This window comes from Sceloporus occidentalis, unplaced genomic scaffold (assembly GCF_023333645.1).
Source record: "Sceloporus occidentalis isolate IW3139 unplaced genomic scaffold, rSceOcc1.0.p SCAF_1, whole genome shotgun sequence".
Classification (NCBI taxonomy): Eukaryota; Metazoa; Chordata; class Lepidosauria; order Squamata; family Phrynosomatidae; genus Sceloporus; species Sceloporus occidentalis.
Window position 1 is genome coordinate 163211581 of NW_028316981.1, and position 144179 is coordinate 163355759.

Consider the following 144179-nt stretch of genomic DNA (forward strand, 5'->3'; position numbering starts at 1 on the left):
AGGCCCTATGTATATTTTCAAAAATACCTTTCATTCCTACTAGAGATAATGAAGAGGAGGAGAAGCATAGCCTCCGGGCTGCTAAAGGTACTAACTCTCCTCCCTTGTTTCCAACTGTACAGCAGAATTTTGAATGTTAAACCTTAAGGAGAAACCTTGTCCTCAACATCATGCCTCCTGTTCTTTTTAAAGCCATTGAAAATTAGAACTGACCTATGTTTGTGCCACCATATTCTGTCTTTCCAAGGTTGACTCTGTACCACCTGGAGTGATGATGACTACACAGATATTTAGCTTCTCTGGTTATATATCATCAATAGTCATTGACACTGATAGCAAACAATGGAATTTTCACTGTTTGCTTTCCATAGAAAGTTACTTTTTGTAGTGCATACATCCCATATAAGTAGTCTTTAACCACAGAAGTTTTTTTCTTTCATTGGTGTTGTTTGATTACTCAGACTTGGAACTTTTCCATGAGACTGGTCTTCCCAAGTCTGAAGCTTCATGTATTTGGGGTTGGTGTGGGTAATGTTTCTCTCCATACACAAAAGTTTTTCCTAGGTTGGGCTTTGCATCTTGCCTGAAATCAATTTGTTTTTGCTTTTCTTGACAATAAAATGCATGAACAATAAAATGGTTGCCAGAAATATTTTAGTAATGATTTCTCACAGACCAAAATACTGGAAAGAAATACATATGGGCCTAAATCCTACTGTTAATCCTTTCTGCAGTAAACCCATTGAATCAATTGGATTTACCTATGTGTTGACTCACCATTCAACAACAGTTGATTGAGAGGGTTTCCTCTAGCTGTGGTTTAACAAGATGCCAACCATAGTTGTGTTTAAATTGGATTACCTCCAGCTCTCTAACAGTGACTGTCTCTAATACAAGTTGGAGGAAGAGATACAGGAGTTCTACAGATGCGGACTTACTGCCTTGCCTACTCAATGACTTGAAGATGAAGAATGAAGGTGGCTTACACTCCAACTGTCCTGATTTGGCAGAGACAGTCCCAGTTAATCCTCTTAATCCCATTTTGTTCAGTTGCTTTTGAAACATCCTGGCTTTTCTCTCATCCTCACATATTCTCCCTTTGTTGTCAGCTTACTTTAGTTGGTGTAAACTGATTTCAAAGTGCAAAACTAGCTTTTACTCAATTGACCCAGCAGGATGGAAAGAGAGGATGAGGGGGAGATGGGAGTCTTGACTTTTCCAATAAGCTCAGGCCAAAGCTAACTGCTGTAGCCTGTCCTAGCTTCATTAATAACTTTTGAGAACTTGACCACATTCTGATGTTGCTTGGCCACATGTGTACCAGTCTGCACCAATGAAATGTTGGAGGCAATGTGATGGTTAAGATACTGTACTTCCACGACAAAGCAAAAATTCACCATATTTGTTTTTTTTATTTTTATATTGAACAAGACCCCAATTGCTGGAAAAGTCTAGAAATGAGGGTCCTAAACATAGCTTCCTTAAAACAGCAGATATTAATAACCAGGCTATAAAGTGGGTCCTTGATATCTGCTGGGGCTTAGTTCCAGGACCTCACCCCACCCCACCCCACCCCCCACCCCAGTGGAAAACAAAATCTGTGGATGCTCAAGTCCCATTAAATATAATGACATAGCAAAAAGGAAAATCAAGGTTGTCTATTTGGAATTTATACTATAACAAAATATTTTCAAGCTGTGGATGCTTGAATCTGTGGATAAAAAAATCTGTGGAAGGAGGGCCAACTGTATTTATAGCAGTTGAAATCTGAACTCTGATACACTCACTGTGGAAACCGTTTCACTGTTCTACTATGGAAGTACAGTTCCTCCCCAATCATAGGGTTGGTTCCAGTTTTTGGCACACTCAGAGAAAACCCATTGAAATCAGCGAGATGAGATGGTCATGGTAATTCGATACATCACTCTTGCCTCCTAAAGTGAACAGCACAGAGCATGGGCCTGTCTGCATAGGCCAAATAAACTGTCCTCTTGGCAGCGAATCCAAATAATGCAGGGCCCAATCCCCAGAGTCTGGTGCAAACAGTCCAGACAATGCCTAGCCTGTTCAGTGCCAAATCCAGTGTATACTCATCTTAAAATGGACTAAAATAAGTCCCTGTTTGCTCCACATCTTACCAAAAGATCCAGAGCCCTTTGTTCCAAAACTGTTACCCAGTGCCATCGCCACTTCTATGAGATGTTTGCTCTGAGGTCAGAATGAGGCACCTAGCAATGAGGCTGGGCACCTTGTTCTGACCTCAGAGTGAGTGGTGCATGGTGGTGGGTGACAGAGCAGGATATGCATGCAACCTAGCATCAAAACAGAGAGCCCCAGGTAACGGAGTGGCTGGGGCAGCTTTAGGGTCAAGATATTCTGTGTGCTCTTGGAGTATCCTGGCCTGTGCAGATAACCACATATGTCAGGCCAGGAATGGGAATGAAGGACAACACGCAGAAGGCCTTCTGCTTCCTCTTTACACATTTCAGTCAGCCATCAATCTGAGATGAATGTGCTCCCCAGAAAGTCTGAAAATGCTATGAGAGAATAGAATTTCCCTTTCTCAAGCCTCAATAATCCCAAACTAAGGGTAGTTGTTTCCATTGAGGGCTAAGATTGTGAATTGGAAAATGACATGAATGTTCCTCATTCACCCTTCAACTTTGCTTAGGTTTTCAAAGTACACCCCAATTACCCTTGCAACCTAATTACCCTTGCAGAATGGAAACAGCATTTATGAGCATGCTATGAAATATACCATAGTACAACACAAAGTTTGCAGTTCAGTTCCTAGCTACCACTGTTGAAATGCAGTTAAGGACTCAGGTATACAGGAGTGTGGTCTGCCTTCCACCGACTATCAGCAGTTGCAAGTCAATAAGTATGCTCAGTTTGTCAAAGCTGCTGCTCTGATATTTCCCTTTGGCTTGCACAACTGTTTTTAGACAACCTTTCTATCATTAAAAATTGTAAAATGGGAAACTTATTAAAAGCCATCCTATCATGACTCCAACAAAAACTCAGAGACATTCAGAACAAATGGTGGATCAACTTAGCAGAAAAGACACAACGTTGTGCAGATCTGGGTGATTACAGAGGATTTTACGAAGCTCTTAAAGCAGTGTTTGGACCTACATATCAGACCCAAAGCTCCCTATACAATTCAGATGGTCAAACACTAATCACAGATAAAGCTTCCATTCTGGACCAATGGGCTGAACACTTCCAAAGCCTCTTTAGTGCCAAGCGAGTAGTCCAAGATTCAGCTATTCAACAGATGACACAACAACCAATGAAGAAAGAATTGGACATAGCTCCCACTTTGGAAGAAACCGTTAAGGCCATACAGGAGCCCTGGTGGCGCAGTGGTTAAATGCCTGTACTGCAGCCATTCACTCGAAACCACAAGGTTGCGAGTTCAAGACCAGCAAAAGGGCCCAAGCTCGACTCAGGCTTGCATCCTTCCGAGGTCGCTAAAATGAGTACCCAGACTGTTGGGGGCAAATTAGCTTACTTGCTAATTAGCTTACTTGCTGTTCACCGCTATGATCTTTGGAATAGTGGTATATAAATAAAACAAATTATTATTAATTATTACAGCAGATGAAAAACGGCAAGGCTGCCGGGATTGATGGAATTCCACCTGAAGCTTGGAAACATGGAGGTCATGCATTCCATGCTAAACTCCATGAACTCCTTGTGAGTTGCTGGGAAAAAGGCGAACTGCCATCAGATCTCCGAGACGCAGTCATCATCACCCTGTACAAGAAAAAAGGAGCAAAATCGGATTGCTCGAACTACCGAGGTATAACACTGCTCTCCATTGCTGGAAAAATCCTTGCAAGGATACTGCTGAACAGATTAGTTCCTGCCATTGCAGAAGAACTTCTCCCCGAAAGCCAATGTGGCTTCAGAGCTAATAGGAGCACTACAGACAGGGTATTTGCCCTCAGACAACTGCAAGAGAAATGTAGAGAGCAGAACAAAGGACTCTATGTAACATTTGTCGACCTCACCAAAGCCTTCGACACTGTGAGTAGAAAAGGTCTGTGGCAGATCCTGGAACGACTAGGATGCCCCCCCCCAAATTCCTCCAAATGATCATCCTGCTACATGAAGGCCAGCAAGGTCAAGTCAGATATGGCGATGCTCTCTCGGAGCCCTTTCTAATAACTAATGGTGTAAAACAAGGTTGTGTTCTTGCTCTGACTTTATTTACAATCTTCTTCAGCATGATGCTCCAAAGGGCTACGGCAGATCTCAAAGAAGAAGACAGCATTTATATACGCTACCGTACGTAGCCTGTTTAACTTAAGCTGCCTGAGGGCCCGCACTAAGACTCTAAACTATCTAGTCCATGAGCTGCTTTTTGCTGACGATGCTGCCCTCGTTGCCCATATGGAAGCAGCTCTGCAGCGCCTCACATCTTGCTAGTGCAACAGCTGCAGAGCTCTTTGGGCTGGAAGTCAGTCTGAAGAAAACGGAAATTCTCTACCAGCCGGCACCACAGGAAGAACACTACCATCCCCACATCCAGTAGTTCACCTATCTGGGAAGCATCATCTCCTCAGACGCCAAGATTGATAAAGAGATCGATCACAGACTGGCAAAGGCATATAGCACATTTGGAAGGCTTCACAAAAGAGTCTGGAGTAACAAACACTTGACGCGAAGCACAAAAATCAGTGTGTATAGAGCCATTGTACTGTCTATTCTCCTCTATGGGTCTGAAACATGGGTCACCTATCGCCAACACCTATGACTCCTTGAACGCTTTCATCAGCGCTGTTTACGCACAATTCTAAATATACACTGGACTGACTATGTGACAAATGTTGCTGTCCTCGAGCAAGCAGGGATCACCAGCACTGAGGCCATGCTATTGAGGACGCAGCTGCGCTGGGCAGGACATGTTTCTAGGATGAAGGACCATCGCCTCCCCAAAATAGTATTCTACGGTTAACTCTCCACGGGTCAGCGTAAGAGGGACGCCCCAAAGAAGAGATACAAGGACTCCCTGAAACAACATCTCAGGCTTGGCCAGATAGATCACCAACGATGGTCCTCCTTGGCCTCGCATCGGGAGGCATGGAGACGCACTATCCATGACGCTGCAGCCATCTTCGAAAGCTCACGCCGAACGAGCCTCGAAGAGAAACGACAACGCAGAAAGAACCGCAACCTGGATACATCACCCAAGGAGACTTTCTGCTGTGCTTTCTGCAACCGGACCTGTTTATCCTGAATTGGCCTTTTTAGTCACCAACGCGCTTGTACAAAGCGTGGGATGAGTCCTTCCTGAATCTTCGTTCGCGAAGCAAAGCCAGAGAGATCATGAATATACCAACTAGGGCTGGTTCTTGGGTGAAAAACAGAATAGCACATGTTCTGTTTCCTGTATAGAAGGCAGCTAGATATATCTTACAAAAACACTGGCACTGGAACAAACATTCTCCACTACATCTGCAAGCTAGCCTAGGGCTTCAATGCAGGCCAATGGATTTGTAATTGGTTGACCAACTGAACCCAAAAGGGCGCTCAACAATGGCTCCTCTTCATCCTAGACAGAAGTGACCAGTGGGGTCCCACAGGGTTCTGTCCTGGGCCCAGTGCTATTCAACATCTTTATCAATGGCTTGGATGACAGAATAGGGGGCATACTTATCAAAATTAGCAACCAAATTAGGAGAAGTAGCTAATACTCCAGACGACCAGATCAAAATTCGAAATGACCTGAATAACTGGAAAGCTGGGCCAAAGTTAACAAAATGAACTTCAACAGGGAGAAATGTAAGGTACTGCACTTAGGGCAGAAAAATGAAATACACAGATATAGGATGCGGGACACTTGGCTGAATGGGACTACATGTGAAAGGGATCTAGGAGTCCAAATAGACCACAAGTTGAACATGAATCAACAGTGCAATGCGGCAACTAACAAGGCCAATGTGATTTTAGGTTGCGTCAATAGAAGTATAGTGTCTAGCTCAAGGGAAGTAATAGTGCCACTCTATTCTGCCCTACCCTGGAGTACTGTGTCCAGATCTGGGCACCACAATTCAAAAAAGATGTTGAGAAACTGGAGTGTGTCCAAAGGAGGGTGACTAAAATGATGAAGGGTCTGGAAACCATGCCCTATGAGGAACAGTTTATTGAGCTGAGGATGTTTAGCCAGGAGAAGAGAAAGTTAAGAGGTGATATGATAGCCTTGTTTATATATTTGAAGGGATATCATATTGAGGAGAGAGCAAGCTTGTTTTCTGCTGCTCCAGAGAACAGAAACTGGAACAATGGATGCAAGCTCCAGGAAAAGAGATTCCATCTAAACATTAGAAGGAACTTTCTGACAGTAAAGGCTGTTCAACAGTGGAACACACTCCCTCAGAGAGTGGTGGAGTCTCCTTCCATGGAGGTGTTTAAACAGAGACTGGATGGCCATGTGCCCAGGATGCTTTGATTGAGAGTTCCTGCATGGCAGGGGGTTGGACGGGTGGCCCTTGTGCTTTATTCCAACTCTATGATTCTATGATTCTTTAACAGCACAACTGACAGGGACCGTGTCCACATGGGGGAAAAGAAACATCTCTGCCCCATTCCTGCAATGACCTGTTTGCCTATGGGGCCAAACAGGTGGAACATGGGTCCAATCCACATTCCATGGTGCTGCAGTAAAAAGAGTCCTCTTTTGTACTGGGTCAGGGCAGAAACTCAAGATAATTCCCTGGGCACATAGACTGCGTGTCGCTACAGAGAAGGGGGAGAAGCATCGGGGGGGGGGGGGGAGCTACTCACATGTTCTGACCCAGAAGTTCCAAATTCCCTCCACAGCACTATCACTTTCATATTTCCACAGTTCTTGAACCATTACTTTTGTTAGTGCTGCCAGAATCAGCCCGTTGTGGGTGTCAGTAGAGAAGACAGTTCATCTTTCCTTCAGATCTGGAAGTCCTGATGATAATTTTTTTGTGTGTGTCAGTGCTTACATAGCCTATTCCTCACTTCTCCTCGTAATTTTTGCCAGAGGCAGCCACCTCACCATCTAATGGTATGGCAACAGCAGTAATAATCAGAGAAAGTAGTCAAACAAGGCAAGTCAAGCATACCAAACCTGAAGGTTCAGGGGCCCTTCCACCCCACAAATTTATAGTGTTATGATTCTATTTTAACTGCCATGGCAACATCTTGTGGAATCATGGGATTTTTGGTTTAGGGAGGAGTATTTAGAATTCTCAACTGGGAAACTCTAGTATCTCACCAAACCATCAACCCTAGGGTTTCATAGGATGTAATCACAGCAGTTAAAGTGGAATCATAGCACTGCAACTATGAACTGTGGAAGGGCCTCTGATCAAACATTTTTCTGGGCAACAAGGTTCCATACTGATCTTGGTGACTCTAGGTAACAAAGATGAGAGTTAAGCAACAAAACTGGAATCCCGATTCTGGTTCAATATAAACTGGGTATTCTTCGGACCCGCTGGCAACTGTTTATTTGAACATCAGTGCAGCAGTGAATCTGCTCTGGCCTTTAATCTGAATGTTGAAGGAATTATCCAAGGTGGTAAACCTATTTTGTAGAATAGGTTCATTACCTTGGATGATAACATTTAAGTCTGGCACAAATCTCTGAGCTCATTCTCTGCCACAGACTTTGGAGGCACCAGCTGCCAGTGCTGACACTTTTGCATAGAGAAGGCAGATGAGAACTGAAGCACCCACCCTTTGGGTGACCCTTAAGAGAAAGATCACACAGTGCTGTGCAGATTTTGAATAAGCGACCAAAAGCAACATAGCCTAGATGTAGAGTGTACATAAAAAGGTTCCACACATACTTCGTTAAATAATTTTTTTAAAAAAATAGCATGCAGAAGGGTGCCTGAATTACAAGCAACAATTACAACAATTGATAGGTACCTTTATATGATATAAATGACATATGATAATACCAGCTTGACTGTGGCCCATGTGGGTTTTTTCTTCCACAGTATGGAAGAAACACTGGGCCCAGGACAGAACCACATCATGCTGCCCTGATGTTGACAGGCATCATGGAATTAAGCACCTGCCCCTCTCTTTTTAGCATGCTGAAATGTAAACTTCTGTGGGGCTAGCTGGTTTCCATTTATGAGCCAGGTAGGGATATTTCACTATTCTCTCTGATGATCTATGAGTGAGGAGTTTCCACCTCATCTGCACTGCCAAGTGTTGTATACTAGTCACTGGATAGCTGTTAGGGCCTGGTATTCCTGGGTTAGTCACAATAAGCAGAGATGGCACAGCTTTGGGCTAGATGCAAGCCCCTTGGTGAGCACCCCAGGGCATTACAATTGTGAATCAACATTTCTCCAAACTACTCTTTCACAGATCACACCTTGAGGTAAACTGGGACAAGAGTAGCATTGCCAGGATTCTAAAACAGCAATAAGGGCCAGTCAAAATTCACAACACGCAGGGTTGGCAACCAGGAAATTGCTGTGCACAGGTTTGTCTTCTACCATAGGAAAGTATTTGATTTCAAAGAACTGATTTCAGTTGACATAGCCATGTGTTTCTCTGTAATATTAACATATTTTCCACATTCATAAATTAGACAATGCATACATTTCTATCTTTATGATGGGCCTACATCCCAAATTAGAGAAGCAAATTCAGAGAAGGACCACAAGAATGATGTGTGGAGAACAAAATATATGAGGAAGGATTGAAAGAGTTATGCATGTTCAGCTTGGTGAAGACTGAGGGGTGACATGATGGTGTTTTTAAATATCTCAAGGGCTATCACAGAGAGGAGGGGGTAGATCTGTTCTTTGATGTCCTAAAAGGTAGGACCAGGTCTAATGATTTGACGTTACTGGAGAATAGATTTCAGTTAAACATTAGAAGAAACGTCTTGATGTTAAAAGCCATTAAGCAATGAATCCTAGACAGGTGGTGAGGACTCTTTCTCTGGACATTTTCAAAACGAGTCTGGACAGCTACCTGCTAGAGTGCTCCGGCAGATAATTATAAGACAATAGTGAGTCACTGCTTTTGTCAATTTTTTGTTGTTAAAATACATATGCAGTACTAAAGATTCTGGATGGTGGAGTATGGGAGGAGATCTATGGGAATGGCATCATGAGTTACCACACCTGGTGACAACAACCCGAGTGATGTCACTGAATCTATTCAGGGTATTCTTTCCACATTTTAAAGAAGTTATCCACAGTGCTGTGCCAACATGGAAGCCACCAGCTGCTACTGCTGTTGTGGTGCTAGGCACCTATATTGAGTTTATTTACAGATTCCATGGTTCTAAGTTAGTGTGGTGTAATTGTTTGCATGTTAGACTCTGGAGACCAGGCTCCAAATCCCTACACTGCCATGGAAAGCCACTGTGCAACCTTCAGCATTCTCTCGGCCTCAATGAGAGCAAAAGCAAACTCCCTCTGAGAAAATCATGTCAAGAAAACCCTGTGATAGATTTGCCTTAGGGTCACTATAAGTCAGGATGGACATGAAGGTACACAGCAACAGCAAGAGCCTAGTTTGGACTAACAATTGAATATAGCCATAACATCTGTCTCCTTAATAATAAAAGAAAATGAGGCACACCTCCTTGTTTATGCATTCAGTATAGACTGCATTAAGCTACAGTCAGTGACCCCATTAAAATTTGAGTGTGTGCATAATATGCATCCTCCTCCTTCATTTTCTGTTCACAAAGGGAAGATGATGAAGCCACCACAATTTTGATGGTTTTGTAAATCAAATATATTAAGAGGATTCTAAGAGACCAGAAGCAGGGGTGAATTACAGCAGATGTATCTATCTTGTCTGACAATGGTCTTCTGCCAGGCCTCCTATGTCTCTCTCTCTCCAGAAGGCCATTTACATGGGCAGTCTTTGAACAAATATGCTAACTGGCTGTGGGAACATTTCTGCTGCCACTACAAAGAACTAGATGTGAGCAGTCAGCTGTGGTTTCTTGGCTGAGAGAGAAATGCCCTCGCCCTGTGTACAGAAACTCCCTGTACAATTACTCATATGTTTCCAAGCTGACTGAGCACAGCCAGATGCTGGCACTGTACCGTTACTCCAACTCAGGGTTTAGTGCAGTGGTGGTGAACCTATGGTACGTGTGGGCACACGCACTGTGGGCACACGCACCATTGTCCCAACCCAGAGTTCACTAGAGTTTGGCACTAGAAAGCCAGAGGGATGTGGCACTTTGCATTAAATAAGAGGGTTTAGGGTTGCAGTTTGGGCACTTGGTCTCTAAAAAGTTCACCGTCACTGGTTTAGTGCCTAGTTCGCACTGGCAATATATGAGATAAGAATCCCCTGGTTGAGCTTTCACATTGGGGCATAGCGAGACAAAATTAGTGGGAAAGGGAGCCAACTAAATCAATTAACATGTCTGCCAAATTCAGCTATAAAGCTGGCCTCAGAGTCTGTTGGAGTCCTCATAAGGAAATCCACTATGCCTCTCCTGCTTTACCTCGCTGCAGTCTGTTCCTCTGCTACTCAACTAATATATAGTATCAGAGCTGGACTGAAAGAAAAGTGTTGCCAGCACTTTGCTGCCTGGGATATGTGACAAGATGGTTCCCAGTCTTCACTTTCAGTGAACAAGCTGGACTGGCAATTATTTTTTCTTCTTCAAGACTAGCACATGTTTTCCAACATTTCACAGCTGAAAACCAGGACACATTTTGCCAAGTGCCATCAGTGTGTGGTCAAGATGGCAGATTTTATTAATGAGGAAGAAGACACAAGCTAGGAGGCTGCAGAACTTTGCTTTTGCCTGAGCCTTCTGGGAAGGTCAAGATTCGGCCCACTTCTCTCATTTTTCTCCTGCTGAAGCAATACAGTGCAAACTACTTTTGAATTTTGAACTCAGTTTTTAGCTACTGAAAGAAGTTGAGGGCAATGGAGGAAAGTGGGAGGAGGCAAGAAAAACTTAAAAAGCAGCTGAAAAACTGGAACAACAGAAGATTAATCGGAATCAGTCTCTGCCAAATCAGGACAATTGGAAGGCATGCTACCAATGGGAGAGCATTATCCATCACACCTGAAATACAGTAGCAGGATAGTTTAAGAGACCTTGGATAGACCTTGTGTCACACATAAGTCTATCTTTGCATTTAGAGGAATGGCATGGGATCTCAGGGCCAGATTATCAGTAGTTCAGTGGTACAAATGTTCCAGGCTAGGGAACCAGTGCTAAAGGGAAGAAAAACATGCACCTTGCTGCTGTTGTTCCCCCTTCTCCTATTCCTTAGTCACTTCCTGAATCTCCTGGTATATCTGTTATTACAATATGACCCCTGTAACCACAAGGCATATATCTCCAGACTTACTAAGGATAGTGAAAATCACAGATATTGGAGAACACTATAATTCTGGTGGAAGATGACCATAGAATCATGCTGGAAGACCTCCAGATACCTAGAGAATGGTCTCCCCAGGCATCTTAGCATCCTCCTGTGCAGCTCTATGGTCACTGTCCAGTGGAAGTTGATCACAGTATCACACTGGAAGACTTCTAGATGCCTAGAGTGATTTATTTTTTAATGGATGCAGATATGTGAAACTGTGGTTACCAGTACCGTGGATGGGTGTGTGTGTGTCACACTATACTGATTTTTGGTGAATAACTGAATAAAAATAGGAGTAACTGAATAAAAATGCATAAGGGAAAATCCGTGTATGCTTGTGTCCCATTGGAAACAATGGGGCACATGCACATGGTGGCATGGCGGCGCGGGCGCGGGCACCATTATTTTTCTCCCTGCGCGGCTTCCACTTATGCTGGAAGCCGCGTATAGTTCACCCGCGTATGGCATGGGTACACTGTATATATACACACACACACTTGAATAGGACAGCTCTGGCCTCTAATAGATGGGACTGGCATGATGCCCAAGGAGGAATGGCTGAAGATGCCAGTATTGCTCCCCATGTCCAGCACCTTCTGCTACTTCCCTCACTATGGCTAATGTTTGGGTTGGTCTTGAGTTGCACTGACCCATACACTTTTTTTTGGTGAAAAACAGGGCCACCCTCAAGCACAAGTTTCTACTTTCTGCCCCAAAAGGCAGGAATACAGACATATCTCCACAGTCACTTACCTATTACATCTAGTCTTCAGTCACCCATAAAATTATGAAGGCCACATTAGGCAAGTCCCTCTTCTGTGTTATCTTCAATGCTTATCTAATAATATTGGTTTCTCATGCAGGGCAGTTATAAAGATGGCAGATAATTAAGAGGAAGGTCTTTGGATACTAGTTGCAATACACATTATCAATGTTGATTTTGTTTCCAGGTCGCCCTTTGACCACTCTTTTGTGCCATCCACATTGACAGATATATCACAAGCATGAAGAAACAAATTATTGCTTTGGCTAGCAAGTCACATGCTTTGTGCAGCATAGCTTTTAATCTAATCTCATTAGTCTGAAACCACACATATTTATCCCTTGAGTCTCTTTCCCACAATCTTCCTAATGCTCCAGTAGGAATCTAGAAATAGCTGTTAGCTTGGGAAGCAGGAAACAAATGCTGAGGCAGGAGAAAAAAATGCTGACAACAGCCTTTGATATTACATGAGATATAGCAAGTCATCTGGATGAGTCCCTAGCTGGCTGGAATTAGGGAACACCTTTCTAAAATATGAGTGACTATCTGGTACAGTTACATGATAAAGAGATGGTTAGAAATGACAACTGGAACTGTATTTGTGCTCCTAACAAGGGTAGTTCTCTTTATTCAACACATTCATAATCTAATTTTAATTAACAGCAAAGGCTCCCAAAATTATCTTTAAATATTTAATGCAAAATATTCACTTCATGTTCTCTGAAAGCTGAAATATTTGTCAAATATTTGCTATCTATGGGACTGTTTAGGCAGCCCCGAAAGGGCAGCATGGAGTCGCCCCTGTTTCAGCAAATCGGGGCCATGGCAACCGCATGCTGCAGCCCCAATCTGGCCTTTCCGAGGCACAAAAAGGAGCTGCAAAAAGTGATTCCTTTTTGCACCCTGGAAAAGGTGCCATAGCTGCATTGCCGTGGCTTTGCAGCGTACCTTCGGTGCTGCGTCATATGGATGCAGTGTCAGAGGAGTGCCATGATGCTGGGCACCATGCGGAGCAGCGCACAGTGTTATAGCCCTGGGGGGTGGAGTAGGGGCATGTGTCATGTAGACGTGATGCAATGCCCCGACTCCGCCCCCAGGCCAGCCTTAATGGCCAGTCTGAACAGGCCCTAAATTTGGTTCATTATAATGCTGACTTTTTGACACTGTTAACAAGTGGTTAAGATGCTATGTCAACATATAATCCTTATAATATTCATTGATGTGCAATGGTATTCAATATTTCAGTGTCTTCAGAATTGGCATATGGTGGTGCTACATATTTAGCAATACTTGGCAGCTGAAATTTCCTACTAGACTCAAGTCAAAATCAAAATAATAAAAAATGCCAACAGTTTTAAGGCATTTATATCATTCCCACATTTCTGATATTGCCCCACTTAGCTCAGTGAGACTAAACTTCTGTGTGGACAAGTATAAAATTGTGCTTTAAAGCATTCATAATTTGAATTATACATTCAAAATTCTGCATTCAGAGGCTTAGATGTAGCATGAGCTGCCAGAAGAGACAGGACAATTGGTGACTTTCCCATTCCCTTTCTCATTAAGAATTCCCTTGTGCATGAGAAATCAGAACCTAGAAACTTGAGGCTACGTATTCCAGAAGCCCTCGGCCTACATAGCCATCCAAAGTTGCAATTTTTAAAAATTTAATTCATCCAAGGCTGCAGAATTAATGCAATCTGACACCAACTTAATTATCATTCTATGTAATCCTGGGATTTGTAGTTTGTTGTGGCACCAGAAGTTTCTGATTTGCTGTTGTTAGCTGCCCCTGAGTTGACTCCAACTCATGGCGATCCTGTGGATCTCCAAGAATCCCTATCTTCCACTGCTATGCTCAGGTCCTACAAGCCTATGCCACTGCTACCCCGACTGAGACCATCCACATGGTCTGTGGTCTCTCCCTCCTTCTTCTACCCTCTAACTTTCCTAGCATTATTATTTTTTCTTGTGATCCATGCCTTCTCATGTGGCCAAAGTATGATAGCCTCAGCTTATTCATCTTGGCTTTCAAGGAGAGCTTTGGTCTGATCTGTTCAAGGACTCATTTGTTTGTCTTTTTGACTGTCCTCAGCACTCTTCTCCAGCATCACATCTTGAATGAATTGATTTTCTTTCTGTCTGCTTCCTTCACTGTTCAGCTCCCACATCTGTACATGATAATTTGGAATACAATAGCCTCAACAATTCTAACTTCAGTGCTCAGTTGTAGGTCTTTGCTTTTCAAGATCTTTCCTAGTTCCTTCATAGTTGTCATTCTCATTCTGAGTCTTCTTATTATTTCTTGACTGCAATCACAATTCTGGTCAATGTTTGATCCTAGGTATGAGAATTCTTTATTTCAGTTTTCTCATTGTCTAGTTTGAATTTATGTATTTCTTCTGTGGTCATTATTTTCATTTTCTTTATGTTCAGCATTTAACCTGCCTTTGCACTTTCATCTTTGATCTTATTCACTGTTCCAAGTTTGTGATGTCTTCCACCAATATTATGGTGGCATCAGCAGAGAAGGCTGAATATCCCACAAAACTAAAAATCCCAGAATTCCAAAGCATGGTGGTGTCCAACAGTATTAATTATGTAGTGCAGATGCAGCCCAAGACTCTCCTGAAAGGGAAGATATAGAGAGTGCTGAGAGGATAGGAGTTCATAACAGAGGCATCCACAACCCACACTACACCAGAATGGTGAAAAAGATCCTTTTAACCATCTTCCTTCTTCTAGTACTTCACTGGAGGACTTCAATACAAACTGGGAATGAATAAATGTGAAATTCTGAAACATTCTTTGAAGATCTTGTCAATATCACTACCATAGAATTCTCTTTTGTGATTTTGGTTTGTTATTCTCTCTTCCCGCTTTTAAAAATGCATCCTACACAGGTTTGTTTGTAGCCTGTCCTTAATTTGATTTCTGCTGCAATTCTATGCACACTTTCTTAGGAACGAGCCACACAGAACACAAGTGGATTTATGTCAAAGTAAACATTTGTAGTACTCAGAGTTAAAATTCTTTGGTAGAGAGATTCTGTTTTCTTGCTCTCTTCTCTCATGGACACACACCCATCCAGAAGCAGATCTAATTATAAACGTATTCCTACAACTTGTTCTTTGTAAATTACAGGCAAGAGCTCTGTTTGTTTAGCAATTATTTTGGCCACCCAATGGATGATGGTCCAGATATTCAGGTAGTTCCTTCATGAGGATTAACATTATCTTCAAAACCGGAAAATAACCATCACCGTTCAATTGCTGCAGAGTACAAGACCCCACCAAACAAATACTTCTGCTGTAGCATAAATATCTGAGAACTGTTTCACCCATTGTGTGTGCATGTTTTTTTTTTAAAAAAAATCAGGTCTGCTATACACCCAAAATTCCCTCCTGTGGGTAAAAGCTTAAATGTGGAGTTGGTTCTGTGAATGCACCACAGGCAGCCACATTACACTCCCAAAATGAGCAGAAATCTGAAAGGAACCTTATGTTGCCATACAAGAGCAGTACTGAGAGATCCTCAAAGAAGAACATGGGCATTTATCATCCTTTCTAGGGATGTAATGTGTGGGTAATGTGCCTTCAAGACCCCTTTTGTGGTGCCCCCTTGAATTTCATCGGCTTTTCTTAGGCAAGGAATACTCAGAAAGAAGTGGTTTTGCCAGTAAACTTCACTATTTTCCTTGGTAATTTTAGCAGTTTTCTCCCTACGGGGAAAAGGTCTTTGAAAACTGAACAGTTTTTAATATTATTAGTAAAGGATTATTCTGTTCAAAATTTGCATGTGACATTTTTGTAAAAGAAGCAAGCATTTTATGCAGAGAAAATAATATTTTCACACAGATATATTTTCACACAGAAATATTATTTGTGTGTGTGTGTGCACATGCGTGCATGCAAACAGAAAGCCATGTTCTGGAAACATTTTCTGCAGAAAATTCTTTCTTCTGTAGAAGAAAATATTTTCTGTGCAGCAAACACTGTTTAGGACACAAAACATCCACAAGTAAATTTAGTGTAAAATAATCCCAAGCTAACAAGATTCTCATCAGGATTATCAGCATTTGAGAAACATGTTTTTCAATCATTTTAAAAAAGATTATTTAATTCCTCCCTCCCAATTATTATTAATCTATCTGGGATGGGGCTCAAAGGCATTGTTTTACAGTGGCTTCAGTCTTTCTTGTAGTGTCCACCCTCCAGGGTTCATTTCTGTCCCTCATGTGTTTAATATTTACACGAAACTGCTGGGAGAGATAATCCAGCATTCTGGGGCTCAGTGTCATCAGTATGATGATGACATATAATTCTATCTCCTTTCCATCTGTGTCCACTGTTTCTTCACTAAACCACTGTCTGCTGTCAGTAATGGACTGGATGAGGGTGAACAAATTAAAAATCCAATGAAGACAGAGGTGCTGCTGGTCAGTCAGAAGGCAGATCAGGGAATAAAGATTCAGCCTGTGGTGGACGGGGTCACATTCCACTTGAAATAATACGTTTGCAGCTTCGGTTTGCTCCTGGATTCATATCTGGGCCTGCATGCCCAGGTTTTGGCTCTGCCCAAGAGTTCATTTGTACAGTCAAAACTAGTTGCCAGCTCTGCCCATTCTTTGAGAAGTCAGATCTGGATAGGTTGACACATGCTTTGATTACAATTTGTTTAGACTACTGTAATGCCCTTTATGGGGAGCTGCCTTTGGAAACTGTTCAGAAACTTCAGCAGGTCCCAAATGTTGTGGCCAGGCTCCTGACCAGGGTTGGGTACAGGGATTATGTCTCCCCCCCCCCCCCCCGAAACAGCTGCATTGGCTACCAATCCATTTCTTGGTAGAATTCAAACTGCTGGTTTTGACCATTAAAGAGCTACATGGCTTGGGTCCAGACTGTCTGAAAGACCATTATTTCCTTATATAAGCCAGGGCATGCATTAAGACTTGCAAAAGAGGGCTTTATCGCAGTCCCATTATTACTAGAGGCATGGTTGCTGAGGTTTCATCAGAGAGCCTTCTCTGTGGCTGCTCCCAGATTGTGAAACTCCCTGTCGTGAGAGGTCTGGTTATCCATCTTCCCTCTCGCTTTCTGCTGGCAGGAGAAGATTTCTTACATAGGCAGGTCTTTTGAATTTTAACAATGGAGTTGTGGTATATGGGCACTGTGGTGTACTGGATTTTTAAATTTTTAATATTTTAATGAAACTATGTTGCAAACATGTTTTAAGTGTTTTTCATTGTTTTAATCATGCTTTTAATAATAGTGATATTTAATTCTCTTTTGACTTTAGTAGTTTTTAAACTATAGTAAGCCACCTTGGATCCCATTTTGGGGGAAAGTGCAATAAATAAATAAATAAATAAATAAATAAATAAATAACCAATATACAAAGACCTAATTCCAGTTGCTTGTCACAACTAGAGTAGACTCATTGGGTCAATAGAATTTAGATGGGTATTTACTTATCACTTAGCAATTCATTGAATACATCTACTCTAGCAGAGACCAGTGTGGCGTAAGTGGTTTGCGTGTTGGACTGTGACTCTGGAGATCAGGATTCGATTCAAGCCTGGGCATGAAACCAACTGGGTGTCCTTGGGTAAGTCACACACTCTCACCCTCAGGGGAAGGCAATGCCAAACCTCCTCTGAACAAATTTTGCCAAGAAAACCCCATGATAGGTTTGCCTTAGGGTTGCCATAGTTGGAAACAACATGAAGGCACACAATACACAGCAGGGACTAGTAGTTGTTTTTAGACCAGATAATCTCCTTCGTTCACAAAGATGCTTGAATTCTGAATAAGAACCTTATTTTGTTATGTAATATCTTCCTTCATTGTATAATGAACCTTGCTCATTTGTTTAAGCCAAGAGTAGGCTCAGGATCTGCACTGGCCCATCATGAGAACTGAGAGAGCCACTCCCCTGCAAAAGATAAAAATGGCATGGTGACATTTTTACCATGTTTTAAGGGCCCCCCTTAGCCCAGGAGTTAACAATATGAAGTGAGCAGAAGTCACATCTAGTTCATATCTTCTTCTTCTTCTTCTTCTTCTTCTTCTTCTTGTTTGTTTTGTTTTTAAAAGGTCTCTCCTAGGCCTAGGTAAGCTCATGTAGCCAAAAATGTGGTAGAAATTTTTACTTCTGACTACCACATAAATGACCCTGGCATGTGCATGTGGTTTACAGGCCACATGTTCTCCACCTATGGTTTAATGATTTTAATGTATTGGTTTTAATAGTTAATGTGTTTAATAATGTTTTAGGGGAGGAAGGGAACAATTGAGGTTTTTTAAAATTGTAAGCCGTCTCAATTGTCTTCTGACAGAGAGGCAGGGTAAAAATAAAGCTTTTATTATTTTATTATTTATTATGGTTTAAACTGTAAAACCATTGCTCTATGGCCATCTGGGCGGTGTCTTTCTTTCTATCTTTCTTTCTTTCTTAAAGTGAACTGGCTAGAAAGAAAAATACGGCTACACCTAGATGTTTTTTGGATTTCAAGATACCACATTTTAGCCATCACAGGGGAATCTTAAGGAGAGAGCCAGTGCATTGGGACCTTGCCATCTGAGGCTTCTGCCTCCAACAAAGGTAAAGCAAATGTTTTCTAATATTGGGACTGATTGGCATGCTTTACCTCTACACCATCTAAAGTTTTCCTGATGCAAAACACGAAGACTTCTTGAGAAATTCAGTGTTCTCTACTTATATAGGAGCCTGTGGCTTCACAAAGGAAGGAGACATTCCAAGGAAACATCTTCTTTGAATTGCAAATGGACATTAAATGTCCTTGACTTTCAAAAATCTACCAATGGGAGAGGTGCCAGCCTGCAGATAGCCCTCTCTACCATCTGAACTAAGACCAGAAACAGAAAATGCAGGCCTATGACTAACATCTTCAATTTCTTTCCCCTGTTTGCCCAAAGAAGCCAGTGTGACTTCAAAAGCTTGCAGCATGCAATTGTGCATTTTAGTTGTTCCAATAAAGGTATCATTGTTTGAATATTATTAAAATATGTGAATGTTAGATCAGAAACACATGCACTGGCAGTCCTAGTGTGCAACATGCAAGGAGCTAGTCATTTTAAATGGACCTAGGGAACACATAGCCCCTGTAGCGCCTGCTGTCAACGTCAGTGATGGAATGTCAAAGCAGGAGGGTTTTTTTTAATTTATTTAAAAAACATTTTGAGCTTTAAAAAGAACACAAGGAGAACTGTGCATTATGATTTAGAGGAGAACTCTGTTCTCAGAGCATAAAATAAGAAGTGCTGCATGACTATTTTTTAAATGCAAAATGAGTAAGGAGTGGCAACCAGAGCTGCATCCACACTGCAGAAATAATCAAGTTTAGCACCACTGTAACTGCCATGTCTCAATGCTCTGGAATTCTGGAATTTGTAGTTCATTGTGGCACCAGAGCTGTCTGACACAGAAGGCTGAATGTCTCACAAAACTACAGTCTCCAGAGTTCCACAGCATTGATCCAGGGCAGTTAAAGTGGTGGATTATTTCTGCAGTGCAGTTGCAGCCTAGATGTGTGTGTGGGGTGGGGGGGAACCACAACAAAATCCTGTTGCTTCATGCCAACAAAGTCTGGTGGTGGTGGTGATGCTGGCTGGCTCACCATTGAATCCAGGAGGCTAAAGTGTGTCCCTGGACCTGCTGAACATGTGGATGTCAGTGAAGGAGATCACACAATGATACAAACCCATTGGCCTGCACTCTTAAAAAGTTATACAAGGAAATTGCTTGTTATGTGAAGAATCTTGCATTTGTCTACCCCATGCCCATGGGAGTTGTGCTCTACTGTATCTCTTACCTTCTCCCCCCACCCCCAGCACAGGCAAAAGCTTATCTAGAATAAATTCACAGTTGACTCAGAGCTCCCAAACTTGCTGGTTTGCTAGAAAACTTGTAGGTGGAGATGGCTCTAGGACAGTTAGGCTTCCCAAGCTGTGATGAATTTACTTGTGGTTCAGTGTAACATTACAGATGAAAGCCCTTTGGAAAACTGATACACTGCATAAATGGGTCACTTCTGAGCAATTAGATGGCGAGGAGGGAACAGGTTTCAATTATGGGTAAAGGAGTCAGTTTACCCAAATAAGAGACTACAATGCAGGGTGTGGGAACCAGTTTCACTCAAGTCAGGGATTGCCTCCCCTTTCCCACAAAGGCAATTGCTTTGTGGACACTGAAGTGCACTTGAAAAGGAAATTTCACATGAAGTGAAAACTTGAGACTCTTGGGAATTGGCTACATTGGACTAACATTCATCATCTTAGGATACACACACACACACACACACACACACACCACCACCAAATGGTATTCCATTAGCTCCTTCTACCGTATTGTGTGAACTTGAGTTCTAGTCGGCATGACTTAGGGAAAAAAACCACTTCCCACTTTCTCTATTTCATACATATAGTGGACCCTTAATATCTTTTGGAGTTTGGTTTCAGGACCATACCTCCCTGTGGATATCAAAATGCTCATGTCCCATTAAATATAGTGGCATAGTAAAATGGTACCCATTATATTAAGCAGCAAAATCAAGGTTTGCTTTTTGGAATATATCTATATCTATATAAATAAATATTTTCAAGTTGTGGATGGTCGAATCTGTGGATCAAGCTTTCATGGAGACAAAGGGTCAATTGTAATTCTATAAACTACTATGAATAGTCCCTAACACACATATTTAGGTCCATATCACACTACACAGTTGTAATATTATGATTCCACTTTAATTGCCATGGTTCCATGCTATGGGATCCTGGGATATGTATCGACATTTAGAATTCTCAGTCAGAGAGCTCCTTTGATGTCTCTTTCCAAACTGCAAATTAATGGAGAAGTACTAGACGGTAGCTATTATGTCGTAAGTGGACAATTTTAACTGAAATGTCAGAACACATATGCTGCACATTGAATGCACAATTTATTACTGGTTCTACATTACCATATGAATAGATGAGTACAAATCAGAGAACAGCATAGACTGAAGCCATGTGTGAATGTAGAACCTGGATGCAGAGCAGATACGTTTTAAAAATACTTTGATTTTTTTTTTAAAAAAAAATGCTTTGCAGCTACATTTTATGTGAGCCATTTGATGATTCCCTCGCAGTTTCTCAGGGAATAAAAGAGAAGCCACCCACACCCTGTTTAAAAACCTTAAATGGAGGACAGTCCACCATCTTCCAGGATACCATGTTACAACATTTGAGCTTTATCAACAGTAAGTACTTCCTAACACTTACTAGAAATCTCGTTTCTTGTCATTTCAATCCATTACCTTTAGTCCTTTCCTTTGGAGCAGCATGAAACAAACTTGCTCCATCTACCATTTGACCGCCCTGCAAATCTATGAAGATGGCTATCATATCACCCATCAGCCTTGTCTTCATAGGGTTAACCATACCTAGCTCCCTTAACCACTCCTTTTAATGCTCGATTTTCAGACCCTTTACTATCTTTACATTTATCCTGATTGGAATTTATTTTGTTTGCAGGGGCATCATTAGGTGGTACAGGGGGTGTGGATTGCAGTGGGTGACAACTAAAATGAGAATGAACACACAGTAGGACAATTGCACATCCAAGACACCTTAGCCACCCCACTCTGCCAATCATCTCAGCCACCGTACCTGGAAAGGCTGTTGGGTGGCAGCAGCAACTGACTCCCACCAGCGGCTGCTGGTGGGAAGGACTTGCCTTTTGGGTCCTCTGGCCACCCTGAAGGAGCTCTATTTCAGGTCTGGTAGAGATGCTGGAAGAAAGGGAAAGATAGGCAACTCATTTCCCACCAGATCTGGAAGGTGCTTCCAAATGACAGCAGTGCCCTATTCCCACCATGGCAGAAGCAGTCTGGCTGATGGATGAAAGTGTCTGGTGGATGCGCCAGGCTGCTTCTGCCAGGCTGGTGGATGACAGCATGAGTTTCTGCATTGTGGTGCCATCACCCTAGTGATGACACTGTTTGTTTTCACTGAGCTACAGTTCATTAGGAGGTTCCATTCTGCCCCCAGAGGTTTGAACTGGGGCAATGGGTTCTTATTGTGCTACATATGTTAATTGAATTTGTAGCCAGCAGTGGTGTCAGTATGTGCAGTAACTCATAGTATCACTCCCCCCCCCCCCGACTGACCTCCTTCGGCACCACACATACCATACAGAATCCTTAGTAATGTTGATGGGTTGTGGGTTTTTTTGTACTAATGTTACTCATAAATTGTAATTTCTGTATACCACTGAATGTAATGGCAATAGTTGTGACATAAACAACTAGAAAAATAAAAATTATATATTTACATTATGATATCATACGCACAGCCTAAACGTATTTACATGTACATAGTTTCATGAAATTAAAGTGAACATTTGGAAAGAAGTGATGTTTTTAAAGAAAATTTTAAAAGAATAATTATTCATTTTTGAAATTACTTTAAAAAAACAAAACCTGGAGCCTCTCCTTCCTCCTCCCACTGGGCCTCAATCACTCACATTATTTCTTCAGCATTTTAAAGAGATGCAGGTGAATTCCACATCCCATTTCTGCCAAAAGGCTGATGTTAGAGGAGCATCCTTCGAGTGTCACCCAGTGCGGTCTGCACTCCCCAGTGATGCCCATGGTGCCCAGTTGTTTGCATTGCCAGTGACAGTTTTGTGAACACCCAGTATTAATAATGTTAGGGTCACTGTCAGTACTTTTTGAATTTTAACATCTCTTTGGCTTCAGTTTATATCAAGCCACCCCAACAATATGTAAACACACACAAGCATACACACAAGCACACACAAAGAGTAACAATTTAATGGATAATGCCTGAGGCCTCTAACAAAATGCCCATGAAGGCTTATGGTATAATAAATGTATTAGCCTTGCAGGTGCTGCAGAACTCTGTTGTTTTTTCTACAGCTGACTGAAAAGGCTCTTCCTATAAAAATATTTTTGTCTCTTTACGTCATTCCCACCTGAGTCAGCATCCTTTCTTCTGCTGTGGCTGTTTCTAATAAATTGTGGAGTGTGTCTGAGACACATTAACAATCTACTCAATTATTTCCAACAGCTTAGGGGGACAGACAATTACAATTGCCTCCTCCATTTATCTGCTTCTAGATTGTTCGTTTCATGAGATGGTTGAATGGAAGATAGATAGATAGATAGATAGATAGATAGATAGATATGCATATACAAAGCATCCCTGTGAAATTTTACTGATTTCCTCAAAACAATTTGGGTCAATGAGAAACTTCAAAATTTGTTTGAATATTCCCTCTTGGCAGTGTCAAACTAGGATTCTGTAGAATTCCACTAGTATTCTTTTATTGGGTTTTTCCTTTCCATTACCTTTTTTGCTTGAGGAGCTGCAAAATGTGCAAAACTTGCTCTGAAAGTTAGAACAAAATTTTAGCGGCACCCCTAAATGCAATCTCCTCTGTTTCTAGGTCCATGCGTCAAGGCAGAAAATAAATAAATAAACCACACAGCCTTGCACCTTCAAAACAATGGTACATTCCCTGACATAATTAAAAATTAAATGGGATGAATCTGTGAGTGAAACTCACCCATAAACAAGCCACTTGAAGTATTTGTCTGAATGATAATTACATGTTGTGAAGAAGCAGATTAATTAAAGTAAAACATAAAAACTTCTGAGAGTGAAGCTTGCAAGCAAAGCAAGTTTTTTTTTAATTTCACACTGCTCCATGCATGATAAGTATTTGCTTTGGAGCATAGGTTGTGCTAAAGAAACCATTTCTAGCTGCTAGGCAAACCAAACCCATGCTGTTTCATTTCATTTTTTTGCAGCTTATGCAGCTCTTGAGCCATATATAAGAGAGACACTCCTGGTTTCAAATCAAAGGATTTCCCCCTCTTTCTTTCATCCTTTGCTCTTCCCTCATTCCCTTGCTTCATTAATACAGCTTGCTTACCTCCCCCTGCAAAAAACCTACCATGAACATACAGTGCTTTCCTGGACGAAGGAACTTCTCCTCTGCTTCTGTCATTGGTAGCCTAGGTGGTGGTCAAGGCAGATGTATCCCTGTGTGCCAGCCAATTGGAAGACCATATGGGGCTGGTGGCTACTCCAGCATGAGCCTTAATAACATTGGAGGTAGAAATCAACGAATCGCTTGTGGTCAGCCATATGGAGGGCAAATCTATGGTGGCACTGGTGGCCAAGGGCAAATCTATGGTGGAATGGGTGGTCAAGGAATAGGAGGCATGGGTGGCCAAGGTATAAGTCTGCCTGGACAGGCTGTAAGTGGCATTGTTGGTCAAGTTGTAGGCATGCCTGGTCAAGGTATAGGTATTGGTGGTCAATGCATAGGGAATCAAGGTATAAATATGGTTGGACAAGGTATAGGTCTGCCTAGTCAAGGTATAGGTATTGGGAGTCACTGTATAGGAAACCAAGGACTGCCTGGTCAAGGGGGCATAGGGATTGGGGGGCAATGCATTGGAAATCAAGGGATAGGGATCAGTGCTCAAAGTATTGGGGGTCACTGTATAGGAAACCAAGGCCTGCCTGGCCAAGGGGGCATAGGTATTGGAGGTCAATACATTGGTAATCAAGGGATTGGGATCAGTGGTCAAGGTATAGGTGCACCTGGTCAAGGTGTAGGTGTGCCTGTCCAAGTTATAGGTGTTGGGAATCAAGGTGCTGGTGGTGTGAACTACAGTGGATTTGGAGGAGGTTATGGTGGGCCTCAGTGCCAGGGAGGTTTTGCTGCTCGGATTGGAAGTGTGGCTGGTGGCGGTGGTGGCAGAGCTGAAGGGATACGAGGGGTCTGTATTGATGAACGCCTCTTGAAGCCGCTTTCCGTTGGAGTGGATCCAGAAGAGCAAAAAGCACGCACCCATGAGAAAGAGGAAATGAAGACCTTGAACAACCAGTTTGCTTGCTTCATTGATAAGGTAAAAGCATGGGCAGACATTTTCCTCTCTTTCCTCTCAGTTTTAAAATGAAGATAAGATACACATGTATAGTGTAGTCCTGACCAACTTTAGGTATAGTTATCGCCTAAACTCACTTTACACCTTTCTTTTGACATTTGTTTCTCTCTAAAGTTGAAGGCTTTCATGGCTGGGATCCATAGTTTTTTGTGGGTTTTTCAGGCTATGTGGCCATGTTCTAGAAGAGTTTATTCCTGATGTTTCACCTTCATCTGTGGCTGACATCTTCAGATAGCCTGAAAAAACAAAAACAAAAAATTAATTTGTTACTCTGTTCCCTAGTCCTGAAGGTGAACATCAATCATTTCAATCACTTTCTTTTCGTTGCTTAATATTGCTTTACTTCTCAAAAGCCTTTCTTTGAACATAGAAATATGTTCCATGTCTGTGAGCCACGCAGCAACTACCTGCACATGCAGCCACAATTACATTAATAACAAGCATAGTATGGAAAACAAACATGATACTGCTTAATATAGATATATTCATATGTGCAGATGTGCAACCTCTGCCTAAATATGTCACAGCACTTGTGTCAATAAATTATTACATATAACAGAACGTATTTGGGATCTGTCCTTGTGTAGTTACTGATAAGACTTCCAGGATGCCTAAAGATTTTAGAATAGCAGACAATGAGTTGATGAAAAGGGATGTAAATCTGTACTTATTCTTGTTACTGTGCATGAGAACAACAAAAACTACTTTTTTTCTCTCCCTGCAGGATAATATTATAAAATGTTTTGTACATTTTTGATTTTTTTTAAAAAAAAAATTCTGATGTTTTTGCACAAATTTTACAAGGGATTTTTTTTTAATTTATTTTTTCAAAGAAACAAAAGGAATACGCAAAACCCCAGTGTTTTGCATGAGAAACAATATTGTTTTGCTGTTGCTGCTGCTGATACTGGAGGATAATGTTTTTTAAGGGAAGGGTTGCTTTTTGTTTTTCCTCTCAGAATGGGACAAACAATCTTGTACTTATTAACAATTTTCCCACAGTGTGTCTTGATATGTAGAACATAAGAAAAGTTCTCACTTTAAAATAAGAAAACTTGAAAATATTCTTTACATCACTGCTCATGACCACTGTCAGTGTCAGCTTTGGGGAAAACATGGAATATACATATATGATACCTTGAATCCCTACAACCTAAATAGAAAATTAAATTAACCCATAGAATAGGTTAGAAACAACCAAACTTGATTTTTCCTGACTTTTCTCTTCTATGCTGAGATTCTTCTCATGGATTTCATACGGAAAGTCTGAAGCATTATGTGTTGTGTAAATTATTTTTGTAAGGAAAAAAATAGCATTTAAAATAAACTAAATCTCATCATTTTAGACCTTGTAGTATCAGAAGCCTTAAATGACTAGTTCCTTTACTGAAACATGAGAAGGGCTATCTTTACATTTGCAAGGAGGTGTGTGTACAGAGTTGTCTCTCCAGTTTAAGGCAACAAGGAAGTCTGACAAAAAGTAGCTGAGGGCCAATGGACCTCTGTATCAGGAGGACCATTAACTTTATGATTTTTTCTGGTCTTCAGTGTCTAACTCACAAAGCTCTGGAAATGTTGGGAATATCTATTTTATTTTATTTATAGCCACCTTTTTCCTGGCATTAGGCCCAAGACAGCTTACAAAAATACTAAAAAAAGAAAAGAAACAGCTAAAAATCTGCTAGAAGTTTTTCTTTAAATATATGCTGTTGCAAAAGTCTTCTTTTTAATATCTATTCCAACTGAATAACAGCAATGGAGTACCTCCTATAACTTCTGTTCTTGATCTCTGTTTGAATGGCTTGTTCATTTCCAGCATGGAATAGCAGATACTTTTGTGCAATCACAAAACTAAAAATCCCAGGATTCTATAGGATAGAGCCATGGCAGTTAAAATGGTGTCAAACTGCATTATTTCTACAGTGTAGATGTACCCATAATGTGCAAAATGGCTATTATATACTTGAAAATTTGAAACATGTTTCAGAGTGCTGCAGACTGAGGCAGGATACAAACCGCCATATAGTACGTATAGGATACGTACTATGGTTAGGAAGGGGCGGTGCTTCCGCACCCCCCTAACCCTAGTACGTATCCTATACGTACAAGATGGCGGCGCCCCTTCCACATGGGCGTCGCCATCTTTACGTACTGGACGCATAGCGTCCAGATGTGTCGCGTCCTTTGTGACGTAGTGAGTGAGCCCCTGGCGCCTCGCTACGTCGCAAACACGACTCCAAAAGAAGCTCCATTTTGGAGCTTCTTTTTTGCTCCGCGTGGGAGCCGCGAGGTTTGGCTGCTGCAACTCCCGCACGGAGCAAGCGGCGGCGGCGGGGAAGCGCCACAAAGCGGCGGTTTGTATCCCGCCTGAGTTAAAGAAATAATAGCACTTGTCACACTTGAATTGTGATGTTATTTGGGTGGCCAGATGCAAAAAAAGGATAGGTCTCATGCACTTTTAATAAATAGGTTGGCACAAGCTATGTCTGTTAAAATTCTTGGCTTATGCATGTATTAAAGGAGCAAAAGCAATGTCTCCTTTTGCTCAAGTCCTACACAAGCTATAAGGTACAGTAAGAAATGTTTATGAGCAGAGTCTGCCAATAGTGGAAAGTGTGACTGAGCACCATGTTCTTCTCAGGTTCGATCCCTGGAGCAGCAGAACAAAGTGCTTGCTACCAAGTGGGAGCTCCTGAGCCAATGTGTCCAACCTGCAAAGAAGAACCTTGAAGGCTATTATGAGAATTTCATTGCCACCCTGAAGAAGCAGCTGGAGTGCCTTTTAAGTGAAAGGGGGAAACTGGAACATGAGCAGAAGAATATGCAGGAGTTGGTTGAAGAGCACAGGTCCAAGTGAGTAAACCCAGTTTGGTAAATGGATGCCTGGAAATCTTCATATTCCACCATTCTACTTTTAATTGAAACACGTTTGCATCTGTCCTAATTTCTTCTATGCACAAATCTGTCCAGCTGTTTTCCAAGATAGGATCATGCAGTATCTGAAGGTGCATTTATTTTTACCACAATAGCCAAAGACTATATGGACACAATATACAGATTTTTAGAAGTGAAAAATGTGGTATGTAAGAGTCATTACTTATTAGCATGTCTAATAGGTCTCTGTTGACTCTTTTCCTTAAAAGAGAGTTCTGGGGCTTCGAATGAGGGTACATCTGCAATTTGACACCACTTTACCTGGCATGGCTCCATCCTACAAAATCCTGGAATATGTAGTTTTGTAAAGCACCAGCATGTTTTTGGCAGAAAAGGCTAAAGAACTTGTAAAATTGCATAGGATGACACTACGGCATTTAAAGTGGTGTAAACTGCATAATTTCTATGGTGTAGATATAACCTCACTTTATAGTGTTGCCAGGCTTTCAAACTAGCAATATGGAACAGTTAAAATTTATGGTATGTGGAAACATTTCTGTCTTTATGAAGAGTCCACACTTTAAAATATGACATTTTTGGGGATCCCATTCAATCTGCATAAAAGGAAAAGCTTTCCACCATCAAATACAGGACATCCCTAATAAGAGATACCTGCCAGCCATGCAAGGATCAAGCTTTGTGGCCTTCAAATAAGGGACATGTTTTATAATAAGGGACACCTGGCAACCCAAGTTTACTACCATAGTTTCATCTTCTCTGTTGCTGTTTAGTAGTTCTTACCTAGTACAGTGGTACCTCGGGATACGAAATACCCAGGTTACAAAATTTTCGGGATATGAAAAAATCCCATAGGGAATTATTGTTCCGGGTTACGAATGTTTTTTCGGGTTACGAAAAAACTTTTGGTGCTTTTTTCGGCTTTTTCGCACGGAATCGCAGCTTTTCCCCATTAGCGCCTATGGGTTTTTCGGCTTACGAAGCCTTTCGGGTTATGAAAGCGGCCGCGGAACGAATTACTTTCGTAACCCGAGGCACCACTGTATTCATACACCCTGAAGTGTTTCTTGAAATTGTTCTGTGAAGCATTGTACAATGCTAAATATAACAATTACAGGTTTTTGCAATCTCCCTCCCTCTGTTTCCACTCAGCCATTTTGCACAACAAAAATCTTTGCACAAGTCTGGCTATTGTGGCTATTTTGGCAGGTTTGCTGTTTTTGCCCAAGAATTTTTGTGTATATCCCCCCCCCCCCAAAAAAAAAACCCCACAATTTTATATTGTACTTTTACACACATACACATTATAACTCATGCATATTGAACAATAAACACATATTAAAGTAAATCACAATATTATAAGAAAATTAAAGAAGAAAAAGGTTTATACAAAACTTTACAAAACTGTGTGCAATTTTTATCGTGCACAGAAAACAGAAATCTTGCAAAAATGCACATGACTGTCTGGATACAGTGGCATTTGCACAACGCTCCACAATTCACAAACCCATTATTTTGTCTAGAAAATGAATAACTATGAATATTCTTTCTAGCCCTAGCAATTTTAAAATACTAGGGGATTAAGACAGTATAAATAATTAGCAAAGAAAAATAGATTGCTACATCCTTTTTTTCTTATTCCACCACATGGTTGAGTCTCTGTGGATACCACAATCTGTAGATGCTCAAGCCCCATTAAATACAAAGAACTAATAAAATGTTGTCCTGTATATAATGACAAAATCAAGGTTTACACACACAAACACACACATTTTCAAGTTGTGGATGGTTGAATCCATGGATAAAGAATCTATGGATACGGAGGGCCAACTGTACACTACTTCTTCATTGCATTATCATCTTCTTTTAATCATCATCATTTCAAGAATGTCCCCTTAGAAAAAATGGTCCAAATAACCTCCAGTGTTTTAGAAGTAACAGATTATTATTAATTATATATTTTTTAAAAAACTCAATATTACCAGTTACTTGAAAAGGGGGAAATTTTCTACCCTCATGACTATTCAATGCAGTGTGCTCCTGACAATGTTACTTGGAGTTTGATGAGTCTATACTTTCCTTCTGACAGCAAGACCAAATTCCCAATTTCCCTCCTCACTTTCTCTCTCTCTCTAACAGATATGAAGATGAAGTCAATCGCCGCACATCAGCAGAGAATGAGTTTGTGGTGCTCAAAAAGGTAAAACATTTTGTTCCAGGAAAGAACTATCATTACCACACAGAGCAAGAATATGGGTAATATCTTAGCTTTCCCATCCACTCTAGAAGACCTTATAGATAAGGCAGCAACCTGTAACACATTTCAGTGAGTAAATTACATGTAACTCTACTTCTGAACAAATAGAAATTTTGCAAAACCTCTAATTGTCTTGGTTTGGTAAGCATAGCCCCAGTGAACCCTTTACTGTCCCACTCTCAGTTTGGCTCTTCTCCTCCACTTTCCCCCTTTGACCTCAACTTACTTCAGTTGCTTTAAAGTGAGGTCAAAGTGCAAAAGTAGTCTGCACTCAATTAATCCAACAGGAAGGCCCTTCATAAATTCCAGGGTTTATCTGCTTAAAATAGTAGTTTTTCTCATTAATAACTTTTCTCTTCTTGTCTAAACTAGATGTATCCCAGTTTTCGCCTGCAACTAGAAGAATATTTTTTTAAAAAAAATTGTGTGTGAAGCCCATGGAAGTTACTTGTGTGAAGGCACACTACTTTCTATTTCATAAAACGATGAGAACATAAACCGAAAATGGCTGGGTGCCATGTGTACCTGCAAGATCTCACTTGAAATCTTGTGGATTTTTGGTCCCATATGACTTCTCTCAAGATCTGGCATGAGATTTATGCCAGATCTCATACAAAGTCTTGCAATGGCCACAGAAGCCCCGGCACCAGTCCAAGCAATGCCCGGAACAACAGCACTTTTCCGGGCAGCATCAGGATAAGTCTTTCCAGACAGGAAGGATGGGTTCAAGATATTTAAAATACCCTACTTTTATTTTATTTTATTTTCATTTTATTTAATTAAAACACGAATAACAAATAAGGACACAAAAAATACCCTACTTTTAAAAGCCCCTCTGTCTTTCTTTCTTTCTACAGGATGTTGACTGTGTGTTCCTCACTAAAGAAGAACTGGAATCTAAAGTGGATGTTCTGGCACAGGAGCTGGAAGTCCTGAGATGTGTCTTTGGAGAGGTAAGAGGGTATCTCATATAAACCATGTCAAGGACTTGTCTGAATACAAACAGGAAACAGAGAAACTATCTACTAGGAATGAGAGGCCAACACTTTTTCAACCTTAAGAGTTGCATCTAGTGTTGGCATATATGCACACAAACACAACACTTCTACCCCAAAATCTCACATACATGCAATCCAGCAAATCACTTAGGCTATGGATGAGTTCCCACCAGTTTTGGGACAGTTCAGAAGAAGCATTTGAGGGCTTCATGTGGTGCATTCCTATACAATAAGATTTTGTACAATATGAGACTTGGGTGTGCAGTTGCATCCCACAATTGCCATATGGTCTTGTTTGATGGCTCTGTGGCAAGCCACCATTTCAGTAGTACTTATCTCTGAACTGTGGAAGTGAGTAATACTGAACATCTTGCCATGCAAGACAGCTCCATGATGATTAAGAGCAACTTTGAAGTGATTTTCTCATTGATTTAACTGGACTCCACAGTAGTACCAGACATGTACTACTAATGGTTGTAATGCAATACACTATGGAAGGCAGGGGGCATAAGAGAGTGCAAGAATGGGAATCTCCAGCATTAGGGCAAGATGTCCCCTTCCCCAAGACCAGTGTTCAGTGATTTCCCAACTTCTGTGCAATTTTTCTCCCACTTCTTAGAGATTGAAATACCTCTCCAAGATTTCCATTGTTAGCAATAGTAGCTATAAGCTAAACTGTGCTGAAATTTTTGGTTTCACCCTTTGGCCTTCCCTCTTCCCTCCTCCTGAGAGCTACTCTGAAACTGAATCTGGTCTTCAGACTGAAAGAGGGTCCCCTCCCTTAGGACAGAACATGTCTCTCTTCCCAAATTGAAGGAAGTTGGCAGACATTAAGGGAGATCCAGAACTGTCTTTATCACAGGATTGCCCAAGAAAATAGTTTTATAAACACAACAGAAGTAGTTGAGGAAAATATGTGACAACCATTGAGCTAGCAATCCAATTCTACAAAATAAGCTGTTTCAAATATCTGATAAATTTTTAAGGAATGGTTGGCTGGCTAGACACCAGGACATGCCAAGTTACAAGTATAGCTTTTTCTTGTTGTTGCTGCTGCTGTGTATCTTCAAGTCATTTCCACCTTATAGAGATCATAAGGTGAACCTATCATGGGTTTTTGTATTTTTGTTGGAAGTTTCTTCAGAGAGAGTTTGCCATTGTCATTCTCTGAAGCTGAGATTGTATGACGTGCCCAAGGTCACCAGTGAGTTTCCAAGGCTGGGCGGGGGGGGGGGATTTCCACCCTGCTCGCCAAAGTCATAGGCCTGTTACAGACTGCCAAAATAAAGCTGCTTCGGGTCTCTTTGGAGGTATGCTATTTAAATGATGCATGGGTCCTAAGAGTCCAGAGGTCGCGCCAAAGCCACACTCCATTCCTAAGCACTGGAGTGCAACTTTGGTGCAGCTTCCGGATTCTTAGGATGCATGCATCATTTAAATAGCATACCTCCAAAGAGACCCGAAGCAGCTTTATTTTGGCAGTCTGTAACAGGCCATAGTTTAATAATTTAACATAGTTTAACATTCTTACAACTACACCACGCTGGTATGGCAGTCAACAGAAAATAGGACAAGTAATATATACCTTTGGAAAGGAATGGAGGCAATTGCATTTTGGGAAACTACTACTGTAATCTATAGAAAGTATTCCATTGATATTGCAATCTCTAATCGTGTGATCTAACCAAAGTTTGGAAACTTCCCAAAACTCCCCAGCTACAATGACCGGATGGGGATTGGAATTAAACCCTCATCCTAATATGTGTCTGAAGTTATTTGATAGAAACATGTATTTCGATGGATCATTAAAAACCTATAATTATTTTATATCAAGAGTTATTTGGAGAGAACTATTAGACACAGGTCTGGGCATAACATAGGCAGGAAGACCTCCAAATGCAATGGTTGCTGTGGTTTTGGGTCTACGTTCAGAAAAATTATACTCCTTGGTGCAGGCTCTCTCTTGTCGCTCTTTTCTTCCTTTCTACCAAGTGAGTGGTAGGTGGTGAGAAAAGATTACAAGGGAGAGGTAGAACAAGCTGAGAAATAGGGTGGGTAAAGTATTCTGAAATATATGAGAGATGCCACCAGATGGCAATGCATGTGGGGAACCTCTACCATGACAAAGCCACTGGTTGTTATCCTCATGGCTAAAAACAAATCATCATCATCATCATCATCATCATCATCATCATCATCATCATCATCCTTCTTCCTCCTCCTCCTCCTCCTCCTTTTTTCCGCCAAACTGGGATTCAAAGCGGCTTACAGCCTAAAAGCACAGTACAATTAAACAATTACAAAAGATGCAAAAGGTGATGATGCGTAACCTTACAAAGATATTTGTTTTGTGTTCTTCAGGAGTTAACTGAACTGGAGAGTCAGATCTTTGACACTTCAGTGGTTCTGAAAATGGACAATACACGAGACCTAGATATGGACCTCATCCTTAAGAATGTAGAATGCTGGTATCAGAATATTGCTCATGCCAGCAAACAAGAAGCTGAAGCCTTTTACCACAACAAGGTGAGCATTTATTTGGGAGAATGCCAGATTTGATTCACATGTGGAACTTTTCCAGATGGATAGCACAAAAAGAATATAGTGGCTCCTTATTTATTTGCTTCATCTGCTTTGAAGTAGGTCTGTAGGTCTTCACTTCTCAAAGGTTGCAATCAGTAATTTCAGGCTATTTTCTTCCTGTGGTGTAAGGTAGTTTTCAAAGGCTAGGCACAATTTAGGACCTATTCTGCACAAAATTCACATGTGGTTTTGTGCAGAAAAAAAGCATTTTCTGAACAAGAAAAAGCACTTTCTCCATGCAGAATAATATTTCTACAAAGAAACATTAATTCCCACACAGAAAATGCAATTTTCTATGCATATCTATTGTGTGTGAATTTTAAACAGAACAAATTCCCAATTTGTTTTATTTTCTTCAGAGAAAATTTTCTGCACAAGTATTAATATTTATTTTATATTTTGCCTTCTGTTTTAAGTACCACTTAATTCAGATAATAAAATACAAGATATAATACAAGTCTATAATCCAATCATAAACAGTACCCTATTAAAATGACTTTCTGCAATATTGAAATCATCTTAAAAGACAAAAACCTCATCTAAATAAAACGTTTTTTTCATTTCCTAGTAGAAGGATATAAAGATGGAAATATCTCATTATGTACGTCTATGCAAATGCAGGTATTCAGAATCCAAAAATATCAGAAACCCAGAACACCTCTAGCCCCAAGCATTTCAGAAAAGGGAGTCTGAACCTGTATGTTATGTTACGTTGTTATGACATTCAGTGAAATTGTCTATGGTTACTCAGAAGAAAGTCCCAATGTATGCAGTGGGATTTTACTACCAGAAAGTGTTATGGGCTTTAACTAATAACAAAGAGATGGGACTATGGGATGATCTAAGCCTGTTTATTTAGAAATGTGCCCTTCTGAATTCAAGTGAGCTTATTCCCCTGAATGTGAACTCTTAGGACTGCACATTAATTTTGTCTAATGAAAGCCATTACCATTGTCCTTAGATATAATTTATACTGTCAATATACCAGAAATAACGATTAAAAATTCAGTTCAATTGATGTGAATGTGTCACTAGAATCCACTAGAATATATATGAATACTCTTATCAGTTGATAGACCCTTTCAGACTTTTATTTTCATAGAAAAGCATGATAAGAAGTTAAGAACTGATTTTGCAAACTTTGTTCAAAAGGTGAACACTACATGCTCAAGCAGTGGTGGGGTTGTTGATTGTGATTCACGTTAAAAATGGTAGGATCATTGTTGTCCCATTCATTAGATTGCGGAAATTCAGAATAACCGAAGCAAATTCAACGAAGAACTTAAATGCAACCAGCATGAGATTACTGAACTCAACAGAGTAATCCAAAGACTTCAGACTGATCTTGGAAATGCAAAGAAGCAGGTAGGGCACTAAATTTTGCTTCCCTGATTTCTCACTTGCCCTGGATGGTCTTGGCCACTTGCAGAGGCAGTACTGCTGGTCACAAGATAGACAAAGATCTGGTGCCATCATTCTAATCAATGTGGGAAGAGGGCATATATGTGCCGCCAAAACAAATGTGCTGGACTTTGCTCACCCTTGTGCTGGTAGGTGGGTGCTTTAATATGGTTTAAATGTTTTGATTGTTTACTTTTGGTTGAAGTTTTCTATCTTGTGGATTTTTAACATTATGTGTGTGTGTGTGTGGGGGGGTTAATTTGTTGTAAGCCACTTTGAGTTCCAAACTCAAGTCACCCAAAGTATTGAGGGAGGCACTCAAGAGAACAACAAACTAATAGGCTGCTGGTGCTGCTACCCTTAGCATCAATGCCTGAGGCAGAGGCCTCTCATGGCTAGCATAATGCAGAAAGACATATTTCAAGGAAGTCAAGGTGGCTGTTATCCCAAATGGAAAATGTGCAGCTTCCTGCTACTTTTCTACCACAATTTGCCTGAGGGTGCATCTACACTGTAGAAATAATGCAGTTTGTTTAATACTACTTTAACTGCCATGGCTGTATCCTACAGAATCCTGGGATTTCTAGTTTTGTGAGGCACCAGCACTCTTTGGCAGACAAGGCTAAAGACCATGCAAAATTATAAATTCATAAGCTGAGCTACAACAGTTACAATGGTGTTAAAATGCATTATTTCAATCGCTTCTTGGCCTTTTGGCTAAGATCAAGTGTAAAATGCATTATTTCTACACTGTAGATACGCCATAAGTTTAGATCTCGTGCTGTGGTTTTCCTTGCTGGTGGTGGCATGGGTGGAATTTACAATCCAACTGGCATGGGAGCTCACAGTAGCCACCAGTACTCTTCCCTTTTAGGCTAAAGAACACACTCACTGGTCCCACATGTACTTTCTTCCCATTTCTATTCTAAGGACTTTATCACACAGAAAAAATCAAGATTTTAAATAGCCGATTATCTCATGCAAAATGTGATATCGCACTTAAGATTTTCAGACACATTGCTATTAAAGAGGCAATAAACAGCAACAAATATTTTTGGGGGATTTCCCAGTGACTGATTTGTTGCTGTTTATTGTCTCTTTATTGCCTCTTTAATAGCGCCACTGTGTGAAACTCTTAAATGCGGCATCACATTTTGCACAGGATAATCAGCTGTTTAAACCCTGATTTTGCCCTATTTCCCCTGTGTGATAAAGCCCTATGTCGTGTCATCACTATTCAGGAAGAAAAGGAGCACCAAGAAGCATCAAGTCAGAAAAGAAAACGTCCCCATTAATACTGCAGGGAAACACACAGTTGTCACTTTGCCTTGTTTTTAAGCTCTGCTTCATTTGATGATTCCTCTTGCCCTTCTTCCCAGGTTTCCAGTCTGCAGTCAGCAATTTGTGATTCTGAGCAGCGTGGAGACATTGCTCTAAAAGATGCCCGGAATAAGCATTCGGAAATGCAGACTGCTTATCAGCAGTCAAAAGATAAATTGGCAACCTTGCTCCGTGATTACCAGGACCTGCTCAATACCAAGATGGCCCTGGACATTGAGATTGCTACGTACAAAATGATGCTTGAAGGAGAGGAAAACAGGTGGGACATACTTTTCAATACATGCCTATTTTTACATGCGCTGACACTGTAAAAGAAGCTAAAAAGGAGAAGGTGGCAGTCAGGACATTGCAGTGTACACCAAGATACTGAAGGGATGGTATGAGGAGCTGGTGTGGCATACTGGTTAAAATATTGGACTACAACTTGGATAACCTGGGGTCTCTTTCTATATAACTACACCACAAAGTTAGAGCACTTTGATATCTCTTTAATGCCTATGGCAATATCCTATGGAATGTTGGCGTTTGCAGCTGGTGAGTCTCTGGAGCTCCCCGGCAAAAAAGGCTCTTATCTACTGGGGTTTAGTTCCAAGACCTTCCTATGGATACCAAAACGGTAGATGTTCAAGTCCTTTTAAATACAATGGTATAGTAAAATGGTGTCCCTTGTATAAAATGGCACAACTAAGGTTTGCTTTTTAGTGTGTGTGTAATATTTTCAAGACGTGGATGGTTGAATACATGAATTAAAAAAAATCTGGATATAGAGGGTTGACTGTACAGAATTGGCTACTGAATACAGAATCTAGTGCTCTGAGAAATTTCTTCTTGACATTTCTAGCTCTTATGACTGTGAAGATAGGTTTGAAATATGTGCATACTCACCTGTCAAATCTCAGAAGCCAAAGGAAGACTTCAGGTGCATCTACACTGTAGAAATCACACAGCTGGGCACCACTTTAACTGCCATGGCTTCATCCTACAGAATCCTAGGATTTGTAATTTTGTGAGGCACCAGCACTCTTTGGCAGAGAAGGTTAAAGACCTTGTAAAACTCCAGATCCTAGGTTTCCATGGGATTGAGCAACATCACTAAAGTGGTGTCAAACTGTATTATTTGTACAGTGTAGGTGCATCTTCAAGTGGTCATGGAGCAGGTCTTCAGAGTAAGTCTCTTCACTCACCTCCTTGCTCAAAGCTCCTTAGAAACTATTAAATATAAGCAGAATATATGGAGCATGCCATTTTTCTTAATGCAAATTTTTAGGGGACTTGCAAGTTGGCATGGGGGATGCCCAACAGCAATGTAAAACTAGGGCTTCAACTCTTAGGCACAAAGCACAATTGTTGTTGTTGTTGTTGTTATTTGTATCCTGCCTTTTATCAAAATTGGGACTCAAAGCAGCTTACAGTTTAAAAGCAGAGCGGAATTTAAAACTTAGAAAACTGACAGTTAAGTAGAATTAAACTATTACAATGTTAAAGTAGATTATTTGTTTAAAAATAGAATACAATTTAAAAAAAAATAAAAGCACTTAAAAACCATACACTTTAAAGCAGTACAACATCCCCAGGATGTTCTTTTTAAAAAAATTCTGTTCTAAAATACTTACACCAGGGGTAGGCAACCCTTTTGAGCCAGGGGCCGGGTTGCTGTCCCTCAGACAACTGGGGGGCCGAAGCCAAAAAATAAATAATTAAATATTTTTTTTAAAAAAATTAAATAAATAAATAAACCGGGACAAATGTAGGACAAAATTTTCTAATGGAGGGCACTTTTTAAATAAAAAATGGAGGACACACGGAAAAATTTGCTGATTTTTAAAAAAATGTTAAGATAAATGCATGTTTCTGAGGCTTCTATAGACAATTGCCCCACCATGCCCCTCGCGCGAGACGCCAAAGGCCCCGGTGGCAATCGGTGGCAGGACCGGGCTGGGGCCGGTTTCAAGGCCTTGCTGGGCCGCATCCGGCCCGCGGGCCGCAGGTTGCCTACCCCTGACTTACACCAAACACAAGAGATGACTCTTCAATAAATCATGACTTTTTAAAAAATAATAATATGTAAACCACATGCTGTTGTGAAATAATGAGTACATTTTGCTTTCATCTTCCCAATAGGATATGCACGGGGAACCCTGTCAGTGTCAGTGAGTATATGCAGCATGCTCTCTCTCTCTCTTTTAAATTAAGGGAGTTTGTTTTGTTTCTTCTGGATTTGCAGATGCACCATCAAAGTAACAAAAACTGTCTTTGTTCCTCTTCCTTTCAGCTATGGTCAGTGGAGGCTACCCAGTTGGTGAATGCGCTCCTGGCATTGGAGGTGGAGTGGCCTATGGTGGCGCTGTTGGGAGAGGCATAGAACATGGTGTTGGCACCTATGGTGGTGTGGGTGAAGGGTTCAGTTCTGGAAGTGCAGGATGTATCCACACAATGGGCCCCAGAACTTCTGCTGGTTCAGTAGGCATGGCATCAGGAGTCAGTTATGGAATTGGACATGGCGCTGGAGTCGGGGCTGGAGGAACAGGAGGCTATGCCTCCAGTGTTACTAGTAAGCATGTGGTTGGAGCAGGAGGAGGAAGGCATACCTCAGGCATCTCTGTTGATGGGAGCTGTGCAAGTGGGCACCATGGTGGGATCCATCATGCAGTAGGAGGAGCTGGAGGCAGTGGGGGTCACAATATTGGAGGCGCTGGAATTGGAGTGCATGCCTCTGGTCCTGGAGGGGCACATGTTGTTGGATCTGGTGGAGGCTTCTCAGGAGCCGTAAAAAGTGGGTCCCGAAGTGACATCAGAACTGTGCATGTTGGCTCCTCAGTCAGAAAAAGTGCTTTTTGAGGCCCAAATCCCAGGAGGAAAGAACTGTGCCAAGATTAGACTGCCTGAATAATTATACTGATGGCAGATCTTGGAGGGAAATTTACTTTTTTAGTCTACAACTCTCAGAATCCCCAAGCCAGCTCTCAGAATCCTCTAGTTGGGGGAAATCTTGGGGTTGTAATCCAGAAAGGTAATGTTCCTAAGCTTTGACTAGCTGGTAGCAGCCATGTACTTAAGAAATACTTACACCAAACATTTTAAGGCCACAACAGTGATTTCTTGTAGATTGCTGTGGCTTCACTTCAGTGGCTGGGTAGCTGTTTTTAGGAGTTATTTTGTCTTTTCAAGCACTCTCCCTCCACTGAAGATCCCTTTCCCTCCTTTTCCTTGGAGTTTCTTATATAGACTTAATTAGGACCCCAGCCCCCAATTAAGTCCCCAGTGCTCTAAAGTGCCTAGCAAAGCATTTCAGAAAGGGATGCAATACATTAACTGTCCAAGATGGGATTGCAAATAACATTTCTGTCTCTTCGTCTCTTTCCCTTTGCACTAGAAAGAAAATTTATATACATACATATTTTTCAATATAGTTGCATGCATGTTCACTTCACACTAGACTTGTAATAGATTAGGGAATGGGGAATTGACATGTTGAGCCCCAGATTTTTAGGAGCTTGGTTGAAATATCCACATTTTAGGTTCAGAATAAATTTGGGGGTGCAAAATGGCCATGTGTGGGGTGTATATCTGTAACTGTTCTACATATGTTGAGAAGACCCGAGTCTTAGACATTTAAAAAAAATCAATTGAAATCTAAATAGCCTACTGGGAATTTTCATATTTTTTTCTGTGAAATTCAGCTTTGGTTCTAGTTGCAATCAATTAAGCATCTGTATATGATTTACCCATGGTTCAAAGCATGCACTGCAATTCTAAAGAAAGGACTGAAAACAACTTGTGCCTACTGCATCTACATAGCTGTAACATCACTGTCTACACTTTGCTTTTTATTGAAAATTCCTGAACTACTTCTGTACTTCCAATAAACTGCATGCATGCACTCTAGTTCTGTCTTACATAAGTGTGTCTTAACCTCTTCTGCTTCTAGATTATTATTTAAAAAAGGTCAGTTGTAACAACAAAAAATGTTGGCATAGTTGTCTGTGCTCTGGAGATGCAGAAGAACAAGGTGGTATAGTTCTGAAGTGGTTAAATGAACTTTAAACTTAGATCGGCAACTTATTTCTCACTGCTGTCTATACACATTAAAAGGAATAACTGGCAAACAGAAAATTAGTACATACAGAGAAGGGCCTATTCCTGCTAAGCTAACTTTCTCTTTACCATGAGTCTTTATGTTTGTTTAGGATAAAGAGTGGTGAGAATTGTGATTGCTCTTAACACATGCCTTTTTAGTAATCTACCACTTCATTCTAGACCTCATTCTAGGTGTAACTAAGCCAGAATCAACCATAGGATCATTTCGTGTGATATTAGTGCTGGAATTGTTAGCTATTCCCCCCCACCCCCAGCTATTCTTCTGAAATTACATTTTGAAGCCAAGGACAAAAGCTGCTTCACATAGTCAAAATTATGCCTACACAATGTGGCCCCAGTTATCCTCAGTTATGTACTTGTCCCACAGTAGTTAAGAAGACCTCCTTTAGTCAATCCATGGATGCAATTGTAATGATTTAGCCGTGATTTCCAATATTGTCCCTGAGCTTTTATCCTTGTGATCACTATTACCATGTGGGAAACACAAGATGGAGGGGACGGTTGTACTCATATGCTTTCCACTGGAGCAACTGGTTGGTTGCTGTAGAAATAAAATGCTAGATTACATAGGCCTCCAATCTGCTCCAGTAGGACTCTTCTTATGGGCTTCTGTCCGTATATTCCTTCAGTTGTATCTGTCTGTGAACCATGTCACATTTTTAAATTCCTCTGTGAGTGTTTGTGTGGGGACTGGAAGGTGATTTTGAGCCTATAAAATAATCTGGAGGAAATATTTCTTCTGTGTTTTGAAAGCAGAGGACCTTTCATACCACACAATTAAGATTCTACACAACCAGGATTCTACAGGATGCAGCCATGGCAATTAAAGTGGAACCATTGTACTATAATTGTGTAGTGTGAAAGGGCCCCAGGGGAAGGTTGCTTTTAATTAAACATGATGCTGCCTCTTTGTGAGCATGTGGATGGCTTTGGGAGGGTTTGGGTTTTCTTTTTAATTTTATTTTAGATGGGTTATTGTGTGTGTGTGTGTGTGTGTGTGTGTGTGTGTGTGTGTATGTGTTTTCAAATGAGAGTATTTCAGAAAATTGAGGGTAAAGAAAGAGACAACAACAAAGACTGATCTCCACTGACAACACACAAGTACTTCCCAAGGTGACAACAGAAGCTGCCATTACAGACACCTAGTGATATAGTTGGGAAATGTTGAAGGAAGTGGGGGAAAAGATGATCACATTAGAAGTGGACTGACTCAGGCTGCATCTGTGCTGCGGAAATAATCCAGTTTGATACCACTTTAGTTTAACTGGCATGGCTCAGTGCTATGGAATTCGGAGAATCATAATTTGTTGTTACACCACAGCTCTCTGATAGATAAGACTAAATGTCTTGTCAGATTACAATGCCTAAAATTCCCTAACATTGGGACATGACAGCTAAAGTGGTGTCACACTGAATTATTTCTGCATTGTGGATAAAGCCTTAGTTAGGAAACCATGTTTTTGAGTTTGCAAGGCTTGAGCAGGGCTGGTAATAGCAGGGTCTCTCTTGGGTGTCCCTAATAGTCAAAGCCAGAAGTCAAAGCACATTGGATGGCACTTAAGAAGTAACAGAACGTGATCAGCCCTAGACAAAAGCAAAAACAGACTACAAATGGGAGAAAGCACCAGCTATGTAGCTTGCATAAAAAGTGGTTTGTCTGGCAATATGGTAGGAATTTATTTTATTTTATTTTATTTTACTTGTTTGCCCAGATAGGTTTGCATGCCAATAAAATAAATTTAAAAAACCATATTTAAAACAAATACAGAACATAATAAGAAGCTGCCATATCAGACAACTGTAGCTTTTTCAAACCAGACAATTATAACAGTATGATTTAACTTTAGTAGCCATGGTTCCATCTTTTGGAATCACATCCGAGAGCAATAGACTGGCTTAGATGGCACAGCAGAGGTTGCATGGAACACAGAGCCCCAGCTTCACAAGGCCACTTTATAGCTTTCTGCCTCCTTCAATCTGCTGCCTAAAGAAGCTGCACCTCTTTGTTTAATGGTAGGCCAGCCTGACATACATAGATATGGCTGGATTCTGGTGGTTAGTCACACTCATATTCCCCATAAGATCTCACAGAGGTTATACGGTGTATCATTTGTACATACACAAGATTTGTGTGAAATCAGAAATGTTGAGTTTTGTGCATACAACCCTACATCAACTATGTGGAAGGGCAGCATTCTACATTCATTGTGGGTTTTGTCTCATAAAACATGGAAACCAAAAGATGGTTATTAGAACAGCCATCTCTCCCCACCCCAAGCAAAGCCCCAAGGGATGATGCTAGTATTGATTTCCTTGGAGCTTTAGGTTGGCCCAAATCTTGACAGGTTGTTGTGTAAAAACAAAGAGTCTTGCATCATTTTAAAGGCTAACCTTTTTTATTGCACATGAACTTTGTGGACTACATAGCCCATGCCAGCAGCCCTATCATTTTAGAAGTGGTAGAGGAAATCCTTGCTTTCCTCATTTCAAAAATGTTAACCCTCCTTACCCTAAAATGACTAGAATCCTACCTTCTTCTGAAAAATAGTGCTAGTACGGAACACCAGTTTTCAAACACTCTTATGCCCCACCCTGAAACAAAAAGACAACTAGACCAAATATGCCTTTTAAATTTTTCTGTTCCAGAAGAGGTCTCAGCACTATCTTTTTAAAAAAACAACAACCCTTAATGTCCAGTGTTTCGGCTTCTGTGTTCCATTGTTCTAGAGCAGTATTTCCCAAAGTTGGCTGTACAGGTGTTTTGGATTTCAAATCCCAGAAGACCTTATTTACTTGGCCAAGTGTCAGGAATTCTGGTAGCTGAAGTATAAAGCATCTGGAGGACCAAACATTTAGAACCACTGTTCTAGAACATTGTAAGGGATTTGCACTATTTGTGAAAGAACAATTTTGAGCATACCAGCTTTCATATGCATAAACTTTACCCCCTCCTACCACCTTGTGGGGTAAGACTGTGGGGCAGTATATTAGTTGCCATTTTTCCAGGTTTGCACAGTGGTGGCAAAGGAAGGCAAGTAAAACTGCCCAATTCTGAACAGCCGGTCCTTTACTCCCTTTATGGCAATGCACCTATGCCCTTTTCCCTCTTGATGGTATCATTACATACACAGCACATTACAACAACTAGATTCTGGTCTAAGTTTCATCTAAATTAGGATTCTGCTTCTAACTGCAACCGCCTGCATTCAGGGAGAGCTGGAGGCAGTGTATGAAGATGATGGCTTTCACAGATTGTTTTCCTTTTCCAACTTGAACAGCCCCAGCTGTCCAAATTTGGCATGGACAGTCCTGTTTAACCCACTGTTGTCTTTTACTTTTTCAGCTGCTTTTAAAATGTCCCAGTTTCAACTCCTCCCACTTTCCCTCGTTGTCCTTGGATCTTAATTCAATTGCTGCAAACTGAGTTAACACTGCAAAAGTGGTTTGCACAGAGGAGAGGAAAGGGGAGGAGAGGGGGAGTGGCAGAATTTGGCCTTTCCAGGAGGTTTGAGCAAAAACAACATGCTGCAATCTCTTCTACCTTGTCTGATCTCCCTTAATACATTCTGCCATCTTGACCACACTCTGATGTTACTTACCACGTGTATCCCAATTTTCATCTGTGAAATGTCAGAGGTTATGAACTTCTTGTTGTCATACTAACTCTGCAAGTCCTAAATCAACAGCTACCAATTACACCTATTTCCGCACAGATGTGCCAGTTTGTTTTGAAGTAGAGTTTGAAAGAATAATGCATGTATTTGCTTAATGAATGTGTGCAAAGGACAACACGGGAAGAGCCATAGCTCAATGTTTTGTGAACTGAAGCTTCCATGCTCAATCCTTAGCATCTCCAGTTAGGCCTTGAAAAAATTATTCTGCTGGAAAAGACCCCCTGGCCATTCCTGTCTGGTGCCTTGGACCAAACTACATATTTGGTCTTGTTTTATTTTTTTAATTTCAGGATGGGACATATGAGTGTCTAAAAACTGAGTGCCAGCATGACTTTTTCAGAGCAGGGTAGGATTCTAGTCATTTTAGGGTGAGGAGAGTTACCATTTTGAAATGAGGTGAGCAAGGATTTCATCCTTTTTCTCTTCCACCACTACTAAAAGTATAGAGCTGCTGGCATGGGCTGTAGGAGCCCATAAAGTTTGAGTGCAATAAAAAGTGTTAGCCTTTAAAGTGATGCAAGACTCTTTGTTTTTCAAAAACAACTTGTCAACATTTGGGCCAACCGAAATCTCCAAGGAAAGCAACACTAGCATAATTCCTTGGGATATTGCTGGGTGCAGGGAGAGATGCCTATTTTATTAATCATCCCTTGGTACCTATGTTTTGTGAGACAACTGCTCCCAGGCAGCTTGTTCAGGAGTGAAGAAAGCTTCAGTCCAAAATATCAAGGGAAATTCAGGCTGGGGATTCTAGAGGCTTTCTGCATTTGAGCCTTTTGTGTAGTTCAGTGCCTAATGAGGCTGCAAGCTGATGATCCACATGACACACCACAAGCCCGTGAAGCTCCTTCATGAAGAACTATTGGCTCAGAACACAGTGGGATATGCACAATATGTGCCAATTAGCCTGTCTGCTATGCTTGTTAGCTTTTGTTCCTGTATCTGCTTTCTGACATTGGCCTTGCATTCTTCCAGTCTACCTAGCTAATTAAGTTTCAACATAGAACACACCGGAGTGTTCTAGAAGAAGAGTAGAAGCCTGTTCAGGAAATGGGCTGCACATTCCATGATTTGAGTTATGTACTTCATTACTGAACTGGGAGGACAGGAAAATAACATGTGGGAACATGTCATAAATCAGCTGAAAGGAAAATTCATTGACAACTTCGCTTCGTGCAGCTGCTCCATATGATTAGCTGTACTTGGAAGAAAATCCTTTGCTTGTTCTACCAGGTTTGGGTACTTATAATTATCCCATGAAATTACAGAGCTCATTGAACATGACTAACAACAAAACAACAACAAACTGAGGTTATACAAACATAAGAATATGTTAGGAAGTTTCTGATTAGGGGAATTTCTGGTTAGCTCAAATTGCTGAGAGGGAGGAGTAACAACGCTCTCACAAGACCGTGTCCCTTAGTGAATACCAAAGGACCAAATAATCCCTTAAGAGATGACGTGGAGACAGGCTTCTCCAATTAAAGTCCAAATATTTATTAAAAGGGGAACACACATACAGTAATGAGCACACACACACACACTAGAAACTTAATGAAAGTAAAGGTGGGAGAGTGGAAAAGATTGTGAGGCAGAACTACGGATGATACTCACTTTCGAAGGCTTCTCTGGGAATCCAGTGCTGAAGTGGATGATGGATGAGACATGACTGCTGGAATGTGGGGGGGGGGGAGTGTTGGCCGAGGAAGATAAAAATCAGAGTTCAGTCTGGCATGGAGCCAAACTGTATTCTGAAAGTAGCACACCTGAGTGGGCAAATCTAGGGATTCTTATAGGCGAAATCTAGCCTCTTTCGATGAGCTTAATGGGTTGGCCGAAGCCTAGACAAAGGTGTTTGATTGCCTGGGCTTTGTTAAGCTGAGGTGTAGGGTGGCCTGGTCTATGCAGTTGGGTCTGACACAATCAGGAAGACAAACAAGTAAATGGGTGGGTTGTTGATTTGATCACCGGCACATCAAGTGTGAAACTAAGAGCAAATAGTCAGCATTGTGTTAGTTTTGGAGGTGATGGCTCCCTGATTAGCAACTTTCAAGCTACTTTTGGGTAATTTCCATGTATATTATTTCTAAGGATCCTGCCTCCTTCTATGCAAGTTGCCTACCTGGTCTCCTCACTTTGGAGAAACGGTGGGTCCACTAGGAGGTCAGTTTGAAGTCAGAGTGAGCTCCACACACTCCAATTTTTTAAAAAATATATAGTTGTGCTAACAAATAGAAGATGCAGAATTAATTGTACCATATAAAATGGTTATGCTCATCTGTTGTTGTTGCCATTGTCGCCATTGTTTTCACTGGTGCTGTGTGCCTTTAAGTCATTTCCAACATATGGTGACGCTAAGGTAAAGCTGTCACAGGGTTTTCTCAGCAAGATTTGTTCAGAGGGGATTTTCTTTGCCTTCCTGAGAGAGTGTGATTTTCCCAAGGTCGCCCAATGGATTTCCATGGCTGAGTGGGGATTGGAACCCTGGTCTCCATAGTCATAGTCCAATGCTCAAACCACTACACCATGTTGGTTCTCATTTACAGAGACACCCTAATGCAAGAGCCAGCTTGGTGTAGAAGTGGTTTGAGCATTGGACATGGACACTGGAAGACCAGGGTTTGAATTCCCAGTCAGCCATGAAAACTCAATGGGTGAGCTTGGGCAAGTCACACAATCTCAGCCTCAAAGGAAGGCAAACGTAAACCCACTTAGAACAAATCTTGCCCAGAAAATCCTGTAACAGGGTTGCCTTAGGGTCCTCAAAAGTCAGAAACAACTGGAAGGCCCACAACATCAAGATGCAAGGCATTTCCCAAAGAGTAAGGAGGACAAAGCAAAAGTGAGCAGAAGCCTGAAAGGGTACCACTGTCATTGTCTCTGAGAGATCCTCCATCAGTCTCACCCCCCACTACTGTTGCTGTCCAGTAGCTATTTGGCACATTTAGCATGGCTTCCCAGCAAAAGCTTGTCTGACATGGGAGACCCGACCAGCAGCACCACTGCCATCAGCATAGCTCCCTTCCTCACTGAAACACATAATCCCACCAAGATGAAAAGACAGTGCCATTGGTGGGCTAGTTTTCCTTAGTCCCATTCTAACCACTATGGCATGCTAGCTCCCAAAAACAGTATTCCACAACCCATAGAAAAATATGGGTAAACTCTGTTGCACACATAGGGTATTTTCACACAGAGGCACATAGCATGCTGAAATCATTGGCTAAATGCTTCAGAAGCGTGGAGGTGTGGTAGTCAGTCGCAATTCTAAAGCATCACTGAAGCGCATCCCCTCGCCTCTCCCATAAAAGCATTCATGGAGCAGCCATTTCTTTAATAATGGAAGTTCCGTTATTAAAGAAATGGCTGCTGCACGAATGCTTTGTCACTGGGAGAGGCAGGGAATGCCTCAATGACGCTTCAGAAGTGCGACCAGCTACCACACCGCCATGCTTCTGAAGTGTTTAGCCAACGATTTCAGCGTGGTAAGCCGTGTGAAAGTATCCATAGTGTTCATATCATAGTTCCATCAAATGCATCACAACCACTGACCTTAATGGCTCAGCTTCTCTGAAACCCAGTAGCTGCTATTTTCCATATATAGCCTTACTTAGATCATCATTAGCGCCAATCAACCATTTGTAACAAGGACAACAAGGAAGACTAAACCACATTTCTCCATCTGAATCGTATCTTGAGTTCACTGAAGCTTTTTTAAAAAATGTTGATCTGAACATGGAGGAAGGGGGGCATGCTAGGCCTTCCCTCATTCCCTGTTGCTCTCTCCATGTATTACACTTGGAAGATCACAGGTTGTTCACCTCTGATCTAAAGCTAGTCTAACCCTAATCCATGCAAAGAGTGACAGTATGAAGAAGAGCACCTCTACTATGGAGCACTATTTGAGTGTGGACCCTGAAAAAGAGGATGAACACTTCCATATGGCTTACCTGATCAAGGTTATCCATGTGCAGCCATGGAGAGAGAATACATCAGCAGAGGAGGTCAAGCAGAAATGTGGTGAATTTGCTTCCAGTATTATTCCAACTGGGTTCTTTATTTAAAAAGAACAATCCAGGGCATGGAATCATAGAATCGTAGAGTTGGAAGAGACCCCAATGGCCATCCAGTGCAACTCCATTCTGCCATGCAGGAACTTTCAATCAAAGCATCCCTGGCAGATGGCCATCCAGCCTCTGTTTAAAGACCTACAAGGAATGAGACTCCACTACACTCTGAGGGAGTGTGTTCCACTGTTGAACAGCCCTTACTGTCAGGAAGTTCCTCCTAATGTTTAGGTGGAATATCTTTTCCTGTAGCTTGCATCCATTATTCTGTGTCCTAGTCTCTGGAGCAGCAGAAAACAAGCTTGTTCCTTCCTCAATATGACATCCCTTCAAATATTTAAACAGGGCTATCATATTACCTCTTAACTTTCCCTTCTCTAGACTAAACATCCCCAATCCTATGATGTCAAATAGATTCAGCATCATGGAGAGATCCTTTAAAGTCTGGAGTAAAACCCAGAGTGGATTGACTTCACCCCTGATATGGAAACCACCAGCCATCACTATACATCACAGCTGGGGAATGTGTGATCCTGCCATTGTTGTCCCATCAGCCTAGCTATCACAACCAAGGGTGAAGTAGGACAGGTGTTGTAGTCCAACAACACCTGGAGGGGGATTTAATGTTCTCCTTTCCTAAGGTAAGCAGCATCGCTTCCTTTCGGCCAGCTATAATAACAGTGTCCAAGTATGAATGCACTTTTTAATCAGAGGCTGAAAGGGGCACTTTACAGAAGACTTTTCTTTAGCAGTGCACCTTAATTGCCTTCAGTATCACACTTAAAAAACTAAAGTGGGTCCATAATAAACAAATGTTTATAAAAGTGAATATTGTACCAGCACATTGTTTAAGGAGGTGCTGGCAACTGGCAACAGCTTCTTGCTGAGTATACACTCAGAAGCTAAGGGCACAGAATAGTACTTAGGAGCCACCAGAGGCAAAAGGGAAGGAGATATAACAAGAGGATGGGATATGGCCAAGCCTTCATCACCTTCTCTTTTGTCAGAGAGAAGTCCTTTCCCCTTGGAGCATTTTAATTAACATCTAAGTCCTTCACACAAGGGGTGAATGAGGTATACCTGGTTAGAGAGCACTTTAAAGGGGCATCGTAAACATCAATTCAGATTTAATATTCGGAAATTACAAAATACCAGTGTAACGTACTATTATAGTAATTAGAACAGGTGCTAGTGCCTTCCTTAAATGATGGTGTTTACAGAACTTCATTCACAGAGCATACATTCATTCATAACCATCTGATTTTCTTTCTCTCCCCCACCCTGTTCTATCATCTACTGTGCTTAATTGTATTTAAAAACCTTGACATCCTTTTTCAAATGGAAAAAAAAAATCACTGCCATTGGGGGAAGAGGAGATATGGTGTGTCTATCTGCAAGTCACCTGGCCAAGCTGAAGGCTTTTTTTATTATTATTTTAAAAGACAAAATTAATTGAAGTTAATTACAGTTTTTTAATGACATCCCATCACCTATATTCATGTTTGATTGTCTTCAATTGCATCCTGAATTCATATGTACTCTTTTAGAAAATATTTTTATAAAACATTTTCTGCATACAGTCAGCCCTCTGTATCCACTGATTCTTCATCCACAGATTCAGGCATCCATATCGTGAAAATATTTTTTAAAATATATAAATTCCAAAAAGCAAACCTTGATTTTGACATTTTATATATGAGATACAATTTTACTACCCCATTATATATAATGGGATCTGAGCATCCACAGATTTTGGTATCCATGGAAGGTCCTGGAACCAAACCCCAGTGAAAACCAAGGGCCCACTGTACAATAAAAATTGAACAAGGTTCATAAAAAGAAATCAGTGCAGCAAAGAACAAAAATAAAATGCATACAAGAAGAAAAGAAAAGGCAAGAAATCTGGAAGACAAACTACTAAAATATATAAAGATAAATTCCATCTATCTTTTATGTAATTATATATTTCTCTCCCCTTCAATCCTCTGTCTCTCTATATAAACTAGATATTACATTTCTTCTATTAATCAACTCATAGCATTAATTTTCAGTATCAACAGACACCACTTCATCCTCATTTTTTTCTCCAACATTCCATCGGGGATTTCCAGTCTTTAAAAAAAAAAATGTTACTAATGATTTTTCTTTAGTGATAGAGGCTTATTGCATTGGTTATTAAATCTATTTACCTCTATCTGATTTAAAGCTGAATTTGGGCGGCATCCTGATCTTATCCAACATTTTTTGCCACTGAATCTGCCGCCCAAATACAGCCCAGGTCCATCCCCACTTCCAGAGCTGCTTCTCTTAGCTCTTTTTGGAGCCAGCTGTTTTCTGATTTAAGAAAATGGCTGGCAGAGTGGTTCTGAAAGCAGGGATAGACCCCAGCTGTATTTAGGTGGCAGATTTGGCATAAAAAAAATCTGATAAGATCAGGATGCTACCTGAATTCAGCTTTAAACTGAATAAAGGTAAATTGATTTAATAACCAATGCAATAAGCCTCAAAGTAAGATAATTTGTTCATCTCTGCTGTCTCACTCGTCTTTAGCAATCATTCTTCTTTAGTAGGAACTTGATACTCTTCCATCCCTGTGCATATAATAATTTTGCTGCTGTAATCATATATTTAAATATTCTCCATCCATTGCTTATCCATCAATCCCAGAAGCAACAGTTTGGGTTTTAATCGAATATTATTTTAGGATTCTCTGCATAAATATATGTATTTGCACCCAGTACATTTTGGCCTTTCCACAAATCCACCACATATAGTAAAATGTCTCTTCTTGTTGTTCACACTTCCAATATACATTTGAATGTTCCCTTATACACCCTAGACCATTTCTCTGGTGTCATATATCAATGATACATCATTTTATAGACATTCTCTTTCAGATCATAACATAAAGCAAATTTCAAGCCTTTTGACCACATCCTTTCACTTTGTTCCATTTGTATATTATATCAAAAGTTCTTAACCCATTTTATCACACAATTTTCATGTGTTCGTCCTCCATATGAAATTTTAAATAAAATTTATATGCTTTACTAATCACCTATTTATCATTTGTACATAATTACAATTAAAACTCTGATTTATTTTGTTCAAGGCCAATTTTGAGCATCTTAAATCTTTCAAATAACTGCAGGTAAAAGAACCATTGAAAACTATGCCCCTCCATCACAGCTGCTCTTTCATTTTTATTATATATTGGCAACTGTCCAACATATCTTTATACCTTTGCCATTTTAATTTGTCTGTTGTTTCTCGTCCACAGAAAGCTTCTTGTGCTGATACCCATGAAGACATTTTCTGGCACAATGTGGGTTTGTACCTATTCTATATTCTCAATAAGACACATCTCATATAACAATTGTTAAAATCTACATTCATTTTAACTTCTTCATAACATAAATATCTGTACCAGCCATTGATTGTTCGTTACTGCATGGCAGGGGCTTGGGAGCTTATCGCATGGGGCTTGGGGAATGCAAATGGAGTGGAATGGAAGGAAGCGGGAAGGAAACAGAATGGGGAAATCATGCCTATTACCGCATGGGAGAACACCGCCGATGCCACCGGAAGTCCCTAATCCGTTCCCCAACCGTCCCACAGCAGCCGATTTTCAAGAACGATTCTGAATAGTTCTTGAAAATGGCTGCTGTGGGACGGTTGGGGAACGGATTGAGGACTTCCGGCAGCATCGGAGGCATTCTCTCGTGGGGTAATATGTGTGATTTCCCCATTCCATTCCCTTCCTGCTCCCTTCTGTTCCGCTCCATTTGTGTTACCCAAGCCTCATGCGATAAGCTCCACAGACTGATGGCCCTTGTGGTCTCTTCCCATTATATGATTCTATGATCCATACCCCAGGTCATAACCAGTATAGTTCCAGTATATATGTATGTATTTTGCTGAAGTGCTGAAGTGAGCTACAGTCTAGAAAACCTTATACTGTAATGCATTTGTTAGCCTCTAAGATAACCTAAAATGTCCTGAAATTAAGATACATTGGAAGCAGCATTTTGAGAGGTTGGCAAGTATGTGGACCAGACGGGTATTTAACAGTGAGGGGGATCATTCTGGGTGCAATATCAACCGAGGAAATGGAGTAACTGGTATGCCACACCAATTTAGGAAGGAGGAAACATTTTAAGCTCTTTTAATCCCTTTGCCCTCAAGAAAAAATGTCACATGTACCATGCTAATGATTGCTAAAGGGAGGCCAAACTGTTGACGAAATGAGTGTCCTCTGACTGGGTTTTGCAAACTGTGCACTAAGAAGATTCTTTGTGCCTCCCAATTTTTGTCTAACAATATTTACTTCCTTTTTTCACCCTGGGGAGGTCAGCGCCTTGCTGCCGGGCAAGCCAAGCCCAGTAATACCCTAAATGAAGCCTGCAAATTTCAGGCTGTTATCCTGCCTCATTTACTGTATATAAAGAGCAGTTCTAGGTGTTACATCAAAGAAGCTCTTTCTGCTGCTCTCCTCCTGTGTTTCTTTTTGTTCTTCAACTGAGGTACAATGGACCAACAGTTCTTCTGTTGTTCTCACAGAAGGAGAGGTTTCACTTCTGCCTCCTCTACTGGAGTTAGCTATGAGATAAAGTCAAGTAAGCCACCTGTAAGTCAACCTCACATGGCCACTGCCAGGTGTGCAGGAGGTAACACCAGCAGAAGTTTCCATAACTTTGGTCAGACCCAAAGGATTTCTAATTGTAGGTACAGGAGTGGAGGGATCCGTGAGATTTATGTCAACAAACAGCTCTTAGAACCTCTCTATCTGGGGGTTGATCCACATGACCATAAGGTCAAAGCAGAGGAGAAGGAACAATTGAAGCACCTCAACACTCAGTTTGCTTGCTTCATTGACAAGGTGAGATGATACTGCTTTATATTTTTGTTTCTTTTCAATCCAAAACTAAAGAGTTTGAATATTCAGGTGCACTGAATATTCAAAATTTGATTTCCTATTGTTGTTGTTTTCTGTCCTGCCACGGCATGTGGCACTACTAAACATTAATTCTGAGGCCTTGTCTTCACTGACCAGGAGTATCCTGACCCCACAGGAGTATCCTGGCCTCAAAGCTGCCCTGACCTGCCCCCAGTACCCCAGCCTTCATTTCTGCACTGTGGTGGCTGTCTGCATCGATATCCTGCTGGGCCACTCAGTGTATCATGGGGTGCTCACGTCACATGGCTGAGCACCTCATTCTGACCTCAGAATTAGTGACCTGTGGTGATAGTGGATGCATTGGGCAGCACAACAGGAAGCCCATGCAGATAGCCATGGCAGCATGGGAATGGAGGGCTCTGGATCTTCCCAGAAAATCCAGAGTGGTAGGTAACTTTTTCAAATGTATTTTAACATTGTTATACCCTGGTCCTTGTGCAGAATGTGCCAGACATCATCCAAATCATTCACACTGCATTTTGGGACATATGTCACCTGAAGGGAACAATGCCAGAATGGAATGGCGCCTTTTGGTCCATTCAGACAAGGTCCAAGTTATATTTTGTGGGGTTTGACCAAAGACTGATGTACATATGAATTTCAACTTGACTGATGTGTGCATGTATTGACTCTGATCAAAAGTCACTGGCTTTTGTATTTAGATATGATGGGAGGTGTATCCACACTGCAGAACTAAATCAGTTTGACACTACTTTAACTGCTATGACTCAATGCTATGGAATCCTGGGATTTTAGTTTTGTGAGATATTTAGCCTTCAGAGAGCTCTGGTGCCTCACCAAACTACAAATGTTAAATGGTTGGTGCTTCACCAAATTACAGAGGTTAAAATAGTGTCAAAATGCTTTATTTCCACAGTGTGACAGCAGTTGATAATTATAGTGTTATAAGCAGTCTGCCTCTGGGGCTACATCTGTCATGGCCCATTCATAACACAGAGCCAAACTATATATTACAATGGCACGCCAGGTCTGGCACTCTGTGTCAGAAAATATAGTTACCTCAGGGTAACCACATTTTCAAAAATGTAGTCATAAGGAGGCAGATTTTGAAAGCTTTGAAGTTTATCCTTCCATGCCTAAGAGCACCTCTGGAAGGAAGAAGATGGATAAAATCCAATAGCAGGGAAAGAAAAAGATAGATATTTATATATCTCACCTTGGGAAACTACCATCAGGGACTAGAGAAGTCCCAGAATGCTCTGACCAATATGGCCAGTGGGTAAACTGGTTTAGGATTCTGAGGATTGTAATGCAAAACAGTAGCTTTTCCAGTCCCTGATACACACACTGGATGCCAGGGCTCTGCTCATAATTAAGTAGCCCACACAACATCTTTTATAAAATAAAAATCAATTCAGCACTTTGGAGGCCTGGGTTCACATTTTGAAAAATACCGCACAGCATTCTGAGAACGTTCTGAGAACCCGATGGGAATGGAACACATTTAAGTATACCGCACGTATGTGTTCCCATTGGGTTCCCATCATGTTCCAAATGTGTTCTACATGTGTTCCAGGGAGGGGATGGATTAAATGTGCTCCCAGCGAGCTGTAACGTTCTGAGAACGTTCCAAAAGAGGTCTGTGCAGTATTCTTATCTGTTCTCAAATCCGTTCTCTCATTCCTCCATCTCCTGATTGGCTGAAAGAATGACAGGCAAGGAGGCAGGCAGGTGAGCGACTGCAGTGAGAGAAGGTGTGTGTGTGTGTGTTTGTGTGAGGGGGGAAAGAAGGAGGGAGGGAAGGAAGGGAAAAGGGAGGAAAGGTGGGACAAGGGAGAGAAGAGGAAAGGAGGGAAAGAGAGAGAAAGAGAGAGGGAAGGAGAAAATGGAAAGAGGGAGAGAGAAGGAAGGATAAGCAGCGAGAAAGAGAGTGAAGGAGGAGGGCAAAACAGAGAGAAAAGAGAGAAGGAAGGGAAGGAGGGGAGCAGGGCAGAGAGCAAGAGGGAGAGGGTCTGGCTGCTTCTGCAGGGGCCTCTGGTGTCGTGTCCAGCGGGGCTCCTGTGCTGTCAGCCTGCAGGAGGCAGGGATGCCAGGGATGCCCAGGACCCTCTCCTCCTTCCCTCCAGGAAGGAACCCACAAAAGCTCCTCTGTTTGGAGCACCACACAAAAGCAAGCAAACAACTCCCAGAATTCTATATCAAAGAGCCAGACAAGAGTTAAAACGGGGAGGGAAGCTCACAACCTGAAGGCGCACATTACATGCACACACAGAGGAGGCAAAAGGGTGACAAGCTGCCAAAAAGGGGAATTGGGATGACAGCAGAGGATGCTTCTTTTCTAACTGGTTTAAAGAGCTGCAATGACTGCTAGGGCTCTGCCCTTGGCCCAGTCCCATCCCTGGCAGCTTGCTTTCCCTCGGCTTGAAGGGACCTCTGTGGAAAATGTTCTGGGAATGTTCTCAAGAAAAAGGGATGCGCTGTGCGGTAAAATGTGTTCCCATCATGTTCTCATCACATTCCACTTTCCTCATGCGGTAATATCCGTTCCAGGAACGTTCCCAGAATGTTACGACTCGGAACGTTCTGAGAACGATATGCGATAATCTTTTTTGGCTCAGCCACCAAGTTTATTGAATGGCCAACCAAGGCCAGTCCCTCAATCCTCTCTGAAAGGAGACAAAAATGGCTCTTTCCTAATTTTAATTTTACTAGGCAATAAGGATTTTTGTCAATCAGCTGAGTTTTTAATTGGCAGTTCTAGACTGACCTAAAGATGTGTGCATTTTCATGATATAGCTCCCCGGGTTTCATCAGGTTTTCCTACTTGTTGTCATTTTTGTTTCTATTTTATATTGCCATAGGTGAATGGTAAGCAGAGACAAAATTTATAAATTTATATAACAGTAATAATAAATAATTGCTGTATAATAAATAAGTAATAATAAAAATAGAATCAGCATGGCATAGTGGTTTGACTGTTGAACTACGGAGATTAGCACACCGACTTTCATTCCTGTGCTTGTCGCGGGATGTAAACTCACAGGGACAGGTTTTATTGCACAGCTCAGTCCCCAGCAGTACTCATCTTATACCCAACATGGGCTTCTCCCAGACTTTTTAAAGAAAAGGAAAATCCCATTCTTTAAAAGGTCTAGGAGAAGCCAGGGACAGGTACGGGATGAGTACTGCCTGGGGATGGAGCTGTGCAATAAATCCATCCCTGTGAGTATACATCCCGTGCCTAGAGCAGGAATGAAAAGTGGTGTGCTAATCTCCTATGACTCTGGAGACTAGTGTTCAATTCCCTGTTCGGCCATGAACCCCATTGGGTGACCTTGGGGAAGTCACACACTCTCAGCCTCAGGGGAAGGCAATGGGAAACCTCTTCTGAATCAATCTTGCCATGAATACTATAAAATGGAATTTTATGAATCTGGAGCCTGAAGACTCTTTGATAGACAGATATCATCAACCTCCTCCTCTGTTTTCCTATTCCATGTAAGTTTAGTTACTGTCCTCATACTGTAGTTACTTGATGGTAGGCTGGAGATAGACTTTTTCAACACTAATATATTGTTGTTGTTGGAAATGCAATATTACTTCAATATTTAAAGAGTTAAATCTGTCTTGGGCCCTGTCTGCACAGGCCAAATACAGTGGCCTCTCTCTTGGTTCCTTTGGCAGGGAGACTGGATGATGCACAATCCAAAGCCCGATTCTGGTGTGAGCAAATCGGATGACAGCTGTTCCGTTCCATACCAGAACCAGATTTTACTTCTCTTACCTCTGATTTTAAGTAATCTTTATTTGCAATGTTTTCCAACAACAAAAAAACCCATAAAAACTACTAATAAAAACATCATACATCATGCAGTACATCCTTATTATCATAATAATCCTTATTTGCATAATACATACATTACACAAACCATTACCTTTACCTTTAACCTTCTACCCAAGGTATTTCATAACCATTATTTCCTAAAACCATTGTAAATTCTTCCCTCTCATTTCCCTACATTTCAACAATCTCTTCACTACAACCTTATGTCATCTCCCTTCATTTCCCCTGGTTTCATCCATTCACCTATCTGCTCCTACATGCCTTTCACAATATTCTTCTTATACTGCTGCTTCATCCTTCTCTACTTTCTCTTTTCCTTCATCTGGAATAACTTCCTCTCTAACATCTTTTCTATCATCATCACACATACACATACCTTCAAACTCTTCCTTACACTTTCTTCCACTTACCACCAACTCTTCCCAACCATAACTTCAATTAGGTCATCCTTCCACATCTTGACTTCCTCCCTTACCTTTTCCGGTTCATTCCTCAAATATATTTGACGTCCTAATTTAACCACATAATTCACTCAGTTTTAAGATACTTCATATCTTTCTAACCCCCCCCCCCAATTCTTTATATTACAAATTACTCTTTAATAAACAAATAAATTTATTTCTCATGTATTATTAATTATATTAATTTTTAAGGTGCCCTGATGGCGCAGTGGTTAAATGCCAGTATTGCAGTCGGTGTTGCAGCCACAAGGTTGTGAGTTCAATCCCCAGGCTCCAAGGTTGACTCAGCCTTGCATCCTTCCGTAGGTTGCTAAAATGAGTACCCAGCTTGTTGGGCGCAATTAGCTTACACATTGTAAACCCCTCAGAGACTACTGAGTTCTGTATTAAACAGTTTAGATAGGTATATGCTATACTGGGAAATCTATAGTTGCAATCTTCTTTGGGGGTCTCTTTGGACTTCCATTTCTAGGCAAAGGCCAATCTAGCTGTAGTTATAAAATAAAATAACATTTTTCCAATTTTATTTTCTAAGTCCTCTTCATAGATTCCTAGTAAATACCACCCCAGAGAAATTTGTAATTTTATACCTAAGATAGAACTTACTACTACACTCACTTTTTTTCAATCGTTATTTGCCATTTTGCAAGTCTACCAACAGTGGGGAAATGTCCCTGGTGTTTCCTCACATTTACAACACCTACTATCAATTTTTATATATATCCTAGCAATTTGTTCTGAGGTTATATACCAGCGATAAAACATTTTTAAAATGTTTTCTTTTACATTTTGCGATGCTGAAGAATTTGCACCTTTCTTCCATAATTTGTCTCATTGCAAGCAACTAATGGATTCATTATATGTTAGGTTTCCTTCATAGAGATGGAGGTGATATTTAGGTAGGCAAGGCTTCCCTAATGGTTACCATGTCTGTTCTCAAAGCACAGGTATGAATGGTTTTCTGAGTATACAAGCTTGTAATAGAACTATAAAAGTTGGCAGTTAAGACATCTTACATCCAGTAACCCTCTTCAAGACAGTTATTGAAACAGGAATTTCATAGAATGTGCAAGTATCAAGGCTTAGCCAGTGATTTCAGCCATGTTCCAGTGGAAGGAACTAAGGAACAGAAGGCAGGGAACGCCTGGCAAAACAAGAAGCAACAAGCAGGCCCAGGCTCAGAAAAGAGTCTGGGATTTGTCATCCAAAATGTAACTTTTTCAAGCTCTGGCAAAGTGATCGTGATTCGGCAGTTCATGCCCTCATTATGTTCTATCTATGCATGCCTTAGACTCAGAATGAATTATTAGCATCCACTAATAGATCTCCAGGTGATTTCAGCAGAAACAAAGGGGCTTTCTACACTGACATTTGGGACGTCCTCCGGACGTCCCATTTTAAAAAAGGGGCGTCTCTTTTAGACGCCCCATGGTCTAGTACGGACTCCGTCCGTACAAGATGGCGGCGCCCCTTCTACATGGGCGCCGCCATCTTTACGCATCGGACGCACAGCGTCCAGACGCGTCGCGCCGCTGCTGACGTAGCGAGCGCGCCCCTGGCGCCTCGCTACGTCGCAAACGCGACGCAAAAAGAAGCTCCATTTTGGAGCTTCTTTTTTCGGTCCGCGCGGGAGTCGGGCCGTTTGAAGGCTCCGGCTCCCCCGCGGACCTTCTGGCGGCGGTGCCAGACCGCTGCAAAGCGGCGGTCTGTACCCCGCCAAAGATTTCTCATGCACAATCAGTTGGCAATAGTGTGAGTCAAAAGCTAATTTCCCCTTTCTAATGGGACAGCTGAAATCAAGTAACCTTGAATCCAGAGGTATAAGTGTAGGTTTGTGTATGAAAGCATTTATTTCTAAGCTCTAGTTCCGGTAGTAAAAACAAATTGCCTGGCTTAGCAGGTTTATGGAAGCACTTATGCCTAAAACCAATTGCTAGCCCCAAGAAGAGTAGATCCATTAAACTGATAGAATGTCGCTAGTGCTGGTTTACAATTCAGCAGTTGATTCAGTGGGTTTATTATTAAGGCCAACAATTAGCTTACTTGCTAATTAGCTTACTTGCTGTTCACTGCTATGATCTTTGGAATAGCGGTATATAAATAAAACAAATTATTAATTATTAATTAACCAACATGATGTAATGGTATGAGTGTTGGACTACACTCTGGAAACCAAGGTTTGAATTCCCATTCGAGTATGGAAGCACACTGGGTAAGTCACACTATCTCAGCCTCAGAGGACAGTAAACACAAGCTCCCTCTGAATAAATCTTGCCAAGAAAACACCTTGATATTTTTGGGCCAACATAAGTTGGACATGCCTTGAAGACATATAACACCAGTTATTAAGTCCACCTTCTGGAGCCTTTCTTTTGGACTTGGTTCCAACTGATGAATATTTCTTTTGTCCTACAGCTCCCACGATCCTTTTCCATTGGACATTTTAGGTGGGTCTGGTGGGACTTGTGGGTCAATCCTCCTGAGAGCCAAAGGTTCTCCACTCCTAGCCTAGGCATGACTTAGGAGCCATGGGCAGTACCAGCTATGCATGTATTAATTTTCAAAAGTCTTAGTAGCAAAACCCAGTTATTTCTTTTCTACTGAATTTCAGGTCAGATATTTGGAAGAAAGGAACCAGTTCCTGGCCACCAAGTGGGAGCTGCTGAAATCCCACAGAAATTCTACCGTTAAGAAAGATCTTTCCCCACTATGTGAAAATTACATCACAGGACTGAGAAGAAAACTTGATTATTTATTCCATGAGAAGAACCAACTCCAACAGCAACACAAGACCATGAAGAACCTGATTGAGGAAAGCCAGGGCATGTAAGGAACCTACTGGGTAATACAGTCAGTTCTTGAAGTTAAATTGGTGCTGATATTGAAATTGGTTCCATTTCCAGAATGGAGGTTAGGAAATGGTATGGCTGAAACCAACAGTCCTGCATCCCTTCCTTCTCCATCAAAAGTAACATCGAAACATAAGAGGATGTCGCCACACTGCAAGTCTCTTTGCCTCTTCCCTTTTTAGCCCAGTTTGTTTATATATATATATATATATTTATTTATTTTATATGCCACCTTCGAGTGGGAACCAAGGCAGCTTACAGAGGAAATCAGTTAAAACTTGACACAATTAAAACAATCATGTTTAAAGTAGTACAAAATTATATTAAGAACTGAATATATATATATATATATGTAATGTGGGGGAAACTGAGATTCATCTGTCATTGCCATCACTTTCAATATTTAACTGTTAAAAACCTGGTTTTGAAACCCTTTCAATTCAACCATATTTGTTGTATCAAATTAGGGTTTGCCACTTGTTCTTGAAAAATTTACAAAATTCAGAATTTCCCCCTTTTAATCTTCAGAGACAGCATTCTAAATGAAAGCACTTCAGTATACACTCCATGTGTGACCTAGGTCATGACCATCTTCCTTTCTTCTGCTCCTTTCATAATCTCTCTCACACATTTTCACTCTCTTCAAGGTATGAAGAAGAAGTCAAGAGACGAACAAATGCAGAGAATGAGTTTACCTTGCTAAAGCAGGTGAGTGATCCTTACACAATAATAATAAAAATGTAGGAATAAAAAGGTTGACATGTACAGCTTATAAGTATTCAGAGGAAAGTTAAGGAAGGTCTGCTTCCTAGATGCTAGTCTGCTTCAGGATAGAAATGGATCTGTAGCTCCTTTCTTAGGCTGCTGCCTCACTGAAGAAATAATGCAATTTGACATCACTTTAACTGTCATTGCTCTATCCTATGGAATCCTGGGATCTGTAGTTTGTTGTGGCACAAGAGCTTTCTGACAGAAGAGATATATTACAAAACTACTAAACATTTCACAAAATTACAACCCCCAGAATTCCATAGCATTGAGCCATGATAGTTGAAGCGGTGTCAAACTGCATTAATTCTGCAGAATAGATGCAGAAAAAATAAAGAATAAAGTTAATAACATAGGTTTTTGTGGACTCAGCCTACTGCATCTGATAAGGTAGTCTGAGGCGCAGTACAGACCACCTAAAAATGGCGGACTGAAAGCCCCTGTTTTTATTCCAGAGGGATGCTGCAGCCGCCAAATTGTGCAACGTCCCTCCGGAGTAAAAAGAACCCGTTTTTTCCGGGTTCTTTTACTGGTGCCTGAGTTATGTCATGAGTGCACCAATGGCGCACTCGTGATGTAACGGACATGCTATGATGTGTGGATGCTATGTGTCCATTACGTGAAAATGGCAGCGGCCATGCAGACAGGACACCGCCATCAGGCTGCCACCATTACATACCAGGGTTCTGGACCATGCGGTTGCTATGTGGTCCGGAACCCTAGTATCGCTTCCACCATCCCCCTTTCGGCCCATCTGTCTCGGGCCTCAGTTTACGAAAGCTTACTGTATAAATTTCTTTCTCTCAGGGAGCATCCAGACTGATTGAAAAATCCCAGATTTTGTTCCTGTTATTTCCGATTTTATCCTACATTAAAATAAACTGATCTGGGGAGCTGATATAAAATGTCTCTAATCATACTGGGAGCTGACAGAAAATTGTTTGGAATTAAAAAAAATGTGTATGGCTCTCCCAAATAATATCAGAAGAAACAGGAACAAAATCTGGGATTTTCTGATCTTTTAAATCAGTCTGGATGCAGCCTCAGTTAGTCTCAAGGTGCTACAAGGTGGAATACGCCTTAGAAGTGTAAAAATGAAAAAACGAAAACAAAGATCATCTTTGTTTACAATAACACTGTTTTCTGTATGAACACACATATACCTTTCATATACAAATCCCATTTTTGCTTGTTCACAATATCTTCATTGCAACCAACTGGGACAGAATTGTACATGCATGCTACACATGGACAAGGATCTTATCAAGAAAACAGGGCTACTATCTAACAAGCCTTAGCATCTGAAAATGAGGAATACCTTGGAAGAAAGTAAGAGTATTACATACTCTTCTGGAAAATCAGAATAATGTTCTGTATGAAGATGTATTCTTCCATTTTTAAAACTTTTTTTAAAGGTAATTTGTTGTTGGATTCACCCTCGCCACACTCTGCCTTTGAATTTACATACCTATTTCTTTCCATTTTTGTCCCTCAGGAAGTTGATGGGGTATTTAAAGAGCAGAAGGAACTGGAACACAAGAGAGAAGTGCTGAAAGAAAACATTGCTTTCTTGGCAAACTTCTTTGAGAAGGTCTGTCTCCTTTCATTGTAGCCATCAGCTACTCTCTTCCTTAAATAATGATAATCCCATGGCCACATAGCAGTTTAATTAAATCCATCAGCATTTTGTTCTAAGTAATTCAAGGTCTGTATTTGTATTCATGTCATAGTACTTCAAGATGGCTACACATCTGCCACTTCTTTGCCCTCTTCAGTTCTTCCTGGCTTCTTCGTGCAGCAAAGGTGACTGGTGGCTTCCATGTCTAGAGACTGGCCAGAATGTTCTGGGCTTCTCTTGGAGTATTCTGCCCCCAAAACTGCCCTGAATTTCCCGTTACCACTGCACTCCAAAGCAATGCCAGACAGTTGTCTACACATGCATCCTGCTGTGCTGTCTGACACCAGCACCACTGGCACAAGTCGATTTCTTTAAGATTGAAAACAAAGCACTGAGTCATTGAGCCTTTGGTGGCACAGTAGTTAAATGCTGGTACTGCAGCCACAAAGAAAGTTGGATCTTAGAGGAGGGCTCCAAGGTCTGCTCAGCCTTCCATCCTTTTGTAGATCAGTAAAATGATTACCTAGCTTGTTGGGGGCAATTGGCTTACACATTGTAAACTGCTTAGGGAGTGCTTGTTCATTGATAAGTGGTATAGAAATGTTTTTTTTAAACCATTGTAAGGCAGGGATGGCCCAGATCCGATAAGGAACTGCTTGGTCATGAAGACAGTCTGCAGTCAAATGGCCCATGTAGATATGCCCCATGTCAGCAGAGCACTGAATCCTCTTTGGGATTTCTCCCAAATTTTATGGGAGAAATATGGAAGCTGCCCGAGACCATAATTAAATAGAGAAAAATCAAGATACTTATAGTGAAGGGAAGTAGCAAGCTCCTTGTCCCTCCTTTCTCCTGGTTAAGGTGGCTACTACTCAGTGAAGAAGATGAAGACAACTAGCTGTTTGCAGCAGCAGGGATCTGTTAAATATGCATTTGTGTTAGCTATAATTTTCACAGCATGGAAAAGTTACTTTTTGGGCTACAGCTCCCAGAATTTGGTCAACCTGGTTGGGAAGGGTGGTTCTGGGAAGTGTAATCCAAAAATAAGTCTCCCAAGTTCTGGTACTAAATATATACCTCAGCCAGTCAAACATACTTTGAGCCTGTGTACAGGAATAAAGGAAAAAGACTGAACTAGCTCTTCCCTTTCAGAACATTTACAGAGCTTTCTATTAATTAAGGCTGTAAAGGTGGTATTTCTCACAATATAAAACATGTGAATCATGTTGTTCTCTACATCAAGATAGGCTGTTGATCTCCTTTTTGTTGCTGAGAGTTAAGATATCACCCAGATTCTTTGTCACCTGCAGGAACGTGAAATGTTGAAATCTGGTTTCAGCAATACAGCTGTGGTGGTCAACATGGACAACAGTAGATGCCTGGATATGGATGACCTCATCCAGGACATTGAAAGCTGGTATCAGAGCATTGTTCAAAGAAGCAAGGGAGAAGCTAATCTCTTTTACTGGAGCCAGGTATGAGAAAGGGACATGGAACGGGTTGTGGTAACTAAGAAATCTATAGTTCTGCTGCTGCAGAGTCCTAGTCATGAGATGCATCTGTGTCTGTGTGCCTTCAAGTCATCTGTTGACCTATGATGATGCCATGAATTAGATAGGATTTTCTTAGAGGAGGAATACTCAGAGGTTGTTTTGTCAGTTCCTTCTTCTGAAATGTACCCTACAATACCTAGTCTTCACTGGTGGTCTTCCATCCAAGGACTAACCAGGGCTGACCTGCTTAGCTTCCAAGATCAGATAGGATCTGGTGCTTTTAGGGTATTTAGTTAGCTGACTAATAAAATATAATAAACTAGGCCCTAACATATTCTTCTACATCATGGTGCATTCCAGATGTGTGGGACTATAGCTCCCCAAATCCTTCAGCCATGTGAGAGTTGCACTAGTGCCTTCGGCTATTCAATTTTCTTATTATTGTCTACCAGGAAACTAATAAAAATTAAGTCCAGTTATTCCAAAGAAAAATACATCCATGTTTTCCTTAAGCTTTCTTCATTTCAACAATTTGATATAGGTTGGAAGATAATTGTATTGCTGCTATCATGAAACAATTTTTATTTTTTTTATTTTTAACAAAACATGACAACAAACAGAATACTAAAACAACAACAAATAAAAACAATGGCAGAGAAAATAAACCCTTAGATGTGGTTATTTTGTTGAAAAAGCTGAAATTAAATCATAACTCAAAGTAATGCCCTGGAAATTATAGACAAAAGATGTGTTCAGGGATCCTGTAAGTCATATTTCCATAAAAATTTAGATGAGATTTGAGGTGTCTAGAAACCAAGTCTCACTGGATGTATTCAGTAAGTGGATGCCAAATCATGTGGAAAGTCAATCCAGAGTCTAAGCATTTCACTCTATTATTACTGTCTGCATTCTTCTCCATTAACCACAGATCCGGTAAAGTTTGGCTTTCCAGTTTTCCAGTTCTTAGCTATATTAAGCCTATCAACAGCCAATAGGAAAAAAAGGATCTTTGTGTTGCGGGACTTTATTTTCATCTATAAAAAAGGAGAACAGGAGCACGAGTGGTGATTATTGCATGCTTTGTTTGTATGACTGTATGCAGGGATCATGAAACAATTTGATGTTTAACCCCTTTGCTGAAGTGTTACAGTCAACCACCCAGAGATCTCCTTCATGAATCTTGTGTATCACCCACCAAGTGATGGTTGTACCCATCAGTGATTGGCACTGGCAACCTCTGAAAAAGTCCAGCCCAAGATAATTTTCTAGACCTTCAGTTTGGCTTCAGGCCACATGTGGCCTTAGTGCCTCTTTCTTTGGGGGGCAGTTTTCAACCAATGACCCCATAAAAACTCCCGAAATATGAGAAAAATGTTCAGAAACACCCAAACATGCAAACCCAACCCCAAAGTACTGCCCCAATAAGTCCCCCCTCCCTTACCCTTCCTGAAGTGGCAAACAGAAGGTGTCACTTTCAATCACTGTTCTGGAAGAATACAGCCAAAAATGGAAGCATTTTGGTGTTCTTTTGGGAGGGGTATGGCCCACTAGGACTTAGGGGAGAAATAGCCCCAACACCCAGACTGTTGCTCAGCCATGCTAGTGATTTGGGTTAAGTGATAAAAACAGTGAACTGGGGGATAATCATGATGTGTGTTGTAGGAACATGGGAAGCCATCTTATATGGAGGCAGACCATAGGATCATCTAGCCCAGTATTATCAATTCTGTCTGGAAGTGCATCTTCCAGGTTAGAGGGAAGAGTTCCTAGCCCTACCTGAAGATCCGTGGTATCCTTTGATGCTGTCCCATCCAAACACTGAAGTCCAACCTTGCTCAGCTTCCATGCTTGAAAGAGATTGGATGAATCTAGGGTAATAAAAATGTTTCTTTCCCTGCTAAGTCTTTTTGAACAGCTTCTTTCTGTTAATAATCTTCAGTTTAATCAACTTTCCAACAACCCTTGTGTGTGTGTGTGTGTGTGCGTGTGTATCAGTCTTAGGTTCAACTGAAGGCCTAAATTCTATTCCTGCTAGAAACATGCTGCTATAGACTCCCCAGCAAAGATTTCTTTTTTAAAAAAAACATCATGGGAAACATCCTATGTTCCATTCTCAGTTCACTCTCCACTTATCTCCGCTCCATATGTAATCTGTGTCAAAAAAATTTCAGTGCTTATTTACAGAAGCTTTGGTGTGATTGATGTTCTGAGGTGGTGAGGAGAACCCTTGGTTAAGGAGGTCATGCCAAATTTCTCTATAGACCTAGGAAAAGCCTAAATATTTCAGCAAGTGACCATGCTGGCTACAGGATTCTGGAAGTTGCAGTCCCTCTCCCCTGAAAAAAAGAAACCTCAGATCATTTTCTCTCTTCTGTTTCCATACACCCTTTTGCCTCTTTTCATGTTTTAGTACCATGTTAAATTACTCTTTTTCTTCTGCCTTTTGTCTGGATATTAGATGGAGGATCTCCAGAGCAAATGCTGTCAGTTCCATGAGAACCTAAGAAAAAACAACAGTGAAATTGCTGAGCTGAATCGCTTTGTCCAGATAATGAAATACCAAGTAGGAAATGAGAAGAAAAAGGTAGGGAAGTTTTTGTGTTTGCAGGTATGAGTCAGGACTGCTTCTTCTAGATCTGCTTCTTCTGCTGCTACTGGTGTGCTGATCAGGGATGAAATAGTAATGTTATTTATTTGATTTGATTTGATTTCTATCACGCCTTTCTCCCTGAAAGGGACCAAAGGTAGCTCACAAATAAAAATTCTAAAAACATATTACAATAAAACAGTTAAAAATAATATAAAAACAATATAAAATTACAAACATTAAAAACACACTAAAACCTTGATACCCACCCTATATAACAAACACCCAAGACATCCCAAGATTATACATTAAAAGCCTGCCTAAATAAAGCCATTTTTGCTTGCCGATGAAAGGCAAGCAACGTGGGGGCCAGCCTTGCTTCTTGTGGAAGGGCATTCCAGAGGGCAGGAGAAGGTTATGCAAAGAAGGCAGTAATACAGTTCATCAACATGAGAATTCATTCTAGTGGATGTATGAAATGGAGGTCACATAACCTGAAAAGGAAGAGAACAGGAAGATTCAATAGGTCCTCCAACAATACCACAGACACTTCCTCATGTCTATACCGTGCTTAAAGGTTCTAAAATAGTTTAGGTGGACTTGTAGGGGAAGATGCTGACCACTAATTTTATTAGCATTGAGCTAATACTCAACAGTATAATTTGTGGGAGTAGAAGACACTTATAGAGATCACTTTGCCCTTTTGAAAATATGTGCCTTTGCATGAACTGAGGGTTTGCCCTAATACATTTAGCACACAGCAGAAAATCCAGTTGGACAAAAGCTACCTTTCAGAAAACCTTGTCCTCAGTGAGTGATCAAAGTCATGTTACTGTCCTAAGCTCTGGGAACATAGGATAAAGCCCCAAGAAATCCTTTGATTCCTCAGAATCACTGCTGGAGTGAGAAAGTATTAAATCTGACATTAACTTTGGTATCTAACATGACTTTTGGAAGTCTTCTCCCCTGTTTTGCAGGTTGCTTCTCTGCAAGCTGCCGTCAAGGACACCAAAGAACTTGGAGAACATGCTCTGCAAGATGCTGAAGCTAAGCACAAGGAGCTTCAGAACAGCGTGCAGAATTTCAAGGACAGATTGGTTGCCCTTGTGCGGGATTATCAGGATCTCATGAACACCAAATTGGCCCTTGATATTGAAATTGCAACATACAAGACACTGCTGGAGGGAGAGGAGCAGAGGTGAGGGCAGCATACAACATCCCAAAGGAGGAAGGTTTTTTTTGTTTGTTTGTTTGCTAAATTTCTAGCCTAGAGAGATGTAATTTACTTATCTCTAGCATATTTGAGAGTAACCTTTTTATGTAGTTCAGATAGCCATCTTAACAGGAAAATTGTTTAGTTTTTACAGTGATGAATCCTCTATTATTAGAAGAAATGTTGCTTTATCAGTTTCATAGTCTACCAGATATTACTAACTAGACTTTGGGACCATCAATGATTCAAATTCTATCCAAAATTTTAGGAACCAGTGAGATATCTTTGGGAAATTTGGCATGTTCCAAACTTTGTTGCTTTTTGTAATTCTACTATCGTTATCTGATCAATGGTGATTTTTTCCTGTTGCGCAGCCCCAATTCATTCTGTTCATTGGGGATTAGAGATTGCACTTTGCGCAGAAGGGATCACACAAATTTGAGTCATGATGACTGTACTCTAGGGATGTAAAGAACATTCATACACTTGCTCATCCTTGATGAGAAGGAGTATTTCAACACAATCTGCCAAAAATGCCCGGTGCCTGCAAAGGTTATTTTCAGTGACAGCAAAAGTAAATAGGGATTTCGCCCTCTTCATATTCAGTGTTTTTTTCTTTGGGGCATGAGGATGGGTTTTGAACAACAAAAATGCAGAGATATATTTTACAAAAATTATCATCTTTTCTGTGCAAAAGGTTTTTGAAAGCCTGAAAATGTGAAAAATTGTGCAAAAGCTCTCATAATTTCTCAAACAGCAAGGGAAAAAAACCTCTTGTGTTTTGTTTTGCATTGATAATAAATGAAGATTTATATCTCCAGGAATAAAGGGACAAGGAGTAAAGGGACAGTAGTGGTTTGGGGATATAAAAGATATGATGCTATGGAACTCATAACTTCTCTGTTTAACTTTTTATTTTTCTCTCTCCCTCTTCCTTTTATTCCTGCCATGTTGTCAAACAGAATCTCTTCAGGAGTTCCTGTGAATGTGGGTAAAGAACTGGAATTTTCTCTTCTCTAATTTGAAACATTTCATTTCTCTGAATTATCTGTTTCTGAGATACATAAACTCTTGGGAGAATCACTCACTGAGCATATCATTCTCTTACAGCTGTGGTGAACAATACCTGTGCAGTCCACAAAACAACTCATCCTGTGAAACCATAGACTGAAAGTCAAGTGAATACTGACTGCAAATACGGAGTGTTATTTTTAGGACTAGTAATTGAAACTCTAGAACAGTTAATCCTCACATAATCATGTCTTGAGTTTATGTTTGTATAGGGAATCTGTGCTTCTGAACACAGATATGAATTGGGATTTAGATGTAATCACATGAGACAATCTCTATGACTGAATACTGAGCTAGGAACAAATCCACTATCTCTAGGTTGTGTGAAAGCCTTAAACAAAGAGTGGGGACCTTTGTCTCCCCAGATATTTTGGACTTCAGCTTCCAGAAGCTCCAGGCAGCCTAGCCAGTGATAATGGATTATGGTAGCTGAGATCCAACAACACCAGGATGGCAACAGTTCTCCAGCATTCACTTAAACTGTTCCCAGTCTTCCTTACAGTTAGTGAAAACAAGCCAGCTTTATAAGTTATGGCTCAAACTTGTCTTGTTTCAGACCAGCCATAGATAAGATAAAACCACAGTTTGTCAGGTTTGGTGACACAATAAACTCTAGTTAATCAAAAATAGAAATGAAAGCGTCCAAACTCTTTGTGGTGGTGGTGGTGCTAGGGGAGGTGAGAGAAAAGCATGAGTTTGAGAGAGATTAGGCTCTTGCTCATCATAACAACTATGACTTAAAGTGATGTCTCAATGCAGCTAATACGTTTCCAAACATATTCTGCAGATTCATCATCACAAAATAGCTACAGTCACAGGGTGGTTTCACACACACATTCATTTCTCAAGGTCTGCACAAATGAGCAGTGACTGGATTGACTCAGAATCAGGGCTTTTCTCATGTCGTTCAAGTAATTTCAAATCTGACATTCACCTGTGAAAAATTATCATTGGTTGTAGCACCTTTGAGAATAACTGAAAGAAGTTGGCAGCATGAGCTTTCATAGACTCGGGTCTATCTGAGAAAGTAGACCCGAGTCTATGAAAGGTCATGCTGTTAAATTCCTTTTTTCAGTTAGTCTCAAAGGCACTACAAGATTTCTCTGCATATTGATGGCTATACCTTTCAATTATCATTGTATTTTCCTGCCTGGGGGAGCAATAAGTGAAGAATTTTCTGCCTCATGTGCCATAATAATTTGAGTACTGTGCAGCTTGACTGGGATGAGATGTGGCATCGTAGCATTTGCTGACCTGTCTTAGGCAACAACATATCTTGGGCACATCCCTCACATTTCAACTGTGACCTTGGCAATGGTTATTTTCGGAGGTATCCTGAAAAGTTTCTATGTTAGTCTCAAGAATCCATAATTCCATGTGCAACATTATTATAATCCACGCTTGCACTATTAGCCAATAACCATGGTAATTTAATGACATTTCAACATTTCTTTATCTAATGTGAAATACAATTTCTGTTTCAAATTTCTCCTGGGTGTGTTATGGGACTTTGCAGCTGGCATCTTCTGCAGGGACAAACATCATGTGATGGCTTTGAGACATTTTAAGATTGATTTCTGTCTTCCTTGGAAACAGTGATGCCTCAAGTAGTTGACTTGGGGGTGTCATGAAGAGGCAGCAAAATATTAATAATTTAATTGCTGGAGGAGGTGTTTATAGGATTTTCTTCCACATTCATGTGCATTTGAGGAGGATGACTTGCCCAACCTTGTGTTCAGAGTACTCATGTGAGTGTGTGGGAGGGAGGACTCCATTTACTGCTCCATCATAGGGAGCAAAATATTTTACACCCAAATGTTTTCAAAAGAAAATTTAAGAAGTAATGGAAAGGAATTGGGAATATCCTATGAAATACAGATAGAGATAGAAATAGAGATAGAGGTGGGAGTGAGGGATGTTCAATTGTAAAATGTGCGTGCCTCACTATCTTTTGTCTTCTGGTGGAAATTTTGAACACTTTAAATAAAACCTACCTTTCTGGAGACATGGAAAAATGGAAGAAGAATGACTTTTTCTAACCATAGGCATAGGTTTCCACTTTCCCCTTGAAAAGGCCATGTCATCTTTGTAGATGGAAAGGATTCCTTTATGTTATAGTCAAAGGAGGGTTGGCATGTAGCCTGCCCAGCGGACTGTGGATATGGTATGACTCTGTTCACACAATAGCCAGCAATGTGTCAGAATGATGCTTCCTCCCCCGACACATCTTGTGGCACTCCTTCTTTCTAATGGATGAATAGTCCTTGTTCACTTATTCAGAGGGCACTGCATGAGCATGAGGAGGGAGAGGCTCATGTACAACACCCTGGTGGAGACAGGGGCTCCAAAGCTGGGTCGGAGAAGTACTCTGCTCTTGGTTTTAGTGTGAATTTTAAAGGAGCTAGTCAAGATGCTGAATCTACTGGGACCTATAGGGTCTACAAGGTTCCTACAAAATATTAGAAGGGATAGCTAACATATTGAAAGACAGGAACAGAATTTTAAAAGGCCTTGATAAAACTGGGCTGAAACTAATAGAATGAAATTCAAGAGAGACAAATGCTAAATTCTACATTTGGGGCACAAAATCAAACACACACTTATAATATAGTGGGGACACCTGCCTTAGCAGGAGTACATGTGAAAAGAACCTGGGAATTATTGTTGATCGTAAGTTGAACATGACCCATCAATGTGGTATTGTAGCAAATAATATTTTAGTGTGCATTAATAGAACCTTAGTTTCCAAGACCAGGGGATTAATAGCCCCACTATATTCTGCACTAGCCAGTCCTCATCTGAAGTATTCTAGTTCCAGTCACCTCATATTAGGAAGGATACAGTCAAGTTTGAGAAGATTCAAAGAAAGGCAACAAGAATGATAAGAGGCATGGACAACAAAGCAAAGACAGCATGTGTGAAAGAATCATATGCATTTCCAAAAATGTATCCGTTTCCACATTCACATGAATTTGGTTGATGTTTGCAATATCCAGTATCAGAGATCTGCTTATGCAGTGCTGTAAATGAATTACGGAAATGGCATAAACCACAAAACATCTCATTATGGTCAACTAGAGGTTTATGTGCTAAGCTCTTCCATTCTCTTCTGGCTTACATTTGCTTAGTAGCCAGAGGCAAAAATAACATCCTTTTGCATAATATCCTGGCTCCATTTAAATGAATAATTTTCTCACTGGTTAATTAGAAACCATGGGTGGGGAGCAGGAGGAAGAATAACTGTTGATGAAATATGTAAATGGAGCAAAGAATTGGAACAGAATGCATTATAGTAGCAGGTGTATATGATGGTACCACGAGTGGCTGAGTGGGGCTATGGAGAATTAAGAACATATTCAGTTGCTGAGTTAAATATAATGTGTCCCTCTCCCTTTTTAAAAAAGTATGTCTCTGTTGGGAGGTGGGAATTCTGCAGCCCTTCTGAGGTTGCTGGATTGTAGATCCCAGCATTCATTACCATCAGTCTTGCAACTCAGCAATATCTGGAGTGCAATATGTTTCCCAGCCCTGTCTGTATGGGCCAGATGAGTTCACTGCCATGTCTACAGTAATTCCTGACTTTTGGTCCTCCAGATGTTTTGGACTTCAGGTCCCATGATTCCTGACTGTTAGTCAGGATGGCTGGGGCTTCTGGGAGCTGAAATCTAAAACAAATGGAGGACTGATAACCACTGTTTTAGGGGTGAGTTTGCATAAATTTCTAACTGCTGGTATCCCAAACACTGGCAAATGGAGGGCTCCCAGCTACACTCCATTTGAGAAGGGAAGGTGATATCTTGTCAGGGAAGCCAACTGCAGCTTCCCTTGCTAGACCCCACTAGTATAACAGATAAATCTGTGAATCCTGACCGAATATCACAAGACAAGACCTTGGAGTGATGGTACATTCTGAACATTTGTGAATATCTGTGTTTCACCAGAGATAACAAACAGCATGACCTCAAAAATTTATCTCTGTGTGTAAAATTCTGAAAAATAAATTAAACATTTTTATATATATATATATATATATATATATATATATAGAGAGAGAGAGAGAGAGAGAGAGAGAGAGAGAGAGAGAAGAGAATCAGAGCAAGACATTAAGAAACCCCAACTTGGCAAACTAGGCTTTGATTTAATGAAAATCATGGTTCTAATATTTTAGCTGTATCGTGGTCTATCACACTTCCTGAAAAGCCTTTGAAAATGTTAAGTCTAATTGAATGTGGGCTCCTTTAGCTGATTATTAGGGTGCCTAGAGGTAGAATCACATGTAGTTTGACATTGTTTTTATTAATTTCTTGACATTTGGACCAAAGACTGGGACCAAATGCCCTAGAAATAATCTGATTTTGCTGCTCCACTAAGAATTGTTTCACAGCACTGCAGTGGAGCAAAGCGATGTTCTCACACCAAGCCCAAATCCTAAATGCTAATCTTGGACTCAGTCTTCAGCAATTCTCAGTGCATCTAAGGGCCAATTTACACACAATACAGATGCAAATATTATATATATACATATATATATGGTAATGGAGTTCAGGACTGAGGCACTTTCTTTCACTGTAGAAATAAACTAATGAGAACCACCATGAAGACAGAAAGTCTGTGCTGCTTACTGTGCAGTTAGATGTAGAGGGCGGAATCGAAGTGTATTTCTGTGCCACACTGGGTGGGTTGGCCTTTATCTCAATCATCTATCAACTGACTGGTAAATACAATGGAAATTGCTCAAGATATGATACTGAGCTGTAGACTCAAGTCTATGAAAGTTCATGCTACCAACTTCTTTCAGTTAGTCTCAAAGGTGTTACAAGATCCTTGGCATACACTGATGCGGCCAGTAGCCGATGCAAAAAAGGCATTGGGTAATGGAGTGGGAAGGGGCTCAACATTAAATAGCTCAAGGCTCTCACTGCAATCTTGTGAAGAGAGAAAATAGAATATCTATGACAGTCTATGATGCATAAACCATGAGTGAGATAATCTAAACGTATACAATGATATTTAAATGTATTAAGAACAATCCTATGCAGACATTATACTGCCAGATAGGGAGTTAAAGGCCACTGATCTTCTGTCAGAATAGCTACTTTATCCAGTGTGTACTTAGTCACAGGAAAGGAGACAGGTACACCAAGCTGCACACATGTGCATAGCACACATATCAAATTAGGGAGAACATGGCAGACACATAGCCATCAACCCTGGAATGTGCCCAGTAATCTATGGCATTTTATTTATTGGAATGCCAATGTTTTCCCCTTCCATTTTCGGAGAACCTTTTGCCCTTCTATAAAAGTGGGGCTAAGATTTCGGCTTTCAAGGATGGAATATCTAAGAAAATTTTGAGGGGGGGGGGAGTAGGATTTCTTTCTTTAATTCAGCACCAAGTGTTTGAGACTTGTCTTTGCTTTTAATCACTTTTAGAAAAGACTCACTAGCCATTCATTGATCCAGAACATGGAAACATCCCCCCCTCCTTAAATCACGTCTAATATGATAGCTTTTGTAATAATGTTATTTCTTATTACTGAGTAATGAGTAATGCCATGCATTAATAAAACATTAAATGTAAAGGTAGTCCCTTGATATGAATGTCTAGTCATAACCGACTGTAGGGTGTGTGTGTGCTCATCTCTCTTTCTAAGCCAAGAGCCAGCGATGTCGAAGGACTGCTCTGGTGGCCATGTGGCCAGCCTGACTCCAACGAATGCTGTTACTTTCCCACTGAGAAATAGTCCCTATTTATATTTACTTGCATCTGCATGTTTTCCAAGTAGGTTGGCAGAAGCTGGAACTAGTGACAGGAACTCATCCCATGATTCAGCACCCAGGCTTTGAAATGCCAACCTGTCGATTTTCATAGAATCATAGAATCATAGAGCTGAAAGAGACCACAAGGGCCATCCAGTCCAACCCCCTGCCATGCAGGAAATCCAAATCAAAGCATTCCCGACAGATGGCCATCCAGCCTCCGTTTGAAGACCTCCAAGAAGGGAGACTCCACTACACTCCGAGGGAGTTTGTTCCACTGTTGAACAGCCCTTACTGTCAGGAAGTTCCTCCTAATGTTGAGGTGGAATCTCTTTTCCTGCAGCTTGCATCCATTGCTCCGGGTCCTAGTCTCTGGAGCAGCAGAAAACAAGCTTGCTCCCTCCTCAATATGACATCCCTTCAAATATTTAAACAGGGCTAGCATATCACCTCTTAACCTTCTTTTCTCCAGGCTAAACATACCCAGCTCCCTAAGGCGTTCCTCATAGGGCATGGTTTCCAGACCCTTCACCATTTTAGTCACTTTCCTTTGGACACGCTCCAGTTTCTCAATGTCCTTTTTGAATTGTGGTGCCCAGAACTGGACACAATATTCCAGGTGGGGCCTAACCAGAGCAGAATATAGTGGCACTATTACTTCTCTTGATCTATCTAGAGACTATACTTCTATTGATGCAGCCTAAAATCACATTGGCCTTGTTAGCTGCCACATCACACTGTTGACTCATGTTCAACTTGTGGTCTACTTGGACTCCTAGATCCCTTTCACACATTGTCTCCTTAAGCCAGGTGTCCCCCATCCTATATCTGTGCATTTCATTTTTCCACCCTAAGTGCAGTACCTTACATTTCTCCCTGTTGAAGTTCATTTTGTTAGCTGTGGCCCATCTTTCTAGTCTATTCAGGTCATTTTGAATTTTGATCCTGTCCTCTGGAGTATTAGCTATTCCTCCTAATTTGGTGTCATCTGCAAATTTGATAAGTATACTCCCAATTCTGTCATCCAGGTCATTGATAAAGATGTTGAATAGCACTGGGCCCAGGACAGAGCCCTGTGGGACCCCACTGGTCACTTCTCTCCAGGATGAAAAGGAGCCATTGTTGAGCACCCTTTGGGTTCGGCCAGTCAACCAATTACAAATCCATGTAACAGTTGCCTTGTCTAGCACACATTTTACAAGCTTGTTTGCAAGAATGTCATGGGGAACTTTGTCAAAGGCCTTACTGAAATCAAGATATATTATATCCACAGCATTCCCTTCATCTAATAAGCTGGTAAATTTATCAAAGAATGAGATAAGATTTGTCTGGCATGGCTTCTTTCTCTGAAACCCGTGTTGACTTTTTGTGATTATGGCATTGCTTTCTAGATGTTTACAGACTCTCTTTTTCTTGCTAACATGTCTTTTTTTGCTAACATGTTTTTTTATATTTTTAAAATATATAAAAGCATTTTTCAGCAAACTCTGCCATGCGCTCCATACCAAGCCACAAATTACCTGTGTTCACAAAGAAGTACCTCTGTCAATGATTATGTACTGCAATTACTATCAAAACAAAAATGCTTGTATTATGTTCTACAAAGAATGCTGAAGCACCTTCAAGACTTTACATATTTATTATAGCATGATTTTCATTCTGTAAGTTTGTAATGATATGTAGCAACAAAAATAATGTTTGCTAGTTTTTAATGTGGCACAGGGCTCTTCCATTGATTTTGCTGCAACAGATTAACATGGGCATCCCTTCAGGAATATATTATTAACCATGCAAAAAGAATGAATAGAAATTTATCCCTCACACAGTTCTAGATTTCATGTTCACCCAATGAAAATGATTCATAGTAAGTTTGATATCAATGAAAGCAGTATTTTGTCACACAAAATATAATTTATATATGTGTGTAATGTTATGACTTACTCTTGACATAAAATATAATTAATTTAAAGGATTTATTATAGACTGTGTAGTTACTGATGTGGAAAATTTTAATGGCTTTCTTCATTATAATTCTGTAGCATGACAACAAAACCAGAATAAGAAAGGTTATCAATACAGAATATAAGATTAAAGATCCAAAGCAAAATAAAAAAAGATTGTAGTAATTGAAATAGTTAATTCAGTCTTTATTTACCAACCAGAAGCCCTTAGCCACAATCTGACTTGGAAATGTCACTACTACAGTCACCCCTCCATTTTCACGGACTTGAGACCTGAAGTTTTGATTATTCATGGATGTGCAATCTCCATTAAAGTTAATGGTGCATGCACCCATGACACATGCACATGGTCACACACAGGAGTGCCACTCAAAGCTATGAAGCTTGAATATATGCGAACTTCCAAATTAACCGAGGGGGGGGGGGGTCCAGAACGGATCCCCCAAGAATTCGGAGGGAGGGCTGTAAAGCTATGATTTCTACATTGGACCTTCTGAGAGTCGATAAGTATCATGGAGATACCCTATTAAGATGTTCATGTGTTCAGAACAATTTATTGTAGGGAATGGCTACAATTTAACATCCCTTCAGCATAGCATAATTATCTGCATGTAGATATTTTCTTTAACAGAACTACGCAACCCCCCTGTAGAATAACAATGGTGATGGGAATATAATGGCTTGGATGTACCTAAATTTAGTGTTCATTTGGAAGAAGGCAAGATATACATTCAATAAACAAAAAAAATCTTTGCACTTTAGGATCTTGTCTAGGTCTTTCATAGTTTTCCCCCCCTGATTTCTTGACTGTAGTCTCCATTATCAACAGCTGAAACCAAGATATGGGAAATTTTTTACCTTTTTCAAATTTCTTATAATCTAGGATGATATTTTGCAGATATTCTATGGTCTAAGCCTCTTTGCTGATTGGGAATCATTCTGTTTCTCCATATTCTAACAGTAGCTTCTTGTCCAGAGTACAGGTTTCACATCAGGACAATCAAAACTAATGGTGCTCCCATTCCTTAAAGGGCAAGCCACAGCTTTTTGTAATCTATTCAGTCAAAGGCTTTTCTGTAACCAAGCGAGCACATGCTGATTTTTTTCTAGAAATCCTGGTGTGCTCCATTATCCATCTAATGTCTGCACTGTCTATTTTGACTACCAATCACACCTCAAAGGTTTTTCACATCCGATACTTGAGAGCTTTTAAATCAGAACCTTCTATATCAGAGTGTCTGTGGCTTTCCCAGCACAATCATCTGACCATAACTTGGTGGCCCTATACTTATTTATTTATTATGGCCCAGTATAGACTGGCACTTTGGGCCGGCCTGGAGCCCAAAGTACCATGTGCTGTGGGCCACGGGCACCATCTTGGCGTGCTGGGGTGCACAGTAATGACATAGCTCGTGAACTGTGTCCAAATGGTGCAGTGCACGAGGGACGTCACAGCACAGCTCCTTGGCAGTGACAGAGAAAGGAGCCACATTTCACTGCTCCCTTTCCCCAGCGCATCCTTGCCGTGCCATTTGGTTGGTGCAAAAACAATATGGCATCCTAGGATGTTATTTAAAAGTTTTCTGTTTTGAATGCCTGTTTGAAATTGAAGGTTTTCGCCAGTCGTCAGAAGGCCATCAATGAAGGGGCCATTCTGGTCTCCCTGGAAAGGGAGTTCCAGAGTCTAGGGGCAGCTATAGAAAAGGCCCTCTCTTGTATCCCTACCAACAGTGCTTGTGATGGTGGTGGGATGGAGAGAAGCCCCCTCCCACCCTGGGAGGATCTCAGAGCTCCGGCTGTCTTATAGAGGAAGATACAGTCTGCCAAATATCCTGGACCTGAGACATATAAAGCTTTAAATGTCATCACCAGCACTTTGAATTGTGCCTGGAAACAAACTGGCAGCCAGTTGAGCTGTTTCTTTTTTTTATTATTGAATTAAAAAAAAACACTCACAATTATATAACCACAAAGAGAGAGAGAGAAAAAACACATATACATAATTACATATTTTACATATACATGTACACATAGCTGTCTTTATACATACAAATATATATTCATTCTTACTATTCCTAAGAAGAAGATTATATAAAATTCTATTTGTTCCTTAGGTTTTAATTACTTTATCTTCTCTTCTTAAATTTCTTTTCTTTCTCTACTTGATTACCTACTTATCTTCCAAACTTACTAACTCTAGCTCCATCTATCCTCCTATTACAGATACAAAACCATCTTTAAGATTTAGTCAATTTGTCAATAGTTTGACTTCCTTTATCTCCCTCCGGTAAGCCATAAATAGTGGATGTTTGTACTTTCTTATAACACTGAAAAAGTTCTTGTGAGACTTGTCTCTAATTATATGTTGTAGTTTATAAATTAGTTTGATTATTTCATTGCACATTGAGAGTCGCAATCTTTCCCCAATACGTATTGAAAAAATTTAATAAATTTCTCCAATCCTCTAAGAACCTGTCTTCTGAATTATTCCTTAATAGTTGGGTAAGTTTGTCCATTTCCATCCTTTCATGAAGTTTTATTAACCAGTCATCTTTCATTGGAATTTTGTCACTTTTCCATGTTTGGGCCAGACAAATGCGAGCCATTGTTACCATATAAAATAATACTTTACCATGTTTCCTATCTAAGGTTTCATCGAACAATCATAACAAATAAAATTCAGGTTTTAGTTGGATTCTTTCCTCTAGTATCTCTCCAATTGCATCATTAATCATCTTCCAGTAATCTTTAACCGAGTTGTATGACCACCAACAGTGATAGAAAGAGCTGAATTCCCTTTTACATTTCCAACATGATGGGTTACTATTTTTATACATTTTAACAATCTTATCGGGCGATAAGTACCATCTAAAGAATAATTTGTAGAAGTTCTCCCTTAAACTTTGTGAGACCGTATATTTGTTACTGTTTGACCAGATCTTTTCCTATTGGTCAAGTTGTATGGGATGGCCGATATTTCTTGCCCAGGACAACATTTGTTCCTTTATATAGTTATCTTCCGTATCTAGTTCAAGTAAAATTTTGTAGATTTTTCCAATTAGTTTTTTATCATCTTTCTTAAGAATTTTCCACAAATCACATTTATCTTCTTTCAGATCGAAACCGCATGTTCTTAAATCCATTTTATACCTTTCAGTTATTTGCCTATAGGTAAACCATCCTATGTCCCATCCCAATTCGGCAAGTTGTTCTCTGGATTTCAATTCTATTTTGTCATTTTTCATATCTAACATCTGGTCATATGTGTACCATGATTTGGGTTTGGACAATTCCCTCCTATGGGGAAAAAAGAGCTGTTTCAACAGAGGTGATGTATGACCTCTATAACCTGCCCCTGTTACAAGCCTGGATTTAGCTCTTTGGGCCAGCTGAAGTTTCTGAACACTCTTCAAAGGCAGCTCCAAGTAGAGCACATTACAGTAGTCCAAATGGGATGTAACCAAGGCATGTACTACTGTGGCCAGATCCAGCGTCTCAAGGAATGGGTGAAGTTGGCAAACCAGTTTTAAAGGTGTAAGAGCACTTCTGGTCATTGCAGAGACCTGGGCCTCCAGGTTCAATGCTCAAACCAGGAGTACTCCCAAACTGTGAACCTGTGTCTTCAGGGGGAGTGTGGCCCCATCTAACACAGGCTGGAGCCATATTCCCTGATCTGCCTTCTGACTGATCAGGAGCATCACTACCTTGTCTAGAGTAAGTTTCAACCTGTTTGCCCTCATCCAATCCATTACTGATTACAGACACTGGTTTAGGACCAGGACAGCCTCCTTGGATTGAGGTGGAAAGGAGGGGTAGAGTTGAGTGTCATCGGGATATTGATGACACCACACCCCAAAACTCTGGATAATCACTTCCAGCAGCTTCATGTATATGTTAAATAGCATAGGGGACAACACAGAACTCTTAGGGACCCCATTGGCTAATGACCAGGGGGTCGAGCAGGAGTCCCTCAGTAGCACCTTCTCGGTTTGCCCCTCAATGAAGGGATGGAGCCACTATAAAACAGTATCTCCAAGTCCCATCCCAGAGAGGCAGTCCAGAAGGATACCATTGTCGTTGGTATTGAAAGCCACTGAGAGGTCCAGGAGAACCAACAGGGACACACTTCCCCTGTCTAGTTCCCTGCGCAAATCATCCACCCAGTCTATAGTCATCTTCATTTAACTCTGGTGGTGGGTTGGAGACTTTTGCACATGTGCCATGTAGGGAGATGTTGCAATACAGGAGCACACCTGATTTGTCCTCAAACTCCCATGCCATGTGATAATTGCTGTTTTGACACAGATTTATGTTGTGACCTTCCCTTCTCCCCATGTTATTTTTAAATATGTATCTGTAGTTTGACCCAACACCTTTGATATAACAACAACATATACAAAATGTTTCTCTCCCATAATAAAATAAAACAAGCAACAGATGTAGATGTTGAACCACAAAGATCATTTTGGGGATAATATTCTCAACTAAACTATAATTAGGGTAAGGGAGGCAGATTAATTAAACAGAACAAATTGCAAGCTATGCATTTTTTTTAATTTCATGTTTTATTGCCATGTTGATTTTTGGCCTAGCGTCTTGTAGAGCATATTTTGTTGTCAGGCATACCAACCCAGTGAATCCTTGGATTCCCATGCAACCAAGCCCAGTTCCTCAAACACATAAAAGAGAGGTAGACTCCAAGATCTCCCATCAGAGGTGTTGGACCTCATTCTCTCCATCTTTCTCCTTTGCAGCCATTTCCAAAAAAAAAAAAAAAAAAACCAAGGGAAAATGAGTCAGCAGCTCTCAGTAGGATGGCAGCAACAGTGGGTCAGAAACCCTTGGACCATTGTCACTACATGTGGCCCATTCTCCCAGTTCCATCCAGGCTTCTCCAGCAGCCAAAGCCTATCTAGCCTTGGTGGAAGAGCATCCTTATCCCTTCATGGAGGTCAGAAGAGTGGCACCTTACCAAGAAGATACAGCATCCAGGGATTTCATGTTGATCCAAATCAGCTGGTGCCATTGCCTGGGACCATTTGCCCTGACATCCAGAAAGTGAAACGCCAGGAGATGGAAGACATAAAGCACCTGAACAGCGAATTTGCTGGGTTCATTGAGAAGGTGAGATCAGAACTGAAATTTTATGTTGTGTCTTCCTCACCACTTCATTGGCATTCCAGGGCTACTCGCAATTCTCAGTGCATTCTCAGGCCTGATATCAGGTGTAGTTAGTGGCTGGTTAAACAAAGCCAGACCTGTATCAGTGTCAGGCTATTGCTGATTTCTTTTCAGAACCTGGAATTCCCTTCTCTTGGGAGGACAGAGTTGTGTGCCACAATGTCCATCCTCCAACCTCCTAACTCTGTGTGTGTGTGTGTGTGTGTGTGTGTGTGAGAGAGAGAGAGAGAGAGAGAGAGAGAGAGAGAGAGAGAGAGAATTCAGCTGCTAGTCATGTTAGCATTCATTGTGCCTTTGTCTCAGGCAAAATATTTTGCACCAATGGTTAGCCTGACAGTGATTGGTACAGGCATGTTTGTCCTAGTTACTTTTGGGTGTGAGGTCAGTTTTTTTGGACTTATTTACATGGCTGCTTTAAAGCAAGACTGAAAATCATGCAACACTGAAAATCATATTGGATTACAAATCCCAACAGCCTCAAGTAGTGTGGTAATTGGTGAGTAATGTTGGGAGTTGTAATGCAACAACAACTCAAAGGCCACAGGATCCTCATGCCCACTCTAAAGATGCAGAAAGAGCCAGCATAGCTGTGCTTAAAACATGCCCACTTCCTTCAGATTATTCTAATATATATTCAGTTTTTTAGCCTAATCATCTCTCTGGGTTTTTATTAATATGCTTGTAAATACCTTTCTTCTTTTTGCTAAATCCAATTCTGTTAATTGGCTCCAACAATTTTGTTTTTGCAGCTTTGTCAAAGTTCACCACCAACATGGTAATTAATTTTTAAAAGAAGGTGCACCTTAGGAATCAAAATGGATGCCAGGCTTCTCTAGACATGAGTTCAAGGATGTCACCATACTTCTTATTTAATTTACTTACTTTAGATATTGGATTTTAGGTACAATGTCTTGAACAGAAGAACCAGCTGCTGGCAACCAAATGGACCCTTCTGCAGAAGCAAACCAAACCAAACACTCAAGATACGGAATCTTTTTTTGAGCAGTTCATTAGCAGTTTGAAGAATCAACTGGACTGCTTGTTGCATGAGAACAGAAAACTGCAAACTGATCGCAAGAATGCCAAAGAGGTGACTGCGGACTGCAAGCAGAGGTGAGCTTACATCATGTGAAAAGCTAACCACATGAAATAAGGAATTCTGTACAGACAGGAAATAAGAGATACAAGCTGGGCCCCGGAACTATTTTTAAGGTGGAGGGAACTCATCTTCAGCAGGAAGGTTGCTAATAATTTTGGGTTCTTGCAGGTACTTGTAGTTCTGTGCATGTCAATTTCCCTGGACAGATTGGCAGACAGATTGATTGACCAAGACCACTATGCTTATTAAAGCTGTGCTTACTTTGGGGGCAACTCCATTCATCCCTGGCTTCGAAATGAATGAAGGGTATGTATTTAAGTACAGGAACACATGAAGCTGCCCTATATTGAGAGAAACCATTGCTTTGTCTAGCTTAGCACAGTCAGCGCCAAATGGCAGTAGATTCCCAGGTCACAGGCAAAGAAGGGCCTTTCTAGTTTCTTTGAACCGGAGAAAGTAGGGATGAAATCTAGGCTCTTCCACATGAAAAGCTGTGGCTCCCTTTCCAAGAGTCAGCTAGACTGTAAGAAAAACCTTTTCATTTAAGCTGGCTTTTTATGTGTAATTGCTCCTCATAGGGAGTCTTCTTATGGCTGCAAGGTGCTTTGGCTTTTTTAACTTTTGGATGCTTATAAAATGATTTTGTACTGTTTTAATGTGATGATTTTTGATTGTTTATACATTTTTATTGTTAGGTTTTAATTGATTCTTTTTTGTGAGCCACCTTACGTACCACTCTGGGGGGAAAGGTAGCATATAAGTGACATAAATAAAATAATACTTTTTTAAAAGATGAATTGGATTCCAGATAGACTCAAGGAAATGCCTACAAGAAGGAATAAAAACACAGTAGAGGCTTTCTTATATGGAGGGTGTATTCAGTATTACAGAAATAAAACAGTTTGACACCATTTTAACTGCCATGATTCTATCCTATGGAATCCTGGAATATGCAGTGAGGCAGCAGACCAGGCTGGATACCTTGCCATACTACAGATCCCAAGATTCCACAGGTTGGAATCACATCATTAAAGGGGTGTCAAACTGATTATTTCTATAGTTTTTTGTAGGTTTTTCGGGCTGTGAGGCTGTGATCTAGAAGAGTTTATTCCTGATTTTTCACCAGCCAGCCATAGCTGCTGCCAAAACATCAGGAATAAACTCTTCTAGAACATGGCCTCATAGCCTGAAAAACCTACAAAAAACTATGGATGCCAGCCGTGAATGCCTTCAATTTCACATGTTTTATTTCAGCAATGTAGAAAAGCTATGAGTGATAGTAGTGGTCTTTTCTGGATGGTAACAGTTCTTCGGGATCTCAAGCAGAAGGTTTTTTTTTTTTTTGGGGGGGGGGGGGTTGGTTTGGTTTATTTGGTGTACTTGCTACCTGAATTGGGCCTCATTTGTTCATAGTCTTATTTTTATTCCTCTCTTGAAGGTATGAAGAGAAGGTTAATGAGCACACTGCAGCAGAGAATGAATTTGTGGGACTCAAGAAGGTAAAGTAGAAAAAATCCACAACATTTAGATTAAGTTCTTTACCACTATTCTGGCAATCTAAGACCACCCATAAGGGTTAATGCTGAAAACATTGGCACTTGAGGAAAAGGAAAGAGGCTTCTTACTTACCTCTGTTTCAGCAAGAAAAAGAGGACCTGCATTTTCATATGTTTCATGCAAACAATAGAATAGACCTGTGTTGGGAGGAGAAAGAAGGTGGGAAGCTGACAGGCTCACTTATAAGAATAACCCACATGTTTCACTGTAATGGAGGAGCACAGAGCCTTGTACCAAACAGAGACAAAAATGGCTGCCAAAGGGGTAGTGCTCTGAAACTTCAAATGTGGAGCAAAACTCTGTTGCCTTTCATTTTACAACTCTAGCTCCCAGTCACATTATGGCTATGGCGGGTTGTGTGACCTAATGTTTTCTCTACTATGCAAAAATGGAGGTGTTATGAGTCCAGGACTATCTCTTCATTCCCCATTTTTTTAACCATCTGTGCCTGGTGAGGGGGCTTACCATTCAAGTTTAAGTTTGGGGGGAAAGCAAGGTACCAATAAAGTAATACAGTATCATTAAGTACAATGTATTTTGAACTTTGAGGCTGGTGTCATAAAGGTATTACAACAATATGGACTTTGGAATTTTGTTTTATGGCCAACTGAATTCCCCCACATTTCTGTTTCTTGACTGAAGCAAAGAATGCTTGTTAACTGAGGATGACAAAACCCTACACTCTGTAGAAAAACAAAAGTTCATCATAGACCATAGATCATAAATGCAAACTCTGTTTTTAAACTTCTGTTTGAAATTACCTCATGATTATATGGAATAATTTGGAAATATCCTCTTTATAGGATACAGACTGTCTAACTGTGACGAATACCGAATTAGAGGCCAAAGTCAGCCTCCTTTACCAAGAAATTCAGTGTCTGAGAAATATATTTAGCGAGGTAAGTAGGAAGAGTTTTCCTGAAGTTTCCGTCTTCCTCTCTATAGTCTCCATTTAGCCTATAAGTTCCCAGGAACAAAAGAAAATTAAATTAGTCCCGGAGAAATGATAGGCAAAAATATTTTCAACCAAGCATGTTTTCAACCTGGTTGCTTTGTTGCATCTTTTTCTATGTACTTTGGAATTGCAGATGGGCTAGTCCAATTTTTCGTTTGCACTGAAAAAGGGTGAGCAAATATAAACAATGTAATTCTTCCCTATGTTCTTTCTTGAAACAAGCAATGAATAATGATAGCAATTTTCTTCTTGCTGCAAGAAAGTCTTTGGACTTTCACAATTTGGAATTTATTGTGCACAAAATTCACAGGTTACTGATTTGCACAAAAAACACCATGATCTGTACAGGGAATAATGTTTCTGCATAAAAATATTATTTTCTCTGCAGAAATTGTTGTTTCCTATACAAAACAGCCACACATGAATTTTGCATGGAATAAGCTCCAAAGTGTTACGATTCTTGTTACTGCAAGGTTCTTCTTACCAGGTTTTTTCAAAATGCAAAATACATCTTTTTTTCATCATTTATTTTTTAAATATTCTTCTCATCCTTTGCAAATAGTTTTGCTTTTCATACAGCATTAAGTTTTCTGCATGGTCCAAATTCTCTTTTGTATGTTCATTAGTCATTGACTGTAGATTTCATGGCAACCTGGTACATGTGAACTGTTAAAGAGATAAAGGAAATGAAATCCCACATGCTGTTGATGGTCCACAGACTTTATTATCTTAAAAAGCCCAATGCATTTACTTGTCACATATTGGCCTTCATCAGAGGCTATTACCAGAGATTTCAGAAGTCTGCACTCTCAACAAAGTGGACACTCTGAGTATTGGAAGGTAGGGCTGCAACTTCTGAAATCTCTGGTAATAGCTCCTGAAGAAGGTTAATTTGCACCAAGGTCAAAACGCATTGGGATTTTTAAGATAATAAAGTTTGTGGACCATCAACAGCATGTGGGACTTCGTTTCCTTTATCTCTTTTGCTGTGAATATGTGCTTTCCAGGGTTTTTTGTTCTGTACATGTGAACTGTTAATCATAGGTTAATCAGTAAAGAACTTCTAATGTCAACTTGAATGCAAAGTTCGAATGCAAATGCACTAGTACTAGTTCACACAAGTGTTTGGGAAAGTTACTTTTGATGAATACAGTGCCCAGAGACTCTCAATCAGCATGGTGTGAAGATTCAGATTATAGTCCAAACCCTTAAGAGTTATCATGAATCACTGAATAGTCAAATAGAAAAATACCCCATAATATTAATGACTATGTAAGCCAGCTCTTTGCATCTATATCTGTTTTTCAGATAAGGATCTACAGGTTTTAATAGACCATAAACTAAATAAAAGCCAATGCAATTCTGGGGTGCATCCACAGGAGTTTAGTGTCCAGACTGAGGAAAGTATCAGTCTGACAGAAAGTATGAGGTTTGACCATTCTGCTTAGGTCAGACTCCATCTGGAATACTGTGTCCAGTTCTGGACACCAAAGTTCAAAAAAGATATTCACAAGATGGAAAATGTCCAGAGAATGGTAGCCAAGATAAATCAAATGTCTATAAACCAAGCATTATGAGGAATACCTCTGAGAGCTGTGAATGTTTAGCTTGGAGAAGGGAAGACCTAGATGTGACATGATAGCTATCTTTAAATATCTGAAGGGATGTCAGGAACAAGATGGAGCTAGCTTGTTTTCTGCTCCTGCAAAGACTAGAACATGAACCAGTTACAAGAAAAGAGATTCTACCTAAACATTGGGACCACTTTCTCCCCTTTTTTTCTTTCACTGTCAGAGTGATTCAACAGTGGAATAGACTGCCTTGAAGGGTGGTAGGCTCTCCCCTCCCTTGGAGGCCATTAAACAGAGGTTGGATGGGCATCTTTCAGGAGTGTTTAATTGTGTATTTCTGCATGACAGGGGATTGGATTAGATGGCCCATATGATCCCTTCCAACTTTAAGATTCTATAATTCTTTGATGCTGTGGTGTGAGACAGACTGCCGAAAAATGATGGCCTACCGGTGCCTGTTTTTCCACCAGGGACAAGCCGCAGCCGCCAAACCATGCAGCTTCCCGCCGGCGGAAAAAGAACCCATGAAAAGTGGGTTCTTCTTAAGCCGCAGTGGCAGAATAAAAAGTGCGCCACTGGTGCACTTGTTACATAAGCTCTGCGTGGCACCATGAGGACACCACGCAGCACTTACATAACCATGGTGGCACCCATGTATACAGGGTGCCGCCATTGTTACGCCCTCGTCACATGCTAAGGTTGTGGGGCGTGTGGGTGCGCCGCCCCAAGGCAACCCTAGCACATGACGAGGGCATCACAAACGGCCCGTTTGTTCCGGGCCTGTGATATGCCCTGTTAAAACACTAGCAAATTTGACAAGGAAGGGTATGAGGTGAGTGAAGTGTCCATGAGCTAAAATAACTGACTATGCATTTGTTACATAGGAGCAAGATCAGCTAGACAAACAAGTTGGAGATCTGGGTGTGGTTGTGAAAATGGACAACAGCAGAAACTTTGACATGGACTGCATTGTCACTAAAATCAAGAAGGAATATGAGGAAGTTGTCCAGAGAAGCAAAGCTGAAGCTGATGCCTTTTACCAAAACAAAGTAAGTGCTGCAATTTAACAATATTTTAGACCAATTGGAAAGTTGTCATTCTTTGATTTGAAAAATAAACAACAATCCTAAAGGGTTATTGACTGATGACAAGTATAGAACCTGGATAATGGCAAGTAATTTTTGCTAGGTTAAATAATTTATGTTTTCTTCTTTCTTCTCAAATATATTTCTCCTGCCATTATTGAGATCTTCTCAACATGCATCTTTATATCTTCAAAGCTTTTTCCTTCATTGGTTGCCAGCAACACAAACACCTATCCTATTAGATTTCTATAAACTGAGACTGTAGGCCAGCCTTTCCTAAATTTGTTGCCCTCCTGCTATTTGAGACATCAGCTACCGTCTTTCCTCACCACCACCCAGATTGGATGAAGGTGATGGGAACTGGCAATACAAAGCTCTTGCAATATGCCAAGTTAGGAAAAACTGCCATGTGCATATGAAAGCAGAAGTAAACCCATTAAAGCGGAAACATCAATACAGGTTTAAGGTGTCTGGTACAAATTCATATCAAGAGAATGCAGCTGTTCAAGCCAACGGCCTTCAGTTAGCTGTATGGTTAAATATCAGAGACTGGTGAAGGGAACTTATTTAAAGTGTCTAGGCCATTCTCAGGGTACCCAATAAAGCTAAGGATCAATGTTAGGGACGGAAAAATCCAGGAAGGTTAGCATGGCAGTGCTGACATTGTTGGTTGTGGGAACTGTCACAGCCAAGCCAGAACAAACACATCTCTAGGTGCAACAGGAGATATGAAGTGATGGGAACGGCATACATCAGTTCTGAACAACACAAGAGAAGGAGTGAGATCTACCAGTGACAGATGAGTCAACATAAAAAAGAGGGACTAACAAGATAACAAGGAAGCAACTACAGCATGGAGCCTCTGTCAAGGACCAGACTGTTTTCTTAAACAGAAAAAATATTGCTATCAGCAGTATTGTAGCCATCTTTGATGAATACATTTACACCCTTAGTATGAAGAGGCTCAAAAGAAGAGATGCAACTTCAAGGGAGATTTGAAGCACCGTGAGCAACAGATTTTGGAGCTCAATAGAACAATCAAGAAGCTTCAGTGTGAGATTGAGCGTGTGCAAAAGGAGGTAAGAATGGCAATTTATTTCTGCTGCATGCCTACTTCACATGAGACATGAGGTGAAGTCTATAGATGCAAGCTAGAACCCTACTAGTACGCTACAGTCACATGACAGTTTATTAAACCAAGCAGTTTGTGCTTTCTCTGTACTGGCAAAGAAAAGAGGGAGCAGTGGTGACATGAAGAGACTACTGTAAGCTCTGACCCACCTATTTCTGAATGCCTAGCTTCAAAACAGAAGCACTCAGCTGGGTGGGTGGATGCTTAGACAATTAACTATTCTGTGTCACACATGACTGTCCAAGCCATGCATCACAGAGTGCTTAATTTCTGAAACCTTCCTCTCCAGAATCCAGGCAGTTGGAAACAGATGGGTCAGAACTCACAACTGCCTTCTCCTGTCACCCCTGGTGCCAACTTTGCAATTGTTTTCTTCATATCATTCTTCTGGTTGTTCTCTGGGACTAGATTATATACAGGAAAATGGCAATTACATAAGGGTAGTCTCTGCTGCAAGGCTGGGCAATCTGGTGCCCTCTTTAGACAGCTGTCTATAATACCAGCCCTTCAGCACTATAGAAATAGAACAGTTTGATACTGTTTTAACTGCTATGGCTCAGTGCTATGGAATTCTGAGATTTGTAGTTTTATGAGATATTACCTTCTCTGACAGAGAGCTCTGGTGCCACAACAAACTACAAATCCAAGGATTCCATAGGATGGGGACATGGCTGTTCAAGTAGTGTCAAGGTGCATTATTTCTGCATTGCAGATGTAGCCCCTGACAATGGACAGGGGTTATGGGAGATATAAAACTTCTGGATAGTACTAGGTGGTGCATACCCTACTTTCATTGCATTATGTGACTACTGGGTGGCAAACAAAGACAGCATGGAAAGTGTAGTCATGGTCATGCAATGCAGTTTAGCTATATTTAGGTTGGATGCAGAGCAGTAGCAGAGGGAATTTCTCCCTGTTCTTTCAATGTATGTATATACAGAAAGTAGAGACTCTGCTCTGTCTTTCTGACCATTAATGAGTATTGAGCCATCTTTTCACCTCAGTTCATCAAAAGGGATGTGATTGAGTAATATGGCCCAAGGAAGCACAGTTCAGGTTAGTGTGATGAAGCTTTATAATCCTGACAGAATACCGAGCTTCAGAAGGCAGTGTGTGGTGCAACAGAAAAGGGTGACAATGCTCTCAAAGATGCCCAGAAGAAATACGCAGAGTTGGTAGAAGCTCTTCGGAATGGCAAAGATGAACTGGCAGGCCTGCTCCGGGACTACCAGGAACTATTGAATGTCAAGTTAGTCCTTGATATTGAGATTGCAGCCTACAACAGTCTACTGAAGGGGGAAGAGGAGAGGTGAGTCCTCCATCTCTGATGATAATTTTTAAGAGGGCATAGCCTCCAACTGTCCTGAAGTGGCAGAGACAATTCCAGTTATTCCTCTGTCATTCCACTTGTTGAGCTGCTTTTAAAGATGTTCCAGTTTCTCTCTCTTCCTCCCACTGTCCCCTTTTGTCTTCACCACACTTCAGACTCTTCAGATTGAGTTCAAAATGTAGAAGTACTTTTACTCAGTTAACTCAGCAGGGGGATGCAAAAGGGAGGGGGCAAAATCTTGTCCTTCTCAGTAGATTCAGGTAAAATGCTGTGGCCTCTCCCCGCTTGTGTATTCTTCCTCCTTAGTAACTTTTGCCAGGCTGACCACACATTCTGATTTTATTTGGCCACATGATCCAGTTTTGATCTGTAAAATGTTGGAAGGTATATGAGGTCAGCATGTGTTCTGTTCTTCCTCACCAAAATCTTAACTCATTTAGGAAAATATAGTGATGGAATATAGTGTAAACACTCTTTAAAATCCCAATATAATACTTTGCATATTTTTCCCCAGAATTTTCCCATATAGTGTTTAAAAGCCCTTCTGCATTATACTTTTTGTACTATGTATGAATGTTTATCACAGGGTAAATGCAGAAAACAAAACAGGTGAGCATTCAGCATGCTACTGAAACTCAAAAATCTGTGGCCCAAAATCGAAGAGCTATCCCCAACTAGCAGTAAGGGACCTGGTGCCAAATGCGCTGGGTTAAATGGGTATTTTTGTGACCACCACCCCACACATACAAACTGCAATATGATATGAACTCCAACTACATAACCCAGATTTCTCTCTGGGTTATGTCATAGTGTGAATGGGCTCTTGGTAAATCAACACTCTTGTAACTTCAATTGATTCATTAGGTTTACTGTAAGTGAAAAGAACAGTTGGATTTAGCTGTAAGATATTAAAATGTTTTAAGGCAGGATCTGAAAGATGGAACTGAGGACCGATGTAACCATTCTAGGAAAAGAATGCACTATATTGTTTCTCTTTTCCATGCAGGATGTCCAGAGATTGTGGAAGCTCAGTCAGTATCTGTAAGTAGCACATAGTTTATTTATTTATTTCTCCTTCTCAATCATTAAGTATTCTAAGATTGCAAAAATAGTTTCAGAAATATGCATTCAATATGGCTTTCTCCCTTGCAGCTGTAGCCAATGCCTCAAGGTCATCTCAGAGTGCTGTGAAGCAAAGACATGAATGCTGTACGAAGGATGGAGCCATTTCTGGATCTGGAAACTTAGGAACTACAGTATCTAATTGCAGTCACAAGAAGCAAGGATGTCAAAGTGAAAACTCAAGCAAAACTAAAAGAAAATGAAACTAATGTAAACGGCTAGATATAATGCCAATGGGGCAATCTTAGGATGCATCTGCACTGCAGAATTAATGCAGTTTGATACTGTTTTAATTGTCATGGGTCAATGCTATGGAATTCTGGGATTTGTAGTTCTGTGAGATATTTAGCCTTCTCTGGCAGAGAGTTCTGGTGCCACAACAAACTTCAGATCACAGGATTCCATGGGATGGAGCCATGATAGATTGAAGCAGTGTCCAATTGCATTCATTCTGTAGAGTGGCAGCAGCCACAGCCCCAACTAGGACTGACCAATTGAAATGTCTGAGACTGGCTAGTTACCATTCGTATAGGTCCCACTAATTTAAATAGGTTTATGCTAGCTGGGACTAACATTGGATTTAGCCCAATGATTTTGTCAGATCTTTCTCAACTGTCAGGAAGGGAAAGCTGGTTTAGGGTTTTGGTGAGCAGGCTAAGGCATTGGTAGGGCTACAGATATTTAGGACCACTTCACACATTACTATCACAGTACATTACAGCACAGGGAGATATAAATCAGCATAGACTCCTCTCTAGTGCGTAATACTATTTTTCTCTTCTTCTAGGGAAATGTGTGTAGGCTCAGAATGAATAGTGAGATCTTTAATAAATAGACTTGAGCTGCACTAACACAACTCAATATTCTAAACTGGAATCTCACAAATCAGCTGTTCAGAAGAATCCATTGGCCAGATTCAATCTCAATACTTCTTTTATTCACCATATAGCTGATTTGGGGGACGGGTTGTGGCTTTGTTTACCACACTATGTGCACAGATTTGGCTGCTGTATTTGACCTTTCATGGATTGGTTTCTGTGTTGCATTTGCGAAGGAATTCTTTAAAGGGTTGGAAAACATTGTTGAGACAAAATTTCAGACTTCAGGATGGTAAGATACTATGTAGCTGCTTGCTTTTCTGCTTACTGCCATAGTTTTCTGTATTTTAGTAAATAAATCTTCATGCGGGAACACTGCATTATGTTGTATCTTATTTTTATTTTGTATTTAACCCTAGTTACATCAGTTTCTTATTCTAGACAAGAGAGGGATTTTTTTTACCTCATAAGACTTCAGGCCAGTGCACTTTGTGGAGAAGGGTGGATTTGAACTTGGAGTTCACACCTTGACACTTCTTTCTCTAGCTGTGACTCATTTTGGCTTCAGCAGAAGGCAGTCATCGTGAGCTTAATGGGAAACCTCTGTTGCTCTAAAAGTGAAGTAGAATTTTATTTCTTGCAATAGAAGATGAGGCAAGCCTGGAAAAGAAATGATTGAGGAAATGGACCATGCTTCCTAGCTTTTGCACATTGCTCACATACCATGAACACAATGAGCTGCACAAGGGCTACTGTGAGAGCATGAGTTTCTGCTGTTTTGCTGGGAATCAGTCACACACCCTTAATCTCATTACATTTTTCATGGTTGACATGTGATTAGATCACCTTCATCTACTCTATGATCTTCTCTTTTCCCCTAGAAGGTCAAGGGAGTGCAAAAATGTTCAGTAATTGTGAGTGGCTCTCCAAAGAACCATAAATGGTTTTTCAACCTGAAAGCCTTTTATCTATAGGTGCTAGGTACTGAAGCTGTCATGATCTGGTAACAAATTAAAAATATATATAAATTCCTCTTCTGGTATAAATATTCTCAATATTCTCAGGTATCTCATCTATCTCTCTCTCTTTCAGTCTCTTTCTCTTTTAAAATATGGATGCATACACATGCCACCCACACACCTGTAGGTATATCTACAAACCCATATATATTCTCAAGCACCCTATCTATCATCTAGCTAGCTAGCTAGCTAGCTAGCTAGCTAGCTATCTTCATTCTCAGACATCTCTCAAACATCAGGTGCTGAAATGTTGCATGTTATCCAAGAGTTAAAGGCAGAACAGCCATTCACTCAAACCATGCTTGGCAAACATAGCCACAGAGAAGAGAACACACCCTTTGGTTTTCTACCATAATTTGCAATTTCTGTACAAAACCAGGTGACAAAAATAACTGATATGAGAATCTTGCCAGGCTGTATCTTGTTAAACAGGTACTTGCCATTTTTATGGAATGCAAAGAATTTCAAATACTGTTTGCAGAAACAACAACCCCGCTAATGCAAACAATACTATTGCAATTATTTCGCCTGCTGTCCATCTTGCCTCTTAAGATTAGGGAAGTAAAAAAATATTCGCAAATATTCTCATTGTTAGCTAGAAAGAGTGTTTCATTGCATCAAGATAGCTCACTGAGAAAATGGCCAATTGCCATGAGATTTTTCAGGAGACTTTTTTTGTGTGTGAAAAGTTTATTTCTGCAAAAGTGTGGGTTTGAAACAGAAAGGTATTTCCTTTGTAGAAACCATACTTTTTCTGTATAAAACCTATTTTTGTGCAAATTCTATTCTTTTGTATAAATGAATGATTCATTAAAAAGTCTTGAAATATGGGAAGTCATTTAAAAATGCAAAAAAAAAAAAAAACCCAAAACCTTAGAATGTAACACAAGGAAAAAAATGGAAATGATTCATGCCTGCATGTGAGAGTGAAATAAGCAGTTTCTGCTATGAATTCAGTCATGATCATATCTTCAGTTATGATTACTTCATATGTGATCAACTAAAGGCAGGGACATAACACATTTAGAAAAGGTATATGACATACCAAAGCATAAGGGCCGACAAACCTGGCCATAGCACAGAGAAGAGTTTGGAACAAACTAGCTGTAACTAGTTACTTGAAATTAGTTCATCTTCCAATATTTATCCCACTTCTCAACAAATGTGTAACTAACTGCCGATACAGATCAGCAAAAAGAGTAGTCTTCAGGGTGGCATGGGGGGGGGGGTGCAACATCTGCACACAGCATACCCCGACTCCGCCCCAAGCCGGCGTCACACCGCCCGCCCAACCAGATGGCAGATAGCATTTTGGCAGCACAGAGTTTAGATGCCACACGCCAAAGAGATAGAATCATAGAATCATAGAGTTGGAAGAGACCGCAAGGGCCATCCAGTCCAACCCCCTGCCATGCAGGAAATCCAGATCAAAGCATCGCCGACAGATGGCCATCCAGCCTCCGTTTGAAGACCTCCAAGGAGGGAGACTCCACTACACTCCGAGGCTCAAAAAATGCTGCTGCAGCAACAAAAACACCCTTTCCCCAGCTCAAAAAATGGCTTTCTGCCATTCCTTTTTGTGCTGGAAGAAGGTCGGATCACGGCTGTAGCATGCAGTTGCTGCAGCCCCGATCCAGCGCACAAAGGGGCACCATGATGCTGCCCCTTTAGAGCCGTCTGTTTCTGGCCTAAGTTATGTCACATTTGTAGCTTAATAAAGAATGAGTTGAAATCCAGAGTAGCAGGCTAAATGATTTCTGGAGTGGTCATGAAGGCTGGGAAGTATAGTAAAAATCTTGACCAGTCTTTGGCCAAAACCACACAACTTTTTGTTAGGAAGCCCAGTCCTATCATTTTCTGAATGAAACAATCGCCTCAACAGGCAGTTGCTGGAAGACAAGTATTGGCAGCTCCCCAGAGAGCCTCATAAACACCACACTTATTCCCCTCTGTTGGAGAATAGAGCTGTGTCTTGATTGAAATGAAAGAGAATGAATTACATCCCACCTTAATCCTAGGGCTGGTTTGCAAGGTAGATTCCAACATAATGTAAATGGTCCCAATAAAAGCACGATAAATTATATGTATTAAAAAGTAATTATACTACTAAAACACCAATTAAATATTCTTAAAACACCATACTAATAATAAATAAATAGTAACACATACCCCTTTTGAAATGTTAGACTCAATCAAGCAGGTTGCTGAAGGTCTGTCTGATAATAAAAGTATTTGTCTAAATGACTTCTAGACAAAGGCAGGAAGGGAAGTAGCCTAATCTCCTTCTGCTGACCTCTCGTCTTCCTTTCCCCTCCCCTTTAAGCTTCTCGCTAGCCCTTCCAGCCCCACTCCTCCCTCCTTTCTCTCCCCCCTCTTCCTCTTTCCAGGCTTGCTGGGGAGTAGTCATTCATGTTCCCCGGCTCCAACCATAAGTGGGCAGTAGGGTGGAGGGCACCATGGGACATCCCACCCTCACCCCGGATCTGTCACAGAAGCCTCACATAAAGCACATTACAGCCATCCAAGTGGAATGTAACTAAGGCATGTGGTTCTGTGGCTAGGTCTGATGTCTTGGGAAACTGGCACTGTTGGAATGCCACATTAGTTGTGCAAATGCACAGGGCACTGAGCAGGAATCCTCCACCACAACATTTTGGAGTTGTTCTTCCATGGAGACTAAAAACCACTACAGAACAGTGCCTCCAGATCCAAACCCAGCAAAGTGTCACAGAAAGATATCATGGTCAACATGTAAATATGCTCCTTGGAGACTTTTGCATATGCAAAAGAAGTTGTAGCATAAGCTTTCATAGACTGCTTTCTCAGATGAAAGTCTGTGATAGACTATGCTATAACTTCCTTTGCATAGTTAGTCTCAAAGGTGCTACAAGGCCATTTTGCATGGTGATATTTCAGATTAGCCCAGCTGTTATACCACCATGGTCAATCACCAGTGTAAGGCCCAGCAGAATCAACGAGAACACCCTCATCCTTTCCAAATCCTGGTGTTGGTTATCCACCAAGACCACCAATGCTGTCTGCATCCCTTTACTAGGCTGGAAGTCACACTGAAATGCATCTACACAGTGTAACTAGATAATACCTCACAACACACCAGAAGTGATATCACATCACTACCAATCACTGTGGGCTGGTTTTCTGTCAAAAACAGATGTTGGTGGGATTCCAGGGGAGGAAAGCTAAAACAGTGCATTTGTGTTTAGTTTTCTGGCATATGGGGCCATTATCTGAAAATCTGCCCCCTCCAAAATGAGATTGGGGCAGCTGGAGGCTTTAGTGCACTGGAAGGAGGTTTCAAGGGCTACATCTCCCCATCCCTGATATACACACATGGACACAAACACATAGGGCCCAAACAGACAGGCCAAAATAAAGCTGCTTCGGGGCACTTTGGAGGTATGCTGTTTAAATGACACATGCATCTTAAGAGGCCAGAAGCTGCACCAAATCAGTGCTCCAGTCCTTAGAACTAGAGAGTGGCTTTGGCTTGGCTTCCAGCCTCTTAGGATGCATGCATCATTTAAACAGTATACCTCCAAAGGGACCCAAAGCAGCTTTATTTTGGCCTGTCTGTTTGGGCCCATAGAGAGACAATCAAAGGTGCACAATCATGCATAAGCACACCCATCAACTCTTTTTTCCTCATTGTTCCCCTCACTCCATCTGCCTCTCACCCCATTATTCCACTCCACTTTCAGTCTGACAGCATCCTTGCTTTCCTTCTGGCAGCAGGTTTAAACAATGTTGTGTCATCAGGCATTTATAGACTGTTGAGGCTGGGTGCTTAATGCTGTATAGTGCTAGTTTTGAAGTTTGAAGGGTCTGTGTATAGTTTTTAAATTGTTTTTATGCATTTTAGTTTTTTAAATTAATATATGATTGCTTAATTGTATATTTTATATTTTCATTTAATCTTTACGGGGTTTTTATCTGTGTTGTTAGCCACCTTGAGACCCATTATTGGGAGAAAGGCAGCATATTAATGAATAAAATCATCATCATCATCATCATCATCATCATCATCATCATCATCATTTTCCTGTCACCCCATTCTTTCCTTTCGATGGACCATATACCAATAAACATGGGCAAAATAAATGAAAAAGGGGGCTTCTGGGGGCTGAGAACCCCAAGAGGGGAACCCTTTAATGTCTCTCTCGCAAGTATGTGTAGAGTATGTTTTGATAGCTGGAGGTCTTTCAAAGGTACTAGAGGATGATGGTATCACTGGTCTCAATCCAACTTCTCCTTGATGTGGTGTTAATATCTGCATGCAGACCTATGCTAGACTGAGCCAAACTCCCTCCCTCCCCTGGTTTGCTGTAAAACACTTAAAGCCACCCTGCATGGCCATCTTGTGCTTCACGAGAAGGAAGCAGGATCAGAGAAGTAGCTGAAACTCTCCAATTTAAAACTGGCTATAGAGAGGTAGCCAGATGCTTCTCCAATATTGCTTGCTTGCCAGGAAGCATGGAATTTCCATGCAGCTTTGTGGGTTTATAATAAGATGTGCAGGGGCATTTGCTTTGGATGCTGTGGATGTAGTAAGTGAATACCATCCCCTGCAACACCCCCAACATGGACTGCTTCATGCATAACGGATACTTATGTGTGTCTGCGTCCCCAACTGAATTCAAGCCATTGTGTGCCTGCCTACTGGAAAATAGCCAGATGATCCTTGGTTCCCATTTCCTTCTCCCCATTACTATATGCCAGTGATAGTGAACCTATGGAACACGTTCCAGAGGTGGCACTCAGATCTCTCTCTGTGGGCAACATGCTGTAGCCCTAGCACAGAGTTTGCCAAAGTTTCTTACTAGAAAGCCAGAGGGACGTGACACTTTGCAATAAATAAGATCTGTCTGGGTTGCAGTTTGGGCACTCGGTCTGTAAAAGGTTCACCATCACTGCTATATGCCATATTGAGGTAGGAAGGGGGACAAGATAATGGTGAGTTTCTAAGGAGATAACTTTCTCCCTGAACAATTTTCAAAGACGTCCCTACACCAGGGAGAAAACTGAATAAATTATCCACATACCCCACTGGAAATAAATTTAAGGAAGAAGCACATATACCCTCCTAGCCAGTACCATCATTGTCTCAGTTACTCCATTATGGGAACTGACAAACTCTTCCTGCCCATAAGATCATTCATTCCTAGACAGATCAGATTACACAGGGAGAGTTAATCATAGTATAAGTGATACTTGCAATGAAATGGTGCATTTCCCATAAAAAATAAAACATACGGCCAGGAAGGAAAAAGAGTACTGTGAAATTGGAGAAGAGAAATAAGAGGACATTTTGGGGCTTCTTTCCTAAATGTATTTCTCTGAAGCAAGTGCCCACTGAGTTAACATTCCAGTAAACATGCTTGAATTCCATCCTTACTTTCTTCCCGAGTTCATGGTTCAGTCCAAATGCTCATTGGGTGGTGTGTGTTTTTAAAAATAATCCACATAATCCACCAACAAGGAGAGCAAGGTTTTTTTTTTTAATCTGCCATTGTTATGGCAGTCTAGAAATATTTTTAATAAGTAAAAATGAACATGTCATGAGCTGATGCTTGCTCCTCCCCACCCTCCATCTGGTATTCCCTATGTTTGTTTGGCCTATTCTCTTTCTTTTCCAGGAATTTACTGGTAGCAGGGCTCATGTTAAGCATCTAGGAAGCTCTATGTTCAATCCCCAGTATATCTAGTAGGTCTAGGGATGGGGGTGCCTGCCTGAAACACTGAACAGACATTGTCAATCAGTGCCAACAATACTGGTTAAATGGAGTATGGGCCTCCTTTGGCAGACAACAAATTCCTATGCTGCCATTTTATACAGAATGTCAACAAGACTTACTAGGAAGGCAAAATATAAGATGTTGTGAAGCAGAAAGCCAGGATGATGTAGTGATTTGAGTGCTGAACTCTGGAGACTATGGGGCTTGACAGATGACCCCAAAAGGGTGGGCTAGAGTCGCCCATTTTTCCTCCTGATGGACGCCGCAGCAGCCAAACTGTGCAGCCTCCCTCTGTAGCAAAAAGAACCCACTGAAAGTGGTCTCTTTTTGCTGCACGCGGTGGGCACCATGAGTGCATCATTGGTGCACTGTCATGCATCGATGATGCAAGCACGGTGCCGTGACGTGCATATGTTGTGCTGCGCTTGTATCATCGTGGCGGCCCTGTGTGGATGAGAGGCCACCATGATGGCGCTGCCGCTGCACACTAGGGCTTGGGACCATGTGGTCACTCTGCAATCCCCAGCCCTAAAATCGGCCCCAGACTGCAGCTTTCCAGCAATCTGTACCAGGCCTATAGGTCAAATCCAAGTTCAGCCAAGGAAACCCATAGGGTGACCTTGGACAAGCCACACTCTGTCAGCCTCATAGGAAGGCAAAGGCAAACCCCCTCTAAACCAATTTTGCAAAGAAAAACCCATAATAGGGTTGTTTTAGGATTGACATAAGTTAGAAATGTCTTGAAGGCACACAACAAGTTGTGAAGCAACAATGTTCAAAGGTACACACAAAGTAATATTAACATCAAAACTATTCGTTGCCTTCCACTTGTTCAAATATAACATTTCTGTTTCATGGATCCAGAACATTATGCAGATTTTGCTCCCCTCCCCCATTTTTATGGTTGAAAGCAGAGCCATCTTTAAATACTTAAGAGCTTCTGCCTAGCTTCTGAAGCATTCAATAACCAACCAGGTTTTAGGGTATTTAAGGCCCCAGGCCAAGCAAACATGTCACTCCTTGGGTGTGTGCTATATTCAATTAGTGTTAAACAAGTCCCATTAGACACCTGCCTTCCAGGTGTGTCAAAAACATAAATGCACTGCATTGATAATCTGACTCTGAAAGCAGCCAAGCCCATGTCCTCCAAAGGATAAAAGCAGCCAGATTCAGGTGTTTTTCCACCAGAGCTCCACTCTTTAGCTCTCCTTCTCTGGCAGTTTCTTTCATAGAAGCCATCCACCAATATGAGCCGGCAGTCCTACAGTATCAGAGCAGGTGGTGGTGTAAAAGGTTTTAGCACAGCCTCTGCCATCATCCCAAGTGGCAATAGATCTGGTTTCAGCTCACTTTCTCTTGCTCGAGCTGGTGGAGGTGGTTTTGGTGGTGGTGGTGGAGGAGGTATTGGAAGGATCAGTATTGGCAGTGGTGGCAGTGGAGGTGGTGGTGGCTTTGGCAGCAGGAGTCTTTATAATCTTGGTGGTACTAAAAGAATTTCTATCAGCAGAGGTGGCAACCTGCGCAGTGGATTAGGTGGTGGTGGAGGGTTTGGTTTTGGTAGTGGCTCTGGCAGTGCATTTGGTTTTGGTGGAGGAGCCGGAGGTAGTGGCTTTGGGTTTGGTGGTGGAGGAGGTGGTGGAGGAGGATATGGTTTTGGTGGGGGGCTTGGTGCAGCTAGAAGTTCCCTAGGCTTTGGTGGTGGTGCAGTACCTGGGGTTGGCACCATCCAGGAAGTGACCATTAACCAAAGTCTCCTAGCACCGCTCAATTTAGAAATTGACCCAGCCATCCAAGAAGTACGGAAAGAAGAGAAGGAACAAATTAAGACACTCAACAACAAATTTGCATCTTTCATTGACAAGGTGAGACTTTAGTCTTCTATTTCATGAAAAGGTCATTATATGTAGGCATAAAGATACTGACAGAGAGAAATGTCTGACTCAAAATGTTCTGAAACAAATGGAATAACTGATGGATAGGAATCACAGTTTTAACAGAGATGTATAAAAACTCATCAGAGTAATGATGCTAATATGGATTTCAGTACTGAAGTTCAATATTTTAAATATTTTTAAAGGATTATAACCAAACTCATTTAGCATCTTTATCTTCTTTGAAAGCTACAATTCTGGCAACCATCACTGGGAATGCTGGGGACAGGGGTGAGGAGGATTGAAGAAATAGAAGAGACATGTAACATTTTTGTGAGCAAAATGGATCTTAATAAAGTTGCTTGAAGATCTTTTTTTACCCAAAATTTTATTTGGTAAAGAAAAATCAGAGTTTGAACTCAAGTTCATGTAGTGGATGTTAAGATTTAATTCAAAACTTGGACAATAATTTCCTTTTTCTTGTCCTGTTCTCCACTGTTTCTTCCAATGAATCTTTGTTAGAAAAAGGTTCATAGCTAAAGAGTCAGATGAGTAGGTGGGCAAACTTTGGAAAACTGGGAGCTATTATGTTTTTGTACTAGCACCCTAAGGCTTACTAAGCAGAGCCAACCGCAAATATTTCAGAGCTAGAGGAGCAATTGAGTTAATTACCTATTGCATGCCATGAGCTGCCTATTAAAATATGTCTATAAAAATATACCTGTTAAAAGAGCTGACTATTAAAAGTTGGTATATAAAGATCAGGGATTGTAATGCGAAACTCTCAAAATGGCCAGTAGGCCTGTACTAAAATCTGATTTTAAAATTAAAAGAACAGTCACATTTTATAGTGCCAGCTAAGAAATAAGTGCTAATGTGGTGAAGTGGTTTGAGTTTTGACCGGGACTCTGAAAGGCTAGGGTTCAAATCCCCGCTTGACCATGGAAATCCATGGGGTGACATTGGGCAAGTCATACATTCGAAGCCTAAGAATAAGGCAATGGCAAGCCTCCTCTGAATAAATTTGGCAAGAAAATCCTATGTGAAGGTTACCATAAATCGGAGTTGACTTGAAGGTACATAACAACAGTAACAAATAAATAATTGACCAGTAGGAGACCAGCCAAAACAAAGAAATCTCTCTGTGTGGTCACTTCCAGTCTTACAGCCTGTAAGGTCCTAGAATTGAGAGAGAGGGAGGGAAGGAGATTGACTGCTAATCACCCAGATCTCAGAAAGGGATGTGGTGGCTTAGTTCTTAAGATGCCATTTCTGATGATCTGAAGATTAGAAGGTTGGCAGTTTGAGGCCCAAGTGCTGCAAGATGGGGTAAGCTCCTGTCACAGTCCCAGCTTCTGCCAACCTAGCAGTCTCAATGCATGCAAATGCAAGTAGATGAAGGTACCACTTTGGTGGGAAAGTAACAGAGTTCAGTGCAGTCATGCTGGCCACATGACCACCAGATTCACCTTTGGACAACACTGGCTTTTCGGCTTAGTAACAGAGATGAGCATCACCCCCTGCAGTAAGTTATGACTAGTGATGTAAAGAATTCTCGTCAAATAACACAAAATATCTGTTATTTGAAGATTTTGGTGGAGTACAGATGGCAGAAAAGGGGTGGTCCGCAGCCACCCCTTTTCTTGCCAGGTTGGAGGCAGGGCAGCCTCACCGGCAGCCCCTGCTGCTCCAACCTGGCACTTTTCTTGGCCCCGTTTTGGAGCTCCTTCTCGCACCACTGTTAGGCCGCCACAAGCAGCCTGGGACAGCACGAACACGTCACACCCGCGCCACACCGTTTGGACATGGCATGGCCATGATGTCATAATGTATCAGAATTTATATAGAAATTCCTACTTTATTATAAAATATGTTTAGAATTGTGAGGCTGGAAAGAAAATGCACCTGGTAGTAATGCCTGTGAGAAAGTCCTTTCCAAAGTAGTTATTTAAGTACAAATTTTGAGTGCAAATTTTTCTATAGTTTTGTTTTTTTAAAAAAAATAATCACAAATTAATGGGGAAACAAACTCAGTGAACATAAGTAAAACTGGAATGAATTTGAAATAGACTAAACCATCCACTTTTAGTGAAGTTAATTCATGATGACTTCATCACATCAAATGTGGATTCATCTAGCTCCTAAGGCTGCAGTCTTTTATACATTTTCTTGAGAGTAAGGGCCCAAATAGACAGGCAAAATAAAGCTGCTTTGGGTCACTTTGGAGGTGAGCTGCTTAAATGATGCATGCGTCCTAAGAGGCCAGAAGCCGTGCCAAAGCCATGCTCCAAGGACTGGAGCATGGATTTGGCATGGCTTCCCGCCTCTTAGGGCACATGCATCATTTAAACAGCACACCTCCAAAGTGATCCAAAGCAGCTTTATTTTGGCCTGTCTGTTCAGGCCCCTAAGTCCTGCTTAATTCTGTTACATTTACTTCTCAAAAGAGAAACAAATACCTTCCTTCTTTTTAAAAAGTTTCTAGTGGAGCACATACTCTGCTTGCAGAAGGACCCAGGTTCAAACACTGACATGTATAGAGTTAAAAGATCCCAGTTAGCACTGCTAGAACAGAATCCTTTTTTTATTGTTGAGGAAGCTAATATTGTGTTGGAGATAGAAGGTAGCTTCATGTTTCCCTGTCTTTCAGGTCCGCTTCCTGGAACAGCAGAACAAAGTTCTGGAGACCAAGTGGGCCCTTTTGCAGGATCAAGGACTGAAATCTGGTTCTAACAAGAGCAATCTTGATCCACTCTTTGAGGCCTACATCAATAACCTAAGGAGACAGCTCAGTGGTTTGATCAATGAGAAAGGCCGACTGGATGGTGAGCTGAAGAATATGCAGGATATTGTTGAAGACTTCAAGACCAAGTAAGTGAATATCTGATAGCTAGGAGTTCTATCTGTCATTTTAAGATAAGAAGTGTGTGTGTGTGTGTGTGTGTGTGTGTGTGTGTGTGTGTGTGTGTGTATGGAAGAGAGAGAAACTGAGTTGGGGTGGCAGAGAATAAACATAGCAAATGACCATGATATTGCCTACCTTAATGTGATCCAACATAGATTCAAAGATGTCCTCTGGAGCTAAGAGGCTTCACACAGAAGTATAAAGGAGAATGAATGCATTTGAACACATTCGTACAACTCATGCATCAAATGTGTTTAGAATGTGCCTATATATACTTCAGGAAAGGGCAATTTAGTTTATCGTATTTGAACTACAACACTGAGAATCTCCAGACAACATAGATTAGTCTTAAAAAATAATCTTTCTAAGATCCAAGTAGAATGTTAACTCTGTATTATTATTATTATTATTATTATTATTATTATTATTATTAACCTTTATTTATATAGCACTGTAAATTTACACAGTGCTGTACATACAATCTTTTAGTTAGGTGGTTCCCTGCCCTCAGGCTTACAATCTAAGAAGACACGACACAAAAGGAGAAGGGAGTGGTGGTGGGGAATGGGATCAGGTCCAGCAGTTCTTCTCCACCTCCGAGGCCTGGACCATGGCAGATGGACTGGAGAAAGGGCTTGGCTTCTTAATGGATGCTTAAAAGGAGGCTTCCTGGGTCAGAGAGGGGCTCACCTCTGGGAATGCTTCTCTAAACAATATAGTCTTTAACTCAGTTTTGAAACTGGGTAGAGAAGTGATGAGGTGTGCATGTGGGGGAAGAAGGTTCCAGGAGTAAGGGGCAGCAAGCGAGAAAGGACGAATTCGGGAGGGGGCAGTGGTAGTCCTACACTGTGACTACCAGAGCGGAGGGTGCAAGTAGGAATGTAAGGAGAAAGAAGGTCAGATAAGTAAGGAGGGGCCAATCCATGGAGGGCTTTGAAAGTCAATAACAAAAGCTTGTACCGGATGCGGAAGGGGAAGGGGAGCCAATGAAGGGAGGATAAAAGAGGTGAAACATGGTCAAAGCGGCAAGCGGATGTGACAATACGGGCAGCTGAATACTGGACAGAGATTAAAGGATGGAGGTGTGAAAGAGGAAGCCCTGTCAGAAGGAGGTTACAATAATCTAGTCGCGAAACCACTAGGGCATGGACCAGAGTCTTGGCAGTAGAGGCTGAGAGGAATGGATGGATCTTGGCAATGTTGTGGAGAAAGAATCTACAGGCCTTGGCGGTGGCCTGGATCTGGGGAATAAATGACAGAGAAGAGACAAAAATGAAGCCAAGACTGCAGGCTTGATGAACCGGTTGAATAGAAGTGTCGTTGACAGAAACAGAAAAGGAATAGTGAAGGGTGGGTTTAGGTGGAAAGACAAGAAGTTCAGTCTTAGACATGTTGAGCTTCAAGCGCCGAAGCCGCATCCACTGAGAGATGGCAGTCAGACAAGAAGAAACTTGCTGTTCAAGCCCCGTCGAAAGGTCAGGGGTGGACAGATACAGCTGAGTGTCGTCGGCGTACAGATGATAGGAGAAACCAAAAGAACTGATGAGTTTACCTAGGGACAGTGTGTATAGAGAGAACAGAAGGGGACCCAAGACAGAGCCCTGGGGAACTCCAACAGATAGGGGAACAGAGGACGAAGTCTGACCACCCATGACCACTGCAAAAGATCTGTCTGACAAGTAAGATTTAAACCAGTCGAGAGCAGAGTCGGAGAACCCAAGGTCAGAAAGTAAATCAACCTGGAGACAGTGATCAACAGTGTCAAAGGCCGCAGACAAATCAAGAAGAATCTAGCAGCAGCAGCAGCAGCTACTGCCAAAAGAAAAGGAAAGGGGAAAAAAAAGATGTGGACCAAAAACAGAAAATTATTTTATTCAGATTGCACTGTACCATAGAGATGACTTTTGATTAATTACCTTTGAAGAAATTAAAATGATTTTGGCATTTACCAGTACAGAAACATTTCTTTTGTTTTATTAGCTGCTGAAATAATACCCAAATTTCTGAAAAACCAATAGAATAGATTTCTGCTTTTCTATTGCCCCAAAACAAAAAGTAGTAATGCTCCTGACAGGTAAATTTACCAAAATATTTTTCAATATCTCTGGACTACATAAACAAAGAACTCTCCCATCCCATTCCCAACTGTCTCAACATACTTTAAAAAAATAATAAAAATGTCATGTTGATTAATATCAGGGAATGCTGAGAAAGCATTGTATAGACACCATTATTACTAATAACAATACTAAGAAACAGTGGGAATTGGCTACTGACTCATCACTGAGTCATACAGCCATTCATTTTTGATGTGGTGAAATCAACACTAATCAACATTTTCAGTGATTTTTGCTGGGTGAGACCAGTTGAAGGGAATGCTTCAGCATGTACTGATTGCACTCTGGGAACATTTTTAAAGGTGAGTCAAACCAGGATCTAGTAAATCATGATCTAGACATGTTGTGTCACTGTGTCGCTCTGCCCTCTAAAATCTGCTAGAGTAGTCAATTTGGCTACCTTTTCCCCCATGTTCCCCATTTCAAAAAAGACGCAAGCACAGTCTGTCACTGAATCTGCAGACTAGTAATCCCTAGATTTGAGCATCTGGATTTTACCATGCCCCATGTTGTCTCTTTCTCTGTTTTCTTTTTTGTTGGTTTTGGTCATGTGCTTGAGCACCTATGATGTTGTATGAAATATAACAGTATGGCTTCATTAATGGTGTAATAGGCATGGTAGAAGTGGTGATGGGAGACAGGCACTGGAATTTCTTGAAGGAGAAGACGCCATGGTGAATTTGCTCTGGGTTTTAGTTTGAACTCAAAAGAAGCTAACCAAGGTGTTGAACATTAACACACACATACACACACACACATCTCAAGGGCCTTGGATAACTCATTTAATGGTCAAACTATGGAAGTACCAGCTGCCACTGAGAATTTATGCCAATTTGCCATTGTGTGTGTGTGTGAGAGAGAGAGAGACAGAGACAGAGACAGAGACAGAGACAGATAGAAGTGGCAGATGGGGGGGAGGGGAAATACCTAACTTTTATAATGCTGTATATATTATTATGGTGGATTGTTTCTGATAACTGAAAGCAAACATTGCAAACTGAAAAGGACTGAAAAGGGAGGTATATGTGTTTTTGATTAATAAGATCAACAATGGTACCTCATAGTCAGTTACCTGTGCACACCTTCTCATGGTATCTAATGATAGGGCCAGTCTTGGATTCCGACAGATGATGTGGGGATTTAATGAAAGGTAGTGAGGTGTGTGACAAGTAATAAGCCAGTTTGCCAAGGGAAACTCCTATAACCTGTATGACACAACCTGGACTGCTATCTCAGGACACACCATACTGGGACAATGAGACTTCTCAATAAAAGGTGGAATTAATGTGAGAGTTTTCCTCCAGGTCAAATTGGCTAATGAGATTTGGGGATTTTACTGCCTTCTTCTGGAGCTTGTGTATTGCCTCACTTGCTTGAGTCATCTGGGAAATGAATTTGCTTTGCAAGCAAATTATTGTTTCTCTTCATGGAATGGGGGAGAGAATTTCATTGGGTTTTGATATGAATTTACCAAAAATTTGTTAGGATCTTCACTATTACACTGATATTTAAAACAACAACAACAACAACAAAAACACATTACCAGTAAATCTGAATGTAGAAGAAACCAAAGCTGATAGATTTGTCTTTCCAGGCCCCAGGGTTTGAATGTTTTCATCTCTTAACAGTCTCAGTTTGAGCCCTGCTGTGCTTTTAATCATGTGTGACTTAGGCCCTGTCTCCTTGGGCCAAAAGGCCTGTTTCCCCCCTGTTCTGGTGTCATCCTGTTTGAAAGACATATGTCCCAAACTACAGTTCTTGTGTAAGCGGTGAGGATGACATCCAGCATGTTCCTCACCAGAACTCGAGGCCAGAATGACATGGCCAACCTTGTGATCATTGCTGGGTGCCTCATTCTGACTTCAGAAGTGAGTGACCAGCTGTGGCAGCAGATCCACCAAGCAGCTCTGCAGAAAGCCCTGCACAGAGAGATACCACAGTGAAAGAACGGAGGGGCACCCAGCAATGATCACAAGATTGGTCATCTCATTCTGACCTCAGAGTGAGTAACCTGCAGCAGATATGCTAGGTGGCTTAGCAGGATACCTGTGCAGATGAATGCTATGGGGTGGGAACAGAGGTCTCTGGATCTTCCTGGAAGCTCTAGAGTAACAGGTAACTTTTAAAAAATGCATGTTAACTGGTTTATACTCAAGTTCTGGTGAGGAACATGTTGGATGTTGTCCTCACTGCTTGCAGAAGAACTGAGAAATGACACGTGTCATTCAAATAGGATGACACCAGAATAGGGGGGAAAACAGGCCTTTTGGCCATGCAAACAGGAGCTAAGTCACACATGATTAACAGCTTGTGTGCTCCTCCTGACTATTAACCTTTGCTATCTTGAACATAGTATAAGGTGGCTTGACAGCACCTATCCTGGTTTAATCTGTGAAATGTTGAAAGGTACAGTAGTATGAAATTAGAGGTGGGAAATGTGTAGTCCTCCAAGACTGTTTTTGTGGTCCTCAACCCCTCCATCATAAAAGCCAGCAGCATAAATAGGCTAAACATTAAAAGCATGAACAGTGTGTGTTTCTAAAATTCAGCAAATTAAGTACAAGGTGAGTAGCCTTTCTGATTTAAGGTGCTACCACAAAAAAGTCTCTTTTCAAAGTTGTCACTCATGTGACCACTGATAATGTAAGCTCCCTCAAAAGAATAGCTGATCATACTTTTGTTATTCTTTGCCCAATGAAGGAGAGACAAGTAATGTTTTATTTTTGCTCCCATAGATATGAAGAGGAAATCAATCGGCGTACATCTGCTGAAAATGAGTTTGTTATGCTCAAGAAGGTGAAGTGGTATTCATGGAAAGTTAACAGCCTGCTCTATTATTTGAAATGCCCCCAAGGTTCTGTATTCAGAGTAACTCTGACTAGATGTGAAATATTAGCAGTAATTCTTGCATCCAAGAAGTATTCAGCATATTTTATTCAGAAACAGAAGTCACAATCTTGGGTGCATCTCTTGGTATATTTCATAGTGATTTAGAAAGCAGACAAAGGAGTGTTCATGCTGACAAGCCCAAGGTTCTGTGAATCTGTTCAGCATTTTTTCCTTTGCATTTTTTCTGCAGCATGGAAGAGAGAAAAGAAGCAGTAGAAGAGAAAGGGAGGGTTAAGTGTGAAGAATTCCATCATGTGAAACCCTAATAAAATTCAGTGAACAAGGCCAAACAATTACATGATAAAAGCCTCATCTGAAACCACTCTGAGATAACTGCATGCACAAACCATGCAGTTGTGAAGGACATACATGCAGGCATGTGGCTTGGTGTAATGGTGGGATAGTCCCTCCTTCTCCAGAACCCTCCTTTTTCATGACCATAGGTAGTTTTTGCTCAGGATGATCTTGAAAAAACATCTCATTAGTTCTGTATTTTTGAGTGATTTATGTGAGGCACCACATGAACCTTGGTATAAAACTGCCTCTGGTCTTCCATTTGTAAGCTTGAGATGTATGAGAAAGGGGTGGCAATAGTAGCTGAATGTGTTGGCCTTGGGTACTGGTTGAGGCAGTGCCATGGATGGCCCATGGTCAGAGTCAGAAAAGGAGAAAGGTCATTTCTCTGCTGCTGGTTAAAAAAAAACTACTGTCCATTCATCCTGTGCAGACAAAATTGTTCTTTTCCAGGGTGAAACATTTTTAAAATATATTTTAGGCTTGCTGTCTTTTATAATGTAATCCTGAATGTATCAAAGTATAAGTGTTTCACCCAGTGAAATCTAAACTAATTTGATTTTTACTGTCTTTTTAGGATGTGGATGCAGCATACATGAACAAAGTGGAGCTGGAAGCCAAAGTGGATTCCCTAACTGATGAACTCAACTTCCTGAGGGCCCTCTATGAGGCGGTATTAAGTCTTCTTATACTCTTTGACTAATATTGAGGAAATTAAACCCTGCTTTTTAATCCGGAATCAAATTCTAGTATGAACAAGTACACAGGTCAGCCTTCCATTCTCCTCTCACACTGTAGTATATGAATAATGCTTCTTTAAGGCCAACTCTTGGAAGGCCTCTGGCAAAGGAGTCCCTACTGACATGACTGGTGTCTAGCCAGGATGCCAACACATTATAGAGCACATTCCTCCATCCACGCCAAATCTTGATTTGAAGAGTTAATGTTTGTAGCAAAGGAGAGTAGTGCAGAGCCTTGAAGTTGACCATCCACTCAGCATTAGTACCTGGACCACAGACTGAGTGGCCACACTGGTTATCTGGTCACAGCCCTTTTCACTATGGAGAGGTGTAGGAGGAGGAGGAGACTGACTTTAAAATGCCGTAAAAGTCATCAGGAAGACATGTTTTAAGTTTTAAACTCCAGTTTCCAAAGCAATATCTTGACATGAAAACATGACAAGCTGACTCTGAGCACATGCCAAATTTTGAATATTTAAAACTGCTTCTCTCCCATGTGATGAGCCAGTGTGGTGTAATTGTATGAGCATTGGGCTACAACTCTGGAGTCTGAAAACCAGGGATTGGATCGAATCTCTGGCTGAGCCATGAAGGCACACTGGGCGATCTTAGGCAAGTCACACTTCAGAGGAAATCAAACTGCCTTGGAACAAATCTTGCCAAGAAAACCCCATGATAGAGTCTCCTGAAGTAGGAAATGTCTTGAAGGCACATAGCAACTACCACCATATGGTGCTGATTGCTACACAGGTAAATATTTCACACACTTCTGTGTGATGCTAGAAACAAACAAACAAAAAGCGGACCTTCTTTTCCAGTCCCAAAATTGAGTGTAAAATTATGTGTGCATTTCAAACTTCTCTCCTCATCCTAATTCTCCATTTCTACACTTTCTAGGAATTGGCTCAGTTACAGGCACAGATGTCTGACACTGCTGTCATCCTCTCTATGGATAACAACCGGGACTTGGACCTGAATGGCCTTGTCTCTGATGTGAAAGCTCAATATGAAGACATTGCCAACAGGAGCCGAGCAGAAGCGGAAGCTTGGTACCAGAACAAGGTGGGCAAGCCCATTTCATACTCTCCAACTGTCCTCATAATCTTCTGCCCAGACTACTTTTTCAACTGCTTTTAAAATATCCCTGTTTCTCTCTCCTCCATGCTCTTTCTCCTTGCTTCCATTGCTGCAAACTGAATCTTGCCCTCCACAGTAAGCTCAGGCAAAAGCAGACATCTACAGCCTTTGTTAGCTTGGATATTTTTCCTCATTAACAACTTTTGCCTCCTTGACCATGCTCTGATGTTGCTAGGCCACATTTAAAGTCACACAAAATTTGACAGGTTTCTCCTGGTCTTTGAGAAGGTGACACACATCCCCGCTGCTCCCACTATATTCTGCCCAGAATGGAAAACAGTTCTTTTTTCTTCCTCCTATGAGGCCTGCCATTACCAAGGCTGTCCAGGCATGCCTCTTCAGGAGGCAGCACAAAACAATCTTGTAAGGTTATTGAAGGATTATGAGGAGGGGAACTGTTCAAAAAATTTTGGGAACAGGACATTCTTCAATGGTAGAGCAGCTGCTTTGCCTGCAAAAGGTCCAAGGCTTGGTCCCAAACATCTCCTGTCAAAAGCATCACATAGCAAGTGATGGGAAAGGTCTGTCTGAGCCTGAGATGCTGGAGAGCTGTTGCCAGTCCGAGTATGTGGACAATTACACTGAACAGTGTAAAGCTAAAAGGTGGGGCTGAAATTAACTTAGTTTTTTTAAAAAAAAAAAAAACTCAACAACTTTCTTGCCACTTCTGCTAATGTAGACTTGACCACAAATACCCAATTCACAGCCTTTGAATTTGACCCCCAATTTAAAATCCTTTGGAGTTTGAGATCTGTCCACTATTTCTAAATGTGGATGCAAAAGCTGGGGTATGAAAGTGCTGCATTTGATGAGCAGATGCTTTTGCTTTAATGGCCTGTGGAGAGCTAGATCAGGATATTTATAAGTCAATATGCAGATGCAGACACATAATTTTTCCCCACATGCTTGGAGTGCTGATAACATTTCTGTCCTGAAGTCCTCTTGCTTAACATCTGAAAGGTTCTCCCAACTTTCAGGATCATCTATGTGTGTATGGGGAGGGGGTTCAAATTGGCTGCAATGTGAAGGATTGAAAAGACTCTGTGCACACATGAAAGACCATGGATAGCTCTATGAATCCTGGATTTCTTTAAGACTATGTATCCCTCAGTGTCAAAATTTCAATCAATTTTTTTCAAAACATAAACATTTGAATTCCAGTTGTGAAATTTTACCATTCGTTTTATCTCTTTCTTTCTCTGTATTTTTATGCTGGATAGGGATGTGTGTGAGAGAGAAAGGTTTCCTCTCTGAAACCCTCAATTTCCTCTTGTCTTGAACCTGTGTTGATGAGCACTAGCCATGATATCTTACATCTGCATTAGTGGAGAATTTCACTTAAATGCAAACAGATGTTTTCAACAACCCATCTGGATAGGGACCCCATCAGGATGGAAAAGGATTAAGCATCTGTTCCTCATTTGTTTTGAATCAAATAATTATTACACATACATATACAGCCCTAAGTTTTCCTATGTTTTTTATTGTTGTTTAATGCAGGGGTATATTTAATATCATGTATAGTTTAGGGATGTAACACTCATTAATATTTGCACCCTTTATGAAAAAAGAGCTTCAACGCCTGATGCCTTGTTGATGAAAAAGAAATAACAGGATTCTTTACAGTTTAGGACTTCACTGCAAAAAAATAATTGGCACAAACATCCACATTGTTTTCCTATGCAGAAAACATTTTGGGGCCCAGAAAGGAATCTTTGTGCAAAATCTAGATTCTTTCACCAAAAAATACTGTTTTTAAAGAACAAAAATATTCAGGAAAACTACATATGGCTTTTCTATGCAGGAATCCATGGATCTGTATAAATTGTATGAATTCTACAAAAATTGTGCAAATTCACAGATTGCTCCACAGAAAAATCAGATGTAGTATTCTTACATGTATGTTTGCTCATATGTGTAAAACCTGGTTTTTTTAAACACAGACATCAGTATAGTTTTGCATACAATACATGGTTTTCCTGGCCCCCAAAACATCTGTGCAGAAAAAACACATATTAATTCCTCCCCCCACCCCCACCCCCCAAATAAACAGGGATTGAAAATTGTGCAGAATTGTGCAGAAATGTTTTCTGTGTTTTCATAGAATGGGAAATAGAGTGGGCAAGTAGAAACTGAATAAGCAGTTATTTAAATCTGCATTTTCAGTTTAGGTCACAAAGGTCATAATCCAGCACAAGTCCTCTAATGGAATTATCGACTGACGGAGGCTGTTCATCCTTTCTCTCCCTATGTTTACTTCCATTCTGCTTTTGTAGTTTGAGGAACTCCAAGCTACTGCAGGAAGGCATGGTGATGACCTACGAAATACTAAAGGAGAAATTTCAGAGCTCAATAGGATGATTCAGAGGATACGCTCAGAAATTGAAAATGCCAGGAACCAGGTATGAAAATCTATGACTGACACTGTGTTTTCAGCACAGTGTGTAGCAGAAAAACATGTTAATTCATAGGGGACCCACTTGTTACAGTTTCTCTGGAAGAGATTGTCTGCAACTGACACCATTGGCAGGATTTTGTTGATTAACATCAGGAAATGAGAATTTTTGGGTGACCATTGCTGGAAAAAAGCTGGACTCCTATTCTGATCCAGCAGAGCTCTCAATGGTGGTGTTTGTTAGTGGAAAGGAACATACTGACACTGCACACTGATATCTATAAATGTGTGTCAGTATATGTGTATGTGTGTGCATGTATATATGAAAGAAAGGAAGAAATTAAGTAAATTTCTTATAGCAACACATTGGAGCAAAGACAAAAAAAACCCCAAAGGACATTTTTATATTATATCACACTTAAGCACTGTGAATCTACTTTCACTGCCATGGCTGCTTGCTATGGAATCCAGGGATTTGTAGGTTGATGAGGCACTAAAGCTCTCTGGATACGAATTGGAAATGCCCCTCCTTAAACTGCAAATCCTAAGATTCCATAGGATGTCGTCACAGAAGTTAAAGTGGAATCCATAGCACTATAATTGTACAGTGTGAAAGGGCACAAAGAACAGAAACTGCATGTGAAAATGATATATCCTATACATGTTAACTCAGGAGTAAATTTGATAGACTTCAGTCCCTGATAGATAAGACTGCAATCTAAATTCTTCAAGGGTAAAACATCAGTAAATTACAATAACAAAGACAGTGATGATGACTGCAAAAAGATGAATGACAAAAGGGAACAAATAATTTAATCAGACCCGCTCTCTTTTTAAGTGTGCCAATCTGCAGACGGCTATTGCAGATTCTGAGGATCGGGGTGAATTGGCTCTCAAAGATGCCAGAGCCAAGCTTATTGAACTGGAGGAGGGTCTACAGAAAGCTAAGGAAGAAATGACCCGCCTATTGCGGGAGTACCAAGAGCTCATGAACGTCAAGCTGGCCCTGGATATTGAGATCGCCACCTACAGAAAGCTGCTGGAAGGAGAAGAGAGCAGGTAAGCCTAGGTCATAAGAAGCAGGTTTATAACAGGGAGGCAAAGTATACTTTCAAATTCTGTCATCTTCAATGAAAACAGATGTCTGGGCACATCTAGACACTCTGTTGAGAAAAGGAAGACATAGCTGTGTTAGTGTGGAAAATCAATATGCAAAGGGATCTTTATATGGTTCTCTACTCTCCTTGGTTTTATGCAACAGCCTTCCTCCTGCCTTTGTCCCCTAATGATCATTACAATTGAATTTGTCACCTTATCTACATACCCACAAGATTCTAAATTTGAATTGAACTTCTGACATACATAGATCTGGCTCTGGATTTTTTACTGTAAACACGCAATGTAAGGAAGTAGGTTCAAGTCTACGAAAGCTCCTGTTACCAGCTTTCTTTCAGTTAGTCTCAAGGATGCTATAAGATCCCTTTCATATTGCTGAGAAAATAGTCAACCTCCATGAGATTTTTTGCATTTCACCTTTTGGTGAAAAATTCATTGGTGCAAAAAAACAAAACAAAACAAACCCCTCTGGGTTTTATGGGAAATCATTTTAATGTAAAAAAATATGTTGCTTTGATAAAGAAATTCTGAGGGAGGGGTGGAATAGTTGACTGTAATCAATAAGTCTCGAAAATGCCCCCCACCAAAACAGAAAAAGGTGAAAGAAAAAAGGGGCAAGTTTTGAGTATCTTTCCCATGATGTAGTGGGAAGAATGAATAATGATGTAGCAGACTGCAACTGGTGGTGAGACAATATGGGAGGACTGATCAAAGTACCAGAATGTAGGGAGCAAAGATATAAAATGGTCATTTATACTCTTCATGTGTAAAGGCCTAGAAAAGCCCAAAAGAAGATCATAAGCAAATCAGATAAACTGGATTCGGTTTATCAAGCCTCTCTTCCAGGAGAGAAGAGAGGAAGGTTTTTTGTTTTTGTTTTTTAGGGAATTTTTATTTAAGAACTACTCTATGGGTTACCTCTCAGTTCCCATTTATGCTTCCACCTGAAAATATTATTCCCTCATAGTACCACCTTTGTGTTTTACATGCAGAACATTGGCCAGTCCCCAAGAGCAGGCTAACACCAGTCAGATTTGTAACTCTGTGCCAGAGACGTTTTTCTTTACATCTGGCTGGATCCATCCATGGAGGGATTTCGAATGGGTGAATGTGAAAAGAGTTGTGAAAAGCACAAGCACCCAATGTTTTTAAATGGCTGCAGACTGGGAAGGTAGTGGCAAGAGCTGCCACACAGTTCAGGTTTAAGGCCATGTGGGAAGATTGTATGAGGCAGCAGTTGGTAGTAACTTAAGAGCACCTGACACTCCCAGCTTTCTTATCCAGCTTCCATACACAGCTTTTCCCAACTACAACTCCCATAATCTAAGCCATCATGGCAAAAAACAGTTTCTTTTTTTAAAAAATGATTTTAAATTTCTTCTTCAATAGGCTCTTTGGAGAGGGAGTTAATCCTGTCAGCATTTGTAAGTACCTTGAGTTTTTATTGTTGTTGTTGTCTTACTGTGTGATCCCATATGTGTCTATCCCGAAGCCAGCCCTACTGATTTTTTTGGGGGGGAGGCTGACTTCCTGTTAAAGTATATGATTGCTATCTTGTTTTTTTGGTTTATATGTTAGCTATCTGGCCAGCAATAAGTTATACAATATGAATATGTGAAATGTATTACTTACATGATGCCTAAAATAAGGATATAAAGAATGTCCTCCAGTTTTATCATCCTTGATAGAAAGGGTGCCTGAGTTTCATTTTTTTTTTAATTATCATGAAAAAATTCACATTTGGGGACATAAAGGGGGGAGTTGCATTGAAAAAAAAATTCACCAAGCAGTCTCAAAATAAAAAGAAAACAAGTATAAAATTAAAGAAAATTCCTACCAAAAATGAAGGGAAAAATATTATTTTGTGTCCTTATGTGACAAAGTGAACTGAATGAAAATTTACCTCCCTGTTCGTTGACTCCGATTTGCAGTACACTCTGTGCCTCAAGAAGGTCTGGTATGCCTTGGCAAACTAAAAAGAACTTCAACAAGTTATTTGTTTTGAATTATAACACCCTGATTCCCTGATTCACTGACTATGCTGGCTCAGGGGTTCTGGAAGCTGTAATCTAAAATAATAACTTTGCCAAGCTCAGGATCTAAGCCACAAGGCGGGATGCATAGAATCTGTGTCACAGAATAAACCCCATGCAGCACTGGGCTCTCTTTTTCTGGCAATATATATAGGCATTGGCTCCATTCCCAAGGAGTAAGGATATGGGAGGATTTCCCCACACTACAACTGACAATGGCCCATTACAGACGGGCGTAAAATACGTCCTGGGGACGTACTAGGGTTAGGGAAAATGCGTGCCTTATGACACACACGTAACCCTATTACGTCCCCAGGATGTACAAAATGGCGGCGCCCTATACACATAGGGGCTGCCATTACGACATCACGAATGTGCCGCCTCCAAATGGGGTGGAGCGGACGTGACATCTTTGTGCCACGCGAGGGCGCATAGAGCGCCCTTTCCATGGCACTAGAAGGAGCTCCAAAATGGAGCTCCTTCCGCGATTTGCGTCACTGGCGCCGCCTTTACACAGCAGCACCAGCGATGCAAGGGAGAAAGGGGCCGAGTGGCCCCTTTCTCCTCCTCCCCACCGCCGCCGGGTGTCCTTGCGGCATGAAGCCCCAAGGACACCCCTTTCCAGGCCGCAGGGAAGCGGCCTTTTGCCGCTTCCCTGTGGCCTGGAAAGCAGCAGATCGGGGCCTCAGAGGCTGCCGTTCTGGTAGCTGAGGCCCCGATCCAGCGGGGAAAGGATCGCCTACAGGCCGCCCCAAACGGGCAGTCTGTAACGCGCCAATGTTATCTTTACTCAGAAAGCAGGATCCTATTTCCCTTTACAGCAATAATACTCAGCAAAGTACAAGGCTGTAGGAAAAGGGGAAGGCCCCACTACAGGAAACCACAGCTCTGAGTCTGCAAGTCCTGAGCAGGACAGTCAATAATCAGTGCTCTTTGAGGTCTCTCATTCCTACAGTTGCTGTAAATCACAGACAATTTAATGGCAAATAGCAGTAGTACCCAGATCTCTAACTGCCTGGGCAAAGGGAAGGAAACATGTCCAGGAGACAAGATTCACCAAGTGGTCTCAGGTGGATGCTGGTCTATTATTCAGAGATCTGACTGAGAATACATTCACATGCATGCATCTTTTGGAGGGTAAGCATAGGATTAGCTTCAATTTTTAATCTAGAAAAAAGTAAATTTGTACCCAAGGTTTCAAAAATTTAGGTAACTCTGGAGTATATTATTAAGGGATATAATTCAAATTAGACACCTGAACAAATTCCTAGGCCATTCTTAATACATTCTTAATTCAGATCCTTCCAGCAGAACCAGTTGGCAACCATAGCAAACATCTGTTTGTTTGTTTGTTTCTTGTCCGGAGTAAAGGCAGGTACCTTTTCATCAGGCAGATTCCCACACCCATCATGGGAAGACAGTTATGCAGTGTGGTAACTGGGAAAGGCTGTCCAAGAGGGTGGCAATCTCTCTTAACCTGCCTTAAACTAGAAGGTCTGGAAAGGGAGGATAGCAGATCTTCTTCCTGTGATCACTCTCCCAGCTGGCCACAGAATTCCACCTCCTCGCCCCAAGATGCAAAACAGAGGTGAAGAACTGTTCCTATAGCTTCACCTTCCTTCTTCAACCAGACCGGTCCCTGATGCTGTGGAGCTCTCATCCACAGCAATGCTCTTTCCATTAATCCCTGTTTAAACAACCAAACATTTTCTGCTTTTTAAGTAGCACTGAGCATCTCTTTGTCTGCTGCCTGTATCACCGTATCACTTGGTTTGCTGCCTGTTAGCACAAGGAAATGATAGATGAAGCTGCTGTGGGGATTCCCCACCAGCTACAATCTCTCTGTTGTCCAACCAGATAGAAACAGCCCTCACTGCTGGACCCATCTTCCTCACCTCTTCCATAAACATGCCCCTGAGAAAAATACTTCAGTCCATGATGTCAGTCCCTCACAGAAGATAACTTGTCTAAAATAGCCAAAGAGAACCAAACCAATCCTAACCATTTCTTGTGCATACAATATAGGAATGATTATATGACAGACAACTAAGCAACTACTTGTGTTTTCTTGACAGCTGTTGTGAGCTCCAGTGGCGGAGGTGGAGGTGGAGGCGGAGGTGGTCTTGGAGGAGGTCTTGGTCTTGGTTTTGGAGGAGGAGGAGGCGGCGGCGGCGGAGGAGGTGGTTTTGGTCTTGGAAGTGGTTTGAGCCTTGGAGGAGGAGGAGGTGGAGGAGGTCTTGGACTTGGTTTTGGTTATGGTGGTGGCAGTGGTGGGGGGTTGAGTTTTGGAGGAAGCAGTTTCAGTTCTGGGAGTGGGAAAGGCATTGGGGCAGGAAGCAACTCTGGTGTGAAAATTATCTCCAAAACCTCCACTACCCAAAAGAGCATCAGAAGCTAAAACCTAAAGAAAACACCAAAAAAACCTGAGCAAGAAAAAATGCACATATATCCCTACATCTCTGGTGGGCATTAGCAGTGGTGTCATGTCAAATAACTAACAACCACTTTCCATCTCTTACTCTCCCCGTGGCTCTGGAGCATCCAGTCCTTCCCTCCCTCTTACTTTCTGGCTTCTCTGTCCTTGTCTTCTCTGGTCTCTTCCTCCTCTTCCCCCACTTCAATTGGCTTCCTTTTTAACCTCTCTGGCCTCTGTGTCTTTTAAGAATTGCAGCAACCAGTTCTGGTAAACTGGTGAAAACGATCTGAGTGTCACCACGGGGCATTAGTAAAAGTCTTACCTGCCACTATTCATTCAAAACATGGATATTCTAAAAGAACTGTACACTGCCTAGAAATTTGATCACGGTCTCTCTTTTTTCCCTCCTGAAGTCCAAATTGAATTAAAGTGTCACAAAGATTCTTACTAATATTATTATTTTCAATTAACAGGCCAAAATTTAGTATAAAAAGCCAGATGTGCATAAACAGTGACTTACATTGACATTTTGTACTGCAATTAAAATATGTATATGCCTGCGTCCTCAAGAATGCAAATGAACATGTATGAGTGGAATGTTTAGCCATGATAATTTATCAAAACTACAAAGGAATGAATTGAAACTTGTCTGATATAATGAAAATTCAAAATATTAATTACATGTTGAAACAATAAAAGTCAACCTAAGCAACAACTATTTATGTCTTGTCTCTTCCCCTTGTTTTTAGGACTGGAGGGGGGAATGATAATTTTTGGTGGAAAAAGATCCAGGTGGGAGTAGCTCTTATGTTTGGTACATATGCAAGGACTACTACAGATGTAAAGATTATTTGTTAATATTTACATCAGTGGTTCCTAAACTTCTGGTCCACCAAATGTTTTGGACTTCAGTTCACAGAATTCTTGTAGCCCTGGCTGGATTGAACTCCTAGGAGCTGCAGTCCAAAACACTTGGTGGACCAAAGCTAGTGAGCCACTGATTTACATCCTTATTAAAGGGGGGGAAAAGAAAAAGGAGAGGAATGTAAAAGGATGTAAAAATATTTGTATCATCATCAACACTCAAGTCACTCCACAGAAAATGGGCACTAGTTGCAAGATCTTCTGCACTTTGTGATTCTTGGGAAAATTTATGTGCGCAAATATGCTTCTTTCCTCAGCAGAAAATATAGTGCTTGTGCACAATGGCGTCCTCATCCCTGGTGTCATCCGGTGGAGGGGGCTGGTGGGGAGGGCAAGGCAGCTAAAAGGGTGCACTCAGCCCTCTTGTTTGCCATTGTGGTGGAGATCTCCTCATAAGGAGGCCTTCACCATTGCAGAAAAGCCGGGAGGGGTGCAGCAGCAGGAGGGCCTGACCAGGTGTCACTGCTCTTCTGGGATGTCACCCGGTGAGGGCTGCACCCTCCTAGTGACGCCACTGCTTGTATGTATGCTGTTTGCATTTATGACTTATGCCAACCCTAAGGTGAACTTATCACAGAGTTTTCCTGGCAGGTTTCTTCAGAGGAGGTTTGGTATTGCCTTCCTCTTTGACATTCCCTTCCTCTTAGGCTGAAAGAGTGTGACATGCCCAAGGCCACTCATTGGGTTTTCACTTATGCATATGTAAATCCCATACAGTGAAATCCCAGTTAGGGCTGAAATTATTCCCTAATAGCATGTCTCCATAAGCCATTTACACTGGTTTCCTGTTTTATGTATGAAACAGCCATGTGTGAATTTTGCGCAGAATAAGTCCCAAACTGTGAATATTCTTTTTAGTCCAAGATTCGTCTCATTAGGATTTCTCAATATTAGAAAAACACATTTGTAAAGATTTTTGAATATTTTAAAATATTCTTCCAATTCATAATCCAGGCCCACCCTTTTCTCTCTTACTGGAAATTGATGGAGGCTCAGTCCTGGTTGCCATTTCCACCCCTTCCCATGAACAATCTCCAGTGTGACAGGCAAAAGTTGCACTCTTGCACTGCAGATCACTGGTGTGAGGAAAGTCAGGACATCAACCAGCTGTTTTCTAATCAATGGAAACAGACCCTTGTCAATCACAGTAGCTGCTGACTGGTAAGTAGGGATTGAGGATCCTAGGATCTTGATTAGTAAGTGGGGCTGAACTTTACTGTCCCTACATAGCCCTAAACTAGGGATCGTGAATATATGACACTGCCATAGAGGATTCTGGCCAAATTTTTGCTCAAAGAACTGTGTATTTTGTGCAAAATGCATTGCATCTCACTTCAGCCACCTTTTGGAGGAAAAGCAGGATATTGATAAAATGATGGATTGACTAACTAACTGACTAAAAATACAGTTACATGCTTTGAAATGCTGGGTTCTGTATAGTAAAAAAGAATTATGCACAAAAGTTGTGTTTTCTAAACAGAAACGTAACATACATTTTTTTGAAAAACAAATTTTCTGGAAAAGAGTCTTGAAGTGAGCATACTGGCTGGAAATTGTACAGAAACCTTTGCATTCTTTCACAATGAGAGAAATTGCTCCAATCATTGGTTCTGCGATTGTTCCAGGTCATCTTCCTCATGATCCCATTATTGATGCCATTTTGTTGCTGCTGCCACCATTGTCAGCATGCCTGTGTTTGGTGGCCCTTGTTTTGGAGGAAGGAGAAGGGGATCTTTAAGGGGAAAGAAGTTTGGAAGTCTTGGGGAAAAGAGGAAATGGAACCTAGGCGAACTTCCCATATTTGAAAAGAACTTCTACCACGGGCATCCTGATATTGTCAGGTGCCCTATGCAAGAGATTGAACAATACAGAGCAAGCAAAGAGATTACTATTAAAGGCCATAACTTGCCCAAACCTGTTATTAACCTCTATCAAGCTTATTTTCTTGCAAATGTTATGGAAGAAATTCAGTGAAAGAACTTTATTGAACCAACTTCTGTTCAGGCACAAGACTGGATGGTTGTCCTGACTGGACTGGATATATTTCGAGTAGCACAAAGTGGACCAGGAAATACATTGTCATATGTGTTGCCTGCCATAGTGCATACAAATCATCAGACTTTCCTTGAGAGAGGAGATGGGTCTATTTCTCTTGTGCTAACACCAACATATGAATTAGCTCAACACGTACAGCAAGTAGCTGCAGAATATAGCAGAGCCTGCCATTTGAAGTCCACTTGTATTTATGGGGATGTTCCTAAAGGACCCAGAAGTATGTGACCTGGAGAGAAGTGTGGAAAATTGCATTGCAACACCTGGTAGACTCTTTCTAGAAGCTGGGGGGGGGGGGGGAATCTTGTTCTTGTCAAAAATGACAGAAGGCTCAATATGGGTTTTGAACTTCAGATCCAAAAAATTGTAGAACAGATTAGACCTGATAGGCAAACTCTCATGTGGAGTGTAACGTGGCCTATGGACATTAGGCAACTTGTAAAAAACTTCTTAAAAGAATATGTACACATCAAAACTGGTGCCCTGGAGCTAAGTGCAAATCACAATATTCTGCAGAGAGTGGATGTACGTAATGATGTAGAGAGGTATGACAAGCTTATTTGGTTGCTGGAAGAAATTATGAGTGAGAAGGAAAACAAAACAATTGTGTTTGTGGACACAAAAAAGATGCAATAACCTTACTAGAAAAGTGAGAAGACATGGGTGGCCAGAAATGGTTATCCATGGTGACAAAAGTGAACAGGAATGAGACCGGACAAATTATTTGCAGGAATGAAAGAAGCAAGGATTTCCATCCATTCCTAGTGCATTGAGGCTTCCTCATCTCCTCCAGTTTTCAGCAGCCTAGCAGTCTATTGCAAAGGCTTTCATGAGTGGATGCAGTTTCTTTGTTCCAACAGGCTTCCTTCAATATTCCTTTCAGTGAAAGGAACAATATAAGAGCACCCCACTGAGTAAACATAAAATCCACAGACATGTTCAAGATAATTGTACATTTATTTCCACATCCACAGGACTCCTTACATTGCATCAAAGGTCATAAAATGGTCCATACTCTCCAAAGACATCTAGAAGTTGATCATTATATCTGGAATGAAGGAGTTCACCTTTTATATTTTGAGTCAACCAACATAGGCAACTGTTTTATAGTGGATCAGCCCCTTGGTCCAGTTATTGCAAGGAGAAATCATGACACCTTTTAGATGTTTTTGGAATAAAACTCAGATCATCCCTTGCCACTGAATAAGCTGGGAAGAGCAGATGGGAAGAGAAGCCCAACAACATCTGGAGGGCTGCACATTCCTCTGCCCTGATGTATTTGTTCTGTGTCTTGATTGGCCTACGTTTTCTAAGTCCTGTGACATTTAACTAGAGATGATGGGTGGGTTGATAAATGCAAAGCTATTATTGAGATACAACTCCTTCTAAAATTCCAAAAAGAAACAAAACAGATTGGGTGCATCCATTGATTTGGTCAAATGTGAATTTTAGTAATACATTTTGTGAGGTTTTGCATTGGCATAACCCAAAGGAGCCAACAAATGACTGCGGAGTGACAAGAGTTGGCCCTGCTCACAGTAGGAGAAGTCACAAGCTCTCCAGCTGAGGCACTTCCAAGATTACAGCACCCCCTTGCTACAGTACCAGCTTACCCATCCAGCTGAAGTTTCACTCTAAATAATTCTAATACACAATCAAAGATATCCTTCAAGAAGCCTCGGGTGTGAATGACTCATTATTGGCAGTGCACAGCGACAGGAATGCCTGCAAATGAAACAAATTGTGCAAACATCAGACCTTTCAGGTTGCTGTGAGAAAATAAATTGGCTCCTTCTGTTCAGGTTGTATCAAGTCTCATGAGAGAATGAGAAGAGGGGAGAACCAATCCAAAAGAAACCACCCTAATCTTCGAAAGGTTTCCAAGAACGGGACAATGCTGATGCCCTTCAGCCATTCAGATCGGATACCATCTCTGGGCTTGTATCACACAGGTCTGGCTATGCAATCTCCTACTCCTACGGGGTGGTTCTTCTGCAAGACCTAGTCATCAGACTGCATCGCCTGTCTCCTCCATACATAACTACAATGAAATCAAGGAGGTTAGCTTAAGGGAAACGGGCTGATGCTGTTAAGTAAGCTACACCCTGCTCTTCAACTTGTGGAGCACAGAAACTGAGGGCTGTGATATTTTCCCATGCAGATATTGATGAAGTTGACAGTTGTTTAGCTGGAACTAAAGAGCATCTGATACCCTCGGACTTGCCTTGTGGGCAGATGAACTACAGTGCAACCACCTGAACTGAGCAAAAAGGAAAAACATTCAAGATCAACAAATTGATGTGGAGTCCAGCTCCAGATCTGACAAGTAACTGGATGTAATCAAGAATCCAACTCAATGGGATCTTTTTTCTTCACTGTTATCTCTTCACGTTTTAACTGTCAAAGGCAGAAGGCATTTGGGGAAAGCATGCATATTAAATGATTTCTCACAGTGAACTTAATGACACGTACATTACAATTTCCCAGCCGCTGACTCTGGAGTCATATCACTACAACTAAATTGCAAGGAGTGATTTAAGAATTATAAAGTCTACTTTTGAAAAGCAACCCTGTAGCATACCTGAGGGGGAGAGGGGTTTCTCTATTATTTTAAAGGTAAAATTATTTTCCTCCCCTACAATTAAAGATTTCTAGTACCATAATGTCTAAATAAAAATCAAGGTTATAAAAAAGAAAAGTATAACTGACTCAAAACTGTGGGTGCTTCATTTAATTTTATTTTCATCATTATCCCCACCCCCAGTCCTTTTCTTAATGTAAGTCAACTGATTATGATATGGTCAGAAAGCAAAATACTGTGGAATGACAGAGGCTCCATTTCGAATTCTGTAATTATCTATCTTTAAAACAAAACAAAACAAAATCAGTAAAGAAATTATGCTTCAGCCAATGGAGCATGTAAAGATGGTACAACAGAATCCATTAATAAAGGATATTGTGTCATTAGGCAGAGATGATAGACTCCTAGATACTGAGAGCTGGAAATTTAGATATGATGCAGTCTAAGTCCCTGTTCAGTGAAGGAATCTTGTATCTGCAGCATTCCTCACAGATATTGATCTAGCCTCCAGTTAATTATCTCCAGTAAAAGAAAAGCCACTATCCCATGATGGTGTCTGTTCCACTCATAAACAGATACTTCTCCTGCTGTTTGTCAAAATACAGAGATACAGATGTTTTGATGAATGGCATAATAATCTAATCCAGTACGAGTGTGTGCATGTTTTGTAGGCAATCCAGTCTTATTGATATGCTTTACGGTACCTGAATGATTTTAAGCCCCTTGCAGTCTCAACATGCTCTGTCCCTGAGCAAAAGTAACTCTACAGTTTGCTTAACTTTCTGACTGATTCCATCTTCCTCTCTCTCTCTCTCTCTCTCTCTCTCACACACACACACACACACACTCCAAGAAAATTGGGTGACCAGCATCCCTTGACATCTTTGAAAACTGTTCTAAAATCCATAACTAAGAAAATCTGGCAAGATGTTCTTCTGATATAGTCAATCAGTAAGGGGCTTTGAAGCTGCAGTCCTTGACACACTTACTAAGGAATAAACCCCACTTAAAGAATGAGGGACTTACTATGAAGAAAACATGCCTAGGAATGTGTTCTGTTAGCGGAGAGTCAGGGGACGGAACATTAGCTTCAGAGGAGAGGGAGACTCTGAAGCTGCAAGTAATCTGTTTTAGCTTCATCTTCGTGGTAAAGCCAATGGAGCATGTACAAACGATCCATAATTTAGTGCTTTGAATTTCCAACGTTGGGGCATTAGGGCTGAGAAAGACCCCAAAGAGCTTATGACAGACAGGGTAGACAGCACTGAGCTCAACAAAGCAATGATGTGTCTCAGTATTAGGGAGCTTCACATATTTAATCAACCTCCTTGGCTTGCTGGAGAGCAAATTGCATTGGAATTGCAAAAATCAATGTGCAGCACAAGATTGTTGATGGTAAGATTCCCTGGTGTCATTGAAGCCCCCAGATGGCTGCCACTGGGGTCATCAAATTTATATTGCTAGCTTTTTGTGCAGATCAGGTCTTGCAGAAAAGCATTTCCCTATGCTTGTGGAAAAGTAACTTGTTTGGAAAGTATTTCATTCTCTCCATTGTCCTCTTCCTTAATGAGATACTCTGCTAAAAAGGGGCTGGGGGAGATACCTTCAGCCTCACTGATAGTATGCACTCATTCCTGCCTGAAGACAATGCCTCCCCCACCCACCCACTTCCACACTGTTGAAAGGAGTAGGTGTGCCTGGTGAGACAAGTCGCTGCAAGGCATATTAAGCATATGAGTATATCAGATTGCCTTGAAACCTGTGCCAGGTTCTTTCCCAAACAAATAAAAGGGGAGGTTTCTCGCTCATCTATATCAGAGGGGTTCTGCCTTCTTCATTCTCCGCTCTTTCCCTGCAGCTCTGCTTGTAGTCAAAACCTTTCTTCACATTTTTCTGCATCTCTCTGAGCAAAGCCATCATGAGTCGTATATCCTATCGAGCATCCACTGGAGGAGCGAACAGAGGCTTCACCTCTGGCTCTGCAATTGTTGGTGGTGGGAGATCAGGTTTCAGCTCCTACTCTATGTCTCGGGTTGGAGGAGCAAGAGCTGGAGGAGGTGGTGGTGGTTATGGGCTCGGCGGTGGATTTGGTAGCCGAAGTCTCCACAACCTTGGTGGAAGCAAGCGGATCTCCTACAGCACCATTGGTGGAGGCTACCGATCTGGCTTTGGTGGTGGAGGAGGAGGATTTGGTGCTGGTGGAGGAGCAGCAGGCTTTGGGTTTGGTGTTGGCCTTGGTGGTGGTAGTGGTGGTGGTGGCGGGTTTGGTTTTGGTGGACCTGGGTTTGGAGGACCTGGTGCTGGCTTTGTGGTAGGTGGTCCAGGTTTTGGTGGAAGAGGTGGCCCTGGATTTCCAGTTTGCCCACCTGGTGGCATCCATGAGGTGACCATCAACCAGCACCTCCTGCAACCCCTCAAGCTTGAAATTGACCCAGACATTCAAAGAGTGCGCACACATGAAAGGGAACAGATCAAGTCTCTCAACAACAAATTTGCCTCCTTTATTGACAAGGTAAGTTAATACCTTTAATTAATACCTTCATGATGGTTAATACTTCTTGGGCACCAAACCTATGGTAAATCAACATAGGTTTTTGTGACCAGCATTGTGGCTCTTTCAGATAATATAAAGCATTGAAAAAATAGATGCTTATCTATAACTTCTCATACAGTACCACATTGGTGAGAACAGGCAACCACTTCTCTTACTATCTAAAGTTATTATGCAAATCCAAATTGTCTGCTTCATTATCTATAGCAAAGGTGGTTATATAGTTCCCTGGGAAAATATGTGTAAGGTAGGCCAGCTGGATGACAAAATGCACTTCTAGATCCTCAACCAATTAAAAGGTTTTCCTGTTTGAAAATGAGGCATGGCCAATTGATATAATCAAGCGCATCCTGGTCCAATTGCATCATTATGCATGACAGCAGTAAAATCAGTTAAGGCTCTGTACTTAGGCTTGACTCATTTACTTGAACCCAAAGTACAAAGTATTGTACTTAGGCTTGACTCATTTATTTGAACCCTTGTTTCCCCAAAAATGACAGAAGAAAGGGAGGACATCCTGAGGTCAGCAAAGTATGGTTCAAAATATATTCTTTTCAAAAAAAAAAAGCAGATGGCACAGATACATTAAGACAGGGGATCAGGACTGTTTGCTTTATTTATACATTTGAAATGTATGATTACACCTACATCTTATTTGTGCTTTAAAAAAAACCCATGAGGGACAAAAAGTTGTTTGGTAAACATCAAGAGAGAAAGGACTGAAAGCTAAATTTTGCAGCCTATATTACAGACCAACATTCGTTTTTAGAAAGGGGTCTATAAAAAAAGTATGGTTTCATTAATCTTTTGAATGATGTAACAGTCACTTTGCAACACAACACTTTTTGCATTCCAGAAGGAGCCAGCATGATGTCATCATGATAGTGGTTCTTGGGAGTAGGCTGAATGAGATAAAAAATGTAATAACTAAAATAGAACCCCTCCAACACTTCATAAAAAAATATGTGCTAGTACACAAATCTGTGTACCTGAAACAGTCGCACCTTCCTCATTATTTTGCTGAAGAATCTTCTTTGTGATGGCTAATCTATTAGATTCTCTTCTGAATGATATCAACGCATTCTCAGTGGGGATTAGCCATGCTTCCTTGCCAGTTTTTACAATCCCCTGCTGAACATCTATCTCTTCTTTCTTATTTCTGTCCTTGACCTCTTGTCTCCATTCACATGTTGTCTCCTTCATGGTACCCTCTTCATTTGTTCTATCTAGGAGTAAATTAGGGCTCATGGCCAATAGTCAGGGATAACAGTAACTTGGGAGTCCAACATCATTTTGAAAGCCACAGACACCTAACCAGTTTTTAGACCATGTCTAACAGCATTTTGTGTACACGACATTTAATAGACCAAATTAAGCCGAAGGTAGTTCCCTACTCAAGGAGCTTATACATGGGGAAAAGAAGTGAATACCGTACCAGAAGATTTAGGTTGCTTCAAAGGGAGATAAGAAAGGAAGGTTCATTGGGGTAAGCCAAAGACTTCTCAGAACAAGTGAGGGCTACTTCCATTTCTGTTTCACTATACAAATCATGCTTTTCTTCCCACTGGATTTTTAGATTGTTAATCACATGTAAAGCATTAGCAATTCCTTGACTATTCTGTCTTGCAGGTCCGGTTCTTGGAACAGCAAAACAAAGTCCTTGAAACCAAATGGGAGCTCTTACAACAGCAGGGGACAACTGTTCGACAAGACAACCTTAACCCCATTTTTGAAATGTATATCAATAACCTCAGGAGGCAGTATGATATTATAATGAATGAGCGGGGAAAGCTGGATTCAGAACTGAGAAACATGCAAGATCTCGTTGAAGACTTTAAGAACAAGTAAGAATCTCTCCATTCCATATCCCAAACGTACAAAGATATTTGTCTAACAAATCTGTAGAAAGATATAAGGTCAATAGTTTTTGCTTGATGATGTGTAGCCCATTTTTGTGAACTTTCATTCTGAAGCTCAACCCAATCAGTTCAGGGGGGCTTACTCTCAAAGAAGTTCAAATGGGATTGCAGCACTAGAGCTGGCAAGAACTTGAAGGCTGGCACCATTTATTCACTGTGAAGTAACCAATGGACAACTCAGTCTGGCATAACTGGGAGATGTGTGATAAAGGTATTCCCTTTTGCTTCTGGAATATTTGAGATCTAAATGTTGTCCTATTTGATTGGCTCAAGACAGTGAAGCATGTGCTTAGTGTCGATATACCACTAACACATTCGTTCAGATTGATTAGCTGTTACATGGGCTCACAAATCATGACTATATTTTTTTCATGTTCATTAACCAAATATCCACTAGTCTTGAATCTGTAAAAACTTTTTGCTGGCCAGAAAATTGGCAGAGGTTACATGGATAAAGTATCTTAGAAGTGCATAGATAGACACTGCCTTTCTAGATAGATAGATAGATAGATAGATAGATAGATAGATAGATAGATCAACAAAAAAATTTTTTGGCAACTTCTCATTCCAATGGAATCTACAAAGTAACCTACAAACACTTCTCTACTATTCTCTCTATCCATGGCAGACATATTCTTATTTTAAAACTTATTTGCTGGAAGGCAAACTAAACCACCACAAGATCTGGCACCGCAGTTCTTCTGAGCCCAACCCAAATCCTCTCAGCCCTTCTTTGATGGATGCTGTGCCCCACCCTGCCTACTGGCTGGGCTGATTTGGCCCTAAGTCATGATGCTTCATAAAGAGGATGTCTCTATGGTAATATGGTCCTCTTGCCAAACCAAAGTAAAGGAACACAGATTAAATTAGATCTTGCTACAGATTTGCCTTCCATGGGTGTGTCTTCTTACAACAGTTACAGGAGCCATTCTGCATGTATCTGGATATACCCTGAGTGGAGATCTCCAGCTAATTTTGGCTCTCAAATGTACATAAACATACTTGTGATGGCCATAATCCTAAATCTTTTATTCATATTTCCCTTTCTTGGCTGTACATTTGAAAATCCTTTAAGGGTTTTATTTTTTAAAAAAAATTAAATAAATAATGGACACATGTCTAAAACATTTTAAGGTATGTGAAACAATCTTTCAGCACTATTCAAAAACCAAATGTATGCCCTCCCCTTTAGAAAAGCAAATGTAGGACAGAATACTTGAAATCACCAAAGTAACCATACTGCAATGGTGGGATAAACAAATAACTTTTATACAAGCCTTAATCAAATTGGCTCCCTCCATAAAATTATGGGAGTTATCGTTTGATGTAATTGTTCTTTATTACCACTCCTCATCATCTCAGTGGATTACAGTTCCTAGGGATTACCTGTGGAAGTAAAAATGGTTGGGTTGATCTTCAAAGAAGTAATTTAACAGTCAGTCACCAACATTGTCTTTGACAATGTCCTTGAAAATGGACTGAGAACAATCTGCTGTTGCCCTCCTTATATACAACTTGTCTGTGCTTCCTGCACTGAGTTCTCAAACTGAAAATCATAGCTGTCACTTTTTTCTCTCTGCTGTCATAACAGATATGAAGATGAAATCAACAAACGTACAGGTGCAGAAAATGAATTTGTGGTGCTTAAGAAGGTAAATTGCTTTTAAAATAATCAAAACTAGAATAAAAATACGACAGGCTTTCTATCAAGTCAAAGTAGTGATTGTCTCCTAGCCTAGAACTATCAGGTCTGATGGACAGGTACCTTCTAGGACAGACTTTATTACCAAAACAAAAAACTTTCAGCTGCAGATATTGATGATGACTGCAGCTGAACACTTTCAGCTTTCACAAGTACTTTCACAAGTACATGAAAAAATGTACTTGTGCCTATTGAAAATTAATCATTGTTCGTGTCATCCAGTCAAACCTAACCAGATAGGAAGGGCAACCGGCAGTGCCTCCAATATTAGATTCTTCATGAAGCTAAAAAGTTGAATTTGCTGCATTGTTTAAAAATACAATAGACTGATGTATTTTAAAGTACAGTATAACCATACAATAGATTTTTCCTACTGAGAACACACACACGCACGCAATTTACTTTCCTCATGTTTTCTGCAGGATGTTGATGGTGCCTATATGAACAAGATTGAACTAGCTGGCAAACAAGATTCTCTGAATGACGAACTTGAGTTCCTGAAAGCACTTTTTGAGGCGGTAAGCATCCTCCCTTACATACTCAAAATTTTCACTTCCAGAGTTGAAATGACCTCTAGTTTTACACTTAGTCAGACCATTGGAGCATCTAGCCCAATATTATTGTCAGCTTTGAAAACTGGGACTCTCTCTCAATCCAAGGTGTGTTTCCAAGTACTGATAACTAGAGATCCCAAGAGTCAAGCCTAGGATCTTCAATAGACTAGACATGCACTCTGCCACTGAGATATGGCTCCAACAGAGAACATGAAGGCTTTGGTCCCCCTTGGTGCAGCAGTAGCTGTGAACTAAAACTGACTTCTAAATTCATAGCTACTTTTCTTTCCCAGACATCTGTGTTTGCCATTCAGCAGGACAGAATAGTAAGTTTGAATGTTGAGCCAAGACTCCAGAAAGTAAGGGCTTGAATCCCTGCTCAGCAATAGAAATCTACAAAATGATCTTGTGTAAGTAAGTCATACTCCCACAGGTTGCATCCACACTACAGAAATAATGTACTTTAACTGACATGGCTCAGTGCTATGGAATTCTGGGATTTGTCGTTTGTTCTGGCATCAGAGCTTTCTGACAAAGCAAGCTAAATGTCTCACAAAACTATTCCCATAATTCCGTAGCACTGAGCCATGGCAGTTAAAGCAGTGTCAATCTGGTTTATTTCTGCAGTGTAGACACAACCTTAGTCTTTGAGAAGAGCAAGGACAAACCTCCTCCAAATAAATCTTACTAAGAGAATGCTATGGTCAGAGTCATCTTGAAGGCACAGCACAACACAAATCAGAGTCAACTTGAAAGACAGTTATATCTGGGAAAGGAGAAATTCCAAATGTATTCCTTCTAAAAAATAAATAAATCCAGAAACAGCATTTTTATTGATGCATTCCAACTATTGTTTATAGTTTAAGATCAAATTGAAATGAATGCACCTAAACACAAGACATGGCAGTCTTTTCCCCACTTTCTTCAACCAAGCTTTCTTGAAGGCAAACATGTTCGGGCTTGGGAATTTCATCTTGAACTTATGTATTATGTATTTTTCTCTCCCCCACACCTGCCAAACTTGAACGACAACAAAAAATTGTTATTAGTTACCATTATTGTCCTTTCACAACATAAGAAAGGCAGTCCAAAATGAAAAATCCCAACAGAAAATAACTGTTCTTCTGTCTTCTGATACTGCCAAAAGAGAAGAGGGATAGAGAACTTCCAAGACATTTTAATAGGCTTGTAATACATGATTCTTTAGATGTTCCACTGTGGAAAACTTCATATTTTTCTTTGAAAACCATGTACTTCCCAAGAAGATATATGTGTGTGGGTTTGTTTTTTGTTGGTTTTTTTTTTCTTTTTGGTATCTACCTACCTCTGCTAATATATCTGCAAAGATGAATAGATGTTAAGGCAAGCACAGACTTAGTGACATCAATTATCATATCTTGTGCAATGCATGTGCAGTTTCCTCCAGCTATTATTACTGGATCAAGACAGATAAATTGTATTTGAATAATGCTTCTCCTTTGGGAAACTGTCTAGTCTGAACTTGATGCTAGCAAGCAATGGAAAATCCACCTCTTTTTTGGCAACCTGTCCCAGTCATATTAATCACTTGGATTGGGAAACATCTCTAAGTGATTGCATCTATTCAATTCAGTTTGTGCGCAGCAGCAACAACTGGAACCAGTTTCATTAGCAGTAAAAGTTTTTGACTGGGGTATGAAAGATTCTGGTTCTAGTGCCCAGTGAGCTAAGAAACTCAATGGATGACCTTGGTCTGACCTACTTCACAGGGTTGTTGTGAAGATAAGGTGGAGAAAAGGAGAGGCACATACACTGCCTTCATTTCATTGAGGAAAGGTGGGATACAAATGAAATTAACAAAAGTCATACCAAAATTAGTAAATAGCAACAACAACAACACATCAATGGATAAAGTCACAAGTGTTTTCTTCTCCAAATTACCTTTTTAAAAGAGGGAAAAAGACTTCTGTGTCTGTTTCTTATAAGTCAATATTTATGAACCCCTGTGTCTGTTTCTTATAAGTCAGCATGTATGAACAGAGATTTTAGACCTCCTATGAATGGTTTAGGTTTGAAAAGGCGATCCATTGTTCACCAAGCACTTAAGTTATTTAGAATCATAGAATCATAAAGTTGGAAGAGACCACAAGGGCCATTTAGCCCAAACTCCTGCTATGTAGGAATACACAACCAAAGCACTTCCAACAGATGGTCATCCAGGCCTGTTTAAAACCTCCAAAGAAGGGAACTGAGTTCCAGCAAGGTTTGCTTTGAAAATACAACAGCATGCTTTCCCTCATAGATCATCACTCATCCAATTCACTGGGAATTGTCTTCTCCCACAGACCACCTCCACATCTTAAAAATGGTAATATTTCCTTTACTTCGTGCAGTATAAATGACATGGATGTCATCTTCTGTACAGGAACTATCGCAGATGCAGCAGCATGTATCTGACACCTCTGTTGTGTTGTCTATGGACAACAACAGAAACCTGGACTTGAACAGCATCATTTCAGAGGTCAAGGCACAATATGAAGACATTGCCAACAGGAGCCGAGCCGAAGCCGAATCATGGTATCAAAGCAAGGTGAGTAAATAAGGCCAAATGGTATGTATATTACCTTCAGGCTATATGCATAAGGCATAAATGAAGCAAAAATGATTTTTGTATTTAGACTTGGGTTCTATCTCCAGAATATTTTATTATGTATATGCAAATATTCCAAAATCCAAAACATCTGTAGCCCCAAACATTTCAAATAAGGGGTATTCAAGCTGTGTGCCTATTAAGCAATTATTAAACATCACATGCAGAATGAAAATGTTGGTGTGATTTGAGTCACACAAAACTTAACACTGTGTAGTTTTAAAATGTAGATTTCTTTATTGGTAACCTTACTATGGTGATGCAGGTGGAAAAGGCAAATGAACTGAAGACACTGAAAGGTGTGGCAAACTATGCATGCTCCCATTATGGAAAATCATTTTAGAAACTGCGGAGAATTGTTGGGTTGTGGGGGTTTTTTTGCTAGAGGAACATTCCAAAATGGCTTCCCCCATTTGCAACCCAAGCTGGCACATTCTGCTGGACTACTTCAGCAACTATGTTGCTGCTAGAATGATTTAACTTAAATGTGAAGTGAATGTGAAAGGAATTTATTTGAAAGAAACAAATAAATGTATGAATGAATGAATGAATGAATGAATGAATGAATGAATGAATAAAGTAACAGTCTCATCATGGTGAGTGATATGACTAGAAAATTTTTCTCTTGCAACCCAGTAAGGCAAGTGGCATGCAAAACAGTAGCAATATGGATCTGGAAAGAAGACAGGGATGATTGTGGATGCATAGGCTGAGAACACAGGATAGGTCCCTGTGGTGAAATTCTATTCCCAAAGTAATAATAATAATAATAATAATAATACGTTTTATTTATAGACCGCTATTCCGCAATGATCATAGCGGTGTACAGTGAAAATTGAATACAATACAAATACAATGTGACAATTAAAGCAGGGAGAAGTCTCGTCCTTCAGACAGTCCCTGATGTTGCTGGGTCTGCCTGATGGCTCCCTCTGAGGCCGAGATGACAGTTGAGGAGGGAGGGGCCTCTTCCTTCAGGCAGTCCCTGATGTTGCTGGGTCTGCCTGATGGCTCCCTCTGAGGCCGAGATGACAGTTGAGGAGGGAGGGGCCTCTTCCTTCAGGCAGTGCCTGATGTTGCTGGGTCTGCCTGATGGCTCCCTCTGAGGCTGAGATGACAGTTGAGGAGGGAGGGGCCTCTTCCTTCAGGCAGTCCCTGATGTTGCTGGGTCTGCCTGATGGCTCCCTCTGAGGCCGAGATGACAGTTGAGGAGGGAGGGGCCTCTTCCTTCAGGCAGTCCCTGATGTTGCTGGGTCTGCCTGATGGCTCCCTCTGAGGCCGAGATGACAGTTGAGGAGGGAGGGGCCTCTTCCTTCAGGCAGTCCCTGATGTTGCTGGTCTGCCTGATGGCTCCCTCTGAGGCCGAGATGACAGTTGAAGAGGGAGGGGCCTCTTCCTTCAGGCAGTCCTTGATGTTGCTGGTCTGCCTGATGGCTCCCTCTGAGGCCGAGATGACAGTTGAGGAGGGAGGGGCCTCTTCCTTCAGGCAGTCCAAGATGTTGCTGGTCTGCCTGATGGCTCCCTCTGAGGCCGAGATGACAGTTGAGGAGGGAGGGGCCTCTTCCTTCAGGCAGTCCCTGATGTTGCTGGGTCTGCCTGATGGCTCCCTCTGAGGCCGAGATGACAGTTGAGGAGGGAGGGGCCTCTTCCTTCAGGCAGTCCAAGATGTTGCTGGTCTGCCTGATGGCTCCCTCTGAGGCCGAGATGACAGTTGAGGAGGGAGGGGCCTCTTCCTTCAGGCAGTCCAAGATGTTGCTGGTCTGCCTGATGGCTCCCTCTGAGGCCGAGATGACAGTTGAGGAGGGAGGGGCCTCTTCCTTCAGGCAGTCCAAGATGTTGCTGGGTCTGCCTGATGGCTCCCTCTGAGGCCGAGATGACAGTTGAGGAGAAGAAGCAATCCCAAAACACTGAATAAAGAGCAGATTAGCAAATAACATTTAAGAACTTCTGGGATGGAACATTTCTTGTTTCTTGAACTAGTCCTATGATATTAGGTGGAGTGAAGCTGGTGCCTTGGGCAGTAGAAAATTATAGGTTATTAAATTTATTAACACATGTCTTTATTAGAAGAGGGGAGGAACCATTTGGATTTTTCACTACAGGTTCCAGAATAACTCAGGTCAGTCCTTCCCCTAAGTGGCAGGAGGATCTTCTTTGTGTGGAGGTGAAAGCTCATCCACTGGCCTGCTCAAAGATGTACCCTCACTTCAGGCTGTGTGTGTGTGTGTGTGTGTGTGTGTGTGTGTGTGTGTATCTGATGGGTCTTTCGGACAGTTATATAATCCAAAGTTGAGTTTCCTTTTCAAAACTTTATAACTCAGTATAAGACAGAGATTCATGAAGGGCCACAAAATTGATGATGTGATTGAACTTTCTAACAGATGTTAATCCCTGCCTTAGATTAAACCTCCAAGGTTGTCTTGAATTCTACTATCCAATTTGAATTTTGAGTGGAGAAAACAATTCCATTTAGCAAAGATAGGGAATGTGTGGCCCTCAAAATGTACTTGCAATGTATTCCATTGATCCTCTCACAATTGACTATGCTGGCTAGAACTATTAGGAGTCCTTCTGTCAATCTCTCACATTTGTAAGAAAAAGAACTGAGCATTATGGGAGATGCCGGTGAAGAGACAGGAGTCTGTAGTTAGTAATGGGTTCTGTTTCTTCTTAGCTGGGGGTACCCAGGATAGGGAAAGGGGTAATGCCCCCAGTGGTGTTCCTCAGTTCATGTTCTTTCATTTTCCTCCATCTACGTGAATGGCTGCCATTCATTCCTATGAGGAAAATTAAATGTTTGGGCTCACTCAGGCAATGTGAGAAATACTTGACTTGTGTTTCTAACATTGGATGGCCTGGACCCCACTGATAAGGATACCATGGGGAACTTGGAAATGCCCCAGCAATCAGAGGATATAAGAGTCCTTGCAGAGCTGGCCCTGCCATAACATAGAACAATGCAGTTATCATACGTGGCCACTGCCAGCAGGCAGGGAATAGTGGTAAGATTCTGGGAAACAGAGCTGGGTGTGCCACAGAACTTTCCCTATGCCCTCAAAGCTAGCACAATGCATATGGGAGGTAAGCACAGTGTGGTTGTTATTGCCAGTGTTACAAAATGGAACTATCTATTTGGTCGGTATCTACAATTCTCACATGAGCAAGAGGAGAAGGGGGGTGCATCTTATCGTTTGCTTGGTCTCAGGCAACAAAATATCTTGCCAGCTCTATGTTCCTGCCATATAAAGACCTCAACTGTTTGTTATGCATATAATATCATATATATATCACTCTGTAATAATTACTTTTTCTCCTTTTTGAATCCTAGTATGAAGAGCTACAGGTCTCTGCTGGACGGCATGGGGATGACCTGCGCAACACGAAGACAGAAATAGCCGAGCTCACCCGGGTGGTGCACAGGCTGAAAAGTGAAATAGATTCCTTGAAGAAACAGGTACAGTTTGGATATGCCTTCCTGTTTAGCCTTCAGACAGACTAATGCCTAGCTGAATCGATCTGGCTCTTTAAACAATATGCCACTGTTGTTACTTTGTGATGGGCAAACCAGACAGATCTTTCCACAAAGTAACCGAGCACATTTCCTGCATATAGAAAAATAATACATCAGGGAGGAAGCTATGCTGAATCAATCCTTTCTCTCTGATTTGATTTCAGTGAGCGTTTCTACCATGAGGAAACAATTAAGTATGCCATTAAGCCCATCACCACCACCTCTTTACAGATATGTTACAAACAGGAGCAGGCGTTATCGCTTGATTCTTCTGGCTATATATTTTCTTTAACAAAACCAAGAGATACCAAACTGTTAGATCCACTGCAATGCATTGCCATTAATATATTTCAGTCATTTTCTCTTAAAGCTTAGCATTAAATGTTGTCCTGCCCCACTTCACATAACCAAAGTTAGTCATTTCTACTTCTTCTACCACCCAAGGGCACTATGTTGTAACATCACAAATACTGTAATACACTTCTGATGACACAAGAGCTAGAGCAAAAAAGCTGAACAAACTTTCTGTTCTTGCCTTCTCGTATCTTCCAGGGTTTGTAAATTAGATCAAGTCTTTCCTCCTCTGTTTTTGCCTAGGTATTACAAGGGTAATAAAATGCACAGAATGGTCCCTTCCAAGATCATATTGTACAAGGAGACCTAGCTTCCTTGACTCTGGTCTTGCAATACTGAAATAATAATTTTCCTTCATAGATTGAGTCTCCTTTAGATTGGAGCCCTGGTGGCGCAGTGGTTAAATGCCTGTACTGCAGCCATTCACTCAAAACCACAAGGTTGTGAGTTCAAGACCACCAAAAGGGCCCAAGCTCGACTCAGGCTTGCATCCTTCCGAGGTCGCTAAAATGAGTACCCAGACTGTTGGGGGCAAATGAGCTTACTTGCTAATTAGCTTACTTGCTGTTCACCGCTATGATCTTTGGAATAGCAGTATATAAATAAAACAAATTATTAATTATTATTATTTATCTGGAATCCGGAAATCCAAAATATTCCAAAATCCAAAATTGCTCATATGGGTGGCTGAGATAGTGACACCTTTGCTTTCTGATGGTTCAATATGCACAAAATTGTTTTACACACAAAATTATTGAAAATGTTGTGTTTAACATTACTTTTAGGTGTTAAAGGTGTATACAAAATACAAATTAATTTTACATTTAGACTAGGATCTCATCTCTAAGATATCTCATTATGTATACATAAATATTCCAAAATACAAAACACTTTGAGTCCCAAGAATTTCAGATAAGGGAAACTCAAATGATTACCACACTGCACTCTTATAGTGCTGCTATTCCACTTTTACTTCTCTGGCTGCTTCCTGTTGCATTCTGGGATTTGCAGTTTAGGGAGAGACATTTAGAATTCTTAGGCTTCACTGAACTGCAAACCCCAGAATACAATAGGAGGCAGCCAGAGCAGTCAAAATGAGGTAATCTACTCAGTCTATATGAGCAATAAAGAGATGGGGCCAGGATTGGAAAACTATTCAGTTGCAGAATGTATTTCTATCACCTTTGGTTAGATGTCTCTATATATGTGCAAAATATGACAAAGCATTAACATCACCACTCTACTAATAATGTTACCAATAATGCAGTCCTCATTGGAGAAATGTGCAGGGTATCTAATGCAAAAGAGTTTAACCAACCACAATGATTACCATTGCAGACCCACGCATTGCAAATGAGATCAGGAATTTCTTTCTCCATCTTTCCCTAGGTACCACACAGGCAGGCTACATATAAAATGGTTGTCACCCTGATGGCCCAAAAAATCCATATGGGAGTCCCAGCCACAGTGGCCTAGCTTCTGAACGTTAATTCAAAATATGAAATGCTAGCTTCCGATATAACCATTATAAACAAAACAGATGACATGGATTAAAGACATCGGGAAAGGCTTCCAATGTGATCACTGCTTTGAATGTAACCATTGTTTTCAACATTATTCTTTTTGGAATTATTTTATACATGCTGATAAATGTGTGGCTATATGTGTGTCTAGTGGTAATCAACAACTCCAGTCATTTTACTGCATTTTGTGCCATTGACAACATGCACAGGCATGATTTTTATATGCATATATTAAAAGTCCAAAATCCTACTTCATCCCGCCACTTTGGAACAAATCTAGCTCTACTCTATTCTTTATGCTGCAGCAAACAGGAAAACTGAGGAACCCAATGAATTCACCCAGCCCATATGACATGTACATACAGGAAGGATGAAGGCATACTCTCTCATCTACAAATGCATGTTCAATCCCTGTGCTTCCTAGTTGTACAAAATGCCTTAGTTGCACATGAAAATTTGGAGGTCAGAGTTAGAAGGGTGGTTTTTTTTATGATTAGGGAGTGGAAGGGGGGTTGTTGTATTTTTCATGAAGTATCCATGGGGATCCCATAGTCTCCCCAGCCATCACTTCCAAAGTAGTCCACAGAGATGAAGAAGAACATAGGCCTGTTACAGACAGCCAAAATAAAGCTGCTTCGAGTCACAGTGGAGGTATGGTGTTTCAATGATGCATGCGTCCTAAGAGTCCAGAAGTCGCGCCAAAGCCATGCTCCAGCCCTTCAGGACTGGAGTGTGGCTTTGGTGTGGCTTCTGGACTCTTAGGACGCATGCATCATTGAAACACCATACCTCCACTGTGACTCAAAGCAGCTTTATTTTGGCTGTCTGTAACAGGCCATAATTTGGGATCTGTGCCATAGACTGAGTTATTAATGTCACAGGCACACTAAAGAAGAGTAAGGAAGCATTGGGATTCTCCTGGCCACAAAGACATCTCTGCTTGGACAACACTGACAATTTGCTTTAATATTTTGGAGTTACTTCCTTCACTCCTGGTTTATGGATGAAAAAAGGTATTCTCCAGCCTTCCTGCAACCTGGACTTTTCCATATTTGTTGAACTAAAACTCGTATAACACCTGATCATTGACCATGACATCTAAGATTTATTGGAGTTGCAGTCCAAATCATCTGGACATCAATGTGTTGAGGAATAATGCTTTATTTACTTATTTATGTCCCACCTTTATCCCACTGTAGGGTCTCAAGGTGGCTGCTGATGCATATGGAATTATCTTTGGAATAGGGGTGGGGAGAAAAACCACACAGTGATTATGATGTGGAGGATGAACATACTGATAAGAATCCATCTTTACTCTTCTTTGCAGTGTGCCAATCTTCAGGCAGCCATTGCTGAGGCTGAGGACCGTGGGGAACTTGCCCTCAAGGATGCCAGGCATAAACTGAGTGAACTGGAAGAAGCCCTGCAGAGAACAAAGCAGGACCTTGCCCGACAACTCAAGGAATATCAGGAACTGATGAACGTCAAGCTGGCCTTGGATATTGAGATTGCCACCTATAAGAAGCTTATAGAAGGAGAGGAGATCAGGTAGGCTAGAGAAAACCTCTTGCAAATTTTCTTTAGTCACTGACTAAACTAATGATGTAGGCTTCATCTAAACTCCGTTTAATTTCTTTCATCCTTTACCATACAATAAAAGCGGAATGTATCTTCAGATGTTTCATTTGATTAGGGCCTTCCAAATTCACCTCAAATTTCACTTCAGGCAAAATTCAGGAACAAATCATAGTTCAAGGCCAAGATTGTTTTCAGATTAAGTTGGGGAGGATAGTGCAATTACCATTCCTTGTAATTTAATATTTTACCAGGGGACATGTGATTCTTATCTTCATCTTCTGTTTGTAGCTTTCCCATGTTTCCCACAGCTTTTTCACCCTTTTTTTCTTTCCATACACACTTTGGATGTCTGAAACATGAAGCTTCTATCTTGAAAGCACCCAAACTAGATACAAATGTGTCTGGAGTGACAATAAAGCTTTTGGCAACCCAGACACAATGTCATGGTTTTTTGTGATGTTCTGTTTAAAATACTAATTTGTTGTTGCAGAGATCAGAAAACATCTTATCATCAGTAGCATTTCTCCAGAGTAGGACCATTGTCAAGCATATTAATACTGAATCTTGTAAAGATTACTTGAGAAGGCTAGAAAGTGATGGCATTAAATTGCAAGAACATTTTAAAAAAACCTCACAAAGTAATGCATCCATTTAACTTTGCCACTTTGTTTCTTCTTCTACCCACTCCTTCCTCACCTCTCTCTCTCTTATATCTCCTAATATTTCTTTACTGTAATTTGTATAATTATAAAGTTTATAAATTATTATGCTCCCCACCTCCCCAAAGGCTGCACTCACTTAGGTTAAGTTTCACATCAAGAGAAAAATAGCTGGAGACTGGAAATTTTATTTTATCTATTAAATATTTATTGTTGTAGTTGTGTGCCTTCACGTCATTTCCTGACCCTAAGGTGAACTGCTCATAGGGGTTTGTTGGCAAGATTTGTCCAGATGGGATTTGCCTTTGCTTTCTTTGAGACTAAGGGCCCATACAGACAGGCCAAAATAAAGCTGCTTCGGGTCACTTTGGAGGTACGCTGTTTAAATGACACACACATCTTAAGAGTCCAGAAGTTGCGCCAAAGCTGCGCTCCAGTCCTTATGACTTGAGCATGGCTTTGGTGCAGCTTCTGGCCTCTTAGGACATATACATCATACAGCCCTAAGAGTGAGGGACTTGCCTGAGGTCACACAGTGGGTTTCTTAAGTTAAACAAGGATTTGAACTCCAGAGACAAGACTCTAGAGTCATAGTCCAATGCTCAAACCACTGGGTTTCTCTGGGATCATACAATACATATATGGTATTCAAAATGATGGTATTAATAATTATGTAATATCTGGACTTTGTTACAATTGAAGGCAGGCAGCACAGCATTTCTTTACAGAACAAATTCACTGTCTTGTTTTGGATATCCAGAGAGTCAGCCACTCGTAGTTGTAGTTGCTTTTAATTTGTCTTATCTCAGGCTATTTCTCATTGTGTCTCCTCTGGCTGACTATCCCCAAACCTGCTTCTATCATTTTCTTCACACAGAGGCAGGCAGTCAGACAAGTGCACACACACACACACCCCTTAGTTGAGATGGCAAAAAGGCCTGGTACTTATTATACTAATTTTCTTTTTCCTTCTGTCCTACTCTTAGGCTGGCAGAAGGTGTCGGAAACGTAGGCTACAGTAAGTAATGGCTATACTGTATATATGGATTTGTGGGTTTTTAAAGGATGCTTTGAAATAGATTGTTCTATTATTATTATTATTATTATTATTATTATTATTATTATTATTAACCTTTATTTATAAAGCGCTGTAAATTTACACAGTGCTGTACATACAATCTTTTTAATTAGACGGTTCCCTGCCCTCAGGCTTACAATCTAAAAAGACATGACACAAAAGGAGAAGGGAGTGGTGGAGGGGAAGGGGATGAGGTCCAGCAGTTCTTCTCTACCTCTGAGGCCTGGACCAAGGCAGATGGACTGGAAGGAGGGCTTGGCTTCTTAATGGATGGTTAATCTTCTACAAGGGAGGCCTGTTGGAGCTAGCCTGCCTCTCTAGTAGGATAATGCATATAAAATACATAGTAATACAGGAAATGATTCAATAAAACAGGCACCAAAAGAACATCAAATAGCAAGTGACAATTATGCCATGGCTGGGAACGCTTCTCTGAACAGGATGGTCTTCAACTCCATTTTGAAGCTGGTTAAAGAAGTGATGGCTCTTGCTCGAGGGGGTAGAAGGTTCCAGGAGTGAGGGGCAGCGAGTGAAAAGGGGCGAATCCGAGATGGGGCAGAGAAAATCCTGGGTTGGGACAGCAGACCTTGACTACCAGAACGGAAGCCCCGAGTGGGAGGGTGAGGGTGAGGAGAAAGAAGGTCTGATAAGTAAGGAGGGGCCAGCCCATGGAGGGCTTTAAATGTCGACAGCAGGAGCTTATACTGAATGCGGAAAGGGAGGGGGAGCCAGTGAAGGGATGACAACACAGGAGAGATATGGTCACAGCGGTGGGCAGATGGGATAATGCGAGCAGCTGAATGCTGGACAGAAATTAAAGGACGGAGGTGAGAAAGAGGAAGCCCAGTCAGGAGGACGTTGCAGTAATCAAGTCATGAGACCACTTTTGTAGTGATAGATAGAACTTCACTAATTTTTTAATTTTTTTCCACAGCTGTGGTCAGCAGCACCACCAGCTCTGGCTATGGAGGCGGAAGTGGCCTTGCTTTGGGAGGAGGCGGCGGTGGAGGATACGGCTTAGGAGGAGGATCAGGAGGATTTGGACTTGGAGGAGGTGGCAGCAGCTACTC

The 144179-nt window shown here is 41.0% G+C and overlaps 5 protein-coding genes and 1 pseudogene across 11 annotated transcripts in view; all 6 read left to right on the forward strand.

The window, feature by feature from the left end:
* The first annotated feature begins 24103 nt into the window (after positions 1–24103).
* Positions 24104–39415, forward strand: LOC149322607 (keratin, type II cytoskeletal 8-like). Its single transcript, XM_089508616.1, has 11 exons — positions 24104–24392; positions 24438–24553; positions 24668–25066; positions 27747–27958; positions 30137–30197; positions 31112–31207; positions 33614–33778; positions 35075–35200; positions 36616–36836; positions 38699–38727; positions 38850–39415. Exons 1-11 carry the CDS (start codon positions 24104–24106, stop codon positions 39413–39415), a joined length of 2280 nt encoding a protein of 759 aa, XP_089364742.1.
* A 13529-nt stretch (positions 39416–52944) lies between these two features.
* Positions 52945–69333, forward strand: LOC149322608 (keratin, type II cytoskeletal 5-like). Its single transcript, XM_089529783.1, has 9 exons — positions 52945–53295; positions 60251–60465; positions 61136–61196; positions 62752–62847; positions 64185–64349; positions 66826–66951; positions 67932–68152; positions 69130–69158; positions 69278–69333. Exons 1-9 carry the CDS (start codon positions 52945–52947, stop codon positions 69331–69333), a joined length of 1320 nt encoding a protein of 439 aa, XP_089385909.1.
* Positions 69334–81750: 12417 nt separating this feature from the next.
* LOC149322609 (keratin, type II cytoskeletal 7-like) lies at positions 81751–92194 on the forward strand. The gene is made up of 9 exons (XM_089529920.1): positions 81751–82083; positions 83042–83253; positions 84678–84738; positions 85600–85695; positions 88207–88371; positions 89361–89486; positions 90628–90848; positions 91876–91910; positions 92022–92194. Exons 1-9 carry the CDS (start codon positions 81751–81753, stop codon positions 92192–92194), a joined length of 1422 nt encoding a protein of 473 aa, XP_089386046.1.
* Positions 92195–100828: 8634 nt separating this feature from the next.
* Positions 100829–119821, forward strand: LOC149322610 (keratin, type II cytoskeletal cochleal-like). 7 transcript variants are annotated; one of them, XM_089508682.1, is made up of 11 exons: positions 100829–101231; positions 101271–101443; positions 104103–104323; positions 109210–109270; positions 110235–110330; positions 111295–111459; positions 113811–113936; positions 114768–114988; positions 116435–116469; positions 119130–119342; positions 119412–119821. In XM_089508682.1, the coding sequence occupies exons 1-11, from the start codon at positions 100829–100831 to the stop codon at positions 119474–119476; spliced, it is 1779 nt and encodes a 592-aa protein (XP_089364808.1). In that variant the 3' UTR covers positions 119477–119821. The 7 variants fall into 7 exon arrangements, with proteins under 7 accessions (XP_089364808.1, XP_089364802.1, XP_089364765.1 ...); XM_089508676.1 differs by having other exon boundaries at positions 100829–101443; positions 119154–119177; positions 119259–119821; XM_089508639.1 differs by having other exon boundaries at positions 100829–100982; positions 101022–101443; positions 119154–119821.
* Positions 119822–122104: 2283 nt separating this feature from the next.
* Positions 122105–123179, forward strand: LOC149322611 (putative ATP-dependent RNA helicase DDX5 pseudogene; annotated as a pseudogene).
* Positions 123180–126969: 3790 nt separating this feature from the next.
* The window catches only part of LOC149322612 (keratin, type II cytoskeletal 6A-like), an 18582-nt gene continuing 1372 nt past the window's right edge, over positions 126970–144179 (forward strand). Inside the window, exons 1-9 of the mRNA XM_089508710.1 lie at positions 126970–127563; positions 129232–129446; positions 131113–131173; positions 131646–131741; positions 134182–134346; positions 137735–137860; positions 141122–141342; positions 143018–143049; positions 144044–144179. The exon at positions 144044–144179 is cut by the window's right edge and continues 1372 nt beyond it. Coding sequence (XP_089364836.1) covers positions 126970–127563; positions 129232–129446; positions 131113–131173; positions 131646–131741; positions 134182–134346; positions 137735–137860; positions 141122–141342; positions 143018–143049; positions 144044–144179 — 1646 coding nt within the window. The remainder of the gene's footprint in view (positions 127564–129231; positions 129447–131112; positions 131174–131645; positions 131742–134181; positions 134347–137734; positions 137861–141121; positions 141343–143017; positions 143050–144043) is intronic.

What these genes read in the sequence shown, in the direction of transcription:
- LOC149322609 (XM_089529920.1), top strand. Translation starts at nt 81,751, where the DNA reads ATGAGTCAGCAGCTCTCAGTAGGATGGCAGCAACAGTGGGTCAGAAAC. An exon ending in AATTTGTGGGACTCAAGAAG is followed by an intron (nt 84,739 to 85,599) that starts GTAAAGTAGAAA and finishes TCCTCTTTATAG; the next exon opens with GATACAGACTGTCTAACTGT. An exon ending in TTGAGCGTGTGCAAAAGGAG is followed by an intron (nt 89,487 to 90,627) that starts GTAAGAATGGCA and finishes TAATCCTGACAG; the next exon opens with AATACCGAGCTTCAGAAGGC.
- LOC149322610 (XM_089508630.1), top strand. Translation starts at nt 100,829, where the DNA reads ATGAGCCGGCAGTCCTACAGTATCAGAGCAGGTGGTGGTGTAAAAGGT. An exon ending in TGAGGGCCCTCTATGAGGCG is followed by an intron (nt 110,331 to 111,294) that starts GTATTAAGTCTT and finishes TACACTTTCTAG; the next exon opens with GAATTGGCTCAGTTACAGGC. An exon ending in AAGCTTGGTACCAGAACAAG is followed by an intron (nt 111,460 to 113,810) that starts GTGGGCAAGCCC and finishes CTGCTTTTGTAG; the next exon opens with TTTGAGGAACTCCAAGCTAC.
- LOC149322607 (XM_089508616.1), top strand. Translation starts at nt 24,104, where the DNA reads ATGAACATACAGTGCTTTCCTGGACGAAGGAACTTCTCCTCTGCTTCT. An exon ending in TAGGTATTGGGAGTCACTGT is followed by an intron (nt 24,554 to 24,667) that starts ATAGGAAACCAA and finishes TGTATAGGAAAC; the next exon opens with CAAGGCCTGCCTGGCCAAGG. An exon ending in TGAGATGTGTCTTTGGAGAG is followed by an intron (nt 31,208 to 33,613) that starts GTAAGAGGGTAT and finishes TGTGTTCTTCAG; the next exon opens with GAGTTAACTGAACTGGAGAG.
- LOC149322608 (XM_089529783.1), top strand. Translation starts at nt 52,945, where the DNA reads ATGGACCAACAGTTCTTCTGTTGTTCTCACAGAAGGAGAGGTTTCACT. An exon ending in CTGGAGGGAGAGGAGCAGAG is followed by an intron (nt 68,153 to 69,129) that starts GTGAGGGCAGCA and finishes GTTGTCAAACAG; the next exon opens with AATCTCTTCAGGAGTTCCTG. An exon ending in AGGAGTTCCTGTGAATGTGG is followed by an intron (nt 69,159 to 69,277) that starts GTAAAGAACTGG and finishes ATTCTCTTACAG; the next exon opens with CTGTGGTGAACAATACCTGT.